Below are 129,485 nucleotides of genomic sequence, written 5' to 3'. Positions count from 1 at the left end.
GACGCTAGACAGGCTTATATACCCGAGTGGTCACTACCGGTACTGCAGTACACAGGGACCTCAAAAAAACATAGTTCCTCTTAAAGGTACATACACCACAATTCCTCCCCTTTTAGATAAATAGTGCATAATATTTTAAGTAATCATTAATTAACATTTTTACCAGAACAATAATCTACACATTTGCTGAAGTTAATCAATCACAAATTCAGTCTCTCTGGAGGCTTCCTGACTCGGTCCGGATAACGCCTCGGTGGTGTAGTAGGTTTCGGTGGTGTAGTAGGTTCTTTTGGCAAGGTCGATTCGGCTTGAATGCCAGTGTCGGGTTTATCTGGTTCCAGTATCACTGGATCGGAGGTAGATACTATGGGTATATCTGCTTCATCATTAGGCGTATAGAGTTGTGGTGTAGGTTGTCCCTTTTCGGATGACTCTATGATCTGGTCAGCATGGCGCCTTATTATGCTTTCTCCAATGTCCACGGTATACATCAGCGGTCCTAGTCATGTGCAAATAGTTCCAGGCTGCCATTTCTCGGTACTGTCGTCCCGGGCCAAAACTTGTTGACCTATCTGGAAGGTTCTAGTTGGCCTTTCATTCATGCCTTGAAATTGCCGGTTCTCTACGTCCCTTCTGATGTTTGGCTTGATCAAATCCAGCCGGCATCTTAGTGTTCTATTGAAAAACATCATGGCGGGGGTTTGGTTTGTAACCACATGTGTTGCATTCCTGTACGCAAACAAGAAGTTATCTACCTTATGTTGTAGATTTATGTCTTCATTACCCATGGCCTTTATGGCCTTCTTGAAGGTCTGGACAAACTTTTCAGCTAATCCATTGGTGGCGGGATGGTATGGGGCGGACGTGTAGTGCTTAACCCCATTGTTTTTTAAGAACTTCCTGAATTCTTCGGATACAAATTGCGGTCCATTATCAGAACAGATCTGTTCAGGTAGCCCATTCCTGGTGAATATGGTCCTTAATACTGTGATGGTTTTTTCCGCGGTGGTGGAGGACATCTTTATTACCTCCGGCCACTTGGAGTGTGCATCAACCGCGATTAAGAACATTGAGTCCATAAATGGACCAGCAAAGTCGATATGTACCCTTTGCCAGGGAGATGAGGGCCACTCCCATGGATGTAGAGGGGCTTGTGGTGGGGCGTTTTGGACCTTCTGGCATCCTAGACAGCTCTTGGTCATTTCTTCGATGTCTCTATCGATACCTGGCCACCACACAAATGCTCTGGCTAAGTTCTTCATTTTCACTCCACCCAGATGCCCCTCGTGAAGCTCCTTTAGCACTTTATCCTGGAGTTTGGGTGGAATCACCACTCTGGATCCACACATCAAGGTTCCTCGGCACACTGACTGCTGTTCTCTTCTTTGCAAGAATGCTGGTAACAGTGGTTCGCCATGTGCTGGCCATCCCTTCACCGTTAAATCGTAGACTCGTGAGAGAGTCGGGTCATTTCTCGTTTCCTTTTCAATGGTAGAATTTGTCACTGGTAGACATTCAACTATGGTTGAGTGGAACATCTCCACTGGGTCCACTGTAGGTGCCTCTTCTACCGTTGGCAACGGTAGGCGCGATAAACCGTAAGCATTCCCATGCTGTTTTGTTCCTTTGTATTCTATGTCATATTGGTGTGCCCCTAGGAAAAGGGACCACCTATGTAGCCTTTGCGCTGTCATAATGGGAACGCCCTTTTTAGGATTGAATATGGAGACGAGGGGTTGATGGTCAGTCAACAAGGTAAATTTTTGTCCGTGTAGGTAATGGTTGAATTTCTTCACCCCCCACACCAGGCTGATGCCTCCCTGTCGATCTGGGCATAGTTACGCTCAGCTGAGTTCAATGAGCGTGACGCAAAAGCTATCGGCCGCTCCGAGCCATCAGGGAATTTATGCGATAATACCGCTCCCACACCGTAAGGGGATGCATCGCACGCCAGTCTGATTGGCAGTGATGGGTTGTAATGAGCCAACACTTCCTTGGACGTGATCAAGCCTTTGCATTTATGGAAGGCACGTTTACAGTCTTCGCTCCATTTCCAAATTACTCCCGTTTGTAGCAGTGCGTTAAGAGGGTGCAGAACAGTTGACAAGTTCGGTAAAAATTTATGATAGTAATTTATTAATCCCAGGAACGACCTTAATTGTGAGACATTTTCAGGCACTGGGGCTTTTACGACCGCTTCAATTTTTTCAGGTGATTTATGCAACCCTTCTTTGTTAATGATATGGCCACAATATGATATTTGTTTCTGGAAAAATTCGCACTTGGGGTGATTTGCTCGTAGGCCCCGTTCTCTCAGCCTCATGAGCACCTGCTCCAAATTGGCAAGGTGCTCGTTGTCATTTTCTCCTGTTACAAGGATGTCGTCTAGGTAGCATTGAGTCCCTGGAATCCCTTGCAGTACTTGCTCCATAGCTCTTTGCCAGATAGCTGGAGCTGATGCTACTCTGAAAACTAGCCGATTGTACTGGTACAGGCCTTTGTGTGTGTTTATCGTGAGATACTTTTTAGAGGTGTCCTCAACCTCCATCTGTAGATATGCCTGTGCCAAGTCAATTTTGGTGAAACGTTTCCCTCCGGATAGTGAGGCGAAAATATCTTCTATCCTCGGAAGAGGATACTGTACCGTATGAAGAACCGGGTTTACAGTCACCTTGAAGTCCCCACAGATGCGAATTTTTCTCTCTTCTTCAAATTTATCATTATTCAACGTTTTCTTCATGACCGGGACGATGGGTGTTGCCCACTCGCTCCAATCTACCTTGGATAACACGCCTGCTTTTTCCAAATTCTCCAGCTCTGCCTCGACTGCTGGACGAATTGCGTATGGCACCGGCCTTGCCTTAAAAAACTTGGGAATTGCCACATCTTCTACTTTTATTGAGGCGGTGGTGCCTTTCAGGGTTCCTAGTTCCTGTTGAAACACTTCTTTGGCATTAGCCAAGATTTCTTTTAATCGTCCAGGGATGATGTCATCATCATTTTTTTTCTTACTGGTCACCGTCAGTGCCTGAATGGAGTGCCAGTCCAAACGTATCTTTCTGATCCATTCACGTCCCAACAATGGTGGACCACCATCTTGCAGAACGTATAAATACAACTTCTGTATTTCCTTGCCGTTGTATACAACAGGCACCCTTATTTTCCCTCTGGGGTATACTTTCTGCCCCGTATATGTCTTCAAGATAATGGATGTGTCTTTCAAAGGTATATGCGGAAATAGCCGCTCGTAATCCCGTCGACTTATGATGGTCAGAGCTGATCCTGTATCTAGCTCCATTTTAACTGGGGACCCCGCTATTGTGAGGGTAACCCAAATGGTCTGGTAATCTTCTTTGGCAATTACATTATGTAATTTGAGACAGCTTAGTCTCTTGTTTCCGGAGTTGCTATCGCTCTTCTGGTCTTCGGAGCTACTGTCCGTCATCATTTGTACCTTCCTGTACTTTTCCTTATTGACCTTTTTACTGTCAGCGGATTTTTTTCCAGATCGGCATACACATGCAATGTGTCCCATCTTTCCGCATTGCCTGCATGCTTTGTCCTTGAACCAGCAGTCCCTCTGGTCATGGGTGGATCTGCCGCAGCGATAACATCTCTCGAAACCCGTGTCATTTCATGGGTGCCGAAGTCCTGTGGCTTTTGCTGTATCTCTGCAGCTCCTCTTGCTGCTGCTTCGTATGACACAGCCACACTGAAAGCCTTGTCCAGTGTCAAAGCTTTCTCAGAAAGTAGTCTTTTCTGTGTTCCTTCGCTTAGGAGACCACAGACGAATTTGTCTCGTAGAGAATCTGCCAGTCCTGCCCCGAATTGGCAGTGCTTAGACAGCTTTCGTAATTCGGTGAGGTAATCAGCGTTACTTTCATTCTTGTGCTGATTCCTCCTGAAGAATTTGAATCATTCCGCTATCAGCAGCGGTGTTGGGTTTAAGTGCTCCTGTAGGGTATCAACAATCTCCTTAAAATTCTTGTCCATCGGTTTGGCTGGAGTGATCAAGTTTCGTAACAGCCCGTATGTCCTTGCGCCCATCAGATTTAGAAGTATCGATGCCTTTTTATCATCCGCTACTCATTTGCCTTGCAATATACCTCCACTCTTTCCACATATGTGGTCCAATCCTCTATATCACTATCGAAAGCAGTAATATTGCCAGTCTTAGGCATCCTGAAAATCAAAAATGGCGCCTCCCGCGCTTTCTCTTCTTCCCTGTCGAGTCAAAATGGCGCCTCCCGCGCTTTCCGCCGCTGCCACTGCTGCCAACGCTGTTCTCCGCGTTTTTTTGGAATTACATATATATTTTTAAACAGTTTCTCCGTCACTCCGTCGGACTCTCTGGGACTTCCCCCTCCCTTTGCTTGGTCCGAACGCCGACCTGCTTTGCAGCGCCAGCCGTGTCCTGAGTGCTCCACCCTCTGTCTCTGTTTGCTTCTGCCTTACGACTCGCTGACCGGCCCCGCTGCAGAGCTACCTGATCGAGCCGCAGCCCGCCGCCCAGGAAGGATTAGTGCAGTACCTGCCACCAGCCCGTTTAGCTGGTGAAACCACAGTTTTTGTTTTTTTTTTTCTTCGACCTTCGTCTGAGGAATCGATCTCCTTGAGCTACTGCCGAATTGCAGGTAGGTTCGTTTCTAACTCGTCGCCACTGTTGTATCCGTGTGTTAATGAAGACCCGGAAAGCAGGAGTTGATTTAACAAGTGTTTACTGAACAAAGTCTGGAGGTGAACTAAACTATACAAGACGCTATACAGGCTTATATACCCGAGTGGTCACTACTGGTACTACAGTACACAGGGGCCTCAAAAAAACATAGTTCCTCTTAAAGGTACATACACCACAGCAAGCTGTTGACTAGGCGAGATATACCCAAGCCAGAGCCTCAGAGACTCCTGACCAGACTCAGGCATGGCAAGCTGTTGACCAGGCGAGACATACCCAAAACTGTAAAACCTGGAGTATATGGCTACTGGCGATCCCCATTAACAAAAAACAAAGTTAAAGAACCACCTCCTGGGTGCTTAGGAAGAGTTCTTCAATCACAACAGTTTTATAAACAGTTTTATTAACATGGCAGAGGGTTCTTCAGTTCCCTCGGCAACGCCGGGTACTCCAGCTAGTATATTTAAAAGCTTTTAAAACATGTCTATTAGTGTCTCTGCGCCTAAAATATCCAGCTTAATTTTAAGAGCCTCCTCGGAGGGCCGCAAACGGGCGCAATTAGCGGGATCTCGCCACGGCGATTCATTCGATCTGGGGGCGCGGCCAGTTTTGTGGGCGGGGCTGGCTTCTAGCGCGATGTTTTTTAAACACGCACCAAAGATGGCGGAAACTCGATTTGTGTCGGACGTCATTTGCGCCTGAAATTCCGCCATCTTTGCGCTGGTTTGACCGATTTCAGGTGAATCCAGCGCAGCCGAGCGGAAACTCCAGGCCAAAAGCTTTTCCTTTAGTTTAGCTGTTAACTTCCTGCTAATAACGTTTGGGATTTTAGCCCTGGTATCTGTGCAGAAAGGTTTGGTTGTTGGGATCGACAGAAATCAACAGGCTGAGACTTTTCTTTAGGCAAAAACAAAACGTGTCTTACTTTAATCACATCTCCACACCGTCTCAAAGCCCAGCCCCGTGCAGGGGCTAAGCCGGGGCTATGACATCATCACGTTCCCGATGCTCTTAAAGGGACCCTGCACCAATAACCCAACCCAGCATGTACATACCACAGCATTGCTATACAAAGTGAATTGTGTTTATTGTCCCTTTGTTGTCTCCGCCACATACGTCCCCCCAGAATTCACAAGTACTGGCAATGTCAGTTGTCAGGGGGGCCGGATCACTCGGTTGGAACGGCTCCTCGATTCCGGGGTGGAGACCGGGGGGTTCGTTGGAGGGACCTCAGGCGCTCGGTGGTGGACGGAGGGCGTGGAAACCGGAGGTCGGCCCTGTCTTGGGGGCTGTGCCAACTCAACGGGACGGTCCAGATCCAGGTGGGCCGGCTTAAGACGGTCGACGGAAATGCAGTCCGGTTTACCGCCAGCATCCACGACGAAGGTCTTGCCCCCGGTTTTCAGCACACTAAAGACCACTCGTCGGCTGCTATGGCTGTCGGCCGTTCAGGCAGCTTGTTGTTTGTTACAGACTCCGACTCCGGGCGTCATTTCCTTTGCGACACGGGCGCCCAGGTGAGCGTCCTGCCCGCATCATCCATAGACATTCAAGGGGGGAACCACGGCCCCGTCCTCGAAGCCGCCAACGGCAGTTCCATCCGCACCTTCGGGAAACGGAACGTGGCGCTTTGTTTTGGTGGGCAACGGTTCACCTGGGACTTTGTCACAGCAAAAGTGTCCACCCCCCTTCTCGGCGCTGACTTCCTCTGCGCCAACGGCCTTTTGGTGGATGTCAAGAACTGACGTCTCATCAACGCTGAAACCTTCAGCTCGCTCCCGTGTTCCCTCAGTGGGTCCAGCACGACGCAGTTGTCCAGCGCACTCTCGGCCTCCGACGAGTTTTCCCGCCTCCTCACCCAGTTCCTGGACCTTACGAGACCCATGTTCTCGTCTGCCGCCACCAAACACGGGGTAGAACACCACATTTCGACCACCGGTCCGCCCATCTACGCCCGCGCTCGGCGCCTCGACCCGGGGAAGCTTGCCATCGCCAAAGCCGAGTTCGACACCATGGAGCGCCTCGGCATCATCCGCCGGTCGAACAGTCCGTGGGCTTCGCCCCGAAACCAGGCGGCGGGTGGCACCCGTGTGGAGACTACCGGCGCCTCAACGACGCAACGACCCCCAACCGCTATCCGATTCCACTCATCCAGGATTTTTCCGCCCGACTGGCCGGGAAAGTGGTGTTCTCGAAAGTGGACCTCGTCCGGGGTTATCACCAGGTCCCCGTCCGGCCGCGGGACGTCCAGAAAACCGCGGTGATCACCCCGTTTGGGCTATTCGAATTTCTCCGCATGCCATTTGGCCTCAAAAACGCCGCACAGGCTTTTCAACGCCTCATGGACACCGTGTTACGGGACCTGACGTTCCTGTTCGTATACCTGGATGACATCCTCATCGCCAGCGCCTCCAGGACGGAATATGTAATTTGATGGAAACGGCGTTCGTCGCCATTTCAGATGAGGCCTTTGGAATCATCCAAAAGAGCAGCGGGGTCACCGATGTTGGGATTGACAGAAATCAACAGGCTGAGACTTTTCTTTAGGCAAAAACAAAACGTGTCTTACTTTAATCACATCTCCACACGGTCTCAAAGCCCAGCCCCGTGCAGGGGCTAAGCAGGGGCTATGACGTCATCACGCAACCGACGTCATCATGTTCCCGACGCTCTTAAAGGGACCCTGCACCAATAACCCAACCCAGCATGTACATACTACAGCATTGCTATACAAAGTGAATTGTGTTTATTGTCCCTTTGTGGTCTCCGCCACATGGTAACACATCACGTGGCTACGGCCGGCTCTGCCGTGACAACTGGCAGGATCCGCGATACCACACAACCAGCTGCTGCCTGCATCCTGCACACCCGTGTGAAAACACATGTGCACACGTACACAAATGACATACACACATATGCATACACACATATGCATACATACACATGTATATACACATGTATACTCACGTGCATACACACATAGATACTCGCGTGTATACATACGCACACATATATACACACATGTACATACACAGAAACACACAGAAGTTACAACACGGAAACAGGCCATTCGGCCCATCCAGTCTGTGTCGGTGTTTACCCCCCATGTGACCAAATAGTCCTGATCACATTAACCTGCCCTGTCCGCATATCTCTGAAACCCCTTTTCCTGAATCCACCTCTCCAATCCAACCTTCAATGTTGACACAGTTTCTGCCTCAGTCCCTGACCCAGGAAGTGAATTCCACAGCCTCACGACTCTCTGTGTGGAGAGGTTTCTCCTGCTCACTGTTCTAAATCTCTTACATTTAATCTTGTATCTCTGGCCCCTCGTTCTAGACCCTCAACTACTGGAACAGGCTGTTTCCATCGAGCCTGGCCCATCCTTTCATACCTTTAAACACCTCGATCACATCGCCCTGTAATCTGTGTTGTTCTAACGAAAAAAGACAACTTTTCAAGTCTTTCTTTGTCATTTTATTTCTTCACACCAGGCACCATCCGAGTGAATCTGTGTCGTACTCTCTCTAAACCCTCGATATCCTTGCCACAGTGCGGAGCCCAGTACTGCACCAGTGCTCTAACGGAGCTTTATTAAGGTTCTACACCGGCTCCTCATTATCTCGTCTTTTATATTCTGTACCTGGTGATAAAACCCAGATTTCCATTAGTATTTTTACAGCCTTATCACCCCGAGGAGCTGCTTTAATGTCCTGTGAACCTGTTCCCCAAATCCCTCTGATCCCACAGCCCCGCGCCTACTTCCCCAAATCCCTGAGCTCCCCCACAGCCCCGAGCCTACTTCCCCAAATCCCTGAGCTCCCCCACAGCCCCGAGCCTACTTCCCCAAATCCCTCTGCTCCCCACAGCCCCGAGCCTACTTCCCCAAATCCCTCTGATCCCACAGCCCCGAGCCTACTTCCCCAAATCCCTCTCCTCTCCCACAGCCCCGAGCCTACTTCCCCAAATCCCTCTGCTCTCCCACAGCCCCGAGCCTACTTCCCCAAATCCCTGAGCTCCCCCACAGCCCCGAGCCTACTTCCCCAAATCCCTCTGCTCCCCCACAGCCCTGAGCCTACTTCCCCAAATCCCTCTCCTCTCCCACAGCCCCGAGCCTACTTCCCCAAATCCCTCTGCTCTCCCACAGCCCCGAGCCTACTTCCCCAAATCCCTCTGCTCTTCCCCAGCCCCGAGCCTACTTCCCCAAATCCCTCTGCTCCCCCACAGCCCCGAGCCTACTTCCCCAAATCCCTCTGCTCTCCACAGCCCCGAGCTTACTTCCCCAAATCCCTCTGCTCCCCCACAGCCCCGAGCCTACTTCCCCAAATCCCTCTGATCCCACAGCCCCGAGCCTACTTCCCCAAATCCCTCTCCTCTCCCACAGCCCCGAGCCTACTTCCCCAAATCCCTCTGCTCCCCCACAGCCCCGAGCCTACTTCCCCAAATCCCTCTGCTCCCACAGCCCCGAGCCTACTTCCCCAAATCCCTCTGCTCTCCACAGCCCCGAGCTTACTTCCCCAAATCCCTCTGCTCTCTCACAGCCCCGAGCCTACTTCCCCAAATCCCTCTGCTCCCCACAGCCCCGAGCCTACTTCCCCAAATCCCTCTGCTCTCCCACAGCCCCGAGCCTACTTCCCCAAATCCCTCTGCTCCCCACAGCCCCGAGCCTACTTCCCCAAATCCCTCTGCTCTCCCCACAGCCCCGAGCCTACTTCCCCAAATCCCTCTGCTCTCCCACAGCCCCGAGCCTACTTCCCCAAATCCCTCTGCTCCCCACAGCCCCGAGCCTACTTCCAGTCACAGTATAATTACTGCTGGTACTTTTTAACAAAATGCATCTCCTCACACTTACTGACATTGAATTCCAGCTGTCACTTTGTAGCCCATTCCCCCAGTTGTCCCTGTGGCCTACTACACATCTCCATTCACATCCATTTGTCCCTGTGGGGCCAATCAGCACCTTGATTGTACTAATTACACCTGTGATCTATGTAAAAACAGTTTCCTGTTAGTACGTGACTTTAGTACTTGGCTCCATTCTGTGCCAGTTATTTGTTGCCATGGTTTCTCACTTTCGTGTTGCAATAAGGTTTCATTTATTTTCAACCAGGAGGCTCTGCAGCCAAGAATGGGCCTCTGTTGTTAATGCTGCTTAGTACGAGTGATGCGATGAAGATGGCTGTCTAAATTTCTTGGGATGTGCTGGGATGTCATGGTTGGGTTTCCAGCTCCTTTCTGCTCCCCTCCCCTGTATTGTAAATGATTCTTGCTGGAGAGCCTTGGGTCCCTGTGGCCTCCTCTTCGATGGCTCTGATAGCTGGGTAAGTTTAGATAATGAACACAAGCCCTCTCTTTACATTTCTTTTGCTGCTGGGTCTATCTTGTATCTCCAGAGGATTCTCCTTCCGTTTCCAAAATCGACAGAGCAACACTAACAGGTGTTGGCGTGGCTCAGTGAGCAGCTCTCTCGCCTCGGAGTCAGAAGGTCGTGGGTTTCAATCCCACGCCAGAGACTGGAGCACAAAGTCCCGTCTGACGCACCCAGTGCAGTACCGAGGGAGTGCTGCACTGTCGCAGGTGCCGTCCTTCGAATGTGCCCTTTCAGGTGGGTGTAAAAGATTCCCACAGTACTATTGGCGAAGTGCAGGGGAGTTCTCCCCGGTGTCCTGGCCAATACTTATCGTTCAAGCAGCAGGTTATTTGGTCATTATCACATTGCTGTTTGTGGGAGCTTGCTGTGTGCAAATTGGCTGCGGAAATGACTGCATGTGCTGAGGTAGGACAGAGCCAGACTCTCATTGGCTGCTTCCTGGCGGAATGAGTCTTCTTGTTTCAAAGCATAATCCTGATCATCATCTAGTCCCACTTTACAAGATAATGATCCTGCTGTCCATGGTTAATCTACAACATCTCTCGGCTACTGGTGCCTTGTCCTTTGAGGTGTTTAAGATGCAGCAGAGTTGAAGATGACAGCTCCTTTGTGGAGACAAAGACAGTATCCAGTATGGACATTGGCCCAGAAATTCGGGTCCCAACGCTTGAGTACGGACGGAGTACTCACACGTGGACCCGATGGAAGTGCCGGTTTCTTGCATGCACTACGCATGTGCGGGAAACCGGCATTTCCGATCCTCTGAACCAAGGGGTTCAGAGGTCGAACGCGTGCGCGCAGGAGTCTGCGCGTGCGCGTTGAACTTCCTCTTTTTTTACAGGTTTGCCCGTGCGTGAAGGCCTCTACATTTTACACATTAAAAAACCAGACGTAAGGACTTCATTTTAAAAGGTAAGTGGTCAATTAATTAAAATTAGAACATTTTTTCCACAGGTTTATTATTTTAAAATACTTTACAGTAAGGTAAGTGTATTTTTAGCCCCGATTTTTTATAAAATTATTTTTTTCAAAAATTTAAATTGTTTAAAATAGTTATTTAATGTTATTTATAGTTGATTTAAATAGTGTGTTTTTTTTCAAATTTATTTTAAGGTTAAGTACTGTTTTGGGTGCCCGGAGTTTTCATGAATTTGACATTTCTTTCTGTCAAACTCATGAATGGAGTTTTCCCTCCTCCGATTGGTTGCCTGTGGCTCACGTGATCTCAGCCGACGCATCGCACTAACTACGCCGCTGGATCACGCAAGCACAGCGTGCCGGGAGCTGGACCGGTCCACAGACAGGAAATCCACGCAGGCCCAGGCCTCAACGGCCGGCGCGCTAGGTAAGTGTAGGTCGGGGGCTTGCACCCGCGGGAAGCCCCCAACACCAATTTCTGGGCCAATATGTTACTGCAGAGTGCACATGGAAACAGAGACAGACTACAGCAGACACCACACTGGCACAAACTCACATGTACGCACAATGTGCACTGGTGGATGTCGTGTCGTGGCTCAGTGGCAGCACTCTCCCCTCCTGGGTCAGAAGGTTGTGGGTTCTAATCCCACTCCAGCGCAGTACTGAGGGAGTACTTCATTGTCTGTCAAGTGCTCTGGGACGTCCTGAGGTCATTAAAGGCTCTAGATAAATGCAAGATCTTTCTTAACAGACCTTGCCTTTATTGGGCAATAAACGAACAAGCCAATAAATAAAAGCTATATTTATATAAATGATTTGCAATCTCTGTGCTAAGTTCACAAATAACTTTTTATATAATATTTCCTTTACAATCCATCCCAGGCCTATTCTTTCTTGAATTGAACAGTACAAGCCAATTAAATATGTTTCAGTTACTGGGGCTCCTTGAATTTGAATAATTGTCCACTAAATCCATGAGGAGTTGCCGACCATGAGCAGAACTGAACTAATCACACGCTGCCCTTTTGTTTTGAATTGTGTGGCTTGGTCCCTTTCATAAGCCGACAGCCTCAAAGACAACAGACCAGAAGTCCTTGCAGCATTTGTATAATGTTACACTGGGGGGCACAATTCTGAATGCAACTGGTTTCAACCTGCTTGCCCAGGTTTTCCCATCGTTATGCTGAGGGGAACCCATTTTAAATGAACAGGCACTCGACATTGGGATCAGAAAACCTGGGCCCTCGTGCGCTGTAACTGAATTAAAGGGGCTGTTGCAAAGCTAAGACTCGCCGAAAGTCATATCTTTGTCTGGTTTTCCTTGATAGTGATCTCTTTAATTCATAGAGCGGTGGTTCCACCTGTTGGGGAGATGTGAGGGATCAGCTGCAGCCGCTTACCTCTCAGCCACCCACTCGTGGTAGGCGCAGATACCTGGGTGTATCAGCAATGGCTCAGTGCGAAGCACGCTCGCCTTGCGAGTCAAAGGGTCGTGGGTTCAAATCCCACTCTGGGAGACTTTGACACAAAATCTAGGCTGACGCTACAATGTAGTGCTGAGGGGGTGCTGCACTGTCAGAGGTGCTGTCTTTCAGATGAGACGTTAAACCGAAGCCCCGCCTGCTCTCTCAGGTGGATGTAAAAGATCCCATGGCACTGTTTGAAGAAGAGATGGGGCGTTCTCCCCGGTGTCCTGGCCAATATTTATCCCTCAACCAGCACTGGGTCAATTATCTCATTGCCATCTAATTGGCTGCCTACAGTGACTACACTTCATTGCCTGAAAAGCACTTTGGGATGTCCTGAGGCCATGAAAGGTGTTAGATCCGTGGTTCAGTGGATAAATAATCACACGGATGCTGTACATTAACAAATAACAGGTCTTTACTGGAGGAGGGTAATCTCTAGACTGGGGGTACAGAGGCATGCGCACAGCTTATATACCGGTGTGGTCACTGCCGGTACTACAGTATACAGGAGCTGTAAAAAGTAGTTCTGACTTAAAGCACATACACTACAATTCCTCCCTTTTTAGATTAATAATACCCCCTTAATATTCAAATAACAATTACATTTTTACATGTACATTCAATAACAAAAGTCCATTTATAGATTCAGTCTTTGGGGCGGCTTCCTGACCCTTTCGGGATAGCGCCTTTCCGGAGGTTCTTGTTCTTGGTGCAGAGGCGATTCTGACCCCCTTTCACTGGGTAGTTCATCGGGTTCCACTGCTACGGGGTCTGAAGTAGATACTACCGGTATGTCGGGTTCATCCCCAGGTACTCGAGACATGGGGTTGACGCATTCCTGTGATGCTAAGATCTGATCGACGTGGCGTCTCACAATGTTCTCCCCAACATCCACTGTGTACATTAATGGCCCCTGCCTTGTACATATCATTCCGGGTTGCCACTTCTCTGTTCGATAATCCCGGGCCAAGACTGGTTGCCCTACATTGAAGCTCCTTGTCGGCGTCTCGTTGATGTGCTGGAATTGTTTGTCCTCAACATTTCTTCGCACATTTGGTCTGAGCAAGTCCAGACGAGATCTCAACCTTCGGTTAAAGAACATCATGGCCGGGGTCTGGTTGGTAACTGCATGTGTCGCGTTTCGGTAGGCTAATAAGAAATTGTCCATCTTATGCTGTAGTGGAATTTCCTCGTCGTACATGGCCTTTATCGCCTTCTTAAAGGTTTGTACGAACCTCTCAGCCAATCCATTGGTGGCTGGATGATACGGGGCGGATGTGTAATGCCTTACCCCATTCCTTTTCATGAATTTTTGGAACTCATCGGACACAAACTGTGGTCCATTATCAGAGCAGATCTGCTCTGGCAACCCGTTTCTGGCAAATATGGTCCGTAGGACTGCAATCGTTTTCTCTGTAGTGGTTGAAGACATCTTTATCACCTCAGGCCACTTTGAATGAGCATCCACTGCTATTAAGAACATTGAGTCCATGAATGGACCAGCGAAATCAATGTGCACCCGTTGCCATGGAGAGGAGGGCCACTCCCATGGGTGTAGAGGGGCATGTGGTGGTGCATTTTGGACCTTCTGGCATCCTAAGCAGCTCTTAGTTAGGCCTTCGATTTGTTGATCGATTCCCGGCCACCACACATAAGCCCTAGCTAGGCTTCTCATTTTCACTCCCCTCAGATGACCTTCATGTAGCTCATTTAGCACTCTCTCCCTTAACTTGGGTGGAATCACCACTCTGGATCCACACATCACTGTCCCCTGGCATACTGACAGTTGTTCTCTTCTGGATGAGAATGCTGGCAACAGTGAGTCGCCATGTGTTGGCCATCCCCTCACCGTCAATTCATATACCCGTGACAGCGTCGGATCATTGCGGGTCTCCTTCTCTATATCCGCGTTTGTTACTGGCAATCGTTCAATTATCGACGAATAAAATATCTCGATAGGGTCCACTGCTGGTGCTTCCTCCACAGTAGGCAGTGGCAGGCGCGATAGCCCATCAGCGTTCCCATGCTGTCTCGTGCCTTTATATTCTATTTCATATTGATTCGCCCCTAGAAACAGGGACCATCTTTGTAACCACTGTGCAGTCATTACTGGCACGCCCTTCTTAGGATTAAAGATGGAGACAAGTGGTTGGTGGTCAGTCAGCAAGGTGAACTTCTGTCCATGCAGATAGTGGTTGAATTTTTTTACTCCCCATACTAGGCTGAGGGCCTCCCTGTCAATCTGGGTGTAGTTGCGCTCGGCTGAGGTTAGTGACCGAGACGCAAAGGCTACTGGCCTCTCCAACCCGTCTGGGAATTTGTGCGACAGCACCGCTCCAATGCCGTAGGGTGATGCATCACATGCCAAACGAATTGGTAGTGCTGGGTTGAAATGGGCCAACACCTCTTTTGATGTGATCAATTCTTTACACTTCTGGAAAGCTCGTCTACATTCGTCATCCCACTTCCATGGTACCCCTGTTTGCAGTAGGGTGTTCAGCGGGTGTAATACCGTAGACAAATTTGGTAAGAACTTGTGGTAATAGTTTACCAGCCCGAGGAACGACCTCAGTTGTGACACATTTTCTGGTGCTGGAGCCTTGACTACTGCCTCTATCTTGTCAGGGGACTTATGTAACCCCTCTTCATCGATGACGTGGCCGCAATACGAGATCTGTTTCTGGAAAAACTCGCACTTGTGGCGATTAGCTCGTAGCCCATATTCCTTTTAATCTGGCGAGCACCTTCTCCAAGTTAGCGAGGTGATCACCGTCATTTTCGCCCGTGACCAAGATGTCGTCCAAATAACACTGGGTCCCTGGAATCCCTTGCAGGACCTGATCCATCGCCCTTTGCCAGATAGCCGGAGCCGAGGCTACTCCAAACACCAGCCGGTTGTATTGATAGAGACCTTTATGGGTGTTGATCGTAAGGTAATGTTTCGAAGCTTCTTCCACCTCCATTTGCAAGTACGCCTGGGCTAGATCAATTTTGGTGAAGCGTTTACCACCAGATAGCGAGGCGAAAATATCCTCAATTCGTGGAAGCGGATATTGCACCGTGTGAAGGACTGGGTTCACTGTCACCATAAAATCCATACAGATGCGGACCTTCTTTGGTTCCCCAGGCGTATTACTCAACGACCTCTTCATTACAGGAACGATGGGTGTAGCCCACTCGCTCCAGTCCACTTTGGACAGTACTCCTGAACGTTCCAACCCTTCCAGCTCTGCTTCAACCGCTGGTCTGATCGCATAAGGCACTGGTCTGGCCTTCAGAAACTTTGGGCTTGCATTATCCTCTATTTTAATTGTTGCTGTTATTCCTTTTAGTGTTCCTAGTCCCTCCTGGAACACTTCTTTTGCGTCAGTTAGCATTTTTGACAGTCGTCCAGGTGTGACGTCATCATCCTTTTTGGCCTCCACCTTCAGTGCCTGTATGGAATGCCAATCTAAATGTATCTTCCGGATCCATTCATGTCCTAGCAGTGGTGGTCCTCCATTTGGCAATACATATATATCCATTTTAGGTATTTCCTGACCTTTACATGTCACTTTCACCCTTATTTTTCCTTTGGGGTAGACTTTTTGCCCCGTACACATCTTCAAAACAATCTCTGTAGCTTTCAAGGGTATGTGTGAAAATAGCCGCTTGTAGTCTCTTTGATTTATGACTGTTAGAGCTGACCCTGTGTCCAATTCCATTTCCACTTGGACGCCGTCTATCTTGAGTGTAACCCAGATAGTCTGGTGATCCTCCATTTCGGTTACATTATGTAGTTTCAGACAACCCAGCTCCTTGCTTCCGGAGTCTGTGTCACTTTTCTGTTCGTCTGAACCACTGTCCATCACCTGGTGTACCTTTTTGTACTTCTCCTGTGGAGATTTCTTACTGTTGGTTTTCTTCCCAGACCTGCAGACTCTTGCTATGTGTCCTGCTTTCCCACACTGTCTGCACACTTGGTCCTTGAACCAACAATCTTTCTGGTCATGTGTCGTTCTGCCGCAGCGATAGCACTTCCCTGTTCCATAGGTCATTTCGTTGGTGCCATATTCTTATGGTCTCCGTTGTATCTCTGCAGCGCCCCTTGCAGCTGCTTCGTGTGATACTGCCATACTGAAAGCTTTGTCCAGCATAAGGTCCTTTTCTGATAGAAGCCGTTTCTGGGTTCCTTCACTTTGTAGCCCACACACAAACTTGTCCCTTAACGTGTCTGCTAGTCCCGCTCCAAACTGGCAGTATTTCGATAGCTTGCGCAGTTCCGTTAGGTACTCAGCATTGCTTTCGTCTTTGTGTTGGTTCTTTTTATGGAACTTAAATTGTTCTGCTATCAGCAGCGGTGTGGGGTTTAAGTGGTCCTGTAGGATTTCTACTATGCTTTCAAAATTCTTGTTTACCGGCTTCTCTGGGGTTATTAGATTTCGCAGTAACCCATAAGTTTTTGCACCCATGGAATTTAACAGAACCAGTGCTTTATTAGCATCTGGCACTTCATTTACCCTGCAGTACACCTCAATACGTTCCACATATGTCGCCCAATCTTCGACTTCATTGTCGAACGTAGAGATACTGCCACTCTTCGGCATCCTTGGTTGTGCGTTAACTATCACCACTGGCGCCTCCCGCGCTCTCCCTTCTTCTCTGCTGGCAGAAAATGGCGTCTCCCGCGCTTTCCTTCCTTCCCGCGCTCGCCCGTCTTCGCCGCTGCGGCTTCGCAAAATGGCGTCTCCCGCGCTCTTCCTTCTTCTCCGCGGCTCAATGGCGCCTCCCCTTGCTTCGCCCCGCGGACCCTGATCAGCCCGTGATCCCTGGCTGTGCTCTGTGTGTTCTTCTCTTGATATTTGTCGATGCCGCTCAGTCTAGAACCCGGCTGTTTCTTACCCTCTCTCCGGTTTGCAGTATTTTTCCTCGACGCCGCTCGGTGATCAACCCCCGGCTGCACCCTGCTCTCTTCACCCTCTTTCTTACCCCGTCGACGCTGTTCGGCTCTCTCTCTGCCGTCGGTCGGCTCCAGCCGCCGCTGCTCGGGAAGGGTCTGCTCTGGACCTGTCGGCGGTCTCTTACTGCTCGTTGTGGCTGGGGAACCAAGCCCGGCTCTCCACAGCCTCCCCAGCGTAGTTGGATCTCTGCCTGACTGCTGGGCGGTTGCTCGCGGTCGACGCCCGTGTTCCTGGACTCGACTATTTTTTTTTATGTTGCAGGTAGATTTGCATCAACACTCGTCGCCACTGTTAGATCTGTGGTTCAGTGGATAAATAATTACACAGCTGCTGTACATAAACAAATAACAGGTCTTTACTGGAGGAGGGTAATCTCTAGACTGGGGTACAGAGGCATGCGCACAGCTTATATACCGGTGTGGTCACTGCCGGTACTACAGTATACAGGAGCTGTAAAAAGTAGTTCTGACTTAAAGCACATACACTACAAAAGGCGCTATGCAAATGCAAGTCTTTCTGTCAGGTGTCTTTACATCTGCCCTCCAGACCGTGTCTTCAGCAGCTGCTGGCTCAAACCCTTGGAGTTTCCCCGTCGGTCACATGAGGGGGTTCTGACCTCCGTGCGGTGAAGGAATCTACCCAGACCAGCTGGTGACGTGTGATCCTGGTGAGGCTCCAGCTCGTTTTATGTTGAGTTGTGCTGCTCACCCTGTCGCTCGGGAGATGTTCTCTCTCCCTGCTGTGGGCTGTTACATAGAACTGACATGACCGTTCAGCCCAGCCAGTCTGGGCTGGTGTTTATTCTCCACATGAGCAGTATTCCTAGTCCCATGTGCCCGCCCTGTCCCATAGCCCATCACCTACCTAACGTATTCTGAAATGGTGATGTGATCTGTTTCAATCATTAACTCTGGTAGTGCATTCCACAGCCTCATAATCCTCTGTGTAAAAAGGTTTCTTTTACTCTCTGCCCTAAAGCTCACTCCTCCACCGTAACGCCATTTCCACACATAAACAGGGTTTCCAACACACTTCCGGTGAAGTTACAGCGATGGAGTGGGAACATTGCCCAGGAACTCCACAGTCTTAATCTTATATCTGTGTGTGATGAAATATTCCATTCATCACTGCCTGTGACTGTGGTCGGTTTCAGTGTCATTTCCCTTCCCCCAGTCCTCATTGTATTGTTTATTGGAATGTGCTGGAATGTGCTGTGTGTAGGGCTCCGCCCATACCTGGCCCCTTTTGTAAGCTAGCTCAGTCTGGCCTCAGTCTCCAGAAGGAAGATACCTCTCTCTCTTACGTGTTACTTTCTAAGTTAATAAAAGCCTTGTTTTGTTTCGCTAACATCGGGTCTCGGAATTATTGAGGCACATCAATTTTATTAACTTATTTTTCAACACTATGGATCAACTCCTGAAACCTGAACGTTTGGATTTGGATCAACATGCTCCGGACGCATCAGCACGCTTCAGACACTGGTTTGAGTGTATGGAATTTTTCCTGGACAATTCCGCAGCCGTCAAAGACGCTACGGACGCTGCGAGGATGAGACTCGGAATTCTGCGGAATTGGGTAAGCCACCGGGTTTACCCCCTCATCCAAGACGCCGATACGTACCTGGCCGCCTGCGACATCTTAAAGGCGCATTACCAGCAGCCTACGAATGAGGTGTATGCTAGGCATCTGCTCGCTACTCGCGCACAGCGACCTGGGGAATCAGTGGAGGAGTTCCTAAGCACCCTGAAAATGCTTGGCAAAGACTGCAAGTGCCGAGATGTAAAAGCCACAGTGTACACTGACGAGCTTGTTCGCGATGCCTTTATCACAGGCCTCAGCTCCACTTACATCCGGCAAAGACTGCTGGAGAAAACGGGGTTGGACCTGAAACAGGCTGCGGACACCGCGCGATCCCTGGATGTGGCCCAGAGAAACTCGGACGCCTACTCTTCAGCCCGCGCCGTCCACGCCACCACGTGTGCACCGAGGGCGCAGCCATCTTGGAAGGCATCTTCCCCGCCTGGCAGCCCGACACCGGCGGGGCCCCGCGCTCCCCGCAGAAGCCCTACGACAGCCGCGACGCGTCAGGGACCCAACTGCTACTTCTGCGGGCAGCCAAAACACACCAGAAACCTGTGCCCGGCGAAAGGCACCACCTGCTTTAAGTGCGGTAAGAAGGGGCACTTCGGGAAGGTGTGCAGAGGAAACCCTGCTGGAAAACCAACCGCCGGAAAACCCGCCACCGCCGCGTGTGCGCCGTGGGAGCGGCCATCTTGGACACCATCTTGCCCGACCTCGTGGGGTCCGCCATCTTATGGGCAGACAGCGTGGACGCCATCTTGTATCGATCAGGGCCCTACAGTGGCATCGGTCACAGTGGACCAGACCAGGCCGCACCCGCTATCCAAATCAATGGTGGACATCGAGGTAAACGGGTGCCGGGTTAAATGTTTAATTGACAGTGGAAGCACGGAGAGTTTTATCCACCCTGAACTGGCACAACAACTCTCCCTAAAGGTGGTCCCTGCTCAGGGTACTATCTCTATGGCCGATAAAACCCAGACATCGACCATTCTGGGTTACTGCACGGTACAATTGGGCGTTAACGGGACTGTATACGATAATTTTAAAGTACTAATCATGAAGAACCTATGTGCGAGCGTGATCTTGGGCCTGGATTTCCAGTGCAACCACCAAAGCATCACGCTCAAGTATGGTGGGTCCCAGCCGCCCCTCACAGTGTGCGGTCTGGCTACCCTGAAGGTAAAGCCGCCTTCGCTATTCGCGAACCTTACCCCTAACTGCCGGCCAATAGCGACCAAAAGCAGGAGGTACAGCTGGGAGGACAGGCGGTTTATCGTGACCGAGGTAGACAGGCTCCTGAAAGAGCGCATTATTGAACGCAGCAACAGCCCATGGCGCGCCCAAGTGGTAGTGGTAAGGGGTAGCGAGAAGAAACGGATGGTGATCGACTATAGTCAAACGATCAACAGGTACACCCAACTAGACGCCTACCCGCTACCCCGCATATCAGAAATGGTGAACCAAATCGCCCAATACCGGGTGTTCTCCACCATCGACCTCAAGTCAGCGTACCACCAGCTCCCTATCAGACCAGAGGACCGCCTTCGAGGCGAACGGACGCCTCTACCAATTCCTCAGAGTCCCCTTTGGGGTGACGAATGGGGTCTCGGTCTTTCAGAGGGAGATGGACCGCATGGTCGATGACCACCACTTGCAGGCAACCTTCCCCTACCTCGACAACATCACCATCTGCGGCCACAATCAGCTGGATCACGACTCGAACCTCGAGAGGTTCCTGGAAACCGCACAAAAACTCAACCTCACCTACAACGAGGACAAGTGCGTTTTCAACACCACGCGCCTCTGCATACTAGGCAGCGTGGTGGAGAATGGGGAAATCGGACCAGACCCCGACCGATTGCGCCCCCTACGGGAGCTGCCCCTGCCCAACACTCCCAAAGCCCTGAAAAGGTGCCTGGGGTTATTTTCTTATTATTCCCAATGGGTCCCCAACTACTCCGACAAAGCCCGCCCCCTCTTGAAAGCATCCTCTTTTCCGCTCTCTGCTGAGGCCCACGCCGCCTTCAAAAGCATTAAGCAGGATATTGAGCGGGCCACGCTACAGGCAGTGGACGAGAACACTCCATTTCAAGTGGAAAGTGATGCGTCTGACTTCGCCTTGGCGGCCACCCTCAACCAGGCGGGGCGGCCCGTAGCTTTCTTCTCGAGGACCCTCCAAGGGCCCGAGATCAGACACTCCTCCGTGGAAAAGGAGGCCCAAGCCATCGTGGAGGCAGTGCGCCACTGGCGCCACTACCTAGCCGGCAAACACTTCACCCTACTTACTGACCAGCGGTCGGTATCGTTTATGTTCAATAATAAACAGAGGGGGAAGATTAAAAATGATAAGATTCTTAGGTGGCGGATCGAGCTCTCCACCTTCGAGTACGACATCATTTACCGGCCAGGGGCCCTTAACGAATCCCCTGACGCCCTCTCACGAGGGATGTGTGCCAGCGCCGCCGGGGATCGGCTACAGACCCTCCACAACGACCTCTGCCACCCAGGGGTCACGCGGCTGTTCCACTTCATAAAGTCCCGTAACTTACCCTACTCGATTGAGGAAGTTCGGTCTCTGACCAGGAACTGCCGCACTTGCGCTGAGTGCAAGCCTCGGTTCTACCGCCCAGATAGAGCCCACTTAATCAAAGCTACACGGCCCTTTGAGCGGCTCAGCTTAGATTTCAAGGGCCCCCTCCCGTCCGTCGACCGCAATGTTTACTTCCTGAACATTGTGGACGAATACTCCCGGTTCCCATTCGCCTTCCCCTGCCCAGACATGACCAGCGCCACGGTCATTAAATGCCTCAACAGCCTGTTCTGCCTGTTCGGTATGCCGAGCTACATCCATACGGATAGGGGGGCGTCCTTCATGAGTGAAGAGCTACGCCAGTACATGCTGTCCAAGGGGATCGCCACGAGCCGTACCACCAGCTACAACCCCCGGGGTAACAGCCAAGTGGAGCGAGAGAACGGGACAGTATGGAAAGCAGTCACTCTAGCTCTAAGGACCAAGGGCCTCCCTATCTCCCGCTGGCAGGGAGTCCTCTCGGATGTGCTCCATTCGATACGGTCGCTATTGTGTACGGCCACTAATGCCACGCCTCATGAATGAATGTTTGTCTTTCCCCGGAAATCCACCTCAGGCGTATCCATGCCGTCATGGCTCTCCACCCCAGGTCTGGTACTCGTGCGAAGGCATGTGAGGGGCCACAAGACGGACCCTCTCGTGGAGCCAGTACACCACCTCCACGCCAACCCCCAATACGCATATGTCCGGCACGCCGACGGAAGGGAGGACACCGTGTCCATAAAAGACGTCGCCCCAGCCGGCATCGACAACAACCACGGCAATAGCAGCAACAACGATCACAGCAACTCTTACCCACCCACTACTCTTTCATCACCCCCGGAAGAACATCGACCAACGGCACCCCCACCAACGACCCCTTCAACAACCCTGGCGGCACCCCCGGCAGAGACCCAGGAGGCTACCGGGGACACCCAGCCGACACCCGCGGCACCACAACAGCCACGTCGGTCGCAGAGGACTATCAAACCCCCGAACAGACTAAATCTATAGAAGGGGTGAATGTGATGAAATATTCCATTCATCACTGCCTGTGACTGTGGTCGGTTTCAGTGTCATTTCCCTTCCCCCAGTCCTCATTGTATTGTTTATTGGAATGTGCTGGAATGTGCTGTGTGTAGGGCTCCGCCCATACCTGGCCCCTTTTGTAAGCTAGCTCAGTCTGGCCTCAGTCTCCAGAAGGAAGATACCTCTCTCTCTTACGTGTTACTTTCTAAGTTAATAAAAGCCTTGTTTTGTTTCGCTAACATCGGGTCTCGGAATTATTGAGGCACATCACTGTGTCTCCCCATTCTAAATCTCTTGCTTATATTGAAATCCATTTGCCACAGTTTTGCCATTCACTTAACCTGTCGATATCCCTGTGTAATTTTATGCTTCCATCTACATTGCCGCCTATCTTTGAGTCATCGGCAAACTTGGATATGTGACTTTCTGTGCCATCATCTAAGTCGTTAATAAATACGGTGAATAGTTGAGGCCCCAACACAGATCGGGGATAACTGTAGTTGCAGTGGCACTGAAACCTGTCCCAGAACCTCTAGAGAAAGGAATGGTGGTGATGATGAAACGAGATGGTGAAGGAGAGACTGGATACAAAATAAATCCTTTATTCCAAGAACTAGGACAGTATGATAGGTACATTCAACTCTTTCTTGTCGTGCAACATGTGTTTACAGATCGCTGTAGTGCACATGATTGCAACACCACACTGTATTCTTAAATAAGCACAAATTCCTTCACGGTGCCTCTGTAATGTTTACAAGACGGTGGTAGTTCTATTAGCTGCTGGTGAACACAAGGTGCAACATGATGCAACATGATGAAAAAATGCTGCTCATACACGTCATTTTAAAGTGCTCTGTTTAGGTTCATATACCTTTACTGTGGGGAGGTGTAGTGAACCTGGGCTTAATGGTAACATTCCCACCTCTGAATCCCGCTCCAGACAGTCCCAGCGAGTGGCTCCGGCTCTGAATCTCGCTCCAGACAGTCCCAGCGAGTGGCTCCGGCTCTGAATCCCACTCCGGACAGTCCCAGCGAGTGGCTCCGGCTCTGAATCCCGCTCCAGACAGTCCCAGCGAGTGGCTCCGGCTCTGAATCTCGCTCCAGACAGTCCCAGCGAGTGGCTCCGGCTCTGAATCCCGCTCCAGACAGTCCCAGCGAGTGGCTCCGGCTCTGAATCTCGCTCCAGACAGTCCCAGCGAGTGGCTCCGGCTCTGAATCCCACTCCAGACAGTCCCAGCGAGTGGCTCCGGCTCGGAGTTCTGGGTTGACATCCAGTGAGATACTCGTGTTCGGTGGGGGTGGGTGCCCCGGGGGGGGGGGTGGGTGCCCGGTGGGTGCCCCCTCGTTGTATAGGTTGTGGGAGCCCATAAACGCCTCGCACTAACCACTGTATGGGTTGGTATGAAGATGGTTGTGGCCATGGAAGGAACGTTGGCGTTCAGCCTGTCAGACTGTTACTCAGCCTGCGAATCCTTCCACTACTTCACACCATTCTCCAAAGAGCCAATCACGGGAAGGATCATTCTCAGGGGGGTACGTGGGAATCAGGAATAACTGCAGTTGCAGTGGAATCTGCCCTAGAACTTGGACAGAAAGACTATCAGAGGACTTGAGGGGGCTCTGAATAGACCGTAGGAAGGAGCTTGCTGGAGAGGTTAATTGGAGAGTGAAGCTATGCTTCCAGCAGAACTTGTGTCCTTCTCAGTGTTACCCTGTTAGCAAGAAAATCTTCAGTGGATCAGGGGAATGGTCTTCAGCTAGATGTGGGAGGCTGCGGCTGGCGTGTTGCTCCAGGCTCTTCATCTTTTGTGGAGCACTTCGGAAGAGACCTTTGCGGTTTCAGCATCCTCTTGGTGATCCTGCAGGGAGCTGGTGGTTTCTCGGAGTGTCTGTGAGAAACTGGATAGATTGTCCATGAGGTTTGACGGATGTTGACCTACTCGTTGACTGTGGACTCTCTGTGAACTGTCCCAGGAAACACTTGTCGACTTTGAAAGCTCCTGTGGACACTGGGCATTCGGGGATCGGCCAGACTCTAACATCACTGCCAGTCTGGCTCCAGAAGATCTCACAAGCACCTCCTGGGGCCCTGCTTCTTATGACAAGCTTGGGAAACATTGCTTACGCCACAATGTGCAGAAGGCTCTGAGAATGAGCTGCTTTCTCTTCCCTTCATAGAATGTCTTTCATGTTGACTGCTGAATGACTTTATTTTATTTGATCCATTTTCTACAATGCTCTGGGGTACAATTTGCTCTTGGGCTGTGCGTGGACCGGGCGCCAGTGAATCGGCATCCGGTTTTACACACGCCCGATATACATTTCTATTGGCTTCAATGGAGCGGGGGAAAGGGGTGGCCGATTCTCCAGCGCCTGTTCCGATCTGCCGCCCAAGACCAGTTTCAACCCCGCTATTTATATTTTGCCCAGTTTCCTTCTCTGCTCCTGGATACACCAGGGTGGACAGAAAGGCCAAGAGAGACTGTAGCAGTAGGCCAGTCACGGATCTCCCAGTGCGCTACACCGAGCGTTGGCTAACTCTGCAGGCCCGATTTACAACTCGAAGCTCCGGACATGGAGCCTTACCTAACCCTAACCCTAACCCACTGGGAGTGCAGACTGAGAATATGTGGGTCGTGTCTGTTGTAAACTTGGCCTAGCTTCAACAGGAAGCCTTTCAGTTCCTGCCCAAAAGGGGGCCAATTACAACACCCAATCAGAAGCTACTTTATGTAAATAACTGGTAGTAAAGGTAGAAAATGGAGGCCAGAATGAGACAGCAGACTGTGGGCCTGACTCTTCACATGGGCTCTGGTGCAGGACCCTCTCCTGCCAGTTATCGATATGGAAAGTCATGGGTAGCGTTCACTCAGAGGAGCAGCCCTCCGATTTCAACAGAAGCCAAGCTGCTTCACTTAAACCCTCCACAAGATGTGAGGAGACTGTCTCCAGAGACCCAGACAGTGTCCCACGCCAGATGGGGAGTCAGTGCGTAGACCACAATTGTGTGAAATTGGTGTCAGCTGTGGCTCAGTGGGTAGCGCACTCGCCTCTGAGTCAGAAGGTTGTGGGTTCAAGTCCCACTTCAGAAGACTTGAGCACAAAATCTAGGCTGACCCTCCAGTGTAGTGCTGACGGAGTGCTGAACTGTCGGAGGTGCAGTCTTTCAGATGGGATGTTAAACTGAGGTCCCTCTGGTGGATGTAAAAGATCTCATTACACTATTTTGAAGAAGAGCAGGGGAGTTATCCCCGATGTCCTGCCCAATATTTCTCCCTCAATCAACATCACTAAAACAGATGATCTGGTCAATATCACATTGCTGTTTGTGGGAGCTTGCTGTGCACAAATTGGCTGCCGCATTTCCGACATTTCAACAGTGACTACACTTCAGAAGTACTTCATTGACTTTGGGATGGCCTAAGGACGTGAAAAGTGCGATATAAATGCGAGTCTTTTAACTTTAAAAATTCATCAAACTCTGCAGAATGACAAGCTGATAAAAGTCATGGTAAGAAAGAGGATTAACCTCAGTGGCCAAAGATTAAATGAACACTGGGGAGGGCCAGTCCCAGCAAGGAAAGCACTCATGTTGGTCAGGATCTGACAGCAAAGGGTGCTGAGGGGAGACATATAGTTCCCAGAATCTCAAGTTTGGTAAGTTTAAAACGGTTACAGTAGCTGGAAAGCCCAAGTGTAAAACGTATTTAATCAGCTCCAGCTTGTAACGTCCCCGGTAAAAGAAAGACAGGCTTGCATTTCTATAGCGCCTTTCATGATCTCAGGGTGTCTCAAAGCACTTCACAGCCAATTAAGTACTATTTGAAGTGTAGCCACTGTTGTAATGTAGGAAACACGGCAGCCAATTTGTACACAGCAAGCTCCCACAAACAGCAATGTGATATTGACCAGATAATCTGTTCTAGTGATGTTGATTGAGGGATAAGTATTGGCCCCAGTATATCGGGGATAACTCCCCTGCTCTGCAAAGAGCACCATGGGATCTTTTACATCTACCTGAGTGAGCAGACGGGGCCTCGGTTTAACGTCCCATCCGAAAGATGGCACACTCCGACAGTGCAGCGCTCCCTCAGTGCGGCCCCTCCGACAGTGCAGCGCTCCCTCAGTGCGGCCCCTCCGACAGTGCAGCGCTCCCTCAGTGCGGCCCCTCCGACAGTGCAGCGCTCCCTCAGTGCGGCCCCTCCGACAGTGCAGCGCTCCCTCAGTGCGGCCCCTCCGACAGTGCAGCGCTCCCTCAGTGCGGCACCTCCGACAGTGCAGCGCTCCCTCAGTGCGGCACCTCCGACAGTGCAGCGCTCCCTCAGTGCAGCCCCTCCGACAGTGCAGCGCTCCCTCAGTGCGGCACCTCCGACAGTGCAGCGCTCCCTCAGTGCGGCACCTCCGACAGTGCAGCGCTCCCTCAGCACTGCACTGGAGTGTCAGCCAAGATTTTATGCTCAAGTCTCTGGAGTGGGACTTGAACCCAGAATCTTCTGACCCAGAGGGGAGAGTGCTGCCCACTGAGCCACAGCACAACATCCACAAGTGCACATTGTGTGTATGTGTGAGCTTGTGCCAGTGTGATGTCTGTCTCTGTTTCCATGTGCACTCTGCAGTAATATAATGTACCTTCAAGTCCCACTCCAGAGACTTAAGCACAAAAATCCAGGCTGACATACCCAGCCAGCTTTCGGATGAGACGTTAAACCGAGGCCCCGTCTGCTCTCTCAGGTGGATGTAAAAGATCCCACGACACTATTTCGAAGAAGAGCAGGGGAGTTATCCCTGGTGTCCTGGGGCCAATATTTATCCCTCAATCAACATCACAAAAACAGATGATCTGGCCATCATCACATTGCTGTTTGTGGGATCTTGCTGTGTGCAAATTGGCTGCCTCACTTCCTGCATTACAACAGTGACTCCACTTCAAAACTACTTCATTGGCTGTGAAGTGTTTTGGGACGTCCTGAGGTCGTGAAAGGCACTATAGAAATTCAAGTCTTTCTTACACTGTCCTTGTCTCTGCAAAGGAGTTGTCATCTTCAATTCTGTTGCATCCATTCTAGAGTCCTTAAACATCTCAAAGGCACCAGTAGCCAAGGGAGCTTGTAGATTAACCATGGGAAGAACAACAGGATCATTATCTTGTAAAGTGGGACTCGATGATAATCAGAACTATGCTTTGAAACAAGAAGACGACTCATTATATCAGGAAGCAGCTGATGACAGCCTAGCCGCTGTCCCACCTCAGCCTTGCTGCTGGATTCTTCATTGGGAACTCAGTGCAGACATTTTCTGGTTCTGAGAAATATCCTAATGGGGATTCACAACCAGTGAAGAACATTACAGTTGTTGTTATTATATAGACATACATGGCAGCCATTTTGTGCACAGCAAGGTCCCACAAACACCAATGTGATAAATGATCTGTTTTAGTGATGTTGGTTAAGTGATAAATATTGGTCGGGACACTGGGAAGAACTCCCGTTATTCTTCAAATATTGCCATGGGATCTTAAACATCCAACTGAAAAGACATTGGTTTACATTCCATCTAAAACACAGCACCTCCGACAGTGCAGCGCTCCCTCAGTACTGCCCCTCCGACAGTGCAGCGCTCCCTCAGTACTGCCCCTCCGACAGTGCAGCGCTCCCTCAGTACTGCCCCTCCGACAGTGCAGCACTCCCTCAGTACTGCCCCTCCGACAGTGCAGCGCTCCCTCAGTACTGCCCCTCCGACAGTGCCGCGCTCCCTCAGTACTGCCCCTCCGACAGTGCCGCGCTCCCTCAGTACTGCCCCTCCGACAGTGCAGTGCTCCCTCAGTACTGCCCCTCCGACAGTGCAGCGCTCCCTCAGTACTGCCCCTCCGACAGTGCAGCGCTCCCTCAGTACTGCCCCTCCGACAGTGCAGCGCTCCCTCAGTACTGCCCCTCCGACAGTGCAGTGCTCCCTCAGTACTGCCCCCAGACAGTGCAGCGCTCCCTCAGTACAGCTCCCTGATAGTGCAGCGCTCCCACAGTATGGTCCCTCCGACAGTGCAGCGCTCCCTCAGTACTGCCCCTCCACAGTGCAGCAATCCCTCATTACTGCCCCCGACAGTGCTGCACTCCCTTAGTACTGCCCCTCCGATAGTGCTGCGCTCCCACAGTATTGCCCCTCCAACAGTGCAGCGCTCCCTCAGTACTGTCCCTCCGGCAGTGCAGCACTCCCTCAGTACTGCCCCCCGACAGTGCAGCGCTCCCTCAGTATTGTCCCTCCGACAGTGCAGCGCTCCCTCAGTACTGCCCCCCGACAGTGCAGCACTCCCTCAGTATGGCCCCTCCGACAGTGCAGTGCTCCCTCAGTACTGCCCCTCCGACAGTGCGACGCTCCCTCAGTACTGCCCCTCTGACAGTGCAGCGCTCCCTCAATACTGTCCCTCCGACAGTGCGGCGCTCCCTCTGTACTGCCCCTCCGACAGTGCAGCGCTCCCTCAGTACAGATCCTCCGACAGTGGAGCACACCCTCTGTACTGCCCCTCCGTCAGTGCAGCAATCCCTCTGTACTGCCCCTTCGACAGTGCAACGCTCCCTCAGTAATGCCCCTTCGACAGTGCAGCGCTCCCTCAGCACTGCCTCTACGATAGTGCAGTGCTCCCTCAGTACTGCCACCCCCAACAGTGCAGCGCTCCCTCAGTACTGCATCCCGACAGTGCTGCACTCCCTCAGTACTGCCCCCCGACAGTGCAGCGCTCCCTCAGTTTGGCCCCTCTGACAGTGCAGCGCTCCCTCAGTACTGCCCCTCCAGTCAGTGCAGCACTCCCTCTGTACTGCCCCCCGACAGTGCAGCGCTCCCTCAGTACTGCCCCTCCGACAGTGCAGTGCTCCCTCAGTACTGCCCCTCCGACAGTGCAGCCATCCCTCAGTACTGCCCCTCCGACAGTGCAGCCATCCCTCAGTACTGCCCCTCCGACAGTGCAGCACTCCCTCAGTCTGGCCCCTCCGACAGTGCAGCGCTCCCTCAGCACTGCCCCTCCGACAGTGCAACACTCCCTCAGTACTGCCCCTCCGACAGTGCAGCGCTCCCTCAGTACTGCCCCTCCGACAGTGCGGCGCTCACTCAGTACTGCCCCTCCGACAGTGCAGCGCTCCCTCAGTACTGCCCCTCCGACAGTGCAGCGCTCCCTCAGTACTGACCCTCCGACAGTGCAGCACTCCCTCAGTACTGCCCCTCCGACAGTGCAGCGCTCCCTCAGTACTGCCTCTCCAACAGTGCAGCGCTCCCTCAGTACTGCCCCTCCGACAGTGCAGCGCTCCCTCAGTACTGCCCCTCCGACAGTGCGGCGCTCCCTCAGTCTGGCCCCTCCGACAGTGCGGTGCTCTCTCAGTACTGCCCCTCCGACAGTGGGGTGCTCCCTCAGTACTGCCCCTCCGACAGTGGGGTGCTCCCTCAGTACTGCCCCTCCGACAGTGGGGCGCTCCCTCAGTACTGCAGTGGGGGTAAATCTAGATTATGCTCAGGTCATCAACTGTGATTTGAGCTTACTGTCTCCTGACTAAGAGGTCAGAGTGCTACCAACTGAACCAAGCTGTCAATTAAGTCCAAAGTCCCAACCCCAGCCCCCACCCCAATACCAGTTTGTTCTGCAGTGACCAAGGATGGTTCCGGTACTCAGCTCCTCGGTCCGGTTATTCAGTGTTCCCAGTTTGAACCAGATTTTCTAGTTCACACTTGTACATATTTGAACTCCGGAGAAGTCAAAGTAGAAAGTTGACAGGTGAGGGGAGTGGGAGGATGAGACCACTGGAGTGATGGGGGTCAAGGGGCACAGAGCAATGGGGGTCAAGGGGCACAGAGCAATGCTGTGAACAGGGGGAGTCGGGCACAGTCCGTGCCTTTCAGGGGTTCCTTTACACAGCGAACCAGGACTGCATCACGTCAATTTTTCGTTGGATGATGAAGCTGTGTAACAATAAGTTGCCACGTTGTAGCTGCGGTGTCACGTGGTCTGTTTGGTCTGTTTCTCTGTTGCATGTATTTCCTCCCTCTCCCTCTCTTTCCTCTCTCTTGTCTATATTGAAGAGCAGGGGAGTTCTCTCGGTGTCCTGGCCAATATTTAGCCCTTAACCAACAACACTAAAACAGATTATCTGGTCATTATCTCATTGTTGTGTGGGAGCTTGCTGTGCGCAAATTTGGCTGCCGCGTTTTCTACATCACAACAGTGACTACATGTTAAAAGTACTTCATTGGCTGTAAAGCACTTTGGGATGTCCTGAGGTTGTGAAAGGCGCTATAGAAATGCAAGTCTTTCTTTTTGTTTTTCTGTCTCTCGTTCTTTTTCTCTCACCTTTCATCTCTTTGCCACTCTCCCTCTTTCTTTCTCTCTGTCTTTCTCTGCCTCAGTCTCACCCCTCTTTTCTCCCTCCCTTTTCCCTCTCTGTTTCTTCCTCTCCTTCTCTTTCTCTCTCTCTCCCCCCTCTCTCCGTCTTTCTCTCTCTCCCCCCTCTCCGTCTTTCTCTCTCTCCCCCCCTCTCTCCTCTCTCCTCTCTCTCACTCCCCCTCCCTCTCTCCCCCTTTCTCTCTCTCTCACACACTCCTCCCCTCTCTCTCCCCCTCTTTTTTCCTCTCTCACACTCCTCCCCTCTCTCTCTCCCTCTTTCTCCCTTCTTCTCTCTCATGTTTCCCTCTTGTCTTGCAGGTTGTTTGGGAATGGTGGATCCTGTCGAGCTTGTGCTCAGTCCATCCCGTCGAGTGAGCTGGTGATGAGGGCTCGGGACAGTGTTTACCATCTCGAGGTTAGCCGGCTCCATTCTCCATTGGCCTGTCCACATTATCGGGCACCAAACTGCTCAGCCCAGAGCAGCTCCATTGCTGAACTGGAGCCTGTTAGTTAGTAGTGTGACATCTCGCACTACCACACCTGAATTAACACACCTACCCTGGCACGCCTACCCTGACACGCCTGAATTAACACACCTACCCTGACACGCCTGAATTAACACACCTCCCCTGGCACACCTGAATTAACACACCTGAATTAACACACCCAAATTAACACACCTACACTAGCACACCTACCCTGACACACCTGAATTAACACACCTACCCTGACACACCTGAATTAACACACCCGAATTAACACACCTACAGACACACCTACCCTGACACACCTGAATTAACACACCTACACTGACACACCTGAATTAACACACCTACCCTGACACACCTGAATTAACACACCTACCCTGACACACCTGAATTAACACACCTACACTGACACACCTGAATTAACACACCTACCCTGACACACCTGAATTAACACACCTACCCTGACACACCTGAATTAACACACCCGAATTAACACACCTACAGACACACCTACCCTGACACACCAGAATTAACACACCTACACTGACACACCTGAATTAACACACCTACCCTGACACACCTGAATTAACACACCTACCCTGACACACCTGAATTAACACACCTACACTGACACACCTGAATTAACACACCTACCCTGACACACCTGAATTAACACACCTACCCTGACTCAGAGGCGAGAGTGCTCCCACTGAGCCCCGTCTGATGCTGACATCATGCTGCTAACCACAGCAGCTCAGGACCACGAGGAGCACTGGAGGATGCGGCACCATCGTAAGTCTTGGAAAGGAAGCTCCGAGTGTGTGGTAGGATTTGGAGCTGTCTCTAATTGGCATTTACAAAACTTCCAAATAACCTGAAGCTGTGCAAGCCACGAATAGTCACCACCAGACCAGTTAAAGCTACTTGCACTCCAGCACCACTTCCACCTCTAACATCGCCAGTCTCCGCCCGAGCCTCAGCTCATCCGCTGCTGAAATCCTCATCCATACCTTTGTTACCTCCAGACTCGACTGTTCCAAAACACGGGCTGGCCTCCCGTCTTCCACCTTCGGTAAACTCCAGCTTTGCTGCCTGTATCCTAACTCGCACCAAGTCCAGTGAATCCACCCCTGTGCTTTCTACACTGGCTCCCGGTCCACCACCTCACATTGAATCCCTCCATGGCCTCATCCCTGCCGATCTCTGTGACGGCCAGCCCTACAATCCCGAGTTCTCTCCATTCCTCGTGCACCCCCTCTCCCTACGCCCTACCATTTGCCACTAGACGCTATGCTCTAGAATTCCCTCCCTAAATCTCTCCACCTCCCTCTCCTCTCAGTCTGTTCTTAAAACCCACCACTTTGACCAAGCTTCTAGTTACCCCTCCAAGTATCTCCGTCCGTGTCTCGGTGTAGTTACCCCTCTTAGTATCTCCGTCCGTGTCTCGGTGTAGTTACCCCTCTTAGTATCTCCGTCCGTGTCTCGGTGTAGTTACCCCTCCTAGTATCTCTGTCCACGTCTCGGTGTATTTACCCCTCCTAGTATCTCTGTCCACGTCTCGTTGTAGTTACCCCTCCTAGTATCTCCGTCCGTGACTCGGTGTAGTTACCCCTCCTAGTATCTCCGTCCGTGACTCGGTGTAGTTACCCCTCCTAGTATCTCCGTCGTGTCTCGGTGTAGTTACCCCTCCTAGTATCTCCGTCCGTGTCTCGGTGTAGTTACCCCTCCTAGTATCTCCGTCCGTGTCTCGGTGTCAAATGTTGTCTGAGGACCATCCTGTGAAGCGCCTATGTTAAAGGAGCTATATAAATGCGATTTGTTTTTGTTCATTCACCACATTCCCTTCTGTTGCTGTGTTAGTGATAGTGGCAGGAGCTGTGTGTACTGTACTGGTGTCTGAGCTTTAGTACTGGGCCTACCACAAGGCCGAGAGGCCCCTAACCTGCTCACTCTTTGTCTCCACAGTGCTTCACCTGTGCTACCTGTAGAAACAGGCTGGTGCCAGGAGACAGCTTCCACTTCATCGACGGAACAATCTTCTGTGAGCGTCACCTGCCTCCGGCCCTGCCTGGTGGGCCCATCAAACCTCCGCTGCCAGACCACAAGGCAAGGTTCAGTCGATAAGGTGCAGGAGAAGGGAGAGAGCAAGCTAACACGACCTTCACTATCTCAAGATGATCTCGTAGAGGCTCCTTTCGACCAACCCCATCCCCCCACCTTGCAATAGCGTAACCTCACTGTCACAAGAGATTCTCCAGGATATGTCAAAAATCTTGTGCCCAGCACACATTACAATTGCCACACTGCCACCTGATTGGCAGGAATGTTACATCCTGAAGCAACGATGAATCACAAGAGAAGAAATTGTACAAATTGAACATAAGCAAAGCAAGTCGAAAAGCTCCCAATGAGGAGCTCGGGACATGTCGAGACAACAAGTCAAACAGGAGCAGTTTGCTAACAGCAAAGAAAGGGAACCATTCCGATCACTCCATGGGGTGGAATCGGTCCTGGGCGGAGTGCACAATGGGCGATAGTGAATTGGCAGCTCATTTTACACTACGCCCAATTCTCTTTCCCCTTGTAGACCCTTTATGGAAACCAATGTCCTGGTAGAAGAGCAGGAGAGTTCTCCCCGGTGTTCTGGCCAATATTTATCCCTCAATCAACAATACTAAAACAGATTATCTGGTCATTTATCTCATTGCTGTTTGTGGGATCTTGCTGTGCTCAAATTGGCTGCCACATTTCCTACATTACAACAGTGACTACACTTCAAAATTACTTCATTGTGTAAGCTTTGGATCACAAGTCACACACAGATTACCCAAAGGGTCTTAGGAGTTGTAAGGCTTTTTATTAGAGAGCTACAGTTTAAGCATAATCAGATACTACTACATGCGACTGAAATAGATACAGTGGACATACAACCCGTGACAGATGAGGGCGATCTACGGCCCTGGAATGGAACGAAACGACCGGACGGACAGACAGTACAGTGGTTTCGGATTGGGTGGATTCCTGCAGTCTCTGGCAGCGGTCACTTCCGTTGGGTCATCCCTTGAGCTGTTGGAGGCGTTAGGCTGTCAGCCAGCATTGATCCACCTCAGGGGCTAAACTTGACCAAGGTGTTAGGCCGTAACCACCTCGGGGAAGCCTTCGCCCCTAACTGCCTGTTTTCCTCGCTCGGTTGTCTGTTTTTATGCCTTATTTCGATGGGCTGGTGGATACCTGGTGTCAATCATTTTTACCCATCCCATTGTCCAATTACAAGAGGCTACCTCTGACTGCCCCCTCCCAGCCTCATGAGGTCATTTTCCTCCTTATCTCTGTTCTGAAGGTCTTGTTGCCTTCTCATAGACAGCTTGTTTATCCTACAGCTCCTTTCTGCATCCCTATCAGGCCTAGCTATGCCCACTCGTAGGCCTGTTTTTGTGTTCTGACCTCATAATTCAACTCTCTGTACAACTCCTTTCCTGACATGCCTGGAATCCTTCGGTCATCAATATAGGCAAACTGCTGCTCCAGGGAACCCGCAACAGACTATTATTTCTTACAATTAACTGTAAAGGGATTTGGAACATCATGAGGTCGTGAAAGGCGCTATATAAATGCAAGTCCTTCTCTGTGTGATTGGTCCTTGGGAAATAAATAAACTCCTTTCCAGATGTTGTCAGTGGTGACGTACATCCTCCCCCCACAACAGCCCAATGATTGTGAGCAATGCTACGGGAGATCTGCTAGCTCATTCTAATTTTCCTTCTCTCTCTCAGCTAATTTAGTGGCGACCAATTCAATCCTGAGGAATCTGCGGTCTCTCCACCTTCACCACTTGCTACCGGGTGACTACGCCAACCGAGCAACTGCGCAAATTCTTTCCTAGTGCTCCTGAAACATGTTGGAGACGATTGTTTTCCCCACTCGTGTCCCGTGCTGCCTCATTTCCCTCCGATGGACCTTTCCAAGGAGACTCGGCCAGCTTTCAGGTTACTTATTAAGAGTTGAGGAATTTCACCTGGGAAATATAAACTGCCGCTGTGGTTATAGCAACAATGAACAGGATGAGCAGATTAAGAATTGTAGCCCTGGCTCCTGATGAGGGCATGGTCCAGCATGGGAGCGGAGCTGGACCGTCTATGATAACTTAACCAATCTCAGCAACCAGATAGGCCTACAATTGATCTCAGTACAGGATTCCTATTAACACTTCTAGGAACTTTGGTGAAGATAGGCATGGTTTTGGATGCTATGCTCCCCTTGGTTGAATTTCCCAAGGCCAATTATTATAACTCAGGTGCTACCCTGACTGAGATCGGGTTGACCCTGGGAACGTTCGACTGTGTGGGGCTAGGTACCACACTGGGCAGTGCACTCCCCACCTGAGCCACAGGGCACCCACTCCAAGTAAAGGCTTTCTCCTCCCTCCCGGAGACACTCACTGCGGAGGAGGCCCTCATATTATCGGGTACCTGGTGCACTCCCGAACCCGGCACCAGCACATAGGACAGCAAAGGAGCCAAGAAAACATGAGACTTATGGAACTCCTCGAGAACTTGACCACACCCTGCATTTTCAATGATTTACACAACTTGATTACATCGATTAACATTAAGATGTGTGTACAGCAGACGTAACATTAGGATATGTGTACAGAGGACATGACTAAGTATAATAATTTAATAAATACTTATTCATTCTGGCTCCTTGGTACATTTATAAAAATAAATGATGTCTCGCTAGGGGTTTAGTGTGGGGACAGGCTTTACAGTTGATCAACTGACCAGTCACCCATACGGAAGCGGCCTGTTGCTGGGCCTCTGCTGCTGCAGTGATTGACTGGATTGGCAGGAGAGGTGAGCTGCTGATCCTCCACACTGCCTCCCTGCTCCTTCACTGTTTGCAAGTCTCGTGCTTGTGCTTCCTCTGACTGGTAAGCTGAGATCTTAGAAACAGAGTATGTTTTAAGACAGCAATTGCCCTTCAACCACCTTTTAAAGAGAGAAACTTTTAATCAAATAATATTAATGAGTAAAAGGCTGAATCTCCATCTGGGTGAACACAATCTCAGTCATGGGGCGTGTCGGTCATGGGGAGTTAGTCAACCAACTCTTCGGTTCCAGCATGAACCATGACTTCACACTGCTCATTCTTTCGAGAATCCTCCACACCTGCTCAGTTATGTCCCTACCCTGGCACTTGGGAGGCAACCGGCCATTCAGGAGCCCTGGTTCCAGCTGCAGAAAATCCCTCCGGCAGCGAACACTTGCCTTTCCTCGACACCTTCTTCCCCCAGATCATCACCTGCTCCGTGGTGTTGCTTGTGATCCTTCTCCTCAGTCACTGTCCTGGCCTGAATCTGTAGGTGCCCAGTACTGTATACCCTGCAGTGTCACCCCCCCTGCATTTCCTGCACTAGAGATCCAGTACTGTATACCCTGCAGTGTCACCCCCTGCATTTCCTGCACTAGAGATCCAGTACTGTATACCCTGCAGTGTCACCCTCAGCATTTCCTGCACTAGAGATCCAGTACTGTATACCCTGCAGTGTCACCCTCAGCATTTCCTGCACTAGAGATCCAGTACTGTATACCCTGCAGTGTCACCCCCTGCATTTCCTGCACTAGAGATCCAGTACTGTATACCCTGCAGTGTCACCCTCCGCATTTCCTGCACTAGAGATCCAGTACTGTATACCCTGCAGTGTCACGCCCTGCATTTCCTGCACTAGAGATCCAGTACTGTATACCGTCCAGTGTCACCCCAGCATTTCCTGCACTAGAGATCCAGTACTGTATACCCTGCAGTGTCACGCCCTGCATTTCCTGCACTAGAGATCCAGTACTGTATACCCTGCAGTGTCACCCCAGCATTTCCTGCACTAGAGATCCAGTACTGTATACCCTCCAGTGTCACCCCAGCATTTCCTGCACTAGAGATCCAGTACTGTATACCCTGCAGTGTCACGCCCTGCATTTCCTGCACTAGAGATCCAGTACTGTATACCCTCCAGTGTCACCCCAGCATTTCCTGCACTAGAGATCCAGTACTGTATACCCTCCAGTGTCACCCCAGCATTTCCTGCACTAGAGATCCAGTACTGTATACCCTCCAGTGTCACCCCAGCATTTCCTGCACTAGAGATCCAGTACTGTATACCCTCCAGTGTCACCCCAGCATTTCCTGCACTAGAGATCCAGTACTGTATACCCTCCAGTGTCACCCCAGCATTTCCTGCACTAGAGATCCAGTACTGTATACCCTCCAGTGTCACCCCCAGCATTTACACCACCGGCCTCCTTGCCCTTCACTCGATGTTCACCCACTGTCGGAGGTGCCAACTTTCAGATGAGGTGTTAAATCGAGGCCCTATCTATCCTCTCGGTGGATGCAAAAGATCCCGCAGCAGAATTTGCAGAAGAGCAGAGTAGTTCATCAGTATAAAAACAGAAAATGCTGGAAATACTCAGCAGGTCAGGCAGCATCTGTGGAGAGAGAAACAGAGTTAACGTTTCAGGTCGATGAACTTCGTCAGAACGTTAACTGTTTCTCTCTTCACAGATGCCGCCTGACCTGCTGAGTATTTCCAGCATTTTCTGTTTTTATTTCAGATTTCCAGCATCCGCAGCATTTTGCTTTTGTAGTAGTTCATCTCGGTGTCCTGGCCAATATTTATCTTTCTACCAACATCACAGATTATCTGGTCATTATCTCATCGCTGTTTGTGGGACCTTGCTGTGCACCAAGTGGGTGCTGCGGTCCGCCATTACAACACGTCAAAAGTATTTCATTGGCTTTGAAGCATTTTGGGATCATCCTGAGGTCATGAAAAGCGCTGCAGGAATGCAAGTCTTTCTTTTAAAGAGGAAACATGAGAAAAGCTCGGATTTTAACCCAGGGCAATGATCAGGCGGGGTGGGGGGTGGGATCCCCTTCCGCCCCCTATGGCATGAGGCCAGGCCCATCTTAATTCCCCCGCTCGACCAACCCGGCGGGAGTGGGAAATCGAGCGGCTCCTGCAGGTCTACAAGGAATCTTAAGTTGTGGAGCTTCCCTGGGCCTCTTTGGACCTGATCCTGCTCACTGCCGGCTTCCCGCTAGCAGCTCCAGGGCCACGCACCAGCATTTCAACGCTAAAACGGCATCATCCAACACTGACATTTAAATATTTGAGGCCTCGGCCTGCCAGTGGTGATGGGGCCTCGATACTCCTGAAAACCCAGCCGTTAAGATGGTGGTGGGGACGCTCACACGGCGGGCAAAGCTCGTCCACCAGTCTAACCCACCCCGCCACACCCCATTTCCATCATTTGGGCCGGGTTCAAATCAAGCCGACTGGATTTTTTTGGGGGTGGAGACAACTGCGATACTTCAATCTGAAGCAGAAAATCACTTCTGCACCTTACCAAAAATGAGGAAAGTTGCTCCACAAAATGAAATAACCCATTAAATAAGACCACATAGTGGGTGGGAAACACCGTTTAAAATGATCAATACAAAGTTACAGGCTGCCTGTGCAGACACACAAGGTTTCCTTTCAATCACCTGGAGACACTCCCCCCACCACCAAACCCTCCTCTCCCCCAAACACCTTACCCACCCAACCCTCCTCTCCCCTCCTTCCCCACCCAAACCTCCTCTCCCCCCCGACCCACCCAACCCTCCTCTCCCCCCGACCCACCCAACCCTCCTCTCCCCCAAACACCTTCCCCACCCCAACCCTCCTCTCCCCTCCTTCCCCACCCAACCCTCCCCTCCTTCCCCCCCAACACCTTACCCACCCCCAACCCTCCTCTCCCCCCCGACCCACCTTACCCACCCAACCCTCCTCTTCCCCACCCAACACCTTACCCACTCGACCCTCCTCTTCCCCCCGACCCACCCCTTCCCCACCCAACCCTCCTCTTCCCCACCCCCCAACACCTTACCCACCTCTTTCGCCCCCCCTACCCACCCAACCCTCCTCGCCCCCCCTTACCCACCCAACCCTCCTCGCCCCCCCTTACCCACCCAACCCTCCTCGCCCCCCCTTACCCACCCAACCCTCCTCGCCCCCCCCTTCCCCACCCAACCCTCCTCTTCCCCACCCCCCAACACCTTACCCACCTCTTTCGCCCCCCTACCCACCCAACCCTCCTCTTCCCCCCCTACCCACCCAACCCTCCTCTTCCCCCCCTACCCACCCAACCCTCCTCGCCCCCCCTTACCCACCCAACCCTCCTCGCCCCCCCTTACCCACCCAACCCTCCTCTCCCCCCCCTTTACCCACCCAACCCTCCTCGCCCCCCCCTTACCCACCCAACCCTCCTCTCCCCCCCCTTACCCACCCAACCCTCCTCTCCCTCCCACCCACCCCAACCCTTCGTTCACCGCACCACACCCCATACTCCAGAACCCTTGCAGCAGTCAGGACTGTCTGAAGTTATTGTTTGTTTGAACCATCTCACGCTGTGACGTCTAATATCTGAAAGAGAGAGGGTTGCGAGACTGCGCTTAGTTCAACCTGAACACAACCCCTGGACTACTCACACCTTCTCAGCCAACAGAAAAGCTTTTTTAACTGGAACAGACTTACAGGATAATTTGAACCTTTCCTCCATGGAAATGGGAGTTGCTCATCTTGATACAGAGAAATTGCCTTCTACAATGTTCCAGAGCCTGCTCCCTAGGCAAGGCAAGAAATCTGCAAACTTCTCCACGTGTGCAGGTACTCAATTTCATCCGAGAGGCTCATGTGTGCTGCGACAAGCAGGAAGTTGGGAAGCCCACTTGCTCCTCGACCGACCTGGTCTAGACACTCCAGACGAGGATTAAGTTTTAAAACACTGAGGTCAATGCTGCAATCTTATCCTCATCGCAAATGTACACAAAACCATCAGACACCAAGTCCAAAGGCTTAAACTTTATTTCTACCAGAACTTACAGGGAGGAGGGAAAGGAGAGAGAAAGCGAGAGGAAATAATATATGCACCCGGTAAGGTGGTGCAACTGTGGAATAGGGATTTAACACAAATAAAGTTTTCACACTTCTGTCCCTGGTTAGAGATTAATCGCATTCAAAACCATGCCCGGGAATCAGATAGAATATCAGAAACTAAGCTTTTCTTTGGGTGAAGTCGAATGCTGACAGCAGATCGATCAGAGTTACTCAGCAGTGGCAGGTGATAATCCCTCCCGTATTCAGCTTGGCAATACGTCATTCTGACTTGTGAAAAAGCCAGGGGAGACCAGTTCAAAGGGAGAACTGATTTCGAGGCTTTGTCCTCATTTTTTCTTTGGTCCCTTCTCCAGAGGTTGTCCAATGTCCCTCCCACGCAGCTTGAGGCCTTTAAAAGAAAACAAAATACTTTTGGTTAAAACCAAATCATTCCATCTAAACTCAAACTTGCTGGTTATACTCTGTTTAATGGAGGGTGGTTGGGTGGGCATTTTTTATTTATTAGTTCCTGGGATGTGGGCATCACTGGCAAGGCCAGCATTTATTGCCCATCCCTAGTTGCCCTCGAGAAGGTGGTGGTGAGCCGCCTTTTTGAACCACTGCAGTCCGTGCGGTGAAGGTGCTCCCACAGTGCTGTTAGGGAGGGAGTTCCAGGATTCTGACCCAGCGACAATGAAGGATCAGTGATAGACTTCTAAGTCAGAATGGTGTGTGACTTGGAGGGGATCTTGGAGGTGGTGGTGTTCCCATGCATCCGCTTCCCTAGATCTTCTAGGTGGTAGAGGTCACGGGTTTGGGAGGTGCTGTCGAAGAAGCCTTGGCGAGTTGCTGCAGTGCATCTTGTAGATGGTACACACTGCAGCCACGGTGTGCCGGTGGTGGAGGGAGTGAATGTTTAAGGTGATGGATGGGGTGCCAATCATGCGGGCTGCATTGTCCTGGATGGTATTGAGTTTCTGGAGTGTTGTTGGAGCTGCACTCATCCAGGCAAGTGGAGAGTATTCTATCACACGCCTAACTTGTGCCTTGTTTATTGTGGAAATGCTATTGGGAGTCAGGAGGTCCAGATAGCACTGTCGATGACACCTTCCATCACTTTGCTGATGATTGAGTGTAGGCTGATGGGGTGGTAATTGGCCGGGTTGGATTACCTCTTTTTTTTGTGGACAGGACATACCTGGGCAAATTTCCACTTTGTTGGATAGATGCCAGTGTTGTAGCTGTACTGGAACAGCTTGGCTAGAGGCACAGCTAGTTCTGGAGCACAAGTCTTCAGCACTACAGCTGGGATGCTGTCGGGGCCCACAGCCTTTGCTGTATCCAGTGCGCTCGAGACGTTTGTTGATATCATGTGGAGTGAATCGAACTGGCTGAAGACTGGCATCTATGATGGCGGAGACCTCCGGAGTGGATGATCCGAGGTGGGTTGTCCAGTTGGCACTTATGGCCAAAGATGTTTATGACGCTTCAGCCATGACTTTTGCAATCGGGTGCTGGGTTCTGCCAGTGTTGAGGATAGGGATGTTGATGGAGCCTCCTCCTCCGATTAGTTGTTTAATTGTCCACCACTATTCAAGACTAGGTGTGGCAGGACTGCAGAGCTTTGACCTAATCCGTTGATTGTGGGATCGCTTAGCCCTGTCTATAGCATGCTGCCTCCGCTGTTCAGCATGCATGTAGTCCTGTGTTGCAGCTTCCCAGGTTGGCACCTCATTTTTAGGCACGCCTGGTGCTGCTCCTGGCATGCTCTTCTGCACTCCTCACTGAACCAGGGTTGGTCCCCAGGCTTGGTGATAATGGTAGAGTGAGGGATATGCCGGGCAATGAGGTTACAGATTGTAATGGAATACAATTCTGCTGCTGATGGCCCACAGCACCTGATGGATGCCCAGTTTTAAGCTGCTAGATCTGTTCTGAATCTATTCCATTTAGCAGTGGTAGTACCACACAACACGATGGAGGGTGACCTCACGACAGGACTTCGTCTCCACAAGGACTGTGCGGTGGTCACTGCTACCAATACTGTCATGAACAGATTGCATCTGCGATAGGTAGATTGGAGAGGACGAGATTAAGTATGTTTTTCCCTAGTGTTGGTTCTCTCACCACCTGCCGCAGGCCCAGTCTGGCTGCTATGTTATTCGGGACTCGGCCAGCTCGGTCAGTAGTGGTGTTACCGAGCCACTCTTGCTGATGGACATTGACGTCCTCCACCCAGAGTACATTCTGTGCCCTGGCTACCCTCAGTGCTTCTTCCAAGTGGTGCTCAACAGTGAGGAGTACTGATTCATCAGCTGAGGGAGGGCAGTAGGTGGTAATCAGCAGTAGGTTTCCTTGCCCATGCTTGACCTGTTGCCATGAGATTTCATGAGGTTCGGAGTCAATGTTGAGGACTCCCATGGCTAGTCCTTCCCGACTGTATACCACTGTGCCGCCAATACTGTGGAGGAGGAATTCCTGGAGTGTTTATGGGATGGTATCCTGGACCAATATGTCGAGGAACCAACCAGAGATCAGGCCATCTTAGACTGGGTATTATGTAACGAGAAAGGATTAATTAGCAATCTTGTTGTACGAGGCCCCTTGGGTCGGAGCGATCATAATATGATCGAATTCTTCATTAAGATGGAGAATGAAGTAGTTGACTCGGAGACTAGGGTCCTCAATTTAAATAAAGGAAACTACGATGGTCTGAGGAGCGAGTTGGGTAGGATTGATTGGAGAATGGCACTCAAAGGGTTGACGGTGGATAGGCAATGGCAAACATTCAAAGACCGAATGGATAAACTACAGAATTTGTTCATCCCAGTTTGGCATAAAAATAAAACAAAGAAGGTGACCCAACCGTGGCTAACAACGGAAATTAGGGATAGCATAAGATCCAAGGAGAGGGCATATAAATTGGCCAGAAAAAGCAATAATCCTGAGGATTGGGAGCAGTTTAGGATTCAACATAGGAGGACAAAGGGATTAATTAAGAAAGGGAAAATAGAATATGAGAGTAAGCTTGCAGGGAACATAAAAACTGACTGTAAAAGCTTTTATAGATATGTGAAGGGAAAAAGATTGGTGAAGTCAAGCGTAGGTCCCTTGCAGTCAGAATCGGGGGAATTTATAATGGGGAACAAAGAAATGGCAGACCAACTAAATACATATTTTGGTTCTGTCTTCACAAAGGAGGACACAAATAACCTCCCAGAGATGCCGGGGAACATAGGGTCTGATGAAAGGGTGGAACTGAAAGAAATCAGTATTTGTAGGGAAATGGTGTTAGGAAAATTGATGGGACTGAAGGCCGATAAATCCCCAGGGCCTGATAATCTACATCCCAGGGTACTTAAGGAAGTGGCCCTAGAAATAATAGATGCATTGCTGGTCATCTTCCAGAACTCGATAGACTCTGGAACGGTACCCATGGATTGGCAGGTAGCTAATGTTACCCCACTATTCAAAAAAGGTGGTAGAGAAAAGGCGGGGAATTATAGACCGGTAAGCTTGACATCGGTAGTGGGGAAAATGCTAGAGTCCATTATAAAAGATGTAATAGCAGAGCACTTGGAAAGCAGTGACTGGATCGGACAAAGTCAACATGGATTTACAAAAGGTAAATCATGCTTGACTAATCTACTGGAATTTTTTGAGGATGTAACTGGTAAAATAGATAAGGGAGAACCAGTGGATGTGGTGTATTTGGACTTTCAGAAGGCTTTCGATAAGGTCCCACATAAGAGATTAGCGTGTAAAGTTAAGGCACATGGGATTGGGGGCAAGGTATTGACTTGGATAGAGAACTGGTTGGCGGACAGAAAACAAAGAGTTGGAATAAACGGGTCGTTTTCCGAGTGGCAGGCAGTGACTAGTGGGGTACCGCAAGGATCGGTCCTAGGACCCCAGCTGTTCACAATATATATTAATGATCTGGACGAGGGAATTGGATGTAATATCTCCAAATTTGCAGACGACACAAAGCTGGGTGGGAGGGTATGCTGTGAGGAGGATGTCGTGAAACTCCAGCACGATTTGGACAGGTTGGGTGATTGGGCAGAAACATGGCAAATGCACTATAATGTGGATAAATGTGAGGTTATCCACTTTGGTGGCAAAAACAGGAAGGCAGATTATCATCGGAACAGCAATAGATTGGGAGAAGGGGAAGTGCAACGAGACCTGGGTGTCCTTGTGCACCAGTCGCTGAAGGTAAGCATGCAGGTGCAGCAGGCGGTTAAGAAGGCAAATGGTATGTTGGCCTTCGTAGCAAGAGGGTTAGAGTACAAGAACAAGGATGTCTTGCTGCAGTTGCACGGTGGCATAGTGGTTAGCACTGTTGCCTCACAGCGCCAGGGACCCGGGTTCGAATCCAGCCTCAGGTGACTGTCTGTGTGGAGTTTGCACATTCTCCCCGTGTTTGCGTGGGTTTCCTCCGGGTGCTCCGGTTTCCTCCCAGTCCAAAGATGTGCGGGTTAGGTTGATTGGCTATGATAAATTGACCCTTAGTGTTAGGGGGATTAAATACGTGGGGTTACGGGGATCGGGTGGGATATGTGTCGGTGCAGGCTCGATGGGCCGAAATGGCCTCTATCTGCACTGTGGGGTTTCTGTGATTCTGTGATTGTACAGGGCCTTGGTGAGACCGCACCTTGAGTATTGTGTGCAGTTTTGGTTGCCTTACCTGAGGAAGGACGTTCTTGCCATGGAAGGAGTGCAGCGAAGATTCACCAGGCTGATACCTGGGATGGCAGGAATGACGTATGAGGAGAGATTGTGTCGATTGGGCTTATACTCACTGGAGTTTAGAAGATTGAGAGGGGATCTCATCGAAACCTATAAAATTCTGTCAGGCCTGGACAGACTAGATGCAGGAAGGATGTTTCTGATGGCCGGGGAGTCCAGAACCAGGGGTCATAGTCTAAGGATAAGGGGTAAGCCATTTAGGACTGAAATGAGGAGGAATTTCTTCACCCAGAGAGTGGTGAACCTGTGGAATTCTCTGCCACAGAGGGTGGTGGAGGCCAGTTCATTAAATATATTCAAGAAAGAGTTGGATATATTTCTTAAGGCAAAAGGGATCAAGGGATATGGGGAGAAGGCAGGGACAGGGTACTGAATTTGGATGATCAGCCATGATCTCATTGAATGGCGGAGCAGGCGCGAAGGGCCGAATGGCCTACTCCTGCTCCTATCTTCTATATTTCTATGTTTCACACCTGGTGGGTCTGTCCTGCTGGTGGGACAGGACATACCCAGGGATGGTGATGGAGGATTCTGGGACATTGGCTGAAAGGTATGATTCTGTGAGTATGATTGTCAGGCTGTTGCTTGACTAGTCTGTGGGACAGCTCTCCCAATTTTGGCACAAGTCCCTAGATGTTGGTGGGGAGGACTTTGCAGGGTGGACTGGGCTGGGTGTGCCTTTGTCGTATCCGAATCCGACGCCTAGGTCAGTGTCGGGTGGTCCGTCCGGTGTTATTCTTAAGTGTGTGTCTTCAGGTGATTGACCGGAAACCACAATGGAGGATATGAAGGAAAGCTAAGGAACATCAGGAGCAGAAGAGGGAAATTGCATTACCAGGCCACCTGCTCTCCTTGCGATCAGCTGACTGATGGGAGGCTGGGGATGGAAGCAGAGACCTTCCTGGTGTGTGGCTCAATTACCCCCACCCCCATCGGGCAGCTAAGAGCGTAAGAGAAAGGCGGCGCCCGCTGACTCACCAAGTACTCTTTCAACCTTGCCAAGGACCTGGTTGTTGGGAATAGCTTTTCCACATTCGTAGTCAGCAATGACCTGAGGCTTTTCACTGATTCTCTGAAGAGAAAACAAAGCAACAATGGGTTAGATGGGAAAGCGCTCCAATTTCTGCACCGGGGTACATTTCCTACAATGTGGAGGCAGTGCTTCACACCCAAGAAAATAGCGCTACTTCCCAGTGCCAGGACATCCCTGAAAACTGCTCTAAATATTCTGCGACCCCAGCCCCCGTCTCCCCACACACCCCGACACCCGCACCACGGAACAGACCCCGGCACCCCCACCAACAGAACAGAGCTCGACACCCCCACCAACAGAACAGACCCCGACACCCCCACCAACAGAACAGACCCCGACACCCCCACCAACAGAACAGAGCTCGACACCCCCGCCACGGAACAGACCCCGACACCCTCACCAACAGACCCCAACACCCCCACCAACAGAACAGAGCTCGACACCCCCACCAACAGAACAGAGCCCGACACCCCCACCAACAGAACAGAGCTCGACACCCCCACCAACAGAACAGACCCCGACACCCCCACCAACAGAACAGACCCCGACACCCCCACCAACAGAACAGAGCTCGACACCCCCGCCACGGAACAGACCCCGACACCCCCACCAAAACAGACCCCGACACCCCCACCAACAGAACAGACCCCGACACCCCCACCAACAGAACAGACCCCGACACCCCCACCAACAGAACAGAGCTCGACACCCCCGCCACGGAACAGGCCCCGACACCCCCACCAACAGAACAGAGCCAGACACCCCCACCAACAGAACAGAGCTAGAGACCCCCACCAACATGTGAAGGAATAAGCCATATTCAGAATAATACACCATTCTATGAAATAATTCTGGCCTTTGTAACATGACAAACTGGGCTTGAAAATCTAAAAACCTAACTATGAAAAGCTGTAAACAGCATTCAGGCTGTTGACACTGAAATCAATAGCCTTGTTGAAACAGAAGGTTAAAGGTTCCTGAAGTCTACAGCTTGGAAAGAACACAATGGTACACCCTGTTAAGGTGTCTTAAACCAACACTTCGGAAAGAAATACAAGATTAAGAAACATATGCGTTCGTAAAAATGACATCAAATGAAACACAGGAGACACGAGTCTGTGTTACAACCAGCTGAGGTAACTTAGAAGACAATGGTCCACCCGGTTGAGGTGTTTTTAATTTACACGTTGTAAAAAAAAGACACAAACGGAAGACTTTGCTAAGAATGACATCAAATAGATGCACCTGCTGGTTACATCGTTTTTTATAAGCTTCGAACACCTAAAGGGGAGAAACATAATTCTTAATGCTTCAAGCTGATCTAACTGTAAAAACATCAGGGGTCAGCAGAAACAGACTAGAGATAATTAGCTTACATCAGCAGAACATTTCAAAGGAAATACCACTGCAAAAGGGTATAAAAATTGAACTTTCAAATGGGATGATAGATTCACTGTAAAGGGGCAAAGCAATTCTCGACTTCAGAGGCAAGCTCTGTAAGTCTTCAACTCTTTGTATCTTGGGGATCAAGGTATTGTATTTGATTTTGGTGGATATCCTGGAATAAACTGAGAACTGTAAAACTAGAGAAGTTAAGATTTGAGAATAAGGATCTCTGATAATAGAATTGTAAGCTTTTTGTATTTGGAACTGTTAATGTAGCGATTGAAACACCTACTGCAATTACATGTTGGTTCTTTAATAAATCTATATATTTTTAGAATTGTCTCACATAGTACTTCTGTATCAAACTCGCAAACTCAATCTCTGTACACTCTTTGGTGAGGAGTTGCAGGGTTCTGGGGGAGTTTTCCGGACCCTCACAATATCCGGAAGGTTACAGTCTAGCTAAACTAATTAAAAGTGCCATCTAGAGGATGGTAACATCTTCAGGTTGTTCCTTTCCTTTAGGGAGAGATGGTCCAGACCTTTAGACCCAATTAAGCGTCGTTAGGATTCGGCTACCTCAAATTTTAGTTGAAAGTGAACGTCTGGGGAATACATCTGATCTGGGGTAACCCTAAAGGGGCTCGGACTAGTAATAATCCCTTCAAACAGAACAGACGCAGACACCCCCCACCAACAGAACAGACCCCAACAGAACAGACCCCGACACCCCCACCACCAGACCAGACCCCGACACCCCCACCACCAGACCAGACCCCGACACCCCCACCACCACCACAACAGACCCCGACACCCGCACCACCAGACCAGACCCCGACACCCCCACCAACAGATCAGACCCAGGCACCACCAACAGAACAGACCCCGACACCCACACCAACAGAACAGACCCCGAGAACCCCACCACCAACAGATCAGACCCAGACACCAGACAGACCCCAACAGAGAGACCCCACCAAAAGAACAGACCCCGACACCCCCACCAACAGAACAGACCCCGACACCCCCACCACCAGACCAGACCCCGACACCCCCACCACATCAGACCCAGACACCACTAACAGACACAGACCCCGACACCCCAACAGAGAGCGACCCCACCAACAGAACAGACCCCGACACCCCCAACAGAACTGACCCCGACACCTCCACCAACAGACACAGACAGCCCCACCAAAAGAACAGACACCGACACCCCCACCAACAGAACAGACCCCGACACCCCCACCCACAGAACAGACCCAGACAGCCCCACCCACAGAACATACCCAGACACCAGCACCCACAGAACAGACCCAGACACCCCACCAACAGACCCAGACAACCCCCACCAACAGACCCAGACACCCCCCACCAACAGACCCAGACACCCCCCCACCAACAGAACAGACCCGGACACACCCACCAACAGACCCTGACACCCCCCACCAGACTCAGGCACCACCAACAGACCAGACCCCCCCACCAACAGAACAGACCCAGACATCCCCAACAGAACAGACCCAGACACCCCCACCAACAGAACAGAGCTAGACACCCCCACCACCAGACCAGACCCCCACACCACCCACCAACAGAACAAACCCAGACACACCCACCAGCAGACCCAGACACACCCACCAACAGACCCAGACACCCCCCACAGAACAAACCCAGACACCCCCACCAACTGACCCAGACACCCCCCACAGAACAAACCCAGACACCCCCCACCAACAGAACAGACCCGAACAGGCCCAGACACCCCACCAACAGAACAGACCCAGACACCCCCACCAACAGAACAGACCCAGACATCCCACCAACAGACCCAGACAACCCCCACCAACAGACCCAGACACCCCCCCACCAACAGAACAGACCCTGACACCCCCCACCAGACTCAGGCACCAACAGACCAGACCCAGACACCCCCACCAACAGAACAGACCCAGACATCCCCAACAGAACAGATCCAGAAACCCCACAAACAGAACAGAGCCAGACACCACCACCAGACCAGACCCCTGCACCACCCCCATCAGACCAGACCCAGACACCCCCACCAACAGAACAGACCCCAACAACCCCACCACCAGACCAGACCCATACACCACCCACCAACAGAACAAACCCAGACACACCCACCAGCAGACCCAGACACACCCACCAACAGACCCAGACACCCCCCACAGAACAAACCCAGACACCCCCACCAACTGACCCAGACACTCCCCACAGAACAATCCCAGACACCCCCCACCAACAGAACAGACCCAGACACCCCCCAACAGAACAAACCCCCCACCAACAGACCCAGACACCCCCCACCAACAGACCCAGACACCCCCCAACAGACCCAGACACCCCCCACCAACAGACCCAGACACCCCCCACCAACAGACCCAGACACCCCCCACCAACAGACCCAGACACCCCCCACCAACAGACCCAGACACCCCCCACCAACAGACCCAGACACCCCCCACCAACAGACCCAGACACCCCCCACCAACAGACCCAGACACCCCCCACCAACAGACCCAGACACCCCCCACCAACAGACCCAGACACCCCCCACCAACAGACCCAGACACCCCCACCAACAGACCCAGACACCCCCCACCAACAGACCCAGACACCCCCCACCAACAGACCCAGACACCCCCCAACAGACCCAGACACCCCCCACCAACAGACCCAGACACCCCCCACCAACAGACCCAGACACCCCCCACCAACAGACCCAGACACCCCCCACCAACAGACCCAGACACCCCCCACCAACAGACCCAGACACCCCCCACCAACAGACCCAGACACCCCCCACCAACAGACCCAGACACCCCCCACCAACAGACCCAGACACCCCCCACCAACAGACCCAGACACCCCCCACCAACAGACCCAGACACTCCCCACCAACAGACCCAGACACCCCCCACCAACAGACCCAGACACCCCCCACCAACAGACCCAGACACCCCCCACCAACAGACCCAGACACCCCCACCACAGACCCAGACACCCCCACCACCAGAACAAACCCAGACACCCCAACAGAATAGACCCAGACACCCCCCAACAGAATAGACCCAGACACCCCCCACCAACAGAATAGACCCAGACACCCCCCACCAACAGAATAGAGCCAGACACACCCCACCAACAGAATAGACCCAGACACCCCCCACCAAAATAGACCCAGACACCCCCCACCAACAGACCCAGACACCCCCCAACAGACCCAGACACCCCCCACCAACAGACCCAGACACCCCCCACCAACAGACCCAGACACCCCCCACCAACAGACCCAGACACCCCCCAACAGACCCAGACACCCCCCACCAACAGACCCAGACACCCCCCCAACAGACCCAGACACACCCCCCCAACAGACCCAGACACCCCCCAACAGACCCAGACACCCCCCAACAGACCCAGACACCCCCCACCAACAGAACAGACCCAGACACCCCCAACAGAACAGACCCAGGCACCCCCACCAACAGAACAGACCCAGACACCCCCACCAACAGAACAGACCCAGACAACTCCCCCCCTGAAACAGAACAGACCCAGACAACCCCCCCCCGCAACAGACCCAGACAAGCCCACCAACAGAACAGACCCAGAGCCCGCCGCAATAGACCCTGACACCACCACCAACAGAACAAACCCCCACTCCCCAACAGAACAGACGCAGACACCCCCCAACAGACCCAGACACACCCCAACAGAACAAACCCAGACACCAACAGAACAGACCCAGACACCCCCACCAACAGAACAGACCAAGACACCCCCACCAACAGAACAGACCCAGACACACCAACCAACAGAACAGACCCAGACCCCCCCCACAGAACAAACCCAGACACCCCCAGCAACTGACCCAGACACCCCCCACCAACGGACCCAGACACCCCCACCAACAGAACAGACCCGAACAGACCCAGACACCCCCACCAACAGAACAGACCCAGATACCCCCCAACAGAACAGACCTAGACTCCCCCCACCAACAGACCCAGACCCTGACACCCCCCACCAACAGACCAGACCCAGACACCCCCCACCAACAGACCAGACCCAGACACCCCCACCAACAGAACAGACCCAGACACCCCCAACAGAACAGAGCCAGACACCCCCAACAGAACAGAGCCAGACACCCCCGCCACCAGACCAGACCCCTACACCACCATCAGACCAGACCCAAACACCCCCAACAGAACAGACCCCGACACCCCCACCAACAGAACAGACCCTGATACCCCCACAAACAGAACAGACCCCGACAACCCCACCACCAGACCAGACCCCCACACCACCCACCAACAGAACAAACCCAGACACACCCACTAGCAGACCCAGACACACCCACCAACAGACCCAGACACCCCACCAACAGAACAGACCTAGACTCTCCCCACCAACAGAACAGACCCAGACACCCCCACCAACAGAATAGACCCAGACACCCCCACCAACAGAACTAACCCAGACGCCCCCACCAACAGAACAGACCCAGACACCCCCACCAACAGAATAGACCCAGACACCCCCCACCAACAGACCCAGACAAGCCCACCAACAGAACAGACCCCGCCCCAATAGACCCTGACACCACCAACAGAAGCCGACACCCCCACCAACAGAACAGACTCCCACTCCCCAACAGAACAGACGCAGACACCCCCACCAACAGAACAGACCCAGACACTCCCAACAGACGGAGACACCCCCCCAACAGACCCAGACACCCCCCCCAACAGACCCAGACACACCCCCCCAACAGACCCAGACACACCCCCCCCAACAGACCCAGACACACCCCCCCCCAACAGACCCAGACACCCCCCAACAGACCCAGACACCCCCCAACAGACCCAGACAGCCCCCACCAACAGAACAGACCCGAACAGACCCAGACACCCCCCACCAACAGAACAGACCCGAACAGACCCAGACACCCCCAACAGAACAGACCCAGACACCCCCACCAACAGAACAGACCCAGACACCCCCACCAACAGAACAGACCCAGACAACTCCCCCCCGAAACAGAACAGACCCAGACAACCCCCCCGCAACAGACCCAGACAAGCCCAACAGAACAGACCCAGAGCCCGCCGCAATAGACCCTGACACCACCACCAACAGAAGCCGACACCCCCACCAACAGAACAAACCCCCACTCCCCAACAGAACAGACGCAGACACCCCCCACCAACAGACCCAGACACACCCCAACAGAACAAACCCAGACACCAACAGAACAGACCCAGACACCCCCACCAACAGAACAGACCAAGACACCCCCACCAACAGAACAGACCCAGACACACCAACCAACAGAACAGACCCAGACACCCCCCACCAACAGACCCAGACCCCCCCCCACAAAACAAACCCAGACACCCCCCACCAACGGACCCAGACACCCCCACCAACAGAACAGACCCGAACAGACCCAGACACCCCCACCAACAGAACAGACCCAGATACCCCCCAACAGAACAGACCTAGACTCCCCCCAACAGACCCAGACACCCCCCCACCAACAGACCCTGACACCCCCCACCAACAGACCAGACCCAGACACCCCCACCAACAGAACAGACCCAGACACCCCCAACAGAACAGAGCCAGACACCCCCACCAACAGAACAGAGCCAGACACCCCCGCCACCAGACCAGACCGCTACACCGCCCACCAACAGAACAAACCCAGACACACCCACTAGCAGACCCAGACACACCCACCAACAGACCCAGACACCCACCACAGAACAAACCCAGACACCCCACCAACAGAACAGACCTAGACTCTCCCCACCAACAGAACAGACCCAGACACCCCCACCAACAGAATAGACCCAGACACCCCCACCAACAGAACTAACCCAGACACCCCCACCAACAGAACAGACCCAGACACCCCCACCAACAGAATAGACCCAGACACCCCCCACCAACAGACCCAGACAAGCCCACCAACAGAACAGACCCAGACCCCGCCCCAATAGACCCTGACACCACCAACAGAAGCCGACACCCCCACCAACAGAACAGACTCCCACTCCCCAACAGAACAGACGCAGACACCCCCACCAACAGAACAGACCCAGACACCCCCAACAGACGGAGACACCCCCCCCAACAGACGCAGACACCCCCCCCAAACAGACCCAGACACCCCCCCCAACAGACCCAGACACCCCCCCCCCAACAGACCCAGACACCCCCCCCCAACAGACCCAGACACCGCCCCCAACAGACCCAGACACACCCCCCCAACAGACCCAGACACACCCCCCCAACAGACCCAGACACACACCCACAACAGACCCAGACACACCCCCCCAAGAGACCCAGACACACCCCCCCAACAGACCCAGACACACCCCCCAACAGACCCAGACACCCCCCAACAGACCCAGACACCCAACAGACCCAGACACCCCCCAACAGACCCAGACACCCAACAGACCCAGACACCCAACAGACCCAGACACCCCCCAACAGACCCAGACACCCCCCACCAACAGAACAGACCCGAACAGAATAGACCCAGGCACCCCCACCAACAGAACAGACCCAGACACCCCCACCAACAGAACAGACCCAGACAACTCCCCCCCCGAAACAGAACAGACCCAGACAACCCCCCCCCCGCAACAGACCCAGACAAGCCCACCAACAGAACAGACCCAGAGCCCGCCGCAATAGACCCTGACACCACCACCAACAGAAGCCGACACCCCCACCAACAGAACAAACCCCCACTCCCCAACAGAACAGACGCAGACACCCCCAACAGAACAAACCCAGACACCACCAACAGAACAGACCCAGACACCCCCACCAACAGAACAGACGAAGACACCCCCACCAACAGAACAGACCCAGACACCCCCCACCAACAGACCCAGACCCCCCCCCACAGAACAAACCCAGACACCCCCACCAACAGAACAGACCCAGATACCCCCCAACAGAACAGACCTAGACTCCCCCCACCAACAGACCCAGACACCCCCCCCACCAACAGACCCTGACACCCCCCACCAACAGACCAGACCCAGACACCCCCACCAACAGAACAGACCCAGACACCCCCAACAGAACAGAGCCAGACACCCCCACCAACAGAACAGAGCCAGACACGCCCGCCACCAGACCAGGCCCCTACACCACCCCCATCAGACCAGACCCAAACACCCCCACCAACAGAACAGACCCCGACACCCCCACCAACAGAACAGACCTTGATACCCCCACAAACAGAACAGACCCCGACAACCCCACCACCAGACCAGACCCCCACACCACCCAACAGAACAAACCCAGACACACCCACTAGCAGACCCAGACACCCACCACAGAACAAACCCAGACACCCCCCACAGAAGAAACCCAGACACCCCCACCAACTGACCCAGACACCCCCCACCAACAGAACAGACCCAGACACCCCAACAGAACAGACCCAGACACCCCCACCAACTGACCCAGACACCCCCCACCAACGGACCCAGACACACCCACTAGCAGACCCAGACACACCCACCAACAGACCCAGACACCCACCACAGAACAAACCCAGACACCCCCACCAACTGACCCAGACACCCTCCACAGAAGAAACCCAGACACCCCCACCAACTGACCCAGACACCCCCACCAACAGAACAGACCCGAACAGACCCAGACACCCCACCAACAGAACAGACCTAGACTCTCCCCACCAACAGAACAGACCCAGACACCCCCACCAACAGAATAGACCCAGACACCCCCACCAACAGAACTAACCCAGACACCCCCACCAACAGAACAGACCCAGATACCCCCACCAACAGAATAGACCCAGACACCCCCCACCAACAGACCCAGACAAGCCCACCAACAGAACAGACCCAGACCCCGCCCCAATAGACCCGGACACCACCAACAGAAGCCGACACCCCCACCAACAGAACAGACTCCCACTCCCCAACAGAACAGACGCAGACACCCCCACCAACAGAACAGACGCAGACACCCCCAACAGACGGAGACACCCCCACCAACAGACCCAGACACCCACCAACAGAACAGACCCAGACACACCACCCAACAGAACAGACCCAGACACCCCCCAACAGACCCAGACCCCCCCCACAGAACAAACCCAGACACCCCCCACCAATGGACCCAGACACCCACCAACAGAACAGACCCAGACACACCACCCAACAGAACAGACCCAGACACCCCCCAACAGACCCAGACCCCCCCCACAGAACAAACCCAGACACCCCCCACCAATGGACCCAGACACCCACCAACAGAACAGACCCGAACAGACCCAGACACCCCCACCAACAGAACAGACCCAGATACCCCCCAACAGAACAGACCTAGACTCCCCCCACCAACAGACCCAGACACCACCCCCACCAACAGACCCTGACACCCCCCACCAACAGACCACACCCAGACACCCCCACCAACAGAACAGACCCAGACACCCCCAACAGAACAGAGCCAGACACCCCCACCAACAGAACAGAGCCAGACACCCCCGCCACCAGACCAGACCGCTACACCGCCCACCAACAGAACAAACCCAGACACACCCACTAGCAGACCCAGACACACCCACCAACAGACCCAGACACCCACCACAGAACAAACCCAGACACCCCACCAACAGAACAGACCTAGACTCTCCCCACCAACAGAACAGACCCAGACACCCCCAACAGAATAGACCCAGACACCCCCACCAACAGAACTAACCCAGACACCCCCACCAACAGAACAGACCCAGACACCCCCACCAACAGAATAGACCCAGACACCCCCCACCAACAGACCCAGACAAGCCCACCAACAGAACAGACCCAGACCCCGCCCCAATAGACCCTGACACCACCAACAGAAGCCGACACCCCCACCAACAGAACAGACTCCCACTCCCCAACAGAACAGACGCAGACACCCCCACCAACAGAACAGACCCAGACACCCCCAACAGAACAGAGCCAGACACCGCCCAACAGACCCAGACACACCCCCCCAACAGACCCAGACACACCCCCCCAACAGACCCAGACACACCCCCCCCAACAGACCCAGACACACCCCCCCAACAGACCCAGACACCGCCCCCCCAACAGACCCAGACACCCCCCCCAAACAGACCCAGACACCCCCCCAAACAGACCCAGACACCCCCCCCAAACAGACCCAGACACATCCCCCCAACAGACCCAGACACACCCCCCCAACAGACCCAGACACACCCCCCCCAACAGACCCAGACACACCCCCCCCCAACAGACCCAGACACACCCCCCCAACAGACCCAGACACACCCCCCCCAACAGACCCAGACACCCCCCCCCAACAGACCCAGACACACCCCCCCAACAGACCCAGACACACCCCCCCAACAGACCCAGACACACACCCCCAACAGACCCAGACACACCCCCCCAACAGACCCGGACACACCCCCCCAACAGACCCGGACACACCCCCCCAACAGACCCAGACACACCCCCCCAACAGACCCAGACACACCCCCCCAACAGACCCAGACACACCCCCCCAACAGACCCAGACACACCCCCCCAACAGACCCAGACACACCCCCCCAACAGACCCAGACACACACCCCCAACAGACCCAGACACACACCCCCAACAGACCCAGACACCCCCCAACAGACCCAGACACCCCAACAGACCCAGACACCCCCCAACAGACCCAGACACCCCCCACCAACAGAACAGACCCGAACAGACCCAGACACCCCCAACAGAACAGACCCAGGCACCCCCACCAACAGAACAGACCCAGACACCCCCACCAACAGAACAGACCCAGACAACTCCCCCCCCGAAACAGAACAGACCCAGACAACCCCCCCCCCGCAACAGACCCAAACAAGCCCACCAACAGAACAGACCCAGAGCCCGCCGCAATAGACCCTGACACCACCACCAACAGAAGCCGACACCCCCACCAACAGAACAAACCCCCACTCCACAACAGAACAGACGCAGACACCCCCAACAGACGCAGACACCCCCCACCAACAGACCCAGACACACCCCAACAGAACAAACCCAGACACCACCAACAGAACAGACCCAGACACCCCCACCAACAGAACAGACCAAGACACCCCCACCAACAGAACAGACCCAGACACACCAACCAACAGAACAGACCCCCCCCACCAACAGACCCAGACCCCCCCCCACAGAACAAACCCAAACACCCCCACCAACGGACCCAGACACCCCCCACCAACAGAACAGACCCAGATACCCCCCAACAGAACAGACCTAGACTCCCCCCACCAACAGACCCAGACACCCCCCCCACCAACAGACCCTGACACCCCCCAACAGACCAGACCCAGACACCCCCAACAGAACAGAGCCAGACACCCCCACCAACAGAACAGAGCCAGACACCCCCGCCACCAGACCAGGCCCCTACACCACCCCCATCAGACCAGACCCAAACACCCCCACCAACAGAACAGACCCCGACACCCCCACCAACAGAACAGACCCTGATACCCCCACAAACAGAACAGACCCCGACAACCCCACCACCAGACCAGACCCCCACACCACCCAACAGAACAAACCCAGACACACCCACTAGCAGACCCAGACACACCCACCAACAGACCCAGACACCCACCACAGAACAAACCCAGACACCCCCCACAGAAGAAACCCAGACACCCCCACCAACTGACCCAGACACCCCCCACCAACAGAACAGACCCAGACACCCCACCAACAGAACAGACCCAGACACCCCCACCAACTGACCCAGACACCCCCCACCAACGGACCCAGACACCCCCACCAACAGAACAGACCCAGATACCCCCCAACAGAACAGACCTAGACTCCCCCCACCAACAGACCCTGACACCCCCCACCAACAGAACAGACCCAGACACCCCCAACAGAATAGACCCAGACACCCCCACCAACAGAACTAACCCAGACACCCCCACCAACAGAACAGACCCAGATACCCCCACCAACAGAATAGACCCAGACACCCCCCACCAACAGACCCAGACAAGCCCACCAACAGAACAGACCCAGACCCCGCCCCAATAGACCCGGACTCCACCAACAGAAGCCGACACCCCCACCAACAGAACAGACTCCACTCCCCAACAGAACAGACGCAGACACCCCCACCAACAGAACAGACCCAGACACCCCCAACAGAACAGAGCCAGACACCCCCACCAACAGAACAGACCCTGATACCCCCACAAACAGAACAGACCCCGACAACCCCACCACCAGACCAGACCCCCACACCACCCACCAACAGAACAAACCCAGACACACCCACTAGCAGACCCAGACACACCCACCAACAGACCCAGACACCCCCCACAGAAGAAACCCAGACACCCCCACCAACTGACCCAGACACCCCCCACCAACAGAACAGACCCGAACAGACCCAGACACCCCACCAACAGAACAGACCTAGACTCTCCCCACCAACAGAACAGACCCAGACACCCCCACCAACAGAATAGACCCAGACACCCCCACCAACAGAACTAACCCAGACACCCCCACCAACAGAATAGACCCAGACACCCCCCACCAACAGACCCAGACAAGCCCACCAACAGAACAGACCCAGACCCCGCCCCAATAGACCCGGACACCACCAACAGAAGCCGACACCCCCACCAACAGAACAGACTCCCACTCCCCAACAGAACAGACGCAGACACCCCCACCAACAGAACAGACCCAGACACCCCCAACAGACGGAGACACCCCCACCAACAGACCCAGACACCCACCAACAGAACAGACCCAGACAACCCCAACACAACAAACCCAGACAACCCCACCAGCAGACCCAGACACCCCCCCCAACAGAACAAACCCAGGCACCCCCCAACAGACCCAGACAAGTCCACCAACAAAACAGACCCAGACACCCCCACCACAACAGACCCAGACACCCCCCACCAACAGACCCAGACACCCCCCACCAACAGACCCAGACACCCCCCAACAGACCCAGACAACCCCGCAAACAGACCCAGACAACCCCCACCAACAGACTCAGACACCCCCCACAGAACAAACCCAGACACCCCCCACAGAACAAACCCAGACACCCCCACCAACTGACCCAGACACCCCCCACAGAACAAACCCAGACACCCCCAGCAACTGACCCAGACACCCCCACCAACTGACCCAGACACCCCTCACCAACAGACCCAGACACCCCCCACCAACAGAACAGACCCAGACACCACCACCAACAGAACAGACCCAGACACCCCCACCAACAGAATAGACCCAGACAACCCCCCCAACAGACCCAGACAAGCCCAACAGAACAGACCCAGACCGCGCCGCAATAGACCCTGACACCACCAACAGAAGCTGACACCCCCACCAACAGAACAAACCCCCACTCCCCAACAGAACAGACCCAGACACCCCCACCAACAGAACAGACCCAGACACCCCCAACAGACGCAGACACCCCCCACCAACAGACCCAGACACCCACCAACAGAACAGACCCAGACAATCCCAACAGAACCCAGACACCCCAACAGAACAGACCCAGACACCCCCAACAGAACAGACCCAGACACACGAACCAACAGAACAGACCCAGACACCCCCCACCAACAGACCCAGACACCCCACACAGAACAAAATCAGACACCCCCAACTGACCCAGACACCCCCACCAACAGAACAGACCCAGATACCGCCCAACAGAACAGACCTAGACTCCCCCCACCAACAGACTCAGACACCCCCCCCACCAACAGACCCTGACACCCCCCACCAACAGACCAGACCCAGACACCCCCACCAACAGAACAGACCCAGACACCCCCACCAACAGAATAGACCCAGACACCCCCACCAACAGAACTAACCCAGACACCCCCACCAACAGAACAGACCCAGATACCCCCACCAACAGAATAGACCCAGACACCCCCCACCAACAGACCCAGACAAGCCCACCAACAGAACAGACCCAGACCCCGCCCCAATAGACCCGGACACCACCAACAGAAGCCGACACCCCCACCAACAGAACAGACTCCCACTCCCCAACAGAACAGACGCAGACACCCCCACCAACAGAACAGACCCAGACACCCCCAACAGAACAGAGCCAGACACCCCCACCAACAGAACAGACCCCGACAACCCCACCACCAGACCAGACCCCCACACCACCCACCAACAGAACAAACCCAGACACACCCACTAGCAGACCCAGACACACCCACCACAGAACAAACCCAGACACCCCCACCAACTGACCCAGACACCCCCCACAGAAGAAACCCAGACACCCCCACCAACTGACCCAGACACCCCCCACCAACAGAACAGACCCAGACACCCCACCAACAGAACAGACCTAGACTCTCCCCACCAACAGAACAGACCCAGACACCCCCAACAACAGAACAGACCCAGATACCCCCACCAACAGAACAGACCCAGACACCCCCAACAGACGGAGACACCCCCACCAACAGACCCAGACACCCACCAACAGAACAGACCCAGACAACCCCAACACAACAAACCCAGACAACCCCACCAGCAGACCCAGACACCCCCCCCAACAGAACAAACCCAGGCACCCCCCAACAGACCCAGACAAGTCCACCAACAAAACAGACCCAGACACCCCCACCACAACAGACCCAGACACCCCCCACCAACAGACCCAGACACCCCCCACCAACAGACTCAGACACCCCCCACCAACAGACTCAGACACCCCCCACAGAACAAACCCAGACACCCCCACCAACTGACCCAGACACCCCCCACAGAACAAACCCAGACACCCCCAGCAACTGTCCCAGACACCCCCACCAACTGACCCAGACACCCCCCAACAGACCCAGACACCCCCCAACAGACCCAGACACCCCTCACCAGACCCAGACACCCCTCACCAACAGACCCAGACACCCCCCACCAACAGAACAGACCCAGACACCACCAACAGAACAGACCCAGACACCCCCACCAACAGAATAGACCCAGACAACCCCCCCCCCAACAGACCCAGACAAGCCCACCAACAGAACAGACCCAGACCTCGCCGCAATAGACCCTGACACCACCAACAGAAGCTGACACCCCCACCAACAGAACAAACCCCCACTCCCCAACAGAACAGACCCAGACACCACCAACAGAACAGACCCAGACACCCCCCACCAACAGAACAGACCCAGACACCCCCAACAGACGCAGACACCCCCCACCAACAGACCCAGACAGCCACCAACAGAACAGACCCAGACAATCCCAACAGAACCCAGACACCCCCAACAGAACAGACCCAGACACACGAACCAACAGAACAGACCCAGACACACCCCAACAACAGAACAGACCCAGACACCCCCCACCAACAGACCCAGACACCCCACACAGAACAAAATCAGACACCCCCAACTGACCCAGACACCCCCCCACAGAACAGACCCAGACACCCCCACCAACAGAACAGACCCAGATACCGCCCCAATAGACCCTGACACCAACAGAAGCCGACACCCCCACCAACAGAACAGACCGCCACTCCCCAACAGAACAGACGCAGACACCCCCACCAACAGAACAGACCCAGACAGCTCCCACCAACAGAACAGACCCAGACACCCTCAACAGACCCAGACACCCCCACCAACAGACCCAGACACCCCCACCAACAGACCCAGACACCCACCAACAGAACAGACCCAGACAACCCGAACAGAACAAACCCAGACACCCCAAACAACAGAACAGACCCAGACAACCCCAACAGAACAGACCCAGACAACCCCACCAACAGAACAGACCCAGACACCCCCACCAACAGAACAGACCAAGACACCCCCACCACCAGAACAGACCCAGACAACCCCCACCTACAGACCCAGACAACCCCACAAACAGAACAGACCCAGACACCCCCACCAACAGAACAGACCCAGATACCCCCCAACAGAACAGACCCAGACAAGCCCAACAGAACAGACCCAGACACTGCCCCAATAGGCCCTGACACCAACAGAAGCCGACACCCCCCACCAACAGACCCAGACACCCCCCACCAACAGACCCAGACACCCCCCACCAACAGACCCAGACACCCCCCACCAACAGACCCAGACACCCCCCACCAACAGACCCAGACACCCCCCACCAACAGACCCAGACACCCCCCACCAACAGACCCAGACACCCCCCACCAACAGACCCAGACACCCCTCACCAACAGACCCAGACACCCCCCACCAACAGACCCAGACACCCCCCACCAACAGACCCAGACACCCCCCACCAACAGACCCAGACACCCCCCACCAACAGACCCAGACACCCCCCACCAACAGACCCAGACACCCCCCACCAACAGACCCAGACACCCCCCACCAACAGACCCAGACACCCCCCACCAACAGACCCAGACACCCCCCACCAACAGACCCAGACACCCCCCACCAACAGACCCAGACACCCCCCACCAACAGACCCAGACACCCCCCAACAGACCCAGACACCCCCCACCAACAGACCCAGACACCCCCCACCAACAGACCCAGACACCCCCCACCAACAGACCCAGACACCCCCCACCAACAGACCCAGACACCCCCACCAACAGACCCAGACACCCCCACCAACAGACCCAGACACCCCCCACCAACAGACCCAGACACCCCCCACCAACAGACCCAGACACCCCCAACAGAACAGACCCAGACACACCAACCAACAGAATAGACCCAGACACACCAACCAACAGAATAGACCCAGACACCCCCCAACAGAACAGACCCAGACACACCCCACCAACAGACCCAGACACACCCCACCAGCAGACCCAGACACACCCCAACAGACCCAGACACACCCCAACAGACCCAGACACCCCCCCAACAGACCCAGACACCCCAACCTACAGAATAGACCCAGACACCCCCCACCAACAGACCCAGACACCCCCCACCAACAGACCCAGGCACCCCCCACCAACAGACCCAGACACCCCCCACCAACAGACCCAGACACCCCAACCTACAGAATAGACCCAGACACCCCCCAACAGAACAGACCAAGACACGCCCCACCAACGGAAGAGACCCAGACAACCCCACCACCAGACCAGACCCAGACTCCCCCACCAACAGACCAGACCCCACCCGCAACAACAGAACAGACCCAGACACCCCCAACAGAACAGACCCAGACACCCCCACCAACAGACCCAGAGAAGTCCAACAGAACAGACCCAGACACGCCCCACCAACGGAAGAGACCCAGGCAACCCCACCACCAGACCAGACCCAGACACCACCCGCACCAACAGACCAGACCCAGACCCCCCCAACAGAACAGACACACCCCACCACCAGACCAGACCCAGACACCCCCCAACAAAACAGACCCAGACACGTCCACCAACAGACCCAGACAAGTCCACCAAGAGACCCAGAGAAGTCCACCAACAGAAGAGAAGTCCACCAACAGAAGAGACCAAGACACCCCCACCACCAGAACAGACCCAGACACCCCCAACAGAATAGACCCAGACAAGTCCACCAACAGACCCAGACAAGTCCAACAAAACAGACCCAAACACCCCCACCACAACAGACCCAGACACACCCCACCAACAGACCCAGACACCCCCCACACAGACCCAGACACACCCCACACAGACCCAGACACACCCTACCAACAGACCCAGACAACCCCACAAACAGACCCAGACAACCCCACAAACAGACCCAGACAGCCCCACCAACAGAACAGACCCGAACAGACCCAGACACCCCCACCAACAGAACAGACCCAGATACCCCCCAACAGAACAGACCCAGACACACCCCACCAACAGAACAGACCCAGACACACCCCAACAGACCCAGACACCCCCCACAGAACAAACCCAGACACCCCAACCAACTGACCCAGACACCCCCCACAGAACAAACCCAGACACCCCCACCAACAGACCCAGACACCCCCACCAACAGAACAGACCCAGACACGCCCACCAACAGAACAGACCCGGACACCCCCACCAACAGAACAGACCCGGACACCCCCACCACAACAGACCCAGACACCCCCACCACCAGAACAGACCCAGACACCCCCACCAACAGAACAGACCCAGACACCGCCCCAATAGACCCTGACACCACCAACAGAAGCCGACACCCCCACCAACAGAACAGACCCCCACTCCCCAACAGAACAGACGCAGACACCACCAACAGAACAGACCCCGACACCCCCACCAACAGACGCAGACACCCACCAACAGAACAGACCCAGGCAACCCCAACAGAACAAACCAAGACACCCCAACCAACAGAACAGACCCAGACACCCCCACCAACAGACCCAGACAAGTCCACCAACAAAACAGACCCAGACACCCCCACCAATAGAACAGACCAAGACACCCCCCCCACCAACAGACCCAGAGAAGTCCACCAACAGAACAGACCAAGACACGCCCCACCAACGGAAGAGACCCAGACAACCCCACCACCAGACCAGACCCAGACTCCCCCACCAACAGACCAGACCCAGACACCACCCGCACCAACAGACCAGACCCAGACACCCCCAACAGAACAGACACACCCCACCACCAGACCAGACCCAGACACCCCCTAACAAAACAGACCCAGACACCCCCACCAACAGACCCAGAGAAGTCCACCAACAGAAGAGAAGTCCACCACCAGAACAGACCCAGACACCCCCAACAGAATAGACCCAGACAAGTCCAACAAAACAGACCCAGACACCCCCACCACAACAGACCCAGACACACCCCACCAACAGACCCAGACACCCCCCACAAACAGACCCAGACACACCCCACAAACAGACCCAGACACACCCCACACAGACCCAGACACACCCTGCCAACAGACCCAGACAACCCCACAAACAGACCCAGACAGCCCCACCAACAGACCCAGACAACCCCACCAACAGAACAGACCCGAACAGACCCAGACACCCCCACCAACAGAACAGACTCAGACACCCCCAACAGAATAGACCCAGACACCCCCCACCAACAGACCCAGACAAGCCCAACAGAACAGACCCAGACACCGCCCCAATAGGCCCTGACACCAACAGAAGCCGACACCCCCACCAACAGAACAGAGCCAGACAACCCCACCCCACAAACAGACCCAGACAACCCAACCCCACACAGACCCAGACAACCCAACCCCACACAGACCCAGACAACCCAACCCCACACAGACCCAGACACCCACCAACAGACCCAGACACCCCCCACCAACAGACCCAGACACCCCCCACCAACAGACCCAGACACCCCCCACCAACAGACCCAGACACCCCCCACCAACAGACCCAGACACCCCCCACCAACAGACCCAGACACCCCCCACCAACAGACCCAGACACCCCCCACCAACAGACCCAGACACCCCCCACCAACAGACCCAGACACCCCCCACCAACAGACCCAGACACCCCCCACCAACAGACTCAGACACCCCCCACCAACAGACCCAGACACCCCCCCACCAACAGACCCAGACACCCCCCACCAACAGACCCAGACACCCCCCACCAACAGACCCAGACACCCCCCACCAACAGACCCAGACACCCCCCACCAACAGACCCAGACACCCCCCACCAACAGACCCAGACACCCCCCACCAACAGACCCAGACACCCCCCACCAACAGACCCAGACACCCCCCACCAACAGACCCAGACACCCCCCACCAACAGACCCAGACACCCCCCACCAATACAATACAATACAAATCGCTTTATTGGCATGATAAGGTACATCTTATGTTGCCAAAGCATCAAAATACATTTATGGTTGAACACATAAACGCGGTTCCATTCATACAGTGTATAAACAGGTATATCCCTGAGTTTATAAATATACATTCGCCTTGTTTATATATACTCTTGTCTTAGTTTACTGGTTGTCCCTCTGTTCATGGCAAGCTGTAACATAGTGTGCCGCCAGTGTTACACAGCTTCTCTCCTCCCCCAGTAGGAATGGGAGTTTTTGGTTGTCAGTCAGATTTCTGAATTCAGGGTATATTTGTGAGAATTTTTGGTAGAAATTCTCTCTGATGCCCTGATATTTTCCACAGGCTGTGAGGAAGTGCATCTCTGTCTCAACTACTCCCTGACTGCAGTGAGAGCATATCCTGTCTTCTCTTGGCAGCCTGGTCTGCCTTTTTCGATCGCTAGGCTATGTTCGCTAAGTCTGTACCTTGTCAAGGTTCTTCTCAGTTTGTTATCCTTTACCATGGTCAGGTAATCAGCTATGTTGTATTGTCTGTTTAGGGCCAAGTAGCAATTGAGTTTGCTTTGGGTTTTTGTTGTTTCTGCCCAATATGACAGATATTTTTCCTTTTGCTTAGCGACGATTGTGTTGGGTCGAATTCTTTGTGTTACCCTGTCACTGTCCTGGGACTGGTTATTGTTAGTATTGTTATTAGTTACTTCACTGAGTCCCAGGACTAGTTGACTGAGGGTATTCTTCTTTATGGTCAGCTCTTGGCATTTCAGGGCGTCGTAGTGATAGCATTGGGGGTTGCTCATTTGTAGGTGATTCCAAAATTTGGTGGCTCTTTTTTGGATAGTGATTATTAATGGGTATTGGCCTAGTTCCGCCCTGCATGCGTTGTTTACTGTTTTCCTTTGAGTCCGGAGGATACTTTTACAGAATTCCGCATGTAGGATCTCAATTGGGTGTTTGTCCCATTTTGCAAAATCTTGTTGTGTTAGTGGTCCCCAGACCTCACTGCCATAGAGTGCAATTGGTTCAATTACTGATTTGAAAATTTTGAGCCAAATGCTAATTGGGATTTCTATTTGGATTGATTTTTTGATGGCATAGAAAGCCCTTCTTGCTTTCTCTTTCAGTTCATTCACAGCCAGTTTGAAGTTTCCCGTAGAACTGATTTTTAAGCCCAAGTATGTGTAGTGAGTGGTTTGTTCAATTTTGGTTGTTCCTACTGTGAAATTTATTGTGTGTCCATGTTGTTTGGATCTTTGCTGGAACACAAGGACTTTGGTTTTTTGGGGATTTATTGTCAGGGCCCAAGTCTGGCAGTACGACTCCAGCAGGTCCAGGTTCTGCTGTAGACCCTCCTTAGTTGGTGACAGCAGAACCAGGTCGTCTGCATAGAGGAGGAATTTAACCTTGGATTCATATAGGGTGAGGCCGGGTGCTGTAGATTGTTCAAGTAGTTTTGCCAATCCATTAATGTAAATATTAAAGAGTGTCGGTGAGATTGGCGAGCCCTGCGTCACCCCCCGCCCCTGTGGGAAGTATTTTGTTTGTTTGTCTCCAATTTTAACTGCACATTTATTGTTTGTATACATTGATTTAATTACATCATATGTTTTCCCTCCTACCCCGCTTTCGATAAGTTTCAGGAATAAACCGTCATGCCAGATGGAGTCGAAAGCCTTCTGGAAATCTACAAAGCATGCGTAGATTTTGCTTTTGTTATGGTGAACGTGTTTGTCAATTAGGGTCTGTAGGGTGAAGATATGATCGGATGTTCTATAGTTTGGCAGGAATCCAATTTGGCTTTTACTCAAGACATTGTGCTCTTCAAGGAAGTTTATAAGTCTTTTGTTTATGATGCTACAGAATACCTTCCCCAGGTTACTGTTTACACAGATGCCTCGATAGTTGTTTGGGTCGATTTTGTCCCCACTTTTGTATATGGGTGTTATGAGTCCTTTGTTCCAGATGTCAGGGAAATAACCGACACTCAGAACCAAGTTGAAGAGTTTTAGGATAGCCAGTTTCAGTTTGTCGTCTGCGTGTTTAATCATCTCGTTTAGTATGCCGTCTGTCCCGCAAGCTTTTCCTGGTCGCAGGTCCTTGAGTTTTTCAAGAAGTTCTTTTTCTGTTATTATGGCGTCGAGCGGGTTTTGTTTATCTTTTATGGCCATTTCAAGCTTTTCTAGTTTTTTGCGTATTTGGTGTTGCTCTGGTCTTAGTGTGTTTTTCTGGTATAATTTTTCAAAGTGGTTTACCCATGTGTCCCCATTTTGAATGGACAAATCGTCGTGTTGTTTTTTGTGTAGTGTTTTCAAGTTGTCCCAGAAACAATTCGACTCAATGGATTCCTCCATGGAGCTGAGTGTATTCTTAATAAATTGCTCTTTTTTGGTCCCGAGTGTGTTTCTGTATTGTGTTAGCGTCTGACAATAAGTAAGGCGTAATTCCTCGTTTTCTGGATGTCTGTGTTTTTGGTTTGATAGTTTTCTAAGTTTTTTCCTCATGTTATGGCAATCATGGTCAAACCATTTTTCATAGTTTTTTGTTTTGGGTTTGTTCTTGCGAGCTTTCAAGTTTGCATTTGTTGCCAAATTATCAAAAATATTGTTTAGTTTACTAACTGCCCGGTTTACGCCTTCTTTATTGTGAGTGCATATGTTATCCAGAAAGGTGTCTAAGGGAGCTTGAGTTGATGCATTGCTAATTGTTTTGGTATTTTTCCGTGTCATTTTTGGCCCATCTGTACGATTTTTTGGTGTTGTACAGTTTACTGGGTTGTGTTTCTATGTTGTTTGTTTCTGTCTTTTTGAGAAACATAGTAATTTGGCTGTGATCTGACAGTGTTGTTTGTGGTTTGACTGTGAATGCTCTGAAAGAGGATGGGTCCAAGTCTGTAATCATATAGTCTACTGTGCTGCAGCCAAGAGGTGAGCAGTAGGTCGATCTTCCTAGGAGGTCTCCTATGAACCTACCATTGACAATGTACAGACCCAGGTTTCGACAGAGCTGTAGTAGCTGTTTACCGTTGGTATTTGACTGCTTGTCGCAGTTATGCCTGTATGGAAGGGAAGGGATGTCAAAGTGGTTATTCCCGAATACGTAATTGTTTCCCTGATTATTGGTGAAGTCTGGTTCTTCGCCCGTTCTTGAATTGAGGTCCCCACAGATCAACACGTTCCCCTGGGCCTGGTATTGGATAATTTCCCCCTCCATGTTGGAGAAGGTGTCCTCTTTGTAGTACGGGGAATCGATTGGAGGGATATAAAGTGCGCAAATGTAAACATCTTGGGTGTTTGAGATAATCTCCCTCTCAAGTTTGAGCCACATATGGTTTTCGCCCTTTTTTATAAATTTGATGTAATTCTTAAGTTCTGTTTTAAACCAGATCAGTATGCCTCCGGAGTCTCTGCCTTGGGTTACACTTGGTAATTTATTGGAGGGGACCACTAGCTCAGTGTACCCTTGGGGACAGCCGGTGTGTCCTTTTCCTTTATACCAAGTTTCCTGTAAAATGACAATATCTAGATCTTTAGTTTCCTCTATGAACTCTGGGGTCCTACTCTTCACTTCTCGCACTGAAGAGCGTAGACCTTGGATATTCCAGGTCGAAATATATAAGGATTTCATGTTAAGTTTTATCTTTTTCTATGATAGGTTAAAGAGTGGTACGTGTTTGTCGTGTCTAAGTGTGGGGAAAAAAAAAGATCACCCCAGTTGTCTACAAAAGTTAATACAATTTGGTTACAGTTCTTTCTATTAATTAGTCCTTGATCCATAAGGCGGAAGTAGATGCTGCTGCACATCTGTCTCTTAATGGATTGTTTCTGTCTGAGGTATTGCGTACGTCCTGTGCATCTCTCCCTCTGTCCCAGACACACCCCACCAACAGACCCAGACACACCCCACAAACAGACCCAGACACACCCCACAAACAGACCCAGACACACCCCACAAACAGACCCAGACACACCCCACAAACAGACCCAGACACACCCCACAAACAGACCCAGACACACCCCACAAACAGACCCAGACACACCCCACAAACAGACCCAGACACACCCCACAAACAGACCCAGACACACCCCACAAACAGACCCAGACACACCCCACAAACAGACCCAGACACACCCCACAAACAGACCCAGACACACCCCACAAACAGACCCAGACACACCCCACAAACAGACCCAGACACACCCCACAAACAGACCCAGACACACCCCACAAACAGACCCAGACACACCCCACAAACAGACCCAGACACACCCCACAAACAGACCCAGACACACCCCACAAACAGACCCAGACACACCCCACAAACAGACCCAGACACACCCCACAAACAGACCCAGACACACCCCACAAACAGACCCAGACACACCCCACAAACAGACCCAGACACACCCCACAAACAGACCCAGACACACCCCACAAACAGACCCAGACACACCCCACAAACAGACCCAGACACACCCCACAAACAGACCCAGACACACCCCACAAACAGACCCAGACACACCCCACAAACAGACCCAGACACACCCCACAAACAGACCCAGACACACCCCACAAACAGACCCAGACACACCCCACAAACAGACCCAGACACACCCCACAAACAGACCCAGACACACCCCACAAACAGACCCAGACACACCCCACAAACAGACCCAGACACACCCCACAAACAGACCCAGACACACCCCACAAACAGACCCAGACACACCCCACAAACAGACCCAGACACACCCCACAAACAGACCCAGACACACCCCACAAACAGACCCAGACACACCCCACAAACAGACCCAGACACACCCCACAAACAGACCCAGACACACCCCACAAACAGACCCAGACACACCCCACAAACAGACCCAGACACACCCCACAAACAGACCCAGACACACCCCACAAACAGACCCAGACACACCCCACAAACAGACCCAGACACACCCCACAAACAGACCCAGACACACCCCACAAACAGACCCAGACACACCCCACAAACAGACCCAGACACACCCCACAAACAGACCCAGACACACCCCACAAACAGACCCAGACACACCCCACAAACAGACCCAGACACACCCCACAAACAGACCCAGACACACCCCACAAACAGACCCAGACACACCCCACAAACAGACCCAGACACACCCCACAAACAGACCCAGACACACCCCACAAACAGACCCAGACACACCCCACAAACAGACCCAGACACACCCCACAAACAGACCCAGACACACCCCACAAACAGACCCAGACACACCCCACAAACAGACCCAGACACACCCCACAAACAGACCCAGACACACCCCACAAACAGACCCAGACACACCCCACAAACAGACCCAGACACACCCCACAAACAGACCCAGACACACCCCACAAACAGACCCAGACACACCCCACAAACAGACCCAGACACACCCCACAAACAGACCCAGACACACCCCACAAACAGACCCAGACACACCCCACAAACAGACCCAGACACACCCCACAAACAGACCCAGACACACCCCACAAACAGACCCAGACACACCCCACAAACAGACCCAGACACACCCCACAAACAGACCCAGACACACCCCACAAACAGACCCAGACACACCCCACAAACAGACCCAGACACACCCCACAAACAGACCCAGACACACCCCACAAACAGACCCAGACACACCCCACAAACAGACCCAGACACACCCCACAAACAGACCCAGACACACCCCACAAACAGACCCAGACACACCCCACAAACAGACCCAGACACACCCCACAAACAGACCCAGACACACCCCACAAACAGACCCAGACACACCCCACAAACAGACCCAGACACACCCCACAAACAGACCCAGACACACCCCACAAACAGACCCAGACACACCCCACAAACAGACCCAGACACACCCCACAAACAGACCCAGACACACCCCACAAACAGACCCAGACACACCCCACAAACAGACCCAGACACACCCCACAAACAGACCCAGACACACCCCACAAACAGACCCAGACACACCCCACAAACAGACCCAGACACACCCCACAAACAGACCCAGACACACCCCACAAACAGACCCAGACACACCCCACAAACAGACCCAGACACACCCCACAAACAGACCCAGACACACCCCACAAACAGACCCAGACACACCCCACAAACAGACCCAGACACACCCCACAAACAGACCCAGACACACCCCACAAACAGACCCAGACACACCCCACAAACAGACCCAGACACACCCCACAAACAGACCCAGACACACCCCACAAACAGACCCAGACACACCCCACAAACAGACCCAGACACACCCCACAAACAGACCCAGACACACCCCACAAACAGACCCAGACACACCCCACAAACAGACCCAGACACACCCCACAAACAGACCCAGACACACCCCACAAACAGACCCAGACACACCCCACAAACAGACCCAGACACACCCCACAAACAGACCCAGACACACCCCACAAACAGACCCAGACACACCCCACAAACAGACCCAGACACACCCCACAAACAGACCCAGACACACCCCACAAACAGACCCAGACACACCCCACAAACAGACCCAGACACACCCCACAAACAGACCCAGACACACCCCACAAACAGACCCAGACACACCCCACAAACAGACCCAGACACACCCCACAAACAGACCCAGACACACCCCACAAACAGACCCAGACACACCCCACAAACAGACCCAGACACACCCCACAAACAGACCCAGACACACCCCACAAACAGACCCAGACACACCCCACAAACAGACCCAGACACACCCCACAAACAGACCCAGACACACCCCACAAACAGACCCAGACACACCCCACAAACAGACCCAGACACACCCCACAAACAGACCCAGACACACCCCACAAACAGACCCAGACACACCCCACAAACAGACCCAGACACACCCCACAAACAGACCCAGACACACCCCACAAACAGACCCAGACACACCCCACAAACAGACCCAGACACACCCCACAAACAGACCCAGACACACCCCACAAACAGACCCAGACACACCCCACAAACAGACCCAGACACACCCCACAAACAGACCCAGACACACCCCACAAACAGACCCAGACACACCCCACAAACAGACCCAGACACACCCCACAAACAGACCCAGACACACCCCACAAACAGACCCAGACACACCCCACAAACAGACCCAGACACACCCCACAAACAGACCCAGACACACCCCACAAACAGACCCAGACACACCCCACAAACAGACCCAGACACACCCCACAAACAGACCCAGACACACCCCACAAACAGACCCAGACACACCCCACAAACAGACCCAGACACACCCCACAAACAGACCCAGACACACCCCACAAACAGACCCAGACACACCCCACAAACAGACCCAGACACACCCCACAAACAGACCCAGACACACCCCACAAACAGACCCAGACACACCCCACAAACAGACCCAGACACACCCCACAAACAGACCCAGACACACCCCACAAACAGACCCAGACACACCCCACAAACAGACCCAGACACACCCCACAAACAGACCCAGACACACCCCACAAACAGACCCAGACACACCCCACAAACAGACCCAGACACACCCCACAAACAGACCCAGACACACCCCACAAACAGACCCAGACACACCCCACAAACAGACCCAGACACACCCCACAAACAGACCCAGACACACCCCACAAACAGACCCAGACACACCCCACAAACAGACCCAGACACACCCCACAAACAGACCCAGACACACCCCACAAACAGACCCAGACACACCCCACAAACAGACCCAGACACACCCCACAAACAGACCCAGACACACCCCACAAACAGACCCAGACACACCCCACAAACAGACCCAGACACACCCCACAAACAGACCCAGACACACCCCACAAACAGACCCAGACACACCCCACAAACAGACCCAGACACACCCCACAAACAGACCCAGACACACCCCACAAACAGACCCAGACACACCCCACAAACAGACCCAGACACACCCCACAAACAGACCCAGACACACCCCACAAACAGACCCAGACACACCCCACAAACAGACCCAGACACACCCCACAAACAGACCCAGACACACCCCACAAACAGACCCAGACACACCCCACAAACAGACCCAGACACACCCCACAAACAGACCCAGACACACCCCACAAACAGACCCAGACACACCCCACAAACAGACCCAGACACACCCCACAAACAGACCCAGACACACCCCACAAACAGACCCAGACACACCCCACAAACAGACCCAGACACACCCCACAAACAGACCCAGACACACCCCACAAACAGACCCAGACACACCCCACAAACAGACCCAGACACACCCCACAAACAGACCCAGACACACCCCACAAACAGACCCAGACACACCCCACAAACAGACCCAGACACACCCCACAAACAGACCCAGACACACCCCACAAACAGACCCAGACACACCCCACAAACAGACCCAGACACACCCCACAAACAGACCCAGACACACCCCACAAACAGACCCAGACACACCCCACAAACAGACCCAGACACACCCCACAAACAGACCCAGACACACCCCACAAACAGACCCAGACACACCCCACAAACAGACCCAGACACACCCCACAAACAGACCCAGACACACCCCACAAACAGACCCAGACACACCCCACAAACAGACCCAGACACACCCCACAAACAGACCCAGACACACCCCACAAACAGACCCAGACACACCCCACAAACAGACCCAGACACACCCCACAAACAGACCCAGACACACCCCACAAACAGACCCAGACACACCCCACAAACAGACCCAGACACACCCCACAAACAGACCCAGACACACCCCACAAACAGACCCAGACACACCCCACAAACAGACCCAGACACACCCCACAAACAGACCCAGACACACCCCACAAACAGACCCAGACACACCCCACAAACAGACCCAGACACACCCCACAAACAGACTCAGACACACCCCACAAACAGACCCAGACACACCCCACAAACAGACCCAGACACACCCCACAAACAGACCCAGACACACCCCACAAACAGACCCAGACACACCCCACAAACAGACCCAGACACACCCCACAAACAGACCCAGACACACCCCACAAACAGACCCAGACACACCCCACAAACAGACCCAGACACCCCCCACCAACAGACCCAGACACCCCAACCTACAGAACAGACCCAGACACCCCCCCCCAACAGACCCAGACACCCCCCCACAAAACAAACCCAGACACCCCCCACAGAACAAACCCAGACACCCCCCAACAGACCCAGACACCCCCACCAACAGAACAGACCCAGACACGCCCACCAACAGAACAGACCCAGACACGCCCACCAACAGAACAGACCCAGACACCCCCACCAACAGAACAGACCCAGACACCCCCACCAACAGAACAGACCCAGACACCCCCCACCAACAGACCCAGACAAGCCCACCAACAGAACAGACCCAGACACCGCCCCAATAGACCCTGACACCAACAGAAGCCGACACCCCCACCAACAGAACATACCCCCACTCCCCAACAGAACAGACGCAGACACCACCAACAGAACAGACCCCGACACCCCCACCAACAGACCAGACCCAGGCAACCCCAACAGAACAAACCAAGACACCCCCACCAGCAGACCCAGACTCACCCAACAGACCCAGACAACCCAACCAACAGAACAGACCCAGACACCCCAACCAACAAAACAGACCCAGACACCCCCACCAATAGAACAGACCAAGACACCCCCCCACCAACAGACCCAGAGAAGTCCACCAACAGAACAGACCAAGACACGCCCCACCAACGGAAGAGACCCAGACAACCCCACCACCAGACCAGACCCAGACTCCCCCACCAACAGACCAGACCCAGACACCACCCGCACCAACAGAACAGACCCAGACACCCCCCCAACAAAACAGACCCAGACACCCCCACCAACAGACCCAGAGAAGTCCACCAACAGAACAGACCCAGACACGCCCCACCAACGGAAGAGACCCAGGCAACCCCACCACCAGACCAGACACAGACACCACCCGCACCAACAGACCAGACCCAGACACCCCCAACAGAACCGACACACCCCACCAACAGAACAGACCCAGAGACCCCGACGGCCCCCGCCGAGAGGGCAGCCCCGGACAGGCCCCCGCCGAGAGGGCAGCCCCGGACAGGCCCCCGCCGAGAGGGCAGCCCCGGACAGGCCCCCGCCGAGAGGGCAGCCCCGGACAGGCCCCCGCCGAGAGGGCAGCCCCGGACAGGCCCCCGCCGAGAGGGCAGCCCCGGACAGGCCCCCGCCGAGAGGGCAGCCCCGGACAGGCCCCCGCCGAGAGGGCAGCCCCGGACAGGCCCCCGCCGAGAGGGCAGCCCCGGACAGGCCCCCGCCGAGAGGGCAGCCCCGGACAGGCCCCCGCCGAGAGGGCAGCCCCGGACAGGCCCCCGCCGAGAGGGCAGCCCCGGACAGGCCCCCGCCGAGAGGGCAGCCCCGGACAGGCCCCCGCCGAGAGGGCAGCCCCGGACAGGCCCCCGCCGAGAGGGCAGCCCCGGACAGGCCCCCGCCGAGAGGGCAGCCCCGGACAGGCCCCCGCCGAGAGGGCAGACCCGGACAGGCCCCCGCCGAGAGGGCAGCCCCGGACAGGCCCCCGCCAGGCCCCCGCCGAGAGGGCAGCCCCGGACAGGCCCCCGCCTAGAGGGCAGCCCCGGACAGGCCCCCGCCTAGAGGGCAGCCCCGGACAGGCCCCCGCCTAGAGGGCAGCCCCGGACAGCCCCCCGCCTAGAGGGCAGCCCCGGACAGCCCCCCGCCTAGAGGGCAGCCCCGGACAGCCCCCCGCCTAGAGGGCAGCCCCGGACAGGCCCCCGCCTAGAGGGCAGCCCCGGACAGGCCCCCGCCTAGAGGGCAGCCCCGGACAGGCCCCCGCCTAGAGGGCAGCCCCGGACAGGCCCCCGCCTAGAGGGCAGCCCCGGACAGGCCCCCGCCTAGAGGACCGGCCCCCCCGCCGACAGGACAGCCCCCCGGCGGCCCCCGCCGGCAGGACAGCCCCCGGGCGGCCCCCGCCGGCAGGACAGCCCCCGGGCGGCCCCCGCCGGCAGGACAGCCCCCGGGCGGCCCCCGCCGGCAGGACAGCCCCCGGGCGGCCCCCGCCGGCAGGACAGCCCCCGGGCGGCCCCCGCCGGCAGGACAGCCCCCGGGCGGCCCCCGCCGGCAGGACAGCCCCCGGGCGGCCCCCGCCGGCAGGACAGCCCCCGGGCGGCCCCCGCCGGCAGGACAGCCCCCGGGCGGCCCCCGCCGGCAGGACAGCCCCCGGGCGGCCCCCGCCGGCAGGACAGCCCCCGGGCGGCCCCCGCCGGCAGGACAGCCCCCGGGCGGCCCCCGCCGGCAGGACAGCCCCCGGGCGGCCCCCGCCGGCAGGACAGCCCCCGGGCGGCCCCCGCCGGCAGGACAGCCCCCGGGCGGCCCCCGCCGGCAGGACAGCCCCCGGGCGGCCCCCGCCGGCAGGACAGCCCCCGGGCGGCCCCCGCCGGCAGGACAGCCCCCGGGCGGCCCCCGCCGGCAGGACAGCCCCCGGGCGGCCCCCGCCGGCAGGACAGCCCCCGGGCGGCCCCCGCCTGCAGGACAGCCCCCGGGCGGCCCCCGCCTACAGGACAGCCCCAGGGCGGCCCCCGCCTACAGAACAGCCCCAGGGCGGCCCCCGCCTGCAGCCCCAGGGCGGCCCCCGCCCAGAGACCCAGAGGCCCCTGCCCACAGACCCAGAGGCCCCCGCTCACAGACCCAGAGGCCGACACGCCCACCAACAGAACAGAGCCCGACACCCCCACCAACAGAACAGAGCCCGACACCCCCACCAACAGAACAGAGCCCGACACCCCCACCAACAGAACAGACCCAGATACCACCCCCCCGACCCAGAACGCACGCATACACGCCCACGCTCTCCCCCCGCCACCACACAGAACACTCCCAGGCACTCCCCCTCACCCTCTGAAGGCACCCGAACCCGCTCCCCCTCCATCCTGCGTAACACTGAACATGAAACGGTAATGATTTGCAACATGTTAGCAGGTGCTGTAACTCACTGTGGCCAGATCCTTTTGATTCATTCCCATATTCTGCCGGCCCTGTTGGATCAGTTTGCCGACAGTGAGCGACACTCGCTCGTGGTGTAGCTCCTCCGTTTCCCGGTCCAGTTTCGCAGTGTTCTTGGTGATCGTGTGTTGCTTATTTTGTCCTGCAGACCCTAAGCACAAAACAAAGCACAGAGTCACCTTTCACCCAGTCACAGCATTTACTCAATTCTGAAAAGGGAGTTCCCACGCAGAAATCAAGCAAGAGTGCGCCAGGGCAGGTACAGCACGGGTTAGATACAGAGTAAAGCTCCCTCTACACAGTCCCATCAAACACTCCCAGGGCAGGTACAGCACAGGTTAGATACAGAGTAAAGCTCCCTCTACACTGTCCCATCAAACACTCCCAGGGCAGGTACAGCACGGGTTAGATACAGAGTAAAGCTCCCTCTACACTGTCCCATTAAACACTCCCAGGGCAGGTGCAGCACGGGTTAGATACAGAGTAAAGCTCCCTCTACACTGTCCCATCAAACACTCCCAGGGCAGGTATAGCACGGGTTAGATACAGAGTAAAGCTCCCTCTACACTGTCCCATCAAACAGTCCCAGGGCAGGTACAGCACGGGTTAGATACAGAGTAAAGCTCCCTCTACACTGTCCCATCAAACACTCCCAGGGCAGGTACAGCACGGGTTAGATACAGAGTAAAGCTCCCTCTACACTGTCCCATCAAACACTCCCAGGGCAGTGAGTTCCACATTCTAATCACTTTCTGAGTAAAGAAGTTTCTCCTTAATTCCTGACTGAATTCATTAGTGACTATCTTAAATTTATGACCCCTAGTTTTGGACAGCCCTCCAAGTGGAATCATCATCTCTACATCTACCCTATCAAACCCCTTCATAATCTTAAAGATCTGCAATAGGTCACATACAGCCTTTGTTTTTCTAGAGAAAAGAACCCGAGCCTCTTCAGTCTCTCCTGATAGTTAAACCCCTCTCAGTTTTGGTATAATCCATGTCAATCTTTTTTGCACTTTCTCCAGTGATTCCAAATCTTTTTTTGTTATAGGGAGACCAGAACTGTATTGCAAGGGTGTTCTAACCAAGGTTCTGTACAAGTTTAACATAACACTCCGCTTTTGAAATCTATTCCTCTTGAAATGAACACCAGTGCTTTGTTTGCTATTTTTATGGCCTTATGTTGCTACTTTTAATGATTTGTGTATCTCTACTCCTCGATCCCTCTGCTCCTCTACCCCAGTTAGGCTCTGATTTTCCAAGGAGTATGTGGCCTCCTTATTCCTCCCACCAAAATGCTGCACCTCACACTTACCTGTAATGACATTCACTACAGGCCCATTCTGCAAGCTAGTTAATGTTTTCTTATACTTTGTTCCAGTCTTCCTCATTATTAGCTATACCCCCCAATTTGGTGTCAGCTGCAAAGTTTGATATTATACTTCCGAATCCAGAGTCTAAATCTTTGGTGTAAATGGTGAACAGTGGTCCCAGCACTGATCCCTGTGGAACACCACTTCCACCCTTCTGCCAGTCTGACTACCCTAACCACTACTCTCTCTGTTTTGTAGCCAGTTTGCTGTCCATTCTGCAACTTTCCCAACTCCACATGCTCTGACCTTAGTCATGAGTCTACTATACTTAGTGTTGAGCCTACTTATCGAAGGCCTTTTGAAAGACCATGTATATTACGTCCAATGCATCACCCCTGTCCACTCTTTCTGTTACTTCTTCAAAGAATTCAAGCATGACCTTCCCATTTAGAATCAGTGTTGACTATATTCTTTATTATATTTTAGGTTTCTAGAAGTTTTTCTATTACATCTTTGAGTAAAGGTTCCAATATCTTTCCTACCACCGATGTGAAGATAACTGGTCTATATTTCCCTGGATGTTTTCTATCTCCCTTCTTGAATATAGAAATAACATTAGCTGTCCACCAGTCCTCTGGCACTATTCCCTTTACTATTGAAAAAATTCATACATACACACACACCCTAGTGCGTCTGCTATCTCTTCCGTAGCTTCTTTGAGTATACACAAAATGCAATCCATCTGGACCTGGGGTTTTATCCTCGCTAAATTTGTCTAGTTTATCAATTTCATGTTCGCAAATTGGCTGCCATTACAAGTGACTACACTTCAAAAGTACTTCATTGGCTGTAAAGCGCTTTGGGACATCCTGAGGTTGTGTAAGGTGCTATATAAATGCAAGGGTTTCTTTTTTCAAGTCCACCCTGTTAGTCTCCCTGGCAAAAAATGGAAGCAAACTATTCTGCCATTTTGCGGTCATTACCTGTGAGTTTATCTTGGGTGGCCCTACCCCAATACTGATTTTCCTTCTGTTATTAAATGTGTATATAGAATACTTTACTATTTATTTTTATATTCTTTGATAATTTCACTTTTTGCCTTCCTAATTGTTTTTTTGACTTTTTCCCTAACCTCTTCGTACTCCTTTTTGTCATCCTTTTATATATTGTCTATATGTACTTAGTGTGTACTTTTTTCTTTAGTTTCAACTTTACCCTTGCCTCTTATTCATCCATGGTGTCTCATTATTGGCTAGTTTGGGTTTTTGAAAAAAGAGGAATATAATTCTCCTGAATTCTATTGATCACCTTTTTAAATATTTCCCACTGCTGTTCTATCTCTTTGTTTGCAAGTATTTTTTTCCTAATTTACCTTCCCTAGTTCCATCCTCATTCCCTCATAATTAGCTTTTTTCCCTAATCTATTACTTTGGTCTTTGTCTTACTTATGTCTCGCTCAATCATCTTAAACCTTATGTTGTGATCAATATTGCCTAGATGCTCCCCATGTTGGTGTTCAGAGGGATTTGGGTATCCTTGTACACGAAACACAAAGTTAACATGCAGGTACAGCAGCAATTTGGGAGGCAAATGGTATGTTGGCCTTTATTACAAGGGGGTTGGAATACAAGAGTAAGGAAGTCTTGCTACAATTGTACAGGGCTTTGATGAGACCACACCTGGAGTACTGTGCACAGTTTTGGTCTCCATACCTCAGGAAGGATGTATTTGCCTTAGAGGGGGTGCAACGAAGGTTCACTTCATTGATTCCTGGGATGAGAGGGTTGTCCTATGAGGAGAGATTGTGTAGAATGGGCCTATGTTCTCTGGAGTTTAGAAGAATGAGAGGTGATCTCATTGAAACATACAAGATTCTGAGAGGGCTTGACAGGGTAGATGCAGGGAGGATGTTTCCCCTGGATGGGGAGTCCAGAACCAGGGGTCACAGTCTCAGGATAAGGGGTCAGCCATTTAGGACTGAGATGAGGAGGAATTTCTTCACTGAGGGTGGTGAATCTTTGGAATTCTCTACCCCAGAGGGCTGTGGAGGCTCAGTCGTTGAGTATATTCAAGGCCGAGATAGATTTTTGAGCTCTACGGGAATCAAGGGATATGAGGATCGGGCAGGAAAGTGGATACGAGGTCGAGGATCAGCCATGATCTTATTGAATGGCAGAGCAGGCTCGAGGGGCCATATGGCCAACTCCTGCTCCTATTTCTTATGTTCTATGCTTACTTCTCTTATCTGCTCCAGTCCATTATTAGAGCCAGCAGCGATTCCTCTCTTGTTACGGACTGGGTATGAAAGGAGTCCTGTACACACTGTAAAGACTCTATTCCCTTTTCCTCCCCCCTTTCACCAGCTCTTCCTACTAGTTTATTTGGGGATAGTTGGACTCTCCCATAATTATTATTGGATGTCTTTTACAGTATAGTTATTTACACCTGGGTTGTATCACAGCTGTGTCTGATCATGTCCTCGCCCCATTTCCAGACACTTGCACTCTCCTGCAAGGCAGGTGGAGCGGGAAAGAGAGCGTCTCACTGAATAATGATCAGGGCTGCGGGGGTGCGATCCTCACTAATACTTCCATCATTCCCAGGCTAGGGGCCATGGTTGAGATTAACCAACACAGAACAGGCCAGAGCCCGGGACAAATCCTGGTCAGGTCACAGTCCAAAATATTACCCATTTTCATTCCCCCCCCCTTCAGACTCGGGTGGACTTGCTGTGCAAGTCAGCAGCTTGGTTCTTATGTCAGATCAGCAGCATTTACAGCAAAGTGGTTTCTGTTCTGTATGTCTCACTGCCACCACGGGGGCGGGGGGGGGGGCAGGGGGCTTTCAAAGGTCCTTTTTATTATACAAACAGTATTAATGCAGAGGAAAGCAGAGCATTCACAGGAAGCGCACAGGGCAAGGGGAGGTGGGACCCAGCTCTGATGACCTCCACGAAAGAAACTTGCAACTATCTAGCACCTTTCACAACCTCAGGATGTCCCAATGCACTTTACAGCCAATTAAGTACTTTTTTTGAAGTGTAGTCATTATTGTAATGTCGGAAATGCGGCAGCCAATTTGCGCACAGCAAGGTGCCACAAACAGCAATGTGATAATGACCAGATCATTTGTTTTTCGATGTTAGTTGAGAGACAATGGGGTGAACTCTCCTGCTCTCCTTCGAATAGTGCCATGGGATCGTTTACGGCCACCTGAGGGCAGACGGGGTCTTGGTTTAACGTCTCATCCGAAAAACGGCAGCTCAGACAGTGCAGCACTCCCTCCGTACTGCACTGGAGTGTCAGCCTAGATTATTTGCCATGGTCGGATAGCTTGCTGACACTCAGTCTAGGATCACAGATGAGGAACGGCAACCTTGATGGAGCAGGTCATGCCTTAAGAGACGAGGCTAGGGCAGGAACCTCTTGAAAAAGGAGGAAAAGCCATCACCTCTCAACAGTGCAGCCAGCCTCCTTGCAGGATAGTGAGCTGCAGTTAACAAAAAGATGCTTACATTTCTTTGTAGTCTCCACATCGTCTCCTCTGCGTTGGGCTGACGTGATTGCCTAGGAAAGAACAGGGAATAAAAACTGTAAAGTTGTGCATTCACTCCTGGAAGGAAGCCTGCCCTGTGACACACAAAACAGGTTCCTTTCACCAACCAATGTGCAAATCAATTTACTCCTCCTGCCGGCTCACATTAAAGGTCAAGGAATCATAGAGTCTTACAGCACAGTAACAGACCACTCATCACATCCCTGACAGTGTTTATCCCCACAATCAACCCAGTCTAATCCCACTCCCCGGACCCTTCAATATCCCACCCAGTCTAATCCCACTCTCCCCTCACCCTTTAATAACCCACCCAGTCTAATCCCACTCTCCCCTCACTCCCTGTACCCTTTAATATCCCACCTAGTCTAATCCCACTCTCCCCTCACTCCCCGTACCCTTTAATATCTCACCCAGTCTAATCCCACTCTCCTACTCTCTCCCCATACCCTTTCATATCCCTAGTCTAATCCCACTCTCCCCTCACTCCCCACACCCTTTAATATCCCACCGTCTAATCCCACTCTCCCCTCACTCCCCGCACCCTTTAATATCCCACCGTCTAATCCCACTCTCCCCTCACTCCCCGCACCCTTTAATATCCCACCGTCTAATCCCACTCTCCCCTCACTCCCCACACCCTTTAATATCTCACCCAGTCTAATCCCACTCTCCCCTCACTCCCCATACCCTTTAATATCCCACCGTCTAATCCCACTCTCCCCTCACTCCCCGCACCCTTTCAAATCCCTGTCTAATCCCACTCTCCCCTCACTCCCCGCACCCTTTAATATCCCACCGTCTAATCCCACTCTCCCCTCACTCCCCGCACCCTTTCATATCCCACCGTCTAATCCCACTCTCCCCTCACTCCCCATACCCTTTAATATCCCACCGTCTAATCCCACTCTCCCCTCACTCCCCGCACCCTTTAATATCCCACCGTCTAATCCCACTCTCCTGCTCACTCCCCACACCCTTTAATATCCCACCGTCTAATCCCACTCTCCTGCTCACTCCCCGCACCCTTTAATATCCCACCGAGTGGCAGGCAGTGACTAGTGGGGTACCGCAGGAATCGGTCCTTGGACCCCAGCAAATATCTCCAAGTTTGCAGGGTGGGCGTGTGTGCTGTGAGGAGGATGCCGAGAAACTCCAGGATGATTTGGACAGGTTGGGTGATTGGGCAGAAGCATGGCAGATGCAATATAACGTGGATAAATGCGAGGTTATCCACTTTGGTGTCAAAAACAAGGCGGCAGATTATTATCTGAATGGCAATAGATTGGGAGAAGGGGAAGTGCAACGAGACCTGGGTGTCCTTGTGCACCAGTCGCTGAAGGTAAGCATGCAGGTGCAGCAGGCGGTTAAGAAGGCAAATGGTATGTTGGCCTTCGTAGCGAGAGGGTTTGAGTACAGGAACAAGGATGTCTTGCTGCAGTTGTACAGGGCCTTGGTGAGGCCACATCTTGAGTATTGTGTGCAGTTTTGGTCACCTTATCTGAGGAAGGATGTTCTTGCCATGGAGGGAGCGCAGCGAAGATTCACCAGGCTGATACCTGGGATGGCAGGAATGACGTATGAGGAGAGATTGGGTCGATTGGGCTTATACTCGCTGGAGTTTAGAAGAATGAGAGGGGATCTCATTGAAACATAAAAGTCTGACAGGACTGGACAGACTAGATGCAGGAAGGATGTTCCCGATGGTCGGGGAGTCCAGAACCAGGGGTCACAGTCTAAGGATAAGGGGTAAGCCATTTAGGACAGAAATGAGGAGGAATTTCTTCACCCAGAGAGTGGTGAACCTGTGGAATTCTCTACCACAGAAGGCAGTAGAGGCCAATTCATTAAATATGTTCAAGGAGTTGGATATATTTCTTAAGGCTTAAGGGATCAAGGGATATGGGGAGAAGGCAGGGACAGGGTACTGAGTTTGGATGATCAGCCATGATCGCATTGAATGGCGGAGCAGGCTCGAAGGGCCGAATGGCCTACTCCTGCTCCTATCTTCTGTTCCACTCAGTCTAATCCCACTCTCCTGCTCACTCCCCGCACCCTTTAATATCCCACTCAGTCTAATCCCACTCTCCTGCTCACTCCCCGCACCCTTTAATATCCCACTCAGTCTAATCCCACTCTCCTGCTCACTCCCCAATCCCTTTAACACACCTAGTCTAAACCCATTCCCCTTGCTCACACCCGATACCCTTTAATAACACAGCTAGTCCATTAACAATCTCCTGCTCACTGCCCAATCCCTTTAACACACCTAGTCTAAACCCATTCCCCTTGCTCACACCCGATACCCTTTAATAACACAGCTAGTCCATTAACAATCTCCTGCTCACTGCCCAATCCCTTTAACACACCTAGTCTAAACCCATTCCCCTTGCTCACACCCGATACCCTTTAATAACAGCTAGTCCATTAACAATCTCCTGCTCACTGCCCAAACCAATTAATATACTCCCAACTTCTTACTCCAACAACAACCCAGCCAATCCCCATCCACCACCCCCCCTCCCCCATAGCTGAACTTGTTTTCACATTGAAAAACCTTTCCTTTAACTCCATTTACTTCCTCCAGGTCAGGTGTTGCCATGAGAATCCTCAGGGGATCTGATGTACGCCTGTCATTTTAAAGGATTTTTTTTTTAATGTTGTCACGGGGATGTGGGCGTCGCTGGCAAGGCCAGCCTTTATTGCCCACCCCCAATTGCCCTCGAGAAGGTGGTGGTGAGCCATGTGGTGAAGCTGCTCCCACAGTGCCGTTAGGGAGGGAGTTCCAGGATTTTGACCGAGCGACGATGAAGGAACGGTGAAGTATTTCCAAGTCAGGATGGTGTGTGACTTGGAGGTGGTGGTGTTCCCATGCGCCTGCTGCCCTTGTCTTTCTATGTAGAGGTCGTGGGTTTGGGAGATGTTGTGTTAAACACTTGTTATTCCCATCCTACTCAGAACCTCTTCCTGACCCATTTTCTTCTTGTATAGATAACAAAGCACCCAGCTGCGTAGTTATACAGTCGGCCCTTCAAACCCAGATGCTCCAAATGCTCCCTTCGAGCTTCGGCTCCTGTCTTTCTCGTGTACATTTGTAAAGCAATTTGGGATGTGTCTTTATGGGAAAGTTATAAGTGGCAGTTAAATCTGGAGTTTTTTCCTGAGTTGAGTAACAATAAGGGGTACAACACTGGTGGGTACAGGTCCGTCACTGTATAACACTGGGGTACAGTACTGGTGGGTACAGGTCTGTCACTGTATAACACTGGGGTACAGTACTGGTGGGTACAGGTCTGTCATTGTATAACACTGGGGTACAGTACTGGTGGGTACAGGTCTGTCATTGTATAACGCTGGGGTACAGTACTGGTGGGTACAGGTCTGTCACTGTATAACACTAGTGTACAGTACTGGTGGGTACAGGTCTGTCACTGTATAACACTGGGATACAGTACTGGTGAGTACAGGTCTGTCACTGTATAACACTGGGGTACAGTACTGGTGGGTACAGGTCTGTCATTGTATAACGCTGGGGTACAGTACTGGTGGGTACAGGTCTGTCACTGTATAACACTGGGGTACAGTACTGGTGGGTACAGGTCTGTCATTGTATAACACTGGGGTACAGTACTGGTGGGTACAGGTCTGTCACTGTATAACACTAGTGTACAGTACTGGTGGGTACAGGTCTGTCACTGTATAACACTGGGGTACAGTACTGGTGGGTACAGGTCTGTCATTGTATAACACTGGGATACAGTACTGGTGGGTACAGGTCTGTCATTGTATAACACTGGGGTACAGTACTGGTGGGTACAGGTCTGTCACTGTATAACACTGGGGTACAGTACTGGTGGGTACAGGTCTGTCATTGTATAACGCTGGGGTACAGTACTGGTGGGTACAGGTCTGTCACTGTATAACACTGGGGTACAGTACTGGTGGGTACAGGTCTGTCACTGCTTAACACGGGGGTACAGTACTGGTGGGTACAGGTCTGTCACTGGGGTACAGTACTGGTGGGTACAGGTCTGTCACTGTATACCACTGGGGTGCAGTACTGGTGGGGACAGGTCTGTCACTGTACAATATACTAAGTTACAGTACTGGTGGGTACAGGTCTGTCATTGTATAACGCTGGGGTACAGTACTGGTGGGTACACGTCTGTCACTGTATAACACGAGTACAGTACTGGTGGGTATAGGTCTGTCACTGTATAGTACTGGGGAACAGGACTATGACTGCATAGGTTGATATATCAGATGAGAGTTTCACCTGGTTTCTGGAAGTACTCTGCTGGTCCTAGACGGTGACTAAGAAAGAAATGTGAGTATGAGATAAAGCCAGTGAAGGTACAAGTCACATATGACAAGGAAGGCTCCTACTGGGCATGGGCTCACCACACAAAACTACCTCTAACAGAGGGGCCACCGGATGACTGACATGGGAACTGGAAATATGTCACAAAGCGGCAGCCGCTATGCACTGAGGCATATTGGTGGGACAGTGTAGAGGGAGCTTTACTCTGTATCTAACTCGTGCTGTACCTGTTCTGGGAGTGTTTGATATCAGCACTGGGTAGCTGAAGTGGAAAGTATTTAATTCCCCATCACTCACATCAAGAAAGTTCACAAATACAAACTGAAACCGAGTGCACGTGAGAGGCCTGCTGCTGCAATGAGTGTGCAGGAATCACAGACATGACCAGCTTTTTGTTTGGGCCCCAGCAGTTACAATCTGAATACACAAGACACTCAGGGGGACTCTCACAAATTGGGGACATGTGACCGTGGTCTGGGAGAGAATTAGATCTCTGTCTTGTCCCATATAATTCTGTTGCTATATCCTGACTACTAACGGTATCGAACAGAAATAACAAACAGATCTCAGGGAGAGTGGCAGTATTCACAACAGGGGGCCTTCAGATAACAATTTGAAGACAAGTCACAGCTGGTTATTTCCTTGGCACCAAGAAAGCCCAGCTCGATCCTAGTCTGGCCTGGGCTCCCCGGCCTCAGCGCCCTGGTCTGGGCTCCCCGGCCTCAGCGCCCTCGCCTGGGGAGAGGGGGCAGCCGGGGCTCCTGCCCAGCGATCCCCCGGTAGGAAGCCGCGCTCCACCTGCGGCAGAAGCAGGCCCAAGCGCCGGTGCCCACTCCTCGCTGCTCCGGAGCCAGAGACTGAGCAGCCGGGCCCGGCTCATACACCACCCCGTCCGCCCGCCCGGTACCTGCTTGGACTTGGACTGTGCCGCGCTCGGGCCCTTCTTGCGCAGCACCGTCACCGTGTCCCAGTCACTCTCCGCCATCTTCACTGGGCTCAATGCGCAGCCGCCGGCTCAACCACAGGGGCAAGGGCAGCTGCGGGCCAACAAAGCCCGGCCACCAATCACAGGCAGGCAGCCGACCCGTCACAGCGGGGGGCGGGGCGTAAGGGGGCAGGGGGCGGGACCTGTGGCAGCACATCCTCCAGATCCAGGGGAGGAGAGGAGATCCCAGACCCAGGGGGAGCAAGTCCCAGCCCCAGGGGGAGGAGGTCCCAGCCTTAGGGGGAGGAGAGGAGGTCCCAGCCCCAGGGGGAGGAGAGGAGATCCCAGGCCCAGGGGAGGAGAGGAGATCCCAGACCCAGGGGAGAGAGATCCCAGGCCCAGGGGGAGGAGGTCCCAGACCCAGGGGAGGAGAGGAGATCCCAGGCCCAGGGGGAGGAGGTCCCAGCCCCAGGGGGAGGAGAGGAGATCCCAGGCCCAGGGGAGGAGAGGAGATCCCAGACCCAGGGGAGAGAGATCCCAGGCCCAGGGGGAGGAGGTCCCAGACCCAGGGGAGGAGAGGAGATCCCAGGCCCAGGGGGAGGAGGTCCCAGCCCCAGGGGGAGGAGAGGAGATCCCAGGCCCAGGGGAGGAGAGGAGATCCCAGACCCAGGGGAGAGAGATCCCAGGCCCAGGGGGAGGAGGTCCCAGACCCAGGGGAGGAGAGGAGATCCCAGGCCCAGGGGGAGGAGGTCCCAGACCCAGGGCGGGGGAGGAGATCCCAGGCCCAGGGGGAGGAAGTCCCAGGCCCAGGGGAGGAGAGGAGATCCCAGGCCCAGGGGTAGGAGGGCCCAGGGGGAGGAGAGGAGATCCCAGGCCCAGGGGAGGAGAGGAGATCCCAGGCCCAGGGGGAGGACGTCCCAGACCCAGGGGAGGAGAGGAGATCCCAGGCCCAGGGGGAGGAGGTCCCAGACCCAGGGGAGAGAGATCCCAGGCCCAGGGGGAGGAGAGGAGATCCCAGGCCCAGGGGCAGGAGGTCCCAGACCCAGGGGGAGGAGATTACAGGCCAAGGGGGAGGAGATCCCGGACCCAGGGGGAGGAGGTCCCAGACCCAGGGGAGGAGAGGAGATCCCAGGCCCAGGGGGAGGAGGTCCCAGACCCAGGGGAGGGGAGGAGGTCCCAGACCCAGGGGAGGAGAGGCGATCCCAGGCCCAGGGGGAGGAGGTCCCACACCCAGGGGAGGAGAGGAGATCCCAGGCCCAGGGGGAGGAGGTCCCAGACCCAGGGGAGGAGAGGAGATACCAGGCCCAGGGGGAGGAGGTCCCAGACCCAGGGGAGAGAGATCCCAGGCCCAGGGGGAGGAGGTCCCAGACCCAGGGGAGTAGAGGAGATCCCAGGTCCAGGGGGAGGAGGTCCCAGACCCAGGGGGAGGAGGTGGTCCCAGACCCAGGGGAGAGAAGGTCCCAGACCCAGGGCGGGGGAGGAAGTCCCAGGCCCAGGGGGAGGAAGTCCCAGGCCCAGGGGGAGGAGGTCCCAGACCCAGGGGAAGGAGATCCCAGGCCCAGGGGGAGGAGGTCCCAGGCCCAGGGGGAGGAGGTCCCAGGCCCAGGGGGAGGAGGTCCCAGACCCAGGGGAAGGAGAGGAGATCCCAGACCCAGGGGAGGAGAGGAGATCCCAGGCCCAGGCGAGGAGATCCCAGCCCCAGGGGAGGAGGTCCCATGCCCGGGGGGCGGGGGGGAGATCCCAGCCCCAGGGGAGGAGGCCCCAGGCCCAGGTGAGGAGATCCCAGCCCCAGGGGAGGAGGTCCCAGGCCCAGGGGAGGGAGATCCCAGCCCCAGGGGAGGAGGTCCCAGGCCCAGGGGAGGGAGATCCCAGGCCCAGGGGAGGGAGATCCCAGGCCCAGGGGAGAGATATCCCAGGCCCAGGGGAGAGAGATCCCAGGCCCAGGGGAGAGAGATCCCAGCCCCAGGGGATGAGATCCCAGCCCCAGGGGAGGAGGTCCCAGGCCCAGGGGAGAGCGATCCCAGGCCCAGGGGAGAGGAGATCCCAGACCCAGGGGAGAGAGATCCCAGGCCCAGGGGAGAGAGATCCCATGCCCAGGGGGGAGAGATCCCAGACCCAGGGGAGAGAGATCCCAGGCCCAGGGGAGGAGATCCCAGGCCCAGGGGAGAGAGATCCCAGGCCCAGGGGATGAGATCCCAGGCCCAGGGGAGGAGAGGAGATCCCAGACCCAGGGGAGAGAGATCCCAGGCCCAGGGGATGAGATCCCAGGCCCAGGGGAGAGAGATCCCAGGCCCAGGGGAGAGAGATCCCAGGCCCAGGGGAGAGAGATCCCAGACCCAGGGGAGGAGAGGAGATCCCAGGCCCAGGGGGAGGAGGTCCCAGACCCAGGGTAGGAGAGGCGATCCCAGGCCCAGGGGGAGGAGGTCCCACACCCAGGGGAGGAGAGGAGATCCCAGGCCCAGGGGGAGGAGGTCCCAGTCCCAGGGGAGGAGAGGAGATCCCAGGCCCGGGGGAGGAGATCCCTGGGGGAGATCCCAGCTCCAGGGGAGGAGATCCCAGGCCCAGGCGAGGAGATTCCAGCCCCAGGGGAGGAGGTCCCAGGCCCGGGGGGGGGAGATCCCAGCCCCAGGGGAGGAGGCCCCAGGCCCAGGTGAGGAGATCCCAGCCCCAGGGGAGGGAGATCCCAGGCCCAGGGGAGAGTGATCCCAGGCCCAGGGGAGAGAGATCCCAGACCCAGGGGAGAGAGATCCCAGGCCCAGGGGAGGAGGTCCCAGGACCAGGGGAGAGAGATCCCAGGCCCAGGGGAGGAGAGGAGATCCCAAACCCAGGGGAGAGAGATCCCAGGCCCAGGGGAGAGAGATCCCAGGCCCAGGGGAGAGAGATCCCAGGCCCAGGGGAGAGAGATCCAAGGCCCAGGGGAGGAGATCCCAGGCCCAGGGGAGGAGAGGAGATCCCAGACCCAGGGGAGAGTGATCCCAGGCCCACGGAATGAGATTTCAGGCCCAGGGGAGAGAGATCGCAGGCCCAGGGGAGAGAGATCCCAGGCCCAGGGGAGAGAGATCCCAGGCCCAGGGGATGAGATCCCAGACCCAGGGGAGGAGATCCCAGCCTCAAAGGAGGAGGTCCCAGGCCGAGGGGAGGTAGATCCCAGCCCCAGGGGAGGAGGTCACAGGCCCAGGTGAGGGAGATCCCAGCCACAGGGGAGGAGGTCCCAGGCCCAGGTGAGGAGATCCCAGCCCCAGGGGAGGAGGTCCCAGGCCCAGGGGAGGGAAATCACAGCCCCATGGGAGGGAGATCCCAGGCCCAGGGGAGGGAGATCCCAGGCCCAGGGGAGAGAGATCCCAGGCCCAGGGGAGAGAGATCTCAGCCCCAGGGGAGGAGGTCCCAGGGGAGGGAGATCCCAGGCCCAGGGGAGGAGATCCCAGCCCCAGGGCGTGGGAGGAGATCCCTACCCCAGGGGAGGAGATCCCAGCCACAGGGGAGGAGGTCCCAGCCCCAGGGCAGGGGAGGAGATCTAAGCTCCAGGGGAGGAGATCCCAGGCCCAGGGCAGGGGAGGAGGTCCCAGACCCAGGGTAGAGAGATCCCAGGCCCAGTGGAAGGGAGGAGATCCCAGGCCCAGGGGAGGGGAGGAGATCCCAGGCCCAGGGGGAGGATCCCAGCCCCAGGGGGAGGAGATCCCAGCTCCAGGGGAGGAGGTCCCAGGCCCAGGGGAGGAGATGGTAGGGGAGGAGATCGCAGGCCCAGGGGAGGCGATCCCAGGCCCAGGACAGGAGATCCCAGGACAGATCCCAGGCCCAGGGGAGGAGATCCCAGTCCCAGGGGAGGAGATCCCAGCTCCAGGGGAGGAGATCCCAGGCCCAGGCGAGGAGATCCCAGCCCCGGGAGAGGAGATCCCAGGCCCAGGGGAGGGAGATCCCAGCCCAGGGGAGGAGGTCACAGGCCCAGGTGAGGAGATCCCAGCTGCAGTGGAGGAGGTCCCAGGCCCAGGGGAAGGAGATCCCAGCCCCAGGGGAGGAGGTCCCAGGCCCAGGGGAGGGAGATCCCAGGCCCAGGGGAGGGAGATCACAGGCCCAGGGGAGGGAGATCACAGGCCCAGGGGAGGGAGATCACAGGCCCAGGGGAGGGAGATCCCAGGCCCAGGGGAGGGGATCCCAGCCCCAGGGGAGGAGATCCCATGGCAGGGGAGGAGGTCCCAGGCCCAGGGGAGGGAGATCCCAGGCCCAGGGGAGGAGATCCCACCCCCAGGGTGTGGGAGGTGATCCCAGCCACAGGGGAGGAGATCCCAGCCCCAGGGGAGGAGATCCCAGCCCCAGGGCGGGGGAGGAGATCCCAGCTCCAGGGGAGGAGATCCCAGGGCAGGGGAGGAGGTCCCAGGCCCGGGGAGGAGAGGAGATCCCAGGCCCAGGGGAGGAGATCCCAGGCTCAGGGCAGGGGAGGAGATCCCAGGCCCAGGGGGAGGAGGTCCCAGGCCCAGCGGGAGGATCCCAGCCCCAGGGGGAGGAGATCCGAGGCCCAGGGCAGAGAGATCCCAGGTCCAGGGGAGGAGATTCCAGTCCCAGGGCAGGGGAGGAGGTCCCAGGGGAGGAGGTCTCAGGCCCAGGGGAGGAGATCCCAGCCCCAGGGGGGAGAGATCCCAGGCCCAGGGGAGAGAGATCCCAGGCCCAGGGGAGAGAGATCCCAGACCCAGGGGAGAGAGATCCCAGGCGAGGAGATCCGAGGCCCAGGGCAGAGAGATCCCAGGTCCAGGGGAGGAGATCCCAGGCCCAGGGGAGGAGAGGAGATCCCAGACCCAGGTGAGAGAGATCCCAGGCTCAGGGGAGAGAGATCCCAGGCCCAGGGGAGAGAGATCCCAGGCCCAGGGGAGAGAGATCCCAGGCCCAGTGGATGAGATCCCGGACCCAGGGGAGGAGATCCCAGCCCCAGGGGAGGAGGTCCCAGACCCAGGGGAGGAGATCCAAGCCCCAGGGGAGGAGGTCACAGGCCCAGGGGAGGAGATCCCAAGCCCCGGGGAGGGAGATCCCAGGCCCAGGAGAGAGAGATCGCAGGCCCAGGGGAGGAGATCCCAGCCCCAGGGGAGGAGATCCCATGGCAGGGGAGGAGGTCCCAGGCCCAGGGGAGGGAGATCCCAGGCCCAGGGGAGGAGATCCCATCCCCAGGGCGTGGGAGGTGATCCCAGCCCCAGGGGAGGAGATCCCAGCCCCAGGGGAGGAGATCCCAGCCCCAGGGCGGGGGAGGAGATCCCAGCTCCAGGGGAGGAGATCCCAGCCCCAGGGGAGGAGGTCCCAGGCCCGGGGAGGAGAGGAGATCCCAGGCCCAGGGGAGGAGGTCCGAGGCCCAGGGCAGGGGAGGAGGTCCCAGACCCAGGGGAGAGAGATCCCAGGCCCAGGGACGAGATCCCAGGCCCAGGGGAGGGGAGGAGATCCCAGGCCCAGGGGGAGGATGTCCCAGGCCCAGCGGGAGGATCCCAGCCCCAGGGGGAGGAGATCCCAGTGCCAGGGGAGGAGGTCCCAGGCCCAGGGGAGGAGATGCCAGGGGAGGAGATCCCAGGCCCAGGGGAGGAGATCGCAGGCCCAGGGGAGGAGATCCCAGGCCCAGGGGAGGAGATCGCAGGCCCAGGGGAGGCGATCGCAGGCCCAGGGGAGCAGATCCCAGGCCCAGTGGAGGAGATCCCAGGGGGAGATCCCAGCTCCAGTGGAGGAGATCCCAGGCCCAGGCGAGGAGATCCCGGCCCCAGGGGAGGAGGTCCCAGGCCCATGGGAGGGAGATCCCAGCCCCATGGGAGGAGGTCCCAGGCCCAGGTGAGGAGATCCCAGCCCCAGGGGAGGAGGTCCCAGGCCCAGGGGAGGGAGATCCCAGCCCCAGGGGAGCAGGTCCCAGGCCCAGGGGAGGGAGATCCCAGGCCCAGGGGAGGGAGATCCCAGGCCCAGGGGAGGAGATCCCTGCCCCAGGGCGTGGGAGGAGATCGCAGCTCCAGGTGAGGAGATCCCAGACCCAGGGGAGGAGATCACAGACCCAGGGGAGGAGATCCCAGCCCTAGGGCGGGGGAGGTGATCCCAGCTCCAGGGGAGGAGATCCCAGCTCCAGGGGAGGAGATCCCAGCCCCAGGGCAGGGGAGGAGGTCCCAGGCCCAGGGGAGGAGAGGAAATCCCAGGCCCAGGGGAGAGAGATTCCAGGCACAGGGGAGGAGATCACAGCCGCAGGGCGAATGAGGAGATCGCAGCTCCAGGGGAGGAGATCCCAGCCCCAGGGGAGGAGATCCCAGGCACAGGGGAGGAGATCCCAGCCCCAGGGCGGGGGAGGTGTTCCCAGCTCCACGGGAGGAGATCCCAGCTCCAGGGGAGGAGATCCCAGCCCCAGGGCAGGGGAGGAGGTCCCAGGCCCAGGGGAGGAGAGGAGATCCCAGGCCCAGGGGAGGAGATTCCAGGCCCAGGGCAGGGGAGGAGGTCCCAGACCCAGGGGGAGGAGATCCCAGGCCCAGGGGGAGGAGGTCCCAGGCCCAGGGGGAGGATTACAGCCCCAGGGGGAGGAGATCCCAGCTCCAGGGGAGGAGATCCCAGGCCCAGGGGAGAGAGATCCCAGGCCCAGGGGAGAGAGATCCCAGACCCAGGGGAGAGAGATCCCAGGCGAGGAGATCCAAGGCCCAGGGCAGAGAGATCCCAGGTCCAGGGGAGGAGATCCCAGGCCCAGGGGAGGAGAGGAGATCCCAGACCCAGGTGAGAGAGATCCCAGGCTCAGGGGAGAGAGATCCCAGGCCCAGGGGAGAGAGATCCCAGGCCCAGGGGAGAGAGATCCCAGGCCCAGGGGAGAGAGATCCCGGACCCAGGGGAGGAGATCCCAGCCCCAGGGGAGGAGGTCCCAGACCCAGGGGAGGAGATCCCAGCCCCAGGGGAGGAGGTCACAGGCCCAGGGGAGGAGATCCCAAGCCCCGGGGAGGGAGAACCCAGGCCCAGGGGAGAGAGATTGCAGGCCCAGGGGAGGAGATCCCAGCCCCGGGGGGGGAGATCCCATGGCAGGGGAGGAGGTCCCAGGCCCAGGGGAGGGAGATCCCAGGCCCAGGGGAGGAGATCCCATCCCCAGGGCGTGGGAGGTGATCCCAGCCCCAGGGGAGGAGATCCCAGCCCCAGGGGAGGAGATCCCAGCCCCAGGGCGGGGGAGGAGATCCCAGCTCAAGGGGAGGAGATCCCAGCCCCAGGGCAGGGGAGGAGGTCCCAGGCCCGGGGAGGAGAGGAGATCCCAGGCCCAGGGGAGGAGGTCCCAGGCCCAGGGCAGGGGAGGAGGTCCCAGACCCAGGGGAGAGAGATCCCAGGCCCAGGGACGAGATCCCAGGCCCAGGGGAGGGGAGGAGATCCCAGGCCCAGAGGGAGGAGGTCCCAGGCCCAGCGGGAGGATCCCAGCCCCAGGGGGAGGAGATCCCAGCTCCAGGGGAGGAGGTCCCAGGCCCAGGGGAGGAGATGCCAGGGGAGGAGATCGCAGGCCCAGGGGAGGAGATCGCAGGCCCAGGGGAGGAGATCCCAGGCCCAGGGGAGGAGATCGCAGGCCCAGGGGAGGAGATCGCAGGCCCAGGGGAGCAGATCCCAGGCCCAGGGGAGCAGATCCCAGGGGGAGATCCCAGCTCCAGTGGAGGAGATCCCAGGCCCAGGCGAGGAGATCCCGGCCCCAGGGGAGGAGGTCCCAGGCCCATGGGAGGGAGATCCCAGCCCCATGGGAGGAGGTCCCAGGCCCAGGTGAGGAGATCCCAGCCCCAGGGCGGGGGAGGTGATCCCAGCTCCAGGGGAGGAGATCTCAGCTCCAGGGGAGGAGATTCCAGTCCCAGTGCAGGGGCGGAGCTCCCAGGCCCAGGGTAGGAGATCCCAGCCCCAGGGCGAATGAGGAGATCGCAGCTCCAGGGGAGGAGATCCCAGCCCCAGGGGAGGAGATCCCAGACCCAGGGGAGGAGATCCCAGCCCCAGGGCGGGGGAGGTGTTCCCAGCTCCAGGGGAGGAGATCCCAGCTCCAGGGGAGGAGATTCCAGCCCCAGGGCAGGGGCGGAGGTCCCAGGCCCAGGGGAGGAGAGGAGATCCCAGGCCCAGGGGAGGAGATTCCAGGCCCAGGGCAGGGGAGGAGGTCCCAGACCCAGGGGAGGAGATCCCAGGCTCAGGGGGAGGAGGTCCCAGGCCCAGGGGGAGGAGGTCCCAGGCCCAGGGGGAGGATCACAGCCCTAGGGGGAGGAGATCCCAGCTCCAGGGGAGGTGATCCCAGCCACAGGGGAGAGAGATCCCAGGCCCAGGGGAGAGAGATCCCAGCCCCAGGGGAGGAGATCCCAGGCCCAGGGGAGGGAGATCCCAGGCCCAGGGGAGGGAGATCCCAGCCCCAGGGGAGGGAGATCCCAGGCCCAGGGGAGGGAGATCCCAGGCACAGGGGAGGGAGATACCAGGCCCAGGAGAGAGAGATCCCAGGCCCAGGGGAGGAGAGGAGATCCCAGGCCCATGGGAGGAGATTCCAGGCCCAGGGCAGGTGAGGAGGTCCCAGACCAGGGGCAGAGATCCCAGGCCCAGGGGGAGGAGATCCCAGGCCCTGGGGAGGGAGATCCCAGGCCCAGGGGAGGAGATCCCAGCCCCAGGGTGTGGGAGGAGATCCAGCTCCAGGGGAGGAGATCCCAGACCCAGGGGGAGGATCCCAGCCCCCGGGGGAGGAGATCCCAGCTCCGGGGGAGGAGGTCCCAGGCCCAGGGGAGGAGATGCCAGGGGAGGAGATCCCAGGCCCAGGGGAGGAGATCGCAGGCCCAGGGGAGGAGATCCCAGCCCCAGGGCGGGGGAGGAGATCCCAGCTCCAGGGGAGGAGATCCCAGCCCCAGGGCAGGGGAGGAGGTCCCAGGCCCGGGGAGGAGAGGAGATCCCAGGCCCAGGGCAGGGGAGGAGGTCCCAGACCCAGGGGAGAGAGATCCCAGGCCCAGGGACGAGATCCCAGGCCCAGGGGAGGGGAGGAGATCCCAGGCCCAGGGGGAGGAGGTCCCAGGCCCAGCGTGAGGATCCCAGCCCCAGGGGGAGGAGATCCCAGCTCCAGGTGAGGAGGTCCCAGGCCCAGGGGAGGAGATGCCAGGGGAGGAGATCCCAGGCCCAGGGGAAGAGATCGCAGGCCCAGGGGAGGAGATCCCAGGCCCAGGGGAGGAGATCGCAGGCCCAGGGGAGGAGATCGCAGGCCCAGTGGAGCAGATCCCAGGCCCAGTGGAGGAGATCCCAGGGGGAGATCCCAGCTCCAGTGGAGGAGATCCCAGGCCCAGGTGAGGAGATCCCGGCCCCAGGGGAGGAGGTCCCAGGCCCATGGGTGGGCGATCCCAGCCCCATGGGAGGAGGTCCCAGGCCCAGGTGAGGAGATCCCAGCCCCAGGGGAGGAGGTCCCAGGCCCAGGGGAGAGAGATCCCAGCCCCAGGGGAGCAGGTCCCAGGCCCAGGGGAGGGAGATCCCAGGCCCAGGGGAGGGAGATCCCAGGCCCAGGGGAGGGAGATCCCAGGCCCAGGGGAGGAGATCCCAGCCCCAGGGGAGGAGGTCCCAGGGCAGGGGAGGAGGTCCCAGGCCCAGGGGAGGGAGATCCCAGGCCCAGGGGAGGAGATCCCAGCCCCAGGGCATGGGAGGAGATCGCAGCTCCAGGTGAGGAGATCCCAGACCCAGGGGAGGAGGTCCCAGGCCCAGGGGAGGAGAGGAAATCCCAGGCCCAGGGGAGAGAGATTCCAGGCACAGGGGAGGAGATCCCAGCCGCAGGGCGAATGAGGAGATCGCAGCTCCAGGGGAGGAGATCCCAGCCCCAGGGGAGGAGATCCCAGACCCAGGGGAGGAGATCCCAGCCCCTGGGGGGGGGGGAGGTGTTCCCAGCTCCAGGGGAGGAGATCCCAGCTCCAGGGGAGGAGATCCCAGCCCCAGGGCAGGGGATGAGGTCCCAGGCCCAGGGGAGGAGAGGAGATCCCAGGCCCAGGGGAGGAGATTCCAGTCCCAGGGCAAGGGAGGTGGTCCCAGACCCAGGGGGAGGAGATCCCAGGCCCAGGGGGAGGAGGTCCCAGGCCCAGGGGGAGGATTACAGCCCCAGGGGGAGGAGATCCCAGCTCCAGGGGAGAGAGATCCCAGGCCCAGGGGAGAGAGATCCCAGGCCCAGGGGAGGAGATGCCTGGGGGAGATCACAGCTCCAGGGGAGGAGATCCCAGACCAAGTCGAGGAGATCCCAGCCCCAGGGGAGGAGGTCCCAGGCCCGGGGGGGGAGATCCGAGCCCCAGGGGAGGAGGCCACAGGCCCAGGTGAGGAGATCCCACCCCAGGGGAGGAGGTCCCAGGCCCAGGGGAGGGAGATCCCAGGCCCAGGGGAGGGAGATCACAGGCCCAAGGGAGGGAGATCCCAGGCCTAGGGGAGGGAGATCACAGGCCCAAGGGAGGGAGATCCCAGGCCCAGGGGAGAGAGATTCCAGTCCGAGGGGAGGAGATCCCAGCACCAGGGGAGGAGGTCCCAGGGCAGGGGAGGAGGTCCTAGGCCCAGGGGAGGGAGCTCCCAGGCCCAGGGGAGGAGATCCCAGCCCCAGGGCGTGGGAGGAGATCGCAGCTCCAGGGGAGGAGATCCCAGCCCCAGGGGAGAAGATCCCAGCCCCAGGGCGGGAGAGGTGATCCCAGCTCCAGGGGAGAAGATCCCAGCTCCAGGGGAGGAGGTCCCAGGGGAGGGAGATCCCAGGCCCAGGGGAGGAGATCCAAGCCCCAGGGCGTGGGAGGAGATCCCAACCCCAGGGGTGGAGATCCCAGCCACTGGGGAGGAGGTCGCAGCCCCAGGGCAGGGGAGGAGATCTCAGCTCCAGGGGAGGAGATCCCAGCCCCAGGGCAGGGGAGGAGGTCCCAGGCCCAGGGTAGGAGAGGAGATCCCAGGCCCAGGGGAGGAGACACCAGGCCCAGGGCAGGGGAGGAGGTCCCAGACCCAGGGTAGAGAGATCCCAGGCCCAGTGGAAGGGAGGAGATCCCAGGCCCAGGGGAGGGGAGGAGATCCCAGGCCCAGGGGGAGGAGCCCAGCCCCAGGGGGAGGAGGTCCCAGGCCCAGGGGAGGAGGTCCCAGGCCCAGGGGAGGAGATCGCAGGCCCAGGGGAGGAGATCGCAGGCCCAGGGGAGGAGATCCCAGGTCCAGGGGAGGAGATCCCAGGGCGGGGGAGGAGGTCCCAGGCCCGGGGAGGAGAGGAGATCCCAGGCCCAGGGGAGGAGATCCCAGGCCCAGGGCAGGGGAGGAGATCCCAGGCCCAGGGGTAGGAGGTCCCAGGCCCAGCGGGAGGATCCCAGCCCCAGGGGGAGGAGGTCCCAGGGGAGGAGGTCTCCGGGCCATGGGAGGAGATCCCAGCACCAGGGGGGAGAGATCCCAGGCCCAGGGGGGAGAGATCCCAGGCCCAGGGGAGAGAGATCCCAGACCCAGGGGAGAGAGATCCCAGGCGAGGAGATCCGAGGCCCAGGGCAGAGAGATCCCAGGTCCAGGGGAGGAGATCCCAGGCCCAGGGGAGGAGAGGAGATCCCAGACCCAGGTGAGAGAGATCCCAGGCTCAGGGGAGAGAGATCCCAGGCCCAGGGGAGAGAGATCCCAGGCCCAGGGGAGAGAGATCCCAGGCCCAGGGGAGAGAGATCCCGGACCCAGGGGAGGAGATCCCAGCCCCAGGGGAGGAGGTCCCAGACCCAGGGGAGGAGATCCCAGCCCCAGGGGAGGAGGTCACAGGCCCAGGGGAGGAGATCCCAAGCCCCGGGGAGGGAGAACCCAGGCCCAGGGGAGAGAGATTGCAGGCCCAGGGGAGGAGATCCCAGCCCCGGGGGGGGAGATCCCATGGCAGGGGAGGAGGTCCCAGGCCCAGGGGAGGGAGATCCCAGGCCCAGGGGAGGAGATCCCATCCCCAGGGCGTGGGAGGTGATCCCAGCCCCAGGGGAGGAGATCCCAGCCCCAGGGGAGGAGATCCCAGCCCCAGGGCGGGGGAGGAGATCCCAGCTCAAGGGGAGGAGATCCCAGCCCCAGGGCAGGGGAGGAGGTCCCAGGCCCGGGGAGGAGAGGAGATCCCAGGCCCAGGGGAGGAGGTCCCAGGCCCAGGGCAGGGGAGGAGGTCCCAGACCCAGGGGAGAGAGATCCCAGGCCCAGGGACGAGATCCCAGGCCCAGGGGAGGGGAGGAGATCCCAGGCCCAGAGGGAGGAGGTCCCAGGCCCAGCGGGAGGATCCCAGCCCCAGGGGGAGGAGATCCCAGCTCCAGGGGAGGAGGTCCCAGGCCCAGGGGAGGAGATGCCAGGGGAGGAGATCGCAGGCCCAGGGGAGGAGATCGCAGGCCCAGGGGAGGAGATCCCAGGCCCAGGGGAGGAGATCGCAGGCCCAGGGGAGGAGATCGCAGGCCCAGGGGAGCAGATCCCAGGCCCAGGGGAGCAGATCCCAGGGGGAGATCCCAGCTCCAGTGGAGGAGATCCCAGGCCCAGGCGAGGAGATCCCGGCCCCAGGGGAGGAGGTCCCAGGCCCATGGGAGGGAGATCCCAGCCCCATGGGAGGAGGTCCCAGGCCCAGGTGAGGAGATCCCAGCCCCAGGGCGGGGGAGGTGATCCCAGCTCCAGGGGAGGAGATCCCAGCTCCAGGTTAGGAGATTCCAGTCCCAGTGCAGGGGCGTGGCTCCCAGGCCCAGGGTAGGAGATCCCAGCCCCAGGGCGAATGAGGAGATCGCAGCTCCAGGGGAGGAGATCCCAGCCCCAGGGGAGGAGATCCCAGACCCAGGGGAGGAGATCCCAGCCCCAGGGCGGGGGAGGTGTTCCCAGCTCCAGGGGAGGAGATCCCAGCTCCAGGGGAGGAGATTCCAGCCCCAGGGCAGGGGCGGAGGTCCCAGGCCCAGGGGAGGAGAGGAGATCCCAGGCCCAGGGGAGGAGATTCCAGGCCCAGGGCAGGGGAGGAGGTCCCAGACCCAGGGGAGGAGATCCCAGGCTCAGGGGGAGGAGGTCCCAGGCCCAGGGGGAGGAGGTCCCAGGCCCAGGGGGAGGATCACAGCCCTAGGGGGAGGAGATCCCAGCTCCAGGGGAGGTGATCCCAGCCACAGGGGAGAGAGATCCCAGGCCAAGGGGAGAGAGATCCCAGCCCCAGGGGAGGAGATCCCAGGCCCAGGGGAGGGAGATCCCAGGCCCAGGGGAGGGAGATCCCAGCCCCAGGGGAGGGAGATCCCAGGCCCAGGGGAGGGAGATCCCAGGCACAGGGGAGGGAGATACCAGGCCCAGGAGAGAGAGATCCCAGGCCCAGGGGAGGAGAGGAGATCCCAGGCCCATGGGAGGAGATTCCAGGCCCAGGGCAGGTGAGGAGGTCCCAGACCAGGGGCAGAGATCCCAGGCCCAGGGGGAGGAGATCCCAGGCCCTGGGGAGGGAGATCCCAGGCCCAGGGGAGGAGATCCCAGCCCCAGGGTGTGGGAGGAGATCCAGCTCCAGGGGAGGAGATCCCAGACCCAGGGGGAGGATCCCAGCCCCCGGGGGAGGAGATCCCAGCTCCGGGGGAGGAGGTCCCAGGCCCAGGGGAGGAGATGCCAGGGGAGGAGATCCCAGGCCCAGGGGAGGAGATCGCAGGCCCAGGGGAGGAGATCCCAGGCCCAGGGGAGGAGATCGCAGGCCCAGGGGAGGAGATCCCAGACCCAGGGGAGGAGATCCCAGGGGGAGGAGATCCCAGCTCCAGGGGAGGAGATCCCAGGCCCAGGGGAGGGAGATCCCAGCCCAGGGGAGGAGGTCCCAGGCCCAGGTGAGGTGATGCCAGCCCCAGGGGAGGAGGTCCCAGGCCCAGGTGAGGGAGATCCCAGGCCCAGGGCAGGGAGATCCCAGGCCCAGGGGAGGGAGATCCCAGGCCCAGGGGAGGGAGATCTCAGGCCCAGGGGAGGGAGATCCCAGGCCCAGGGGAGGGAGATCCCAGGCCCAGGGGAGGGAGATCCCAGGCCCAGGGTAGGAGATCCCAGCCCCAGGGGAGGAGGTCCCAGGCCCAGGGGAGGGAGATCCCAGACCCAGGGGAGGAGAGCCCAGTCCCAGGGCATGGGAGGAGATCCCAGCTCCAGGGGAGGAGATCCCAGCCCCAGGGCAGGAGATCCCAGCCCCAGGGCGGAGGAGGAGATCCCAGCTCCAGGGGAGGAGATCCCAGCTCCAGGGGAGGAGATCCCAGCCCCAGGGCAGGGGAGGAGGTCCCAGGCCGAGGGGAGGGGAGGAGGTCCAGGCCCAGGGGATGGAGATCCCAGCCCCAGGGGAGGAGGTCCCAGGCCCAGGGGAGGAGATCCCAAGCCCAGGGGAGGGAGATCCCAGGCCCAGGGGAGAGAGATCCCAGGCCCAGGGGAGGAGATCCCAGCCCCAGGGGCGGAGATCCCAGGGCAGGGAAGGAGGTCCCAGGCCCAGGGGAGGGAGATCCCAGGCCCAGGGGAGGAGATCCCAGCCCCAGGGCATGGGAGATCCCAACCCCAGGGGAGGAGATCCCAGCCCCAGGGCAGGGGAGGAGATCCCAGCTCCAGGGGAGGAGATCCCAGCTCCAGGGGAGGAGATCCCAGCCCCAGGGCAGGGGAGGAGGTCCCAGGCCCAGGGGAGGAGAGGAGATCCCAGGCCCAGGGGAGGAGAGGAGATCCCAGGCCCAGGGGAGGAGATCCCAGGCCCAGGGCACGGGAGGAGGTCCCAGACCCAGGGTAGAGATTTCCCAGGCCCAGTGGAAGGGAGGAGATCCCAGGCCCAGGGGAGGGGAGGAGATCCCAGGCCCAGGGGGAGGAGGTCCCAGGCCCAGGGGGAGGATCCCAGCCTCCGGGGGAGGAGATCCTAGCTCCAAGGGAGGAGGTCCCAGGCCCAGGGGAGGAGATGCCAGGGGAGGAGATCCCAGACCCAGGGGAGAGAGATCCCAGGCCCAGGGGATGAGATCCCAGGCCCAGGGGAGAGAGATCCCAGGCCCAGGGGAGAGAGATCCCAGGCCCAGGGGAGAGAGATCCCAGGCCCAGGGGAGAGAGATCCCAGACCCAGGGGAGAGAGATCCCAGGCTCAGGGGAGGAGATCCCAGGCCCAGGGGAGAGAGATCCAAGGCCCAGGGGAGGAGGTCCCAGGCCCAGGGGAGGAGAGGAGATCCCAGACCCAGGGGAGAGTGATCCCAGGGCCAGGGAATGAGATCCCAGGCCCAGGGGAGAGAGATCCCACGCCCAGGGGAGAGAGATCCCAGGCCCAGGGGAGAGAGATCCCAGGCCCAGCGGAGAGAGATCCCAGGCCCAGGGGATGAGATCCCAGACCCAGGGGAGGAGATCCCAGCCCCAAAGGAGGAGGTCCCATGCCCAGGGGAGGGAGATCCTAGCCCCAGGGGAGGAGGTCCCAGGCCCAGGTGAGGGAGATCCCAGCCCCAGGGGAGGAGGTCCCAGGCCCAGGTGAGGAGATCCCAGCCCCAGGGGAGGAGGTCCCAGGCCCAGGGGAGGGAAATCACAGCCCCATGGGAGGGAGATCCCAGGCCCAGGGGAGGGAGATCCCAGGCCCAGGGGAGAGAGATCCCAGGCCCAGGGGAGGTGATCGCAGCCCCAGGGGAGGAGGTCCCAGGGGAGGGAGATCCCAGGCCCAGGGGAGGAGATCCCAGCCCCAGGGCATGGGAGGAGATCCCTACCCCAGGGGAGGAGATCCCAGCCACAGGGGAGGAGGTCCCAGCCCCAGGGCAGTGGAGGAGATCTCAGCTCCAGGGGAGGAGATCCCAGCCCCAGGGCAGGGGAGGAGGTCCCAGGCCCAGGGGAGGAGAGGAGATCCCAGGCCCAGGGGAGGAGATCCCAGGCCCAGGGCAGGGGAGGTGGTCCCAGACCCAGGGTAGAGAGATCCCAGGCCCAGTGGAAGGGAGGAGATCCCAGGCCCAGGGGAGGGGAGGAGATCCCAGGCCCAGGGGGAGGGTCCCAGCCCTAGGGGGAGGAGATCCCAGCTCCAGGGGAGGAGGTCCCAGGCCCAGGGGAGGAGATGGGAGGGGAGGAGATCGCAGGCCATGGGGAGGAGATCGCAGGCCCAGGGGAGGAGATCCCAGGTCCAGGGGAGGAGATCGCAGGCGCAGGGGAGGAGATCCCAGGCCCAGGACAGGAGATCCCAGGACAGATCCCAGGCCCAGGGGAGGAGATCCCAGTCCCAGGGGAGGAGATCCCAGCTCCAGGGGAGGAGATCCCAGGCCCAGGCGAGGAGATCCCAGCCCCGGGAGAGGAGATCCCAGGCCCAGGGGAGGGAGATCCCAGGCCCAGGGGGAGGAGGTCCCAGGCCCAGGGGGAGGATCCCAGCCCCCGGGGGAGGATATCCTAGCTCCAAGGGAGGAGGTCCCAGGCCCAGGGGAGGAGATCCCAGACCCAGGGGAGAGAGATCCCAGGCCCAGGGGATGAGATCCCAGGCCCAGGGGAGAGAGATCCCAGGCCCAGGGGAGAGAGATCCCAGGCCCAGGGGAGAGAGATCCCAGGCCCAGGGGAGAGAGATCCCAGACCCAGGGGAGGAGAGGAGATCACAAGCCCAGGGGGAGGAGATCCCAGACCCAGGGGAGGAGAGGCGATCCCAGGCCCAGGGGGAGGAGGTACCACACCCAAGGGAGGAGAGGAGATCCCAGGCCCAGGGGGAGGAGGTCCCAGACCCAGGGGAGGAGAGGAGATCCCAGGCCCGGGGGAGGAGATCCCTGGGGGAGATCCCAGCTCCAGGGGAGGTGATCCCAGGCCCAGGCGAGGAGATCCCAGCCCCAGGGGAGGAGGTCCCAGGCCCGGGGGTGGAGATCCCAGCCCCAAGGGAGGAGGCCCCAGGCCCAGGTGAGGAGATCCCAGCCCCAGGGGAGGAGCTCCCAGACCCAGGGGAGGGAGATCCCAGGCCCAGGGGAGGGAGATCCCAGGCCCAGGGGAGAGAGATCCCAGACCCAGGGGAGAGAGATCCCAGGCCCAGGGGAGGAGGTCCCAGGAACAGGGGAGAGAGATCCCAGGCCCAGGGGAGGAGAGGAGATCCCAGACCCAGGGGAGAGAGATCCCAGGCCCAGGGGAGAGAGATCCCAGGCCCAGGGGAGAGAGATCCCAGACCCAGGGGAGAGAGATCCCAGGCTCAGGGGAGGAGATCCCAGGCCCAGGGGAGAGAGATCCAAGGCCCAGGGGAGGAGGTCCCAGGCCCAGGGGAGGAGAGGAGATCCCAGACCCAGGGGAGAGTGATCCCAGGGCCAGGGAATGAGATCCCAGGCCCAGGGGAGAGAGATCCCACGCCCAGGGGAGAGAGATCCCAGGCCCAGGGGAGAGAGATCCCAGGCCCAGGGGAGAGAGATCCCAGGCCCAGGGGAGGAGATCCCAGACCCAGGGGAGGAGATCCCAGCCCCAAAGGAGGAGGTCCCAGGCCCAGGGGAGGGAGATCCTAGCCCCAGGGGAGGAGGTCCCAGGCCCAGGTGAGGGAGATCCCAGCCCCAGGGGAGGAGGTCCCAGGCCCAGGTGAGGAGATGCCAGCCCCAGGGGAGGAGGTCCCAGGCCCAGGGGAGGGAAATCACAGCCCCATGGGAGGGAGATCCCAGGCCCAGGGGAGGGAGATCCCAGGCCCAGGGGAGAGAGATCCCAGGCCCAGGGGAGGTGATCGCAGCCCCAGGGGAGGAGGTCCCAGGGGAGGGAGATCCCAGGCCCAGGGGAGGAGATCCCAGCCCCAGGGCATGGGAGGAGATCACTACCCCAGGGGAGGAGATCCCAGCCACAGGGGAGGAGGTCCCAGCCCCAGGGCAGTGGAGGAGATCTCAGCTCCAGGGGAGGAGATCCCAGCCCCAGGGCAGGGGAGGAGGTCCCAGGCCCAGGGGAGGAGAGGAGATCCCAGGCCCAGGGGAGGAGATCACAGGCCCAGGGCAGGGGAGGAGGTCCCAGACCCAGGGTAGAGAGATCCCAGGCCCAGTGGAAGGGAGGAGATCCCAGGCCCAGGGGAGGGGAGGAGATCCCAGGCCCAGGGGGAGGGTCCCAGCCCTAGGGGGAGGAGATCCCAGCTCCAGGGGAGGAGGTCCCAGGCCCAGGGGAGGAGATGGGAGGGGAGGAGATCGCAGGCCCAGGGGAGGAGATCGCAGGCCCAGGGGAGGAGATCCCAGGTCCAGGGGAGGAGATCGCAGGCGCAGGGGAGGAGATCCCAGGCCCAGGGGGAGGGTCCCAGCCCTAGGGGGAGGAGATCCCAGCTCCAGGGGAGGAGGTCCCAGGCCCAGGGGAGGAGATGGGAGGGGAGGAGATCGCAGGCCCAGGGGAGGAGATCGCAGGCCCAGGGGAGGAGATCCCAGGTCCAGGGGAGGAGATCACAGGCGCAGGGGAGGAGATCCCAGGCCCAGGACAGGAGATCCCAGGACAGATCCCAGGCCCAGGGGAGGAGATCCCAGTCCCAGGGGAGGAGATCCCAGCTCCAGGGGAGGAGATCCCAGGCCCAGGCGAGGAGATCCCAGCCCCGGGAGAGGAGATCCCAGGCCCAGGGGAGGGAGATCCCAGGCCCAGGTGAGGAGATCCCAGCTGCAGTGGAGGAGGACCCAGGCCCAGGGGAAGGAGGTCCCAGGCCCAGGGGAGGAGGTCCCAGGCCCAGGGGAGGGAGATCCCAGGGCCAGGGAATGAGATCCCAGGCCCAGGGGAGAGAGATCCCACGCCCAGGGGAGAGAGATCCCAGGCCCAGGGGAGAGAGATCCCAGGCCCAGGGGAGAGAGATCCCAGGCCCAGGGGATGAGATCCCAGACCCAGGGGAGGAGATCCCAGCCCCAAAGGAGGAGGTCCCAGGCCCAGGGGAGGGAGATCCTAGCCCCAGGGGAGGAGGTCCCAGGCCCAGGTGAGGGAGATCCCAGCCCCAGGGGAGGAGGTCCCAGGCCCAGGTGAGGAGATCCCAGCCCCAGGGGAGGAGGTCCCAGGCCCAGGGGAGGGAAATCACAGCCCCATGGGAGGGAGATCCCAGGCCCAGGGGAGGGAGATCCCAGGCCCAGGGGAGAGAGATCCCAGGCCCAGGGGAGGTGATCGCAGCCCCAGGGGAGGAGGTCCCAGGGGAGGGAGATCCCAGGCCCAGGGGAGGAGATCCCAGCCCCAGGGCATGGGAGGAGATCCCTACCCCAGGGGAGGAGATCCCAGCCACAGGGGAGGAGGTCCCAGCCCCAGGGCAGTGGAGGAGATCTCAGCTCCAGGGGAGGAGATCCCAGCCCCAGGGCAGGGGAGGAGGTCCCAGGCCCAGGGGAGGAGAGGAGATCCCAGGCCCAGGGGAGGAGATCCCAGGCCCAGGGCAGGGGAGGAGGTCCCAGACCCAGGGTAGAGAGATCCCAGGCCCAGTGGAAGGGAGGAGATCCCAGGCCCAGGGGAGGGGAGGAGATCCCAGGCCCAGGGGGAGGGTCCCAGCCCTAGGGGGAGGAGATCCCAGCTCCAGGGGAGGAGGTCCCAGGCCCAGGGGAGGAGATGGGAGGGGAGGAGATCGCAGGCCCAGGGGAGGAGATCGCAGGCCCAGGGGAGGAGATCCCAGGTCCAGGGGAGGAGATCGCAGGCGCAGGGGAGGAGATCCCAGGCCCAGGGGGAGGGTCCCAGCCCTAGGGGGAGGAGATCCCAGCTCCAGGGGAGGAGGTCCCAGGCCCAGGGGAGGAGATGGGAGGGGAGGAGATCGCAGGCCCAGGGGAGGAGATCGCAGGCCCAGGGGAGGAGATCCCAGGTCCAGGGGAGGAGATCACACGCGCAGGGGAGGAGATCCCAGGCCCAGGACAGGAGATCCCAGGACAGATCCCAGGCCCAGGGGAGGAGATCCCAGTCCCAGGGGAGGAGATCCCAGCTCCAGGGGAGGAGATCCCAGGCCCAGGCGAGGAGATCCCAGCCCCGGGAGAGGAGATCCCAGGCCCAGGGGAGGGAGATCCCAGGCCCAGGTGAGGAGATCCCAGCTGCAGTGGAGGAGGACCCAGGCCCAGGGGAAGGAGGTCCCAGGCCCAGGGGAGGAGGTCCCAGGCCCAGGGGAGGGAGATCCCAGGCCCAGGGGAGGGAGATCCCAGGCCCAGGGGAGGGAGATCACAGGCCCAGGGGAGGGAAATCACAGGCCCAGGGGAGGGAGATCCCAGGCCCACGGGAGGGAGATCGCAGGCCCAGGGGAGGGGATCCCAGCCCCAGGGGAGGAGATCCCATGGCAGGGGAGGAGGTCCCAGGCCCAGGGGAGGGAGATCCCAGACCCAGGGGAGGAGATTCCACCCCCAGGGTGTGGAAGGTGATCCCAGCCCCAGGGGAGGAGATCCCAGCCCCAGGGGAGGAGATCCCAGCCCCAGGGCCGGGGAGGAGATCCCAGCTCCAGGGGAGGAGATCCCAGGGCAGGGGAGGAGGTCCCAGGGCAGGGGAGGAGGTCCCAGGCCCAGGGGAGGGAGCTCCCAGGCCCAGCGGAGGAGATCCCAGCCCCAGGGCGTGGGAGGAGATCGCAGCTCCAGGGGAGGAGATCCCAGCTCCAGGGGAGAAGATCCCAGCCCCAGGGCGGGGGAGGTGATCACAGCTCCAGGGGAGGAGATCCCAGCTCCAGGGGAGGAGGTCCCAGGGGAGGGAGATCCCAGGCCCAGGGGAGGAGATCCAAGCCCCAGGGCGTGGGAGGAGATCCCAACCACAGGGGAGGAGATCCCAGCCACAGGGGAGGAGGTCGCAGCCCCAGGGCAGGGGAGGAGATCTCAGCTCCAGGGGAGGAGATCCCAGCCCCAGGGCAGGGGAGGAGGTCCCAGGCCCAGGGGAGGAGAAGAGATCCCAGGCCCAGGGGAGGAGACACCAGGCCCAGGGCAGGGGAGGAGGTCCCAGACCCAGGGTAGAGAGATCCCAGGCCCAGTGGAAGGGAGGAGATCCCAGGCCCAGGGGAGGGGAGGAGATCCCAGGCCCAGGGGGAGGATCCCAGCCCCAGGGGGAGGCGATCCCAGCTCCAGGGGAGGAGGTCCCAGGCCCAGGGGAGGAGATCGCAGGCCCAGGGGAGGAGATCGCAGGCCCAGGGGAGGAGATCCCAGGTCCAGGGGAGGAGATCCCAGGGCAGGGGAGGAGGTCCCAGGCCCGGGGAGGAGAGGAGATCCCAGGCCCAGGGGAGGAGATCCCAGGCCCAGGGCAGGGGAGGAGATCCCAGGCCCAGGGGGAGGAGGTCCCAGGCCCAGCAGGAGGATCCCAGCCCCAGGGGGAGGAGGTCCCAGGGGAGGAGGTCTCCGGCCCAGGGGAGGAGATCCCAGCCCCAGGGGGGAGAGATCCCAGGCCCAGGGGGGAGAGATCCCAGGCCCAGGGGAGAGAGATCCCAGACCCAGGGGAGAGAGATCCCAGGCGAGGAGATCCGAGGCCCAGGGCAGAGAGATCCCAGGTCCAGGGGAGGAAATCCCAGACCCAGGGGAGGAGAGGAGATCCCAGACCCAGGTGAGAGAGATCCCAGGCTCAGGGGAGAGAGATCCCAGGCGCAGGGGAGAGAGATCCCAGGCCCAGGGGAGAGAGATCCCAGGCCCAGGGGAGAGAGATCCCAGGCCCAGGGGAGAGAGATCCCGGACCCAGGGGAGGAGATCCCAGCCCCAGGGGAGGAGGTCCCAGCCCCAGGGGAGGAGATCCCAGCCCCAGGGGAGGAGGTCACAGGCCCAGGGGAGGAGATCCCAAGCCCCGGGGAGGGAGATCCCAGGCCCAGGGGAGAGAGATCGCAGGCCCAGGGGAGGAGATCCCAGCCCCAGGGGGGGAGATCCCATGGCAGGGGAGGAGGTCCCAGGCCCAGCGGAGGGAGATCCCAGGCCCAGGGGAGGAGATCCCATCCCCAGGGCGTGGGAGGTGATCCCAGCCCCAGGGGAGGAGATCCCAGCCCCAGGGGAGGAGATCCCAGCCCCAGGGCGGGGGAGGAGATCCCAGCTCCAGGGGAGGAGATCCCAGCCCCAGGGCAGGGGAGGAGGTCCCAGGCCCGGGGAGGAGAGGAGATCCCAGGCCCAGGGGAGGAGGTCCCAGGCCCAGGGCAGGGGAGGAGGTCCCAGACCCAGGGGAGAGAGATCCCAGGCCCAGGGACGAGATCCCAGGCCCAGGGGAGGGGAGGAGATCCCAGGCCCAGAGGGAGGAGGTCCCAGGCCCAGCGGGAGGATCCCAGCCCCAGGGGGGGGAGATCCCAGCTCCAGGGGAGATCCCAGCTCCAGGGGAGGAGGTCCCAGGCCCAGGGGAGGAGATGCCAGGGGAGGAGATCCCAGGCCCAGGGGAGGAGATCGCAGGCCCAGGGGAGGAGATCCCAGGCCCAGGGGAGGAGATCGCAGGCCCAGGGGAGGAGATCGCAGGCCCAGGGGAGGAGATCGCAGGCCCAGGGGAGCAGATCCCAGGCCCAGGGGAGCAGATCCCAGGGGGAGATCCCAGCTCCAGTGGAGGAGATCCCAGGCCCAGGCGAGGAGATCCCGGCCCCAGGGGAGGAGCTCCCAGGCCCATGGGAGGGAGATCCTAGCCCCATGGGAGGAGGTCCCAGGCCCAGGTGAGGAGATCCCAGCCCCAGGGCGGGGGAGGTGATCCCAGCTCCAGGGGAGGAGATCCCAGCTCCACGGGAGGAGATTCCAGTCCCAGGGCAGGGGCGGAGCTCCCAGGCCCAGGGGAGGAGATCCCAGCCCCAGGGCGAATGAGGAGATCGCAGCTCCAGGGGAGGAGATCCCAGCCCCAGGGGAGGAGATCCCAGACCCAGGGGAGGAGATCCCAGCCCCAGGGCGGGGGAGGTGTTCCCAGCTCCAGGGGAGGAGATCCCAGCTCCAGGGGAGGAGATTCCAGGCCCAGGGCAGGGGCGGAGGTCCCAGGCCCAGGGGAGGAGAGGAGATCCCAGGCCCAGGGGAGGAGATTCCAGTCCCAGGGCAGGGGAGGAGTTCCCAGACCCAGGGGAGGAGATCCCAGGCTGAGGGGGAGGAGGTCCCAGGCCCAGGGGGAGGAGGTCCCAGGCCCAGGGGGAGGAGGTCCCAGGCCCAGGGGGAGGATCACAGCCCTAGGGGGAGGAGATCCCAGCTCCAGGGGAGGTGATCCCAGCCACAGGGGAGAGAGATCCCAGGCCCAGGGGAGAGAGATCCCAGCCCCAGGGGAGGAGATCCCAGGCCCAGGGGAGGGAGATCCCAGGCCCAGGGGAGGGAGATCCCAGGCCCAGGGGAGGGAGATCCCAGCCCCAGGGGAGGGAGATCCCAGGCCCAGGGGAGGGAGATCCCAGGCCCAGGGGAGGGAGATACCAGGCCCAGGAGAGAGAGATCCCAGGCCCAGGGGAGGAGAGGAGATCCCAGGCCCATGGGAGGAGATTCCAGGCCCAGGGCAGGTGAGGAGGTCCCAGACCCAGGGGGAGGAGATCCCAGGCCCAGGGGGAGGAGATCCCAGGCCCAGGGGGAGGAGATCCCGGCCCCAGGGTGTGGGAGGAGATCCAGCTCCAGGGGAGGAGATCCCAGACCCAGGGGGAGGATCCCAGCCCCCGGGGGAGGAGATCGCAGGCCCAGGGGAGGAGATCCCAGGCCCAGGGGAGGAGGTCGCAGGCCCAGGGGAGGAGATCCCAGTCCCAGGGGAGGAGATCCCAGGGGGAGGAGATCCCAGCTCCAGGGGAGGAGATCCCAGGCCCAGGGGAGGGAGATCCCAGCCCAGGGGAGGAGGTCCCAGGCCCAGGTGAGGAGATGCCAGCCCCAGGGGAGGAGGTCCCAGGCCCAGGTGAGGGAGATCCGAGGCCCAGGGCAGGGAGATCCCAGGCCCAGGGGAGGGAGATCCCAGGCCCAGGGGAGGGAGATCCCAGGCCCAGGGGAGGGAGATCCCAGGCCCAGGGGAGGGAGATCCCAGGCCCAGGGGAGGGAGATCCCAGGCCCAGGGGAGAGAGATCCCAGGCCCAGGGGAGAGAGATCCCAGGCCCAGGGGAGGAGATCCCAGCCCCAGGGGAGGAGGTCCCAGGCCCAGGGGAGGGAGATCCCAGGCCCAGGGGAGGAGAGCCCAGTCCCAGGGCATGGGAGGAGATCCCAGCTCCAGGGGAGGAGATCCCAGCCCCAGGGCAGGAGATCCCAGCCCCAGGGCGGAGGAGGAGATCCCAGCTCCAGGGGAGGAGATCCCAGCTCCAGGGGAGGAGATCCCAGCCCCAGGGCAGGGGAGGAGGTCCCAGACCCAGGGGAGGGGAGGAGGTCCAGGCCCAGGGGATGGAGATCCCAGCCCCAGGGGAGGAGGTCCCAGGCCCAGGGGAGGAGATCCCAAGCCCAGGGGAGGGAGATCCCAGGCCCAGGGGAGAGAGATCCCAGGCCCAGGGGAGGAGATCCCAGCCCCAGGGGGGGAGATCCCAGGGCAGGGAAGGAGGTCCCAGGCCCAGGGGAGGGAGATCCCAGGCCCAGGGGAGGAGATCCCAGCCCCAGGGCGTGGGAGATCCCAACCCCACTGGAGGAGATCCCAGCCCCAGGGCAGGGGAGGAGATCCCAGCTCCAGGGGAGGAGATCCCAGCTCCAGGGGAGGAGATCCCAGCTCCAGGGCAGGGGAGGAGGTCCCAGGCCCAGGGGAGGAGAGGAGATCCCAGGCCCAGGGGAGGAGAGGAGATCCCAGGCCCAGGGGAGGAGATCCCAGGCCCAGGGCACGGGAGGAGGTCCCAGACCCAGGGTAGAGATATCCCAGGCCCAGTGGAAGGGAAGAGGTCCCAGGCCCAGGGGAGGGGAGGAGATCCCAGCCCCCGGGGGAGGAGATCCTAGCTCCAAGGGAGGAGGTCCCAGGCCCAGGGGAGGAGATGCCAGGGGAGGAGATCCCAGGCCCAGGGGAGGAGATCGCAGGCCCAGGGGAGGAGATCCCAGGCCCAGGGTAGGAGATTGCAGGCCCAGGGGAGGAGATCCCAGGCCCAGGACAGGAGATCCCAGGCCCAGGGGCGGAGATCCCAGTCCCAGGGGAGGAGATCCCAGGGGGAGGAGATCCCAGCTCCAGGGGAGGAGGTCCCAGCCCCAGGCGAGGAGATCCCAGCCCCAGGGGAGGAGATCCCAAGCCCAGGGGAGGGAGATCCCAGCCCAGGGGAGGAGGTCCCAGGCCCAGGTGAGGAGATCCCAGCCCCAGGGGAGGAGGTCCCAGGCCCAGGTGTGGGAGATCCCAGGCCCAGGGCAGGGAGATCCCAGGCCCAGGGGAGGGAGATCAAAGGCCCAGGGGAGGGAGATCCCAGGCCCAGGGGAGGGAGATCCCAGGCCCAGTGGAGGAGATCCCAGCCCCAGGGGAGGAGGTCCCAGGGCAGGGGAGGAGGTCCCAGGCACAGGGGAGGGAGATCCCAGGACCAGGGGAGGAGATCCCAGCCCCAGGGCGTGGGAGGAGATTGCAGCACCAGGGGAGGAGATCCCAGCTCCAGGGGAGGAGATCCCAGCCCCAGGGGAGGAGATCCCAGCCACAGGGCAGGGAAGGATGTCCCAGGCCCTGGGGAGGAGAGGAGATCCCAGGCCCAGGGGAGGAGATTCCAGGCCCAGGGCAGGGGAGGAGGTCCCAGACCCAGGTGTGGAGATCCCAGGCCCAGGGGGAGGAGGTCCCAGGCCCAGGGGGAGGATCCCAGCCCCAGGGGGAGGAGATCCCAGCTCCAGGGGAGGAGATCCCAGGCCCAGGGGAGAGAGATCTAAGGCCCAGGGGAGGAGGTCCCAGGGCAGGGGAGGAGGTCCCAGGCCCAGGGGAGGGAGATCCCAGCCCCAGGGGAGGAGATCCCAGCCCCAGGGCGGGGGAGGAGATCCCAGCTCCAGGGGAGGAGATCCCAGCCCCAGGGCAGGGGAGGAGGTCCCAGGCCCAGGGGAGGAGAGGAGATCCCAGGCCCAGGGGAGGGGAGGAGATCCCAGGCCCAGGGGAGGGGAGGAGATCCCAGGCCCAGGGGAGGAGGTCCCCGGCCCAGGGGAGAGAGATCCCAGGCCCAGGCGAGGAGAGGAGATCCCAGGCCCAGGGGAGAGAGATCCCGGGCCCAGGGGGAGAGAGATCCCAGAACCAGGGGAGAGAGATACCAGACCCAGGGGAGAGAGATCCCAGACCCAGGGGAGGCGATCCCAGGCCCAGGGCAGAGAGATCCCAGGTCCAGGGGAGGAGATCCCAGGCACAGAGGAGGAGAGGAGATCCCAGACACAGGGGAGAGAGATCCCAAGCCCAGGGGATGAGATGACAGGCCCAGGGGAGAGAGATCCCAGGCCCAGGGGAGAGAGATCCCTGTATTGATTTCTTTGTGGGTTCAATGACGAGACATTTATGAAAGAGAATGTCTTTTCATCTAAAGTCTGTGCAACTCTTTATACAGCATTGCAGGAGACACCATGCTAGTGATCCATCTAGAACGAAACTGAAACTAAACTCAACTGCTTGTCTCTCACATGACCTCTGCTGGTCAGGCATAAGTAATCAATACATGCAAACATGCTGGTAAGGCATCATAATCAAACAGGCAAATAACATCACTATTTGCTGATATCATTACAATCCCAGGCCCAGGGGAGAGAGATCCCAGACCCAGGGGAGGAGGTCCCAGACCCAGGGGAGGGAAATTAAAGCCTAAGGGGAGGAGGTCCCAGGCCCAGGTGAGGCATCCAAGCCCCAGGGGAGGAGATCCCAGCCCCAGAGGAGGAGGTCCCAGGCTCAGGGGAGGAGATCCCAGGCCCAGGGGAGAGAGGTCCCTGGCCCAGGGGAGGAGATCCCAGGCCCAGGGGAGTAGAGGAGATCCCAGACCCAGGGGAGAGAGATCCCAGGCCCAGGGGAGGAGATCGCAGGCCCAGGGGAGGAGATCCCAGTCCCAGGGGAGGAGATCCCTGGGGGAGGAGATCCCAGCTCCAGGGGAGGAGATCCCAGGCCCAGGGGAGGGAGATCCCAGCCCAGGGGAGGAGGTCCCAGGCCCAGGTGAGGAGATCCCAGCCCCAGGGGAGGAGGTCCCAGGCCCAGGTGAGGGAGATCCCAGGCCCAGGGCAGGGAGATCCCAGGCACAGGGGAGGGAGATCCCAGGCCCAGGGGAGGGAGATCCCAGGCCCAGGGGAGGGAGATCCCAGGCCCAGGGGAGAGAGATCCCAGGCCCAGGGGAGAGAGATCCCAGACCCAGGGGAGGGAGATCCCAGGCCCAGGGGAGGGAGATCCCAGGCCCAGGGGAGAGAGATCCCAGGCCCAGGGGAGAGAGATCCCAGGGTCAGGGGAGGAGATCCCAGCCCCAGGGGAGGAGGTTGTGGTAAACCACTGTTTGTATTCCTGTTTGTCCTGTTTGTATTCCACTGTGTACATGCCTGGACATGCCTCGGCTGACTCCTCCCACAGGTCCTAGTATAAAGGTGACTGCTCCCCAGCCCTTGTATCCTGGACCGGTCGACCACTCGAGGCAGACCTCCATTCTGTTGTTAATAAAAGCCTTTAGTTACTCTTCTAACTCTCAGTCTTTTATGAGTAATTGATAGCGCATCAATTTTATTAACAACATTTTTATAATGGAGAAGATCCTCACACCAGCATGCCTGGACTTAGATCATCGGGAGGCGGACTCATCCACCAAGGTTACTCACTGGCTTAAGTGTTTCGAAAAATTCCTGACCGCCTCCGAAGCAATCAAATCGGACGAGGACAAACTGGATGTCCTGACCTCCAAAGTGAACCACCGAGTGTACTCGGTCATCCAAGACGCGACCTCGTACGCGGATGCTATCAAGCTCCTCAAGGACCAGTACACGCGCCCAGTGAACGAAGTGTACGCCAGGCACCTCCTGGGGAGTCGTAAACAACAACCTGGGGAATCGACCGTGGAATACCTTCAGGCACTGTCTGTGCTTGGCCGGGCCTGTGGTTGTAAGGATGTAAAGGCCGCCGTGTACACAGAGGAACGTATCCGGGACGCTTTTGTAGCGGGCCACAGATCCAATTACACACGACAGCGACTGTTGGAGCAGAGTAACCTCGACCTCAACAAGGCCTCTGAACTCGCACTATCGTTGGATGCAGCCTACCAGGGCATGGATGCCTACTCCTCTGCACCGTGGACGCCGCGGGGAATGACAGCCTGGGACACGGTAGGACCGCCTCATAGCGCCGTGCCACCCCAGCCACACCCCAACAACGGCCCAACTACCGCAGCAGTGTCCCAAGGCCAGACAGCAGTGCCCCAAGGCCAGAAATGCTACTTCTGTGGCCAGGCAAAACACCCCAGAGCGCGCTGCCCGGCGAAAAACGCGATCTGCTCGGGCTGCGGGAAGAAGGGACACTACGCTAGCGTCTGCAGGGCCAAAGCCACCTCGAACCCCAGCAGCGCCGCGTGTGGGCCATGCGGGCCGCCATTTTGGACCTCCCCGGCCGTGTGCGAATCACCGGTACAGCAGCCATTTTGGACGCCTCCAGCCACATGGGGATCATGGACGCCGCCATCTTGGACGACAGCCGGGACGCAGCAGGCCCCCGACACCGCCTCATCTGATACCCGCAGCGACACACCGACCCCTACGCTGGCATCCGTTACACTGGACCAAGCGAGACCGCACCAACTGGCCAGTTCCACAATGGACATTAAGGTAAATGGTCACGATACAATCTGCCTTTTTGACTCTGGGAGCACGGAGAGCTTCATCCACCCCGACACGGTGCGGCGTTGCTCTCACCCAGTCCTGCCTGCGCAACAGCGGATTTCTATGGCCTCCGAGTCCCAGTCGGCGGACATCGGCGGCTACTGCGTGGTGACACTCGTAGTAGACGGGACCGTGTACGATCATTTTAAACTTCTGGTCCTGCCTGACCTCTGCGCTGCCGTCCTGCTGGGGTTAGATTTTCAGTGCCACCTTAAAAGTGTTACGATGGCGTACGGTGGACCCCTACCCCCACTCACAGTCCGCAGCCAGCAGCTTCCAAATTGCCCGCCGCACACCAGGTGCAACCTCTCCACACTCAGAGTCACCCCCCCACCACTGTTTGCTAACCTCACCCCCGACTGTAAGCCCATCGCCACAAAGAGCAGGCGATACAGTGCCGGGGACAGGGTTTTCATTAAAACCGAAGTGGAGCGGCTCCTGAAAGAAGGGATTATTGAGGGCAGCACCAGCCCCTGGCGAGCCCAGGTTGTGGTCGTTAAGACCAGCGAGAAGCAGCGCCTGGTCATCGACTACAGCCAGACAATAAATCGCTACACCCTGCTGGACGCCTACCCACTCCCCCGTATAGCTGATATGGTCAACCAGATCGCGCAGTACCGCGTCTTCTCGACCATTGACCTGAAATCAGCGTACCACCAGCCCCCCATCCGCCCTGAGGACCGCCAGTACACTGCCTTTGAGGCAAACGGCCGCCTCTATCACTTCCTTAGGGTTCCCTTTGGCGTCACCAACGGGGTCTCCATCTTCCAAAGGGAGATGGACCGGATGGTAGATCAAAATGCGTTGCAGGCCACTTTCCCATATCTGGACAATGTGACCATCTGCGGCCGTGACTTGCAGGACCATGACGCAAACCTCGAAAAATTCCTCCGCACCGCCCAACTCCTAAACCTGACATATAACAAGGAGAAGTGCATATTCCGCACAAACCGCCTCGCCATCCTTGGCTGTGTTGTGGAACACGGAGTCATCGGCCCCGACCCCGACCGGATGCGTCCCCTTATGGAACTTCCGCTGCCCCACTGCCTCAAGGCCCTGAAGAGGTGCCTAGGGTTTTTCTCCTATTACGCCCAGTGGGTCCCCTACTATGCGGACAAGGCCCGTCCGCTGATCAAGTCCACCTCTTTTCCCTTGACGGCAGAGGCCCGCTTAGCCTTCCACCGTATCAAGGAGGACATTGCCAAAGCCACCATGCATGCAGTGGACGAATCCATCCCCTTCCAGGTGGAAAGCGACGCGTCCGACTTTGCCCTGGCCGCTACCCTCAATCAGGCGGGGAGACCCGTGGCCTTCTTTTCACGAACCCTCCAAGGCCCGGAGACCAGACACTCCGCTGTTGAGAAGGAGGCCCAGGCGATTGTGGAGGCTGTGCGTCATTGGAGGCACTACCTGGCCGGAAAACGATTTACCCTGCTCACTGACCAGCGTTCAGTTGCTTTTATGTTTAACAACAAGCAGAGGGGCAAAATCAAAAATGACAAGATCTTGAGGTGGAGAATCGAACTTTCCACCAACAACTACGAGATCTTGTACCGGCCCGGGAAGCTAAATGAACCCCCGGATGCGCTATCGCGTGGCACCTGCGCCAGCGCGCAGATCGATAGACTACGGGTCCTCCACAATGACCTCTGCCACCCGGGGGTCACCAGGTTCTTCCACCTCATCAAGGCCCGCAACCTGCCTTACTCTATTGAGGAGGTCAGGACCATGACCAGGAACTGCCAAGTCTGCGCTGAGTGCAAACCACACTTTTATAGACCAGACAGGGCCCACCTGATAAAAGCCACTCGCCCCTTCGAGCGCCTGAGCGTTGATTTTAAAGGGCCTCTCCCCTCCTCCGACCGCAATGTGTACTTCCTCAATATTATTGATGAGTACTCCCGTTTCCCGTTCGCCTTCCCCTGCCCGGACATGACCAGTGCCACGGTCATTAAATGTCTGAACAACCTCTTCACCCTGTTCGGCTTCCCCAGCTATATCCATAGCGACCGGGGCTCATCGTTTATGAGCGACGAACTCCGTCAGTACCTGCTAACTAGGGGTATTGCCACAAGCAGGACCACCAGTTACAACCCCCGGGGGAACGGACAGGTGGAAAGAGAAAATGCGACAGTTTGGAAGGCCGTCCTGCTAGCCTTAAAGTCTAGGGGCCTTCCAACCTCCCGCTGGCAGGATGTGCTCCCCGATGCGCTCCACTCTATTCGGTCACTGCTCTGCACTGCCACTAACGCCACCCCTCATGAGAAAATGTTTGTCTTCCCAAGGAAGTCCACATCAGGGACATCGCTACCACCATGGCTGACGTCCCCAGGGCCGGTCCTACTGAGAAGACACGTGAGGACCCATAAAACGGACCCCCTGGTCGAGAGGGTCGACCTCCTCCACGCCAACCCCCAGTATGCTTACATCGCATACCCGGACGGGCGGGAGGACACAGTCTCCATAAGAGACCTTGCACCCTCGGGGACCACAGTAACCCACTACCCACTACCACCCCCCCCGACGATCCGATATCCAGCCCCAGCAGACGGCAGGCCTGGGCCCCGCGACCCGCTCGACATCTACGAGGACGACACGCCTGTGCCACAGCCTACGCTGGACTCGACGCCGGAAGCTTCACTACCCCTGCCGTCGCCACGCCGATCACAGCGGCAGACAAGACCTCCGGAGAGACTCCAATACACTAACTTTTAATACACTTCACCCCGCCGGACTCAATTTTAAACAAGGGGTGAATGTGGTAAACCACTGTTTGTATTCCTGTTTGTCCTGTTTGTATTCCACTGTGTACATGCCTGGACATGCCTCGGCTGACTCCTCCCACAGGTCCTAGTATAAAGGTGACTGCTCCCCAGCCCTTGTATCCTGGACCGGTCGACCACTCGAGGCAGACCTCCATTCTGTTGTTAATAAAAGCCTTTAGTTACTCTTCTAACTCTCAGTCTTTTATGAGTAATTGATAGCGCATCAGAGGTCCCAGGCCCAGGGGAGGGAGATCCCAGACCCAGGTGAGGAGAGCCCAGTCCCAGGGCATGGGAGGAGATCCCAGCTCCAGGGGAGGAGATCCCAGCCCCAGGGGAGGAGATCCCAGCCCCAGGGCGGAGAAGGAGATCCCAGCTCCAGGGGAGGAGATCCCAGCTCCAGGGGAGGAGATCCCAGCCCCAGGGCAGGGGAGGAGGTCCCAGACCCAGGGGAGGGGAGGAGGTCCAGGCCCAGGGGATGGAGATCCCAGCCCCAGGGGAGGAGGACCCAGGCCCAGGGGAGGAGATCCCAAGCCCAGGGGAGGGAGATCCCAGGCCCAGGGGAGAGAGATCCCAGACCCAGGGGAGGAGATCCCAGCCCCAGGGGGGGAGATCCCAGGGCAGGGGAGGAGGTCCCAGGCCCAGGGGAGGGAGATCCCAGGCCCAGGGGAGGAGATCCCAGCCCCAGGGCGTGGGAGGAGATCCCAACCCCAGGGGAGGAGATCCCAGCCCCAGGGCAGGGGAGGAGATCCCAGCTTCAGGGGAAGAGATCCCAGCTCCAGGGGAAGAGATCCCAGCCCCAGGGCAGGGGAGGAGGTCCTAGGCCCAGGGGAGGAGAGGAGATCCCAGGCCCAGGGGGAGGATTACAGCCCAGGGGGAGGAGATCCCAGCTCCAGGGGAGGAGATCCCAGGCCCAGGGGAGAGAGATCCCAGGCCCAGGGGAGAGAGATCCCAGACCCAGGGGAGGAGATCCCTGGGGGAGATCCCAGCTCCAGGGGAGGAGATCCCAGGCCCAGTCGAGGAGATCCCAGCCCCAGGGGAGGAGGTCCCAGGCCCGGGGGGGAGATCCGAGCCCCAGGGGAGGAGGCCCCAGGCCCAGGTGAGGAGATCCCACTCCAGGGGAGGAGGTCCCAGGCCCAGGGGAGGGAGATCCCAGGCCCAGGGGAGGGAGATCCCAGGCCCAGGGGAGGGAGATCCCAGGCCTAGGGGAGGGAGATCCCAGGCCCAAGGGAGGGAGATCCCAGGCCCAGGGGAGAGAGATCCCAGTCCCAGGGGAGGAGAACCCAGCCCCAGGGGAGGAGGTCCCAGGGCAGGGGAGGAGGTCCCAGGCCCAGGGGACGGAGCTCCCAGGCCCAGGGGAGGAGATCCCAGCCCGAGGGCGTGGGAGGAGATCGCAGCTCCAGGGGAGGAGATCCCAGCCCCAGGGGAGAAGATCCCAGCCCCAGGGCGGGGGAGGTGATCCCAGCTCCAGGGGAGGAGATCCCAGCTCCAGGGGAGGAGATTCCAGTCCCAGGGCAGGGGCGGAGCTCCCAGGCCCAGGGGAGGAGATCCCAGCCCCAGGGCGAATGAGGAGATCGCAACTCCAGGGGAGGAGATCCCAGCCCCAGGGGAGGAGATCCCAGACCCAGGGGAGGAGATCCCAGCCCCAGGGCGGGGGAGGTGTTCCCAGCTCCAGGGGAGGAGATCCCAGCTCCAGGGGAGGAGATTCCAGCCCCAGGGCAGGGGCGGAGGTCCCAGGCCCAGGGGAGGAGAGGAGATCCCAGGCCCAGGGGAGGAGATTCCAGGCCCAGGGCAGGGGAGGAGGTCCCAGACCCAGGGGAGGAGATCCCAGGCTCAGGGGGAGGAGGTCCCAGGCCCAGGGGGAGGAGGTCCCAGGCCCAGGGGGAGGATCACAGCCCTAGGGGGAGGAGATCCCAGCTCCAGGGGAGGTGATCCCAGCCACAGGGGAGAGAGATCCCAGGCCCAGGGGAGAGAGATCCCAGGCCCAGGGGAGGGAGATCCCAGCCCCAGGGGAGGCAGATCCCAGGCCCAGGGGAGGGAGATCCCAGGCCCAGGGGAGGGAGATCCCAGGCCCAGGAGAGAGAGATCCCAGGCCCAGGGGAGGAGAGGAGATCCCAGGCCCATGGGAGGAGATTCCAGGCCCAGGGCAGGTGAGGAGGTCCCAGACCCAGGGGCAGAGATCCCAGGCCCAGGGGGAGGAGATCCCAGGCCCTGGGGAGGGAGATCCCAGGCCCAGGGGAGGAGATCCCAGCCCCAGGGTGTGGGAGGAGATCCAGCTCCAGGGGAGGAGATCCCAGACCCAGGGGGAGGATCCCAGCCCCCGGGGGAGGAGATCCCAGCTCCGGGGGAGGAGGTCCCAGGCCCAGGGGAGGAGATGCCAGGGGAGGAGATCCCAGGCCCAGGGGAGGAGATCGCAGGACCAGGGGAGGAGATCCCAGGCCCAGGGGAGGAGATCGCAGGCCCAGGGGAGGAGATCCCAGCTCCAGGGGAGGAGATCCCAGACCCAGGGGAGGAGATCCCAGCCCCAGGGGAGGAGATCCCAGACCCAGGGGAGGAGATCCCAGCCCCAGGGCGGGGGAGGTGTTCCCAGCTCCAGGGGAGGAGATCCCAGCTCCAGGGGAGGAGATTCCAGCCCCAGGGCAGGGGCGGAGGTCCCAGGCCCAGGGGAGGAGAGGAGATCCCAGGCCCAGGGGAGGAGATTCCAGGCCCAGGGCAGGGGAGGAGGTCCCAGACCCAGGGGAGGAGATCCCAGGCTCAGGGGGAGGAGGTCCCAGGCCCAGGGGGAGGAGGTCCCAGGCCCAGGGGGAGGATCACAGCCCTAGGGGGAGGAGATCCCAGCTCCAGGGGAGGTGATCCCAGCCACAGGGGAGAGAGATCCCAGGCCCAGGGGAGAGAGATCCCAGGCCCAGGGGAGGGAGATCCCAGCCCCAGGGGAGGCAGATCCCAGGCCCAGGGGAGGGAGATCCCAGGCCCAGGGGAGGGAGATCCCAGGCCCAGGAGAGAGAGATCCCAGGCCCAGGGGAGGAGAGGAGATCCCAGGCCCATGGGAGGAGATTCCAGGCCCAGGGCAGGTGAGGAGGTCCCAGACCCAGGGGCAGAGATCCCAGGCCCAGGGGGAGGAGATCCCAGGCCCTGGGGAGGGAGATCCCAGGCCCAGGGGAGGAGATCCCAGCCCCAGGGTGTGGGAGGAGATCCAGCTCCAGGGGAGGAGATCCCAGACCCAGGGGGAGGATCCCAGCCCCCGGGGGAGGAGATCCCAGCTCCGGGGGAGGAGGTCCCAGGCCCAGGGGAGGAGATGCCAGGGGAGGAGATCCCAGGCCCAGGGGAGGAGATCGCAGGACCAGGGGAGGAGATCCCAGGCCCAGGGGAGGAGATCGCAGGCCCAGGGGAGGAGATCCCAGCTCCAGGGGAGGAGATCCCAGGCCTAGGGGAGGGAGTTCCCAGCCCAGGGGAGGAGGTCCCAGGCCCAGCTGAGGAGATGCCAGCCCCAGGGGAGGAGGTCCCAGGCCCAGGTGAGGGAGATCCCAGGCCCAGGGCAGGGAGATCCCAGGCCCAGGGGAGGGAGATCCCAGGCCCAGGGGAGGGAGATCCCAGGCCCAGGGGAGGGAGATCCCAGGCCCAGGGGAGGGAGATCCCAGGCCCAGGGGAGAGAGATCCCAGGCCCAGGGGAGGAGATCCCAGCCCCAGGGGAGGAGGTCCCAGGCCCAGGGGAGGGAGATCCCAGACCCAGGGGAGGAGAGCCCAGTCCCAGGGCATGGGAGGAGATCCCAGCTCCAGGGGAGGAGATCCCAGCCCCAGGGGAGGAGATCCCAGCCCCAGGGCGGAGGAGGAGATCCCAGCTCCAGGGGAGGAGGTCCCAGCTCCAGGGGAGGAGATCCCAGCCCCAGGGCAGGGGAGGAGGTCCCAGACCCAGGGGAGGGGAGGAGGTCCAGGCCCAGGGGATGGAGATCCCAGCCCCAGGGGAGGAGGTCCCAGGCCCAGGGGAGGAGATCCCAAGCCCAGGGGAGGGAGATCCCAGGCCCAGGGGAGAGAGATCCCAGGCCCAGGGGAGGAGATCCCAGCCCCAGGGGGGGAGATCCCAGGGCAGGGGAGGAGTTCCCAGGCCCAGGGGAGGGAGATCCCAGGCCCAGGGGAGGAGATCCCAGCCCCAGGGCGTGGGAGGAGATCCCAACCCCAGGGGAGGAGATCCCAGCACCAGGGCAGGGGAGGAGATCCCAGCTCCAGGGGAGGAGATCCCAGCTCCAGGGGAGGAGATCCCAGCCCCAGGGCAGGGGAGGAGGTCCCAGGCCCAGGGGAGGAGAGGAGATCCCAGGCCCAGGGGAGGAGAGGAGATCCCAGACCCAGGGTAGAGATATCCCAGGCCCAGTGGAAGGGAGGAGATCCCAGGCCCAGGGGAGGGGAGGAGATCCCAGGCCCAGGGGGAGGAGGTCCCAGGCCCAGGGGGAGGATCCCAGCCCCCGGGGGAGGAGATCCTAGCTCCAAGGGAGGAGGTCCCAGTCCCAGGGGAGGAGATGCCAGGGGAGGAGATCCCAGGCCCAGGGGAGGAGATCGCAGGACCAGGGGAGGAGATCCCAGGCCCAGGGTAGGAGATTGCAGGCCCAGGGGAGGAGATCCCAGGCCCAGGGGCGGAGATCCCAGTCCCAGGGGAGGAGATCCCAGGGGGAGGAGATCCCAGCTCCAGTGGAGGAGGTCCCAGGCCCAGGCGAGGAGATCCCAGCCCCAGGGGAGGAGATCCCAAGCCCAGGGGGGGGGGGAGATCCCAGCCCAGGGGAGGAGGTCCCAGGCCCAGGTGAGGAGATCCCAGCCCCAGGGGAGGAGGTCCCAGGCCCAGGTGTGGGAGATCCCAGGCCCAGGGCAGGGAGATCCCAGGCCCAGGGGAGGGAGATCAAAGGCCCAGGGGAGGGAGATCCCAGGCCCAGTGGAGGGAGATCCCAGGCCCAGGGGAGGAGATCCCAGCCCCAGGGGAGGAGGTCCCAGGGCAGGGGAGGAGGTCCCAGGCACAGGGGAGGGAGATCCCAGGACCAGGGGAGGAGATCCCAGCCCCAGGGCGTGGGAGGAGATTGCAGCACCAGGGGAGGAGATCCCAGCTCCAGGGGAGGAGATCCCAGCCCCAGGGGAGGAGATCCCAGCCACAGGGCAGGGAAGGATGTCCCAGGCCCTGGGGAGGAGAGGAGATCCCAGGCCCAGGGGAGGAGATTCCAGGCCCAGGGCAGGGGAGGAGGTCCCAGACCCAGGGGTGGAGATCCCAGGCCCAGGGGGAGGAGGTCCCAGGCCCAGGGGGAGGATCCCAGCCCCAGGGGGAGGAGATCCCAGCTCCAGGGGAGGAGATCCCAGGCCCAGGGGAGAGAGATCTAAGGCCCAGGGGAGGAGGTCCCAGGGCAGGGGAGGAGGTCCCAGGCCCAGGGGAGGGAGATCCCAGCCCCAGGGGAGGAGATCCCAGCCCCAGGGCGGGGGAGGAGATCCCAGCTCCAGGGGAGGAGATCCCAGCCCCAGGGCAGGGGAGGAGGTCCCAGGCCCAGGGGAGGAGAGGAGATCCCAGGCCCAGGGGAGGGGAGGAGATCCCAGGCCCAGGGGAGGGGAGGAGATCCCAGGCCCAGGGGAGGAGGTCCCCGGCCCAGGGGAGAGAGATCCCAGGCCCAGGCGAGGAGAGGAGATCCCAGGCCCAGGGGAGAGAGATCCCGGGCCCAGGGGGAGAGAGATCCCAGAACCAGGGGAGAGAGATACCAGACCCAGGGGAGAGAGATCCCAGACCCAGGGGAGGCGATCCCAGGCCCAGGGCAGAGAGATCCCAGGTCCAGGGGAGGAGATCCCAGGCACAGGGGAGGAGAGGAGATCCCAGACCCAGGGGAGAGAGATCCCAAGCCCAGGGGATGAGATGACAGGCCCAGGGGAGAGAGATCCCAGGCCCAGGGGAGAGAGATCCCTGTATTGATTTCTTTGTGGGTTCAATGACGAGACATTTATGAAAGAGAATGTCTTTTCATCTAAAGTCTGTGCAACTCTTTATACAGCATTGCAGGAGACACCATGCTAGTGATCCATCTAGAACGAAACTGAAACTAAACTCAACTGCTTGTCTCTCACATGACCTCTGCTGGTCAGGCATAAGTAATCAATACATGCAAACATGCTGGTAAGGCATCAGAATCAAACAGGCAAATAACATCACTATTTGCTGATATCATTACAATCCCAGGCCCAGGGGAGAGAGATCCCAGACCCAGGTGATGAGATCCCGGACCCAGGGAAGGAGATCCCAGCCCCAGGGGAGGAGGTCCCAGACCCAGGGGAGGGAAATTAAAGCCTAAGGGGAGGAGGTCCCAGGCCCAGGTGAGGCATCCAAGCCCCAGTGGAGGATATCCCAGCCCCAGGGGAAGAGGTCCCAGGCTCAGGGGAGGAGATCCCAGGCCCAGGGGAGAGAGATCCCAGGCCCAGGGGAGGAGATCCCAGGCCCAGGGGAGGAGAGGAGATCCCAGACCCAGGGGAGAGAGATCCCAGGCCCAGGGGAGGAGATCGCAGGCCTAGGGGAGGAGATCCCAGGCCCAGGGGAGGAGATCCCAGGCCCAGGGGAGGAGATCGCAGGCCCAGGGGAGGAGATCCCAGTCCCAGGGGAGGAGATCCCAGGGGGAGGAGATCCCAGCTCCAGGGGAGGAGATCCCAGGCCCAGGGGAGGGAGATCCCAGCCCAGGGGAGGAGGTCCCAGGCCCAGGTGAGGAGATCCCAGCCCCAGGGGAGGAGGTCCCAGGCCCAGGGGAGGAGATTGCAGGCCCAGGGGAGGAGATCCCAGGCCCAGGGGAGGAGATCCCAGCCCCAGGGCGGAGGAGGAGATCCCAGCTCCAGGGGAGGAGATCCCAGCTCCAGGGGAGGAGATCCCAGCCCCAGGGGAGGAGATCCCAGCCCCAGGGCGGAGGAGGAGATCCCAGCTCCAGGGGAGGAGATCCCAGCTCCAGGGGAGGAGATCCCAGCCCCAGGGCAGGGGAGGAGGTCCCAGACCCAGGGGAGGGGAGGAGGTCCAGGCCCAGGGGATGGAGATCCCAGCCCCAGGGGAGGAGGTCCCAGGCCCAGGGGAGGAGATCCCAAGCCCAGGGGAGAGAGATCCCAGGCCCAGGGGAGAGAGATCCCAGGCCCAGGGGAGGAGATCCCAGCCCCAGGGGGGGAGATCCCAGGGCGTGGGAGGAGATCCCAACCCCAGGGGAGGAGATCCCAGCCCCAGGGCAGGGGAGGAGATCCCAGCTCCAGGGGAGGAGATCCCAGCTCCAGGGGAGGAGATCCCAGCCCCAGGGCAGGGGAGGATGTCCTAGGCCCAGGGGAGGAGAGGAGAACCCAGGCCCAGGGGAGGAGAGGAGATCCCAGGCCCAGGGGAGGAGGTCCGAGACCCAGGGTAGAGATATCCCAGGCCCAGTGGAAGGGAGGAGATCCCAGGCCCAGGGGAGGGGAGGAGATCCCAGGCCCAGGGGGAGGAGGTCCCAGGCCCAGGGGGAGGATCCCAGCCCCCGGGGGAGGAGATCCCAGCTCCAAGGGAGGAGGTCCCAGGCCCAGGGGAGGAGATGCCAGGGGAGGAGATCCCAGGCCCAGGGAAGGAGATCGCAGGCCCAGGGGAGGAGATCCCAGGCCCAGGGGAGGAGATTGCAGGCCCAGGGGAGGAGATCCCAGGCCCAGGACAGGAGATCCCAGGCCCAGGGGCGGAGATCCCAGTCCCAGGGGAGGAGATCCCAGGGGGAGGAGATCCCAGCTCCAGGGGAGGAGATCCCAGGCCCAGGCGAGGAGATCCCAGCCCCAGGGGAGGAGATCCCAAGCCCAGGGTAGGGAGATCCCAGCCCAGGGGAGGAGGTCCCAGGCCCAGGTGAGGAGATCCCAGCCCCAGGGGAGGAGGTCCCAGGCCCAGGTGAGGGAGATCCCAGGCCCAGGGCAGGGAGATCCCAGGCCCAGGGGAGGGAGATCACAGGCCCAGGGGAGGGAGATTCCAGGCCCAGGGGAGGGAGATCCCAGGCCCAGGGGAGGAGATCCCAGCCCCAGGGGAGGAGGTCCCAGGGCAGGGGAGGGGGTCCCAGGCACAGGGGAGGGAGATCCCAGGACCAGGGGAGGAGATCCCAGCCCCAGGGCGTGGGAGGAGATTGCAGCTCCAGGGGAGGAGATCCCAGCTCCAGGGGAGGAGATCCCAGCCCCAGGGGAGGAGATCCCAGTCACAGGGCAGGGAAGGATGTCCCAGGCCCTGGGGAGGAGAGGAGATCCCAGGTCCAGGGGAGGAGATTCCAGGATCAGGGCAGGGGAGGAGGTCCCAGACCCAGGGGTGAAGATCCCAGGCCCAGGGGGAGGAGGTCCCAGGCCCAGGGGGAGGATCCCAGCCCCAAGGGGAGGAGATCCCAGCTCCACGGGAGGAGATCCCAGGCCCAGGGGAGAGAGATCCCAGGCCCAGGGGAGAGAGATCTAAGGCCCAGGGGAGGAGGTCCCAGGGCAGGGGAGGAGGTCCCAGGCTCAGGGGAGGAGGTCCCAGGCCCAGGGGAGAGAGATCCCAGGCCCAGGGGAGGAGATCCCAGGCCCAGTAGAGGAGAGGAGATCCCAGACCCAGGGGAGAGAGATCCCAGGCCCAGGGGAGGAGATCGCAGGCCCAGGGGAGGAGATCCCAGGCCCAGGGGAGGAGATCCCAGGCCCAGGGGAGGAGATCGCAGGCCCAGGGGAGGAGATCCCAGTCCCAGGGGAGGAGATCCCAGGGGGAGGAGATCCCAGCTCCAGGGGAGGAGATCCCAGGCCCAGGGGAGGGAGATCCCAGCCCTGGGGAGGAGGTCCCAGGCCCAGGTGAGGAGATCCCAGCCCCAGGGGAGGAGGTCCCAGGCCCAGGTGAGGGAGATCCCAGGCCCAGGGCAGGGAGATCCCAGGCCCAGGGGAGGGAGATCCCAGGCCCAGGGGAGGGAGATCCCAGGCCCAGGGGAGAGAGATCCCAGGCCCAGGGGAGGGAGATCCCAGGCTCAGGGGAGGGAGATCCCAGGCCCAGGGGAGAGAGATCCCAGGCCCAGGGGAGAGAGATCCCAGGCTAAGGGGAGGAGATCCCAGCCCCAGGGGAGGAGGTCCCAGGCCCAGGGGAGGGAGATCCCAGACCCAGGGGAGGAGAGCCCAGTCCCAGGGCATGGGAGGAGATCCCAGCTCCAGGGGAGGAGATCCCAGCCCCAGGGGAGGAGATCCCAGCCCCAGGGCGGAGGAGGAGATCCCAGCTCCAGGGGAGGAGATCCCAGCTCCAGGGGAGGAGATCCCAGCCCCAGGGCAGGGGAGGAGGTCCCAGACCCAGGGGAGGGGAGGAGGTCCAGGCCCAGGGGATGGAGATCCCAGCCCCAGGGGAGGAGGTCCCAGGCCCAGGGGAGGAGATCCCAAGCCCAGGGGAGGGAGATCCCAGGCCCAGGGGAGAGAGATCCCAGGCCCAGGGGAGGAGATCCCAGCCCCAGGGGGGGAGATCCCAGGGCGTGGGAGGAGATCCCAACCCCAGGGGAGGAGATCCCAGCCCCAGGGCAGGGGAGGAGATCCCAGCTCCAGGGGAGGAGATCCCAGCTCCAGGGGAGGAGATCCCAGCTCCAGGGCAGGGGAGGAGATCCCAGCCCCAGGGCAGGGGAGGATGT

The 129,485-nt window shown here is 57.7% G+C and overlaps 2 protein-coding genes across 2 annotated transcripts; one reads left to right on the top strand and one right to left on the bottom strand.

Moving 5' to 3' along the window:
• The first annotated feature begins 10,433 nt into the window (after positions 1-10,433).
• On the top strand, positions 10,434-36,104 carry LOC147101909 (LIM domain transcription factor LMO4-B-like). The gene is made up of 4 exons (XM_085965150.1): positions 10,434-10,451; positions 11,276-11,391; positions 31,236-31,332; positions 33,371-36,104. The coding sequence occupies exons 1-4, from the start codon at positions 10,434-10,436 to the stop codon at positions 33,527-33,529; spliced, it is 390 nt and encodes a 129-aa protein (XP_085821276.1). The 3' UTR covers positions 33,530-36,104.
• Positions 36,105-40,289: 4,185 nt separating this feature from the next.
• Positions 40,290-88,800, bottom strand: edf1 (endothelial differentiation-related factor 1). The gene is made up of 5 exons (XM_085965930.1): positions 88,668-88,800; positions 83,402-83,453; positions 78,565-78,725; positions 46,050-46,143; positions 40,290-40,728 (listed from the first exon to the last, which is right to left on the bottom strand). The coding sequence occupies exons 1-5, from the start codon at positions 88,743-88,745 to the stop codon at positions 40,667-40,669; spliced, it is 447 nt and encodes a 148-aa protein (XP_085822056.1). The 5' UTR covers positions 88,746-88,800; the 3' UTR covers positions 40,290-40,666.
• Positions 88,801-129,485: the final 40,685 nt, after the last annotated feature.

This window comes from Somniosus microcephalus, chromosome 23, assembly GCF_052327205.1.
Source record: "Somniosus microcephalus isolate GS21.2 chromosome 23, FLI_Smic_1.0, whole genome shotgun sequence".
Taxonomy (NCBI): Eukaryota; Metazoa; Chordata; class Chondrichthyes; order Squaliformes; family Somniosidae; genus Somniosus; species Somniosus microcephalus.
The sequence above is the reverse complement of the archived record's forward strand: the minus strand, read 5'-3'. Positions and strand labels throughout refer to the sequence as shown.

Coding starts and splice junctions, on each gene's coding strand:
- edf1 (XM_085965930.1), bottom strand. CDS start 88,745: ATGGCGGAGAGTGACTGGGACACGGTGACGGTGCTGCGCAAGAAGGGC. Junction 83,454..88,667: donor CACAGTCCAAGTCCAAGCAG/GTACCGGGCGGG, acceptor GTTCTTTCCTAG/GCAATCACGTCAGCCCAACG. Junction 46,144..78,564: donor ATCAAAAGGATCTGGCCACA/GTGAGTTACAGC, acceptor TTTTCTCTTCAG/AGAATCAGTGAAAAGCCTCA.
- LOC147101909 (XM_085965150.1), top strand. Junction 11,392..31,235: donor CTCAACGGCCGGCGCGCTAG/GTAAGTGTAGGT, acceptor CTTGTCTTGCAG/GTTGTTTGGGAATGGTGGAT. Junction 31,333..33,370: donor ACAGTGTTTACCATCTCGAG/GTTAGCCGGCTC, acceptor TTGTCTCCACAG/TGCTTCACCTGTGCTACCTG.